The following is a 141,811-nucleotide window of genomic DNA, read 5'->3' as shown; positions in this document are numbered from 1 at the left end:
TCCTTCAACCAATCAGACCAGTGATCCAGGTGACGTAGCAGCGACAGCAGCACCAACGAGTTGCTGCGCTTCGGTGGCCGAATGTAAACAAGAAGCTGCTTGGTCGCTTCTCTATCGTCATCGTGTTAAACCCGCCAATAGCGCGCCAGGTGGATAAGCCAGTTTGTGATTGGTCCCCACAAAATTGTAACGGAAGCAGGATAGATAAACGTACAGGTTTCCAGCCTGAGCTGCAGGGCGAAATCAAATCGCCGGCAGATCGGGCTGGGTTTACCCAGTCTACTACTACCCTTCATCTCCTCGGACCTATCACAAGTCAGGTGAGATGGAAGGTGTGATGGTGGACCTATTAAATTGTTTCCTTCAAGATGAATACAGTATGCCTCAAGGTATAGCTGCCATGATTTTTTTCTGTTATGATAGGAAATGTTGCAGGGAGACCGGAGCACCCGGATTATACCCAAGACAAATGCAGTATGCTTTAAGACTGCTTGGGGCCGCAGGCAGGGAAACCCCTACAGGGCTTGATTAACAAGTTTCCCACTGCTGTAAAAAACTTGACAACTGCAGACTTGACAGCTGCAAACGTCTTTGGCCGTGGACTGAGGAGGATATTCAGATGGATTTTCAGACTCTTCAAAACAGCATCATCAAAAGATTTATCGTTTGATGCCATTGCAGCCTCCAGTAGCCTTTTTGGAGAACCAAACTCCTTTTCAAGCTCTATGAACATCTTCTCGTGTGCATTTTTCAAGATGTTTCTGTTTTTTCTGACAGCAGATTTAGGGATGTTGATTTCCTTCTGCGCCTTCTCTGACAGACGTTTGACGATGGCGTCGATGTCTGCCAGCTGCAGGGACATTCTGGTCCTCCGAGGGACTTTTGTGAGAAGCCTCATGAGCAGAGCAGTGATGAAGAGGTCGGTCAACCTCTCAGTCATCTGACTGGGGTCACAGACCGGTGAAAACTCAGAGGACAATTCATTATTTGCGACTCTTGGAGCCACATTGCCTGGAATTAATTTGTAACTATCAACATGGCGTCTGACATTCAAGTTGTTAATATCATCATCACTGCAGATGTATTCAGATAGTGTCACATCATTAGCGCTTGATGCCTGACTTGAACGAGAAGTTGTTGTAGTCTGATGCTGACTGCTGCTGGCTTTAGGGGACTCCTGCTTGTCGTTTTCTTCTTTGGGTAGTGTCAGCATTTTTGCGATTAAGTTTTGGATGTCAGTTAGAGCACCAGAGACTTTGTCACTGTGACTTGCTTTTTCTGATGGGTCCTTTTCCAACCAGAGTAGCCCCTGCTGCAAGAACTTTCCCACTGCGTCTTCTGTCATGACATATAGAACTTCAGGTGAAAGGTGAGACTTTCTTCTGATTCCACAGATGACAGAGTCAGAGAGACATCTTTCCGTTTGAACCACAGGAATCTGATATGTTGGGCCAGTATTCAGGTGGTCGTACATTTTATCAGTCAGTGCCTTTGAGAACTTCCTGAACATACCATTTGATGCGAAGACATCTGGTGTTTTGCTGCCATTTGCTGCAGGTTTCTGTCGTAGGTTTAATTGATTAAACAAACTGTCAACGTCATTTTTGATGGTCTCATAATCTACTGAAGAAGACTCACACTGATCAATCTCTGCCTGCTGGTCAGACGTCCAGCTTCATGGGTGGGCGTGGTAGACTCTGGTACAGCTCCTGGGAGAATGTCTTCAACAGAGTGCCAATCTTGTATGATTTTATTCTGAGAGAATCCTGAATCCGGTTTCAGACTCACAACAAAGCCTGTGTCTTCAGTCGTAAACACGCTCTTCAGCTCTGTCTGCATTTTTTCAAATTGTTTTTTGAAAAACTTGCAACGAACGTTTTGGCTGTCGTTGGCGGTATCTTCTGAAGGTGTAGCCTTTGAGGCAAAAAAGTCTTTTACCTCATTTAGTATTAACCTTATATCAAAATGAGGTCCAGATGAGCTACTTTTCTCAGTACATTCAGGGACATGTCCGTAGTCTTTGTCATGCAGGTCAGTAATTATAGTATTGACAATTTTAGACGCTGCAAAATGAGCATCCAGAGAGGTGCTGAAAGGCGGGAGAGCGGTTTCAGCCTCTTCTTCGATTTCTGGTGTCTCACCAGACCATTTGGTGAGGATTTCACTCACAGCAATTGTCGCTGAGGGACAGAGATCCTAGATTTTATGCTCTGAGATGATTCACATTTCTCTGGTTCTTCCATTTCCATCTCTTTTGTAGATTCAGAGCTTTTTTGTGGCTCAGTGCTTTTTTTCGGCCAACACAGTCCCAGGCACTGGGAGTTCAGCTTACCTAAATATCTTCTAAGACATTTTTTAGCATGAAACACCATAAGACGAAGAGACGCTGTGTTGGACATGGAGCCATTGACAAAAACGACAGGTTCTGATGGCCAAACAGGGCTGTCCATGGCCACAGATACAGCAAAGTGTACCTTTTGTGCAACTTCAGTCTCGACCAGTGCTGCCAGCTTCTCAGCACTTTCACATTTGTCTTGTGGGATGTGAAAAGCTGCAGCAAAGCTACCATGAATTGAGTCTCCTATGCAATTGATGAAGTTATTCAAAATTGTAGTTATATCAGCCTGAGGTTCACTCTTAAGAAGTTGCTGACACATTGGTATTCCATTTCTCAGGATGTCTGTGGAGAGCGACTGTACCATTTCAGTAAGCATATCAGTCAGATTAGCTTGTGTGTCTGAGTCCCAGGTATCTGCAGCTATCATAGTCCACTGTGCTGCAGAGATTCTTTCAAAACATTTGTTTACTATGGGTAGAAGATCCTCTGGTGTGATATGGATATTGTTGTCCATCTCAGATCCGGATTTGTCCATTTTGGAGACTTTTCGTTCACTAGGCTGCTTTGCTTGGGTTTATTTGGAACTTGCTGTATACAGAATAATTCAGTAGTTTGTCGATCCTCACTGTGGTTTCTGAGTGTAGTCTTCAGGTCACTTGTCAAGAGTGAAAACTAAAGACTGGTTTTAGAATCAAACTGATCCAGGGTCACTGGCATGACATCATAGACATCAAGGCGTCACGTTCCATCAAAGGAGCGCGTTCCATTTCAACCCGCACATGCGCACATGCACACAAACTCGTGAGAACATGGGAAATGCGAATCAGCCACAATCCGACTTTATAATTATCGCTCGGGAGGTGTCAGCTCATCATTTTTATTTATGATCATTGAACGCAGCAATCAGTCATTCGAGAACGAGTATCAAACAGTCACGACAAAAAAAATATATATATATAAATAAATTATCTAATCCAGTTCAGAATATCTGTCCAGTTTTCCGCTTTATTTCACCAGACAATATGTTTTTAAAATAACGTTTATTGTGCTGCCCAAAAAAATCTATAGGCATACATTATTTACAATTGTACTGTGCTCAAAGATAAATCGTATAGCCTGTGCGCAAAAAATATAATCTTTAAGGACTTTATATACCATTAGATATGCCTTGACTCAAATAGCAGATTCAATTAAATTCTCCTTTATTTATTGCAGTTAACTGTTGGTATAGCCTACATGAACATAAACGGTGAAGACAATTTATCGTCAAAGTAGCTGCAGGTCCTGAATAACACTATTATGAGTAGTGTAGGATTTTATTCTAAAATGTGACCGATTTGACCAGTCTGGCCCTAAAAAGGCCAGACTTAATCTGACTCCAATTCTATGGTCACTATTTTGTGTTCGTTTACTGGTAGATCAGAGAAATAAAACTCAGGAATCAAATCAAGACCAAGATTCGTCCAGTTAAAGTTAATAACAAGTTTAGTGAAACATATTGCAGAATACAAGTACATGTACATGGATCCGATACACAAAGGCAGAATCTATAACGGACCGAGAGAGTTTCCCCTAGCATCAGGTGCTGCTAAGTTAAGATACTGTCTATTTATCCATTTCTGTCCCATCCCTGGTGGTGCTCTCATCATTTTGGATCCGGTCCAGATCTTCTGGCTCCAGCCGGCTCCTAACTAATTTGTAACAAACTGTATAAAAACATGACCTTGACTTCCAATTCTCAGCTCAGAAGAAACAAGCCGCTATTGTTGGTTTTTGAATACCTGTGTTTTAATCTCCTGCAAACTTTAAGGAGTTTTCATGAGAGCCAGGTCATTTCCATACAGTGACACAAATCCCGCGCTTGCAAAGTGCTGACCATTTTTGCCTCGTTCCCTCCCCCGATCAGAGAGGATCTTTCTCACACTCCCTTTATAATGTCTAATCACTGTAAAACTAGATGGCCTCTCATAACCCAGGGAAACAGAGGCACTGAGGTCAGCACCATGAACTCTAAAACCTTTTCTTAACACTTTCACAAAATATATTCTAACAGTAGAAAGTTTGTCTTGAAGGAGCAGTCAGACCTAAAATGGTTTAGCAACCCTTTGGTGTTCTTTAGTGTATTTTTTTATTATTATTTTCCAAAGACGGTTATGACCTCAACAATGTTACTTGAGTGTATTTGGGTTAAATGGAGATAAGGACTCTGTGACGCCCTCCTCTGTTCAGATTGAAAAAGTTTCATTTTTGAAGAAATGAAACCTAACCCAGCTGTTGTTTATAAAACTCAGCCCAGTTCGTGACTCTTCAAAACAGAGAACGACATGGACCCTTGTGAGTACTGTTCCTTTGACTGATACGTTTCTTTCAAAAGTACTTATTCTCTAATTAATATAAGCTTTTCTCATTTAAAAAAATAATAATGATAGTAACCAAGGCAAATGTCTCATACGGACTGTAAATGTTGATTTCGGCTTTCTTCTTTTGTTTCAGGGACAGTTGCCACCGTGGTAGGAGGTGCAGGTAGGACTTTACTGTCCAGCCTTATGTTTACTTAAATTGCTAAACTTATTTTACAGTTTTATACGATCACTATGACATTTTTTTCAATTCTTTTAACAGCTTTTCTAAACTCTTAACGCACCAACACACCTACAACACACAATTGGCAAAACAGTTCATTTCATTCTCAAAATCACACATTGTAAACTAAACTCCAACACTGACGTACTATGTCTACCAAAACAATGCAATCATGTCTCAAAATCAAATAATTCTTCCAAAACACTATCACATGTTCTCTTCCAACAGGAACATTTGGTCAATCACTGCACAATGTCATACAAAACACTAACATCACATGGAATTACAGAAACTGCATTATTTGATATGTGTCAGGTCTGCCCTTATACAATAGACAATAGTAGGCTATATTGTATTGACCATAGATTGTGTTTTGCACTGCAGTTTCTCTTGAAGCCTTTAGATGTTTGTTTTGTTGGGTTTAGTAAATGCATGCATTTTGTTTCATTTGCTGCAGAAATTCAATACCGAAAATGAATGACCCATCTCAGAGTAGCTTTATAGAATGTACGGTCTATGAAAAAAGAAGATACAGAATTGTCCTAGTACTCGTCTTCCTCTCCCTCGTGTAGGAATTCCTCCTTTCTTTGTGTTCATCTATATTGTTCAAATAGGACCTCTGTATGTACTACCATATGGTCATGTGATTGAAAGAACCTCAACACCTGAGTGTGTTTCCTAGATGTCAATCATCTTTGATCGATCTATTTGCATAACTTCAATCAGCTGTTTCTCAGTAGCAATGGAACAAAATCCAGGGGATATATTTGTGTTTCAATTTACAATATGAACAGCTGTTCACTTTGACTTTAGCCTTTAAGTTAGGTTTAGAACATGGTGTTATCTGTTCTGACATACAGAGTGAACGCATTTGTAAATTTGGCCATCCAATCCATTTTTTTGGTCTTGGTTGAGCTTGTGTGTAAAAGAAGTTCAGCATTTTAAATTTGTGTTAACTGTATGCGTCAAAGCAACAAGAAATGTGTTAATTGTATAGCCTACACAGACGGATGTTGTGCTAACTGTGTTAAGAGTTTAGGAAAGTTGTTAAACGTATTGAAAGAATTGTCATAGCAATCGTAAAAAACTGTAACGCTTTAATGTATAAAGCAATTTACATTTTTTTACATCTAAATGTATGTATACGTTCTTTTTTAAAGTGACCTGACAAGTTAGCACACTATCATTGACAACAAAGTTTCCTCTGCTGTGTTGTCCATGTGCAGTAGGTGCTGTGGTCGCAGCTCCTGTTGTTCTGGGAGCCATAGGTTTCACCTCAGCTGGAATAGCAGCAGGCTCCTATGCTGCTGGCATGATGTCGGCTGCTGCAGTTGCTAACGGAGGAGCAGTGGCAGCAGGAAGTACAGTGGCTGTTTTGCAGGCAGCAGGTAAATGCCATTACATGATTAAAAAAAGTATGTATGTATGCCTATAAAATGCTTCTTCTCTGTAGCTCCATACCTTGATATAAAACCTGTGTATTTTGCTGTAGGTGCAGCTGGTCTGTCAGGAGCTGCCACTGCAGCTGTGGCTGGAGCTGGAGCAGCAGCTGGAGCAGCAGCTGAATATCTAAGTCAGCTATAAAAATAAAAAAAAAAGGAAGGAAGGAACAAGATGCATTTCTGATGTTTTTACTTTTTGAATTGTGGGTAATGCAAATTTCATCAGTTCACTTAATAACCAGCACTTTTGTCATCTTAGACAACTGAAATGTTGTGTGCAATAAACCTGTCAAAGATACTGGTTCAGCGTCATCTGTAAATATTTCCATTCCTCATTATGTCCACCACAAAGGACTGAGTTAGTAAATTAGTGAAAGTGTTCAGTAGTTTATAAACTTTTTAAAATTAAAGCATCACTTCTTTCTGGTCACATTGTGGACATTAAAACTAAACACTGAGCTGAATGATGCTAAGCTCATACAGCTCTTTCTAGTCTGGAGATTATCAGCAGTTGGTTTATAACTTTGAGTATTGTATGCAAAACAAAGTTGGATTACAGTTTTTTCCAACTGCTTACACACAAAATCTTTTCATGTCACACGATTTTTGAAACCTCTCACTCAAAGTGCAAAACTACACAGCAAATCTCCAAAATCATAAGCTATTTCTCAGCCTTTCACTCAGTTTTCAATTGCATAAAACACTTTTTTTCAAAACATTACACACAATTCTCTACCTAAGACAAAAAAATCTAACAGGAAGTGACTTGCTTTCCTTTTCTAAACGCAACCAATCAAAATGCTACACTTATTTACCAGGGCACACACACACTCCTCACATTTACAAACACATTATGTCATAACTGAACACTAACCAATCACTGCTTTAGTATAGGCCTAAGGTCAAAGGTCAGATTACCTGTTTTGAACAATGGATGACAACAATAGACAGAGAGCAGGGGGAGGAGGAGTGAGAGACAGAGGACAACAACGAGGAGGAGGAGGAGGAGGAGGAGGAGGGAGGAAGAGGAAGAAGGAGAGCCATTTCTGATGAGATCAGGGCCACACTTATTCATCATGTGATCAACCACAGCTTGACCATGAGAGAAGCCCATCTTGAGTAGCTTTACAGTGGTGTCCATACTATGTGCAACTATCTAATGACTATTTCAGCATTACAAATCAATCAGACTTTGTTTTACACAAAGTGCATACAATCCCCTCCCCCCACCCCGACACACAAGCACGCACAAACACGCACGCACGCACACACACACACACACACACACACACACACACACACACACACACACACGCACACACACACACACACACACACACACACACACACACACACACACACATATATTCTTTATTCTAAAAATGATACCTTTGGTTTACATATGTTTGTACTTTTGTTTTCTTGTTTCATGCTACTGTATACAACACTGTGCTACTCTTACAAATGTAATGTTTTGCCCAATCAAAATTTTCTGTTTTACTGTAACATTACATTGTTGTTTACAGTGCACTTTTCAACCACTCTCAGCAGATAACTTTCACTCTAGAACATTGTAAATGTAGATATAAGCCTATACAAGACAAAAGAGCTTTAGATTTAGAACAACAAAACAACAAAAATTGACTATTATGAATAAAGTGTTTGCCGTTTGATGCAAATGCTTCATTTTGAGATGTATTTTGAATGCAGTGTTTCATTTTGAAGGAGATGTGAGGCATTTTGCATTTTTGTGTGTACAGTTTTGGGAATTGTGTGTAGAGTTTTGAAAAAAGGAGACATAGTTTTGAAAACGTGTGTAAGCAGTTGGAAAACACTGTAAGAAATACAAAGTAAAAGACTGAATCCTCAGTGTGTACAGTTTAATACAGCCATCATTCAAGTCAAGTCATCTTTATTTGTCAATTTCTTCACATATACTAGACGTGCCCCCCCCGCCCCCCAAGTGTATAAAACCCTTACCAGTTCAAGACTCATCTGTAGGCTCAAGGTGGGGTCGGTAGGCTACGCTACACAGCACGAGATGGGGCTTTGTGAGTATCATTTTTCTTTTGGCTATACTTATACTTTTTAACTGCTAATACTTATACTTATATAGGCTTTTCTTGTGATAAAATAATAACGTATTTAATTAAGCAAGATGAACTGTAAATGTTGATTTCGATTTTTATCTTATGTTTCAGTAACGTTCGTCGCTCTAGGAGGAGGAGCATGTAAGGCTTTGTACAGCTTTAATGGATCACCTGTGGGTTTTTTTTATGCATAACACTATATTATGCATGATTCATTTTAAAGTGAACTGCTAGATTAGCACACTATCATTGACAACACAGTTTCCTCTGCTGTCTTGTTGTCCATGTGCAGTAGGTGCTGCGGTCGCAACTCCTGTTGTTCTGGGAGTAGTAGGAGCCATAGGTTTCACCTCCGCTGGAATAGCAGCAGGCTCCTATGCTGCTGGCATGATGTCGGCTGCTGCAGTTGCTAACGGAGGAGCAGTGGCAGCAGGAAGTACAGTGGCTGCTTTGCAGGCAGTAGTTAAATGCCATTACATGATTAAAAAAGTGTGTATGCCTATAAAATGCTATTGTTACATTTAGTCTTTTATCTTGAGAACAATACTCTCTCAGTTTCTCTGTAGCTCTATACCTTGATATAAAACCTGTGTAATCTTGCTTTAGGAGCAGCTGGTCTGTCAGGAGCTGCAACTGCAGCTGTGACTGGCGTTGGAGCAGCAGCTGGAGCAGCAGCTGGAGCAGCAGTGGGATGGCTGGCTGCCATAATCATTTAAAAAATCAAGACGGAACAAGATGAAGATTTTTACTTTTGCCAAGTGAAGGAGGCAACTGCAAATTAGGCTATATCAGTTCACTTACTAAACAGCACTTTTGTGTTGTGCAATAAATCGGTGTAACCTGTGAAAGATATACTGCTTCAGTGTATAACTGCAGGTCATGCATGCTGGAATAACACTATTATGATATCTTAAGTAAACATATAGTACTTCACTTGAGAAGCAACCATAACATCCAGGGCCAACACATTAATTTCTTCAGTGACTTAAAGATTGAAGTTTGTCTCTGTTTGAATGCAGGTTTGAAGGAACAGTCCAAACTAAACTGGTTTAGCAACTCTTTAGTGCTCTTTAGTGTATTTTCTTTTTCTTCTTATGTTCCAAACACAGTTCTGACTTACCACCTCAAAAATGTTAATTACTTGAGTGTATTTGGGTTAAATGGAGATAAGGACTCTGTGACGCCCTCCTCTGTTCAGATTGAAAAAGTTTCATTTCTGCAGAAATGAAACCTAACACACCCCCCCCACCCCAGAGTATATATAACCCTTCCCAGTTCGAGACTCATCAGTAGGCTACACTACACAGCAAGAGATGGGATTATGTGAGTGTCATTTTTCTTTTGGCTATACTTATACTTTTTTAAGTGCTAATACTTTTACTTATATAGGCTTTTCTTGTGATAAAATAATAATGTCTTTAATTAATATATGTTTCAGTAACGTTCGCCGCTCTAGGAGGAGGAGCAGGTAAGACTTTGTACAGCTTTAATGGATCACCTGTGTTTATTTTTTAAAACATATAACACTATATTATGCATTATTCATTTTAAAGTGAACTGACAGATTATCATACTATCATTAACAACAAAGTTCCCTCTGCTGTGTTGTCCGTGTGCAGTAGTTGGTGTGGTCGGGGCTCCTTTTGTTCTGGGAGCCATAGGTTTCACCTCAGCTGGAATAGCAGCAGGCTCCTATGCTGCTAGCTTGATGTCGGCTGCTGCAGTTGCTAACGGAGGAGGAGTGGCAGCGGGAAGTCTGGTGGCTATTTGTCAGGCAGCAGGTAAAACCCATAACTTGATTTTTTTTTTTTTTTTAAATGTTAATCTCGTGGTTTTTACGTTCATTTTAACGGTAATTTCGGGGGTGGCAGTAGCTCAGTCCGTGGGGGGGTTGGGTTCAGCCGTTCAGCAGTCGCAGCCAGCCCACTCACTCTGACATCTCTCCATTAGTGCATGTAAAGGACCTGTGTGTGTGTGTGTGTGTGTGTGTGTGTGTGTGTGTGTGTGTGTGTGTGTGTGTGTGTGTGTGTATGTATATTGTGTGTATATTTCAGGCCTCTGTGTAGTGTGTAATAACAACAGAATGTTAATTGTATTTTCCCCATTGGGGATCAATAAAGAGTATAAATTATTAAATTATTATTATTAATTTCACATTGTCATAATGATATGTAGCTTTTGGTTTACAATAGGCCTACAGTGTTTATGTAGAACATGATGCTAGTAATGCTACCATTTTACTTAGGCTACTCTTTTAGCTTGAGGACAATCCTTTTGTCAGCTTCTCTGTACCTCGATCTAAAGCCTGTGTATCTTGCTGTAGCTGCAGGTGGTCTGTCAGGAGCTGCCACTGCAGCTGCGGCTAGCGCTGGAGCAGCTGGTGTTGGAGGAACAGTGCTAGGCCTCGCTGCACTCATCTGAATACCATGAGGGACCAAGATGCTTTCACAATCTTTTTTTTAACTTTTGCCAGATGAAGGAAGCAATTGCAAATTACATCTGTTCTTTTCATTTACTAAACAGCACTTTTTATGATTTCAGACAATGTTTTGTCCAATAAATCTGTGTAACCTGTGAAAGATACTGGTTCAGAGTGTCATCTGTCAATATTTCCATTCCTCATAATATCTACCAGAAAGGACAGAGTGAGTAAATGCATGATGTGTTCACTAGTTTATTAACTTTTTAAAATAAGGGCAAGCATGTTTTTCTGGCCACAGTTAAGCTGTGGACATTAAAACCAAAACACTGAACTAAAGAACGATAAAGTTCAGACAGATGTGAGGAACTTAATAGTTGGGACATTATCAGCTGTTGGTTATAACTATGATTGACACATTTTACTTCACACACAGTCACTTGATCCATTGTTACATAATATTAATTAGCGTTGCTTTAAGGTAACAGGCTTTTCAACTGGAGATAAAAAAAAAAAATAGGTGGAACTATCGTGGTGTCTATCTATGATGCTGATGGCAGTACCAACACTAAGAATGATGTTGGAGAGTTATTTTTCATTCAACTTAGTTTTGACTCCTTACTGTATTGTGGGGCATCACATTAGTGTCAAAAGGATTCCTAATATGTTTAGGGTTATGTTTATTTCATTAATTGGGGGGGGGGGTATTGTATGCAAAACAAAGTCGGATTGATTGATTGATAATGCTGAAATAGTCATTAGATAGTTACATACCTGTTCTCATTTCTGAATGTTTGAATTACAGTATGTGGATGCCACTGTAAAGCAACTCAAGTTGGGCAGGACTCTCAGTCCAGCTTCTCTAATGGTCAACCCATGGTTGATCACGTGATCACTAGTGTGGCCCTGATCTTATCAGTTCATCCTCTTCTTCCTCCTCCTCCTCTTCCAACTCTTCCTCCATGAACTTGTCCTGGTTGTCATCCCCTGCCTCTCCCTCTTCCTCCCCCTGCTCTGTCTATTGTTGTCATCCATTGTTCAAAGTAGGTCATCTGACATTTGACCTATTTATAGGCCTATACTTAAGCAGTGATTGGTTAGTGATCAGTTAAGCATAATGTGTTTGCACATGTGAAGATTTTACTGTATGTGTGACATGGTGAATAAGTGTAGCATTTTGATTGGTTGTGTTTGGAAAAGGAAAGCAAGTCACTTCCTGTTAGATTTTTGTGTCTTAGGTAGATAATTGTGTGTATACGGAGCCCCCCTGGTCCCACTTTGTCAAAAACAATTAATTATAACTATCTCGTGGCCTCAAGATAGTAACTCGTGGCCTCAAGATAGTATCTCGTGGCCTCAAGATAGTAACTCGTGGCCTCAAGATAGTAACTCGTGGCCTCAAGATAGTAACTCGTGGCCTCAAGATAAGTGTATATAAAAGGAGAATGCACAATGGAGCAGCTTTTCTCCCCAAAGCAGAGAGTGCATCAAGACATTTAAAGGAATATAAATAATAATAGAAGTTGGTAAATAAACAAGTATATACATGTAAAAAGTATAAATATAGACTATAAAATATGAAGAAGAATTATAAAGGGCTATGGATATGCAGTCTCACGGCAGTTCGTGTAAATGTCACGTTATTTTCTCGGGGAAAGGACTCCGGGAGACGGCTGGGAAACGGCTGAAAATGATGCTCTGTAAGCTGGGAGGCGGCCGCAAGGCGGCCCGCTGGGGACGCACCACAATAACGGGATGGCGGAGGTTGGGTTTGGAGAAACATAACGGGGAAAGGGCGCCTTACGCGCCGGGAGACGGCCGCGGGGGACCCGCCACAATAACGGGATGGCGGAGGTTGGGTTTTAGGAGAAACTCTCTGCACTCTCTGCTTTGGGGAGAAAAGCTGCTCCATTGTGCATTCTCCTTTTATATACACTTATCTTGAGGCCACGAGATAGTATCTCGAAGCCACGAGTTACTATCTTGAGGCCACGAGTTACTATCTCGAGGCCACGAGATAATATCTCGAGGCCACGAGTTAATATCTCGAGGCCACGAGATACGTATCTCGAGGCCACGAGTTACTATCTCGAGGCCACGAGTTACTATCTCGAGGCCACGAGATACGTATCTCGAGGCCACGAGTTACTATCTCGAGGCCACGAGATACTATCTCAAGGCCACGAGATAGTTATAATTAATTTTTTTTACAAAGTGGGACCAGGAGGGCTCCGTACTGTGACGCCCTCTTCTGTTCAGATTGAAAAGGTTTCCTTTTTGAAGAAATGAAACCTAACCCAGCTGTTGTTTATAAAACTCAGCCCAGTTCGTGACTCGTCAAAACAGAGAACGACATGGACCCTTGTGAGTACTGTTTCTTTGACTGATACGTTTCTTTCAAAAGTACTTATTCTCTAATTAATATGCTTTTCTCATTTAAAAAAATAATAATGATAGTAACCAAGGCAAATGTCTCATACGGACTGTAAATGTTGATTTCGGCTTTCTTCTTTTGTTTCAGGGACAGCTGCTGCTGTGGTAGGAGGTGCAGGTAGGACTTTACTGTCCAGCCTTATGTTTCCTTTTTTTAAACTTATTTTAACGCTTTAATGTATACAGCAATTTACATTCTAAACGTATATAACGCATGATCAATTTTAAAGTGGCCTGACAAGTTCGCACACTATTATTGATAACAAAGTTTCCTCTACTGTGTTGTTGTCCATGTGCAGTAGGTACCAAACTTCAACTTTCTGCTTGACGCTCTGGTCGCTCAGCACGGCCAAAACGCGACGCGAGAGAAGCCGGCTTCCATTGGAAATGAATGACTTCCTGTTACTTTGTAGCTCAAGTCGGCGGTGGTGTGTACGTACAGTAAGGCTGCTGGCTTGGATAAGATCAGCCACAGTGCTTTTAAGACTCAATTATAATCCCTGTACCAAAATCCATCTCAGGTGAACCCATAACCATCACAGGCTCATTACATTTCTTGGCATAAGCCTACATATAAGCAATACACTATCCAATATTAAATCAGACCACATCATCAACTTAAGAAATTCAAAGTAAAAGACTGAATCCTCAGTGTGTACAGTTAAATACAGCCATCATTGAAAGTATCCTCACTACATCTATAACAGTTTGATGCTCATCATTGGATATGTTCACCTGACAACTTGAACAGAAAGTGATTCAGACATTAACCCACTCTAACTTTCTGTAAACTGAGGAAAGTTTGCTGCCACTGATAGCTTTCAAATAGCAGGGAAATACCCCCCTCCACTGACAAAAGTTTAGTATTACATCTAAGTTTATTCACAGAGTCATATATTTTAAAGGTCCCATGACATGGTGCTCTTTTGATACTTAATAATATATATATATATATAACTGCAGGTCATGCATGCTGGAATAACACTATTATGATCTCTTTTTTTAAGATTTTTGTTGGGGCTTTTCCCTTTATTTTATAGCGACAGTGGATAGACATGAAAGGGGGAGAGAGATGGGGGATGACACGTAGCAAAGGGCAGAAGGTCGGCTTCGAACCTGCGCCGCTGCAGGACTGAGCTTACATGGGGCGAACGCTCTTACTGGGTGAAACCTAAAGTGCTTAAACAAAGTAGTACACTAACATTAACAACTAATTTTACTTTCCTGTGTTGTTGTCCATGTGCAGTAGGCGCTGTGGTCGCAGCTCCTGCTGTTCTGGGAGCCATATGTTTCACCTCAGCTGGAATAGCAGCAGGCACCATTGCTGCTAAAATGATGTCAATAGCTGCAGTTGCTAACGGAGGAGGAGTGGCAGCAGGAGGTTTGGTGGCTGGTTTACAGACAGCAGGTAAATGCCATTACATTATTTTAATCAAAAAAATGCTACTGTTTCATTAGTCTTTTAGCTTGAGAACAATACTCTCTCAGTTTCTCTGTAGCTCCATACCTTGATATAAAACCTGTGTATCTTGCTATAGGTGCAGCTGGTCTGTCAGGAGCTGCCACTGCAGCTGTGACTGGAGCTGGAGCAGCAGTGGGATGGCTGACTGCCAAAATCTTCTAAAAAATCAGGACAGAACAAGATGAAGATTTTTACTTTTGCCAAGTGAAGGAGGCAACTGCAAATTAAATCAGTTCACTTACTAAACAGCACTTTTGTCCTATCAGGCAACTGAAATGTTTTATGCAATAAATCTGTGTAACCTGTGAAAGATACTGCTTCAGTGTTTTCAGAATTTTGGACATAGGACTACATTTCCAAGTTAGCCAGTGTGTTATTTATCAGTGGAGACCGTTTTCAACACTTTTCATCCAGTCCTTCCAGTTGCAGAGTTCGCTGGTGCTAGGCTAGCGCAAGTCAACAGTATCTGCTAGCCTGCAACTAAAAACACTCTTACCCACTCCACCCAAGGCAAATAAATTATAACGCCAGACTATCGATGTAAATGTCTGTTGATAGAATAATGTTAGAAATAAAGCTCAGGCTGCTCCTCTCTGCTATAAAAACATGCTTTTTTGTTTTTAACAGCTTTCCCAGATTTTTACATTGACTGAAAAAGATATAAATAAAATATTTCGCTCACCAAAAAGACCCATGATTGTCATCAAAGCTCCTGCTGTTACGCCTGCATTAGTAATTGCAGCCACAATAGCTGCTATTATTGCTGGTAGTGAGGTGTAACCCATGCCGGCCAGAAGAGCAGGAGTCAGGATCACAGTTGCTGCACCTCCTGGGAAAGAACATAGTAGAATAACTGTTTTCTCCACTGATGAGAGTTCAACAGGTTTTTGATTTGTAAAGGTTTATATGTTCAAAACGTGTGTTGCGGTCTTACCTGTGGCCATAACGAAGGCCTTACCTGTTAATGAAACATAAAAAATTAAATAAAATGATTCCCACTGAGCTGCCCTGAGCAAATATATTTGCTAATTAATATAAAGGAACGGTATTGTCAAAGAACAATGTATACTCACAAAGTTCTTCCATGTCAGCTTTGGGAGTTTCTGCCTCCTGTTTCTGACGTGAGACTTAACTGAGCTCAAAAGAAAGTGTTTGAATGTGATGCATAACCTGTTTGGAGAGGCTACAGTAATAATTTCATGTCTATCGCTACAAGAATCATTTCTGAGAAACTGAAACCTACGAGCAACAATAATGTATATAGAAACAACAACTTTCGTTTTTAACTACAGTGTTCCAAATGAAGTTCCAAGTGTAAGGAGTTGTAATCATGTGATTAAAAAAAGATTACTCAGGTTACTATGGGCTATTCATTGTACAGTGCCTAACAAAAGTCTTGTCGCTTATCTAAGTTGTAGGAACAACAAATAATAACTTGACTTGTAGTTGATCAATTGGAATCAGAAATGGTTTATATGAAAGGCAAAGGCTTCTGGATTATGCTTATTATACCAAAATAAAGTTTTGTATCATTCATTGAGTTTTATCATTGAATTAGGACAGAAAGGTCAGATTTGGCTTGGACAAAAGTCTTGTCGTGTCTTTATATGATTCAACCAGTCACAGATTAGAGTTTCACCTGTGACAAATACTGTAATTAACACATTCCTGGGTGTGTATAAAAAGAACTCCAGCACACCAGACCTTCATGTGAAGTGCAACCTGACCTCTCACAACATGCCAAAGATTCAACCACAGACCAAAGTGCTGATCATCAAGAGCCTGAAGACCAAGTCTGCTGCTGAGGTGGCAGACATCTTCAATGTATCCAAACGTCAAGTGGAAAGGATAAGAAAAAGATTTGAAGAAACTGGTGAAGTTCATGACAAGTCCAGGTCAGGCAGACCCCCGTAAGACAACTGTTCGAGAGGACCATTTGTTGCTTCGACAGTCCAGGGCCAGCCCTTTTTCTGGGCTGGCCACCAGAAACCCCTGTATCTATAACAACAGTTTGTCAAATTCTCTCACGCAGTGGTCTCCATGGCCGAATTAGTGCTCACAAACCAGCATTAAACAGAAGACAACTAAAAAAGTGTGTTGCATTTGCAAAGGCCCACAGCTTGGTGAAAGGATGGACAGTGGAAAAGTGGCAGAAGGTTGATTTTTCTGATGAATCATCCATTGAACTGCATCCCAATTGCTGCAAATACTGCAGAAGACCTGTTGGAACCCGCATGGACCTAAGATTCACCCAGAAAACAGTCAAGTTTGGTGGAGGAAAAATCATGGTTTGGGGTTACATGCAGTATGGGGGTGTGCGAGAGATCTGCAGAGTGGATGGCAACATCAACAGCCTGAAGTATCAACAAATTATTGCTGCCCATTACATTCCAAACCACAAGAGAGGGCAAATTCTTCAGCAGGATGGCGCTCCTTATCATACTTCAGCCTCCACGTCAAAGTTCCTGAAAGCGAAGAAGGTCAAGGTGCTCCAGGATTGGCCAGCCCAGTCACCAGACATGAACATTATTGAGCATGTCTGGGGTAAAGATAAAGGAGGAGGCTTGGAAGATGAAACCAACGAATCTTGATGAACTCTGGGAGTCCTGCAAGACTGCTTTCTTTGCTATTCCAGATGACTTCATCAATACGTTATTTGAGTCATTGCCGAGACGTATGGATGTAGTCCTTCAAGCTCATTTTCTTTTTCCCAAGGCACCATGACTTTACGTATGCTCTGATGTTATTGTAGCATGTTTGTGTATTCACAATAAAGTATAATTTCTACCATACATTACGGTATTTTTGTATGCGACAACACTTTTGTCCAAGCCAAATCTGACCTTTCTGTCCTAATTCAATGATAAAACTCAATGAATGATACAAAACTTTATTTTGGTATAATAAGCATAATCCAGAAGCCTTTGCCTTTCATATAAGCCATTTCTGATTCCAATTGATCAACTACAAGTCAAGTTATTATTTGTTGTTCCTACAACTTAGATAAGCGACAAGACTTTTGTCAGGCACTGTATATTCATTAGACATATCAATATACAGTATTACATTTGAATATTGCAAAAATCACTGACTAACTGGTCTTCATGTGATGTGATCAGGAAGAATAATTTGGCCACCATCAACTCTTGTCCTAGCACTTGCTTTTTATTTTAATTCTTAGCCGAGATTAAAGGTGCAGTAGGTAAGACTTATAAAACTAACTTTCTGTCATATTTGCTGAAACTTAGCCTATGTTTGAGAAGAACTACATGCAGCAGGTAATTTTTTTTTTTTTAAGATTTTTTGGGGGCTTTTCTCTTTATTTTATAGTGACAGTGGATAAACAGGAAAGGGGGAGAGAGATGGGGGGTGACACGCAGCAAAGGGCAAAGGGCCTACATGGGGCGAACGCTCTTACTGGGTGAGCTAGAGGCCTCCCCATGAAGCAGGTAATTTAAAAAAAAAAATCTGGCTCCTCTGGCACCAACTACAGCCTGTAGTGCAATTTGCAGAAATCCACAGCTCCCTGTTCAGATGCACCAATCAGGGCCGGGGGGATGGGGGGGTGTCTAACTGTGTGTCAATCACTGCTCATGCACACACATTCATTCTCCCTTGTGGGGGGAGGGGCTTAGGAGACCGTTTTGGGCTTTAGCGGAAAGTGGGGGAGGGACTGAGAAGTTGTTGATGTTCAATTTTTTTGGCTAAGTCATTGATCTTCCTAATCCTACCTACAGCATATTTAAGAGTTTGAAACTCTTGTCTAACATAAGACAAATACGGGAAAGGGTGTTTTTTTTTAATAGATATTTTTACTGAAACAGAAAAACTTGATTACATAACAGTCCACAGTACTCATTTGGCCCAGATTTACTCAGATTCTACATCTGAGGAAGTTTGGTCTTTTTTGTAGTACAAATTTGCTTCCCAACAGAACAGTAGATCAATAGTACCAATAACAATATGACATAATAAGACAGACAGACAGGCAATGACAAGGTAGACACCAAACTTTCAGCATTTTAGGGACAAGTAGCAGAAATTAAAATTGCACACAATGGATTTCAATAAATGCTGAATATGTTAAAACAAGAAGAAAAATTAAATAAACATAAAGTAAAATATTCCAATTTCACTCATTTGCAATCTTAAAATACATCCATATACATTGATCAAACAACCAGATGTTCAGCATACATTTACCAACAACATGCAAGATTGCCGAAGTAAATTCCAACAATAGTAAGAAAAAGGCACCAGAAAAACTCTTATACACACAGACAAGCAGTAAAATCATATATTTTATAAATCCAAAAGGAGATTCTGCATAAAGTGACTAAATGCATGTCTTCAGTGCAGCTGTGTAGCTTCTAATCAAGTTAGCACATCCAGGTCATCTTCTAATATTTGGTTCTGCTTTATTTTAAATATACTTTATTTTGATTGGCTTTTTGTCTTTCTAAAGAGTTATATACTGTTTACGGATGTGAGTAAAAATATAAAAATACAGAAAATAATGCAGGAGGTTGCTGGTACCTAAGTTAAATTTCCTGCTAATAGGAATTTTGACAAACTGTATTGAATGCCATGTTCTAATGAGGCGATATTTATAAGAGGTTTATAAGTTGTAACTAATGGCTTTATTAATGTTTAAAGAATCCTTCACTAATGCGTTATAGAACAGTATAAGCCATTAATAAAAACAAATTTAGGGTTACCAGGTTATAAATAATCCCATTGACTGCTGTTTATCCTGTCTATTTAATAATAATGCAAAAATAAATGTTAGTGAATCTGTGGTTAATGAATGGACCCAAATATTGTTCAAGCAGTAAACCATTAGTTACGACTTATAGGCTTTATTATTATTATTATTATTATTATTATTAATAATAATAATAATAATAGCTTTTAATAATGACTTTTAATATATTAAAACCATTATATGATAATGTAACAATCAATGGAAAAATAACCCCTGGAGCTGACATGTCATTAACTGCTAATGAAAGAAATGATTTGATGTTATTATGAAATCACATTGCTTTATAATGACAACCTCAGCTGCTAACCCTTTAGTCTCAGTGACGTTTAGGATTCTTGGGGTGCTGAAGAAGTCTCTTTGTCATGAATCCCTTTCTTGGTAATTCTCTGAGCTATCCCATAGGGCACATGGCACGCTACTGTCCCCATTTCAGCGGCCCCCTCCACGTGAAACATCTGGTCATCAAAGAAAATGTGCGGCCTAATCTTCTCAAGCATGGGGCCCTTGGGTGCCCCTGCCAAAAAGAGAGCCTCGTCGATCTCCAGACCCCATGAGCGCAAAGTTTTTAGGGCTCTGGTTCCAGAGCTGGCTGCACTGCGAGCTGTCACCAAGTAGGTCCGGATGGGGCAGTCCATGCGCTGTCCTTTGCCATAAAACTTCTTCTGCAGCTTTCCTAAAGCCTCCAGGAAACCTTTCAATGGTCCCTGCAGACAGCAGAAAGAATACAATAAGATCACAGGATCCATTTGGAGTCTGACAGGGGCAAGAAATAAATGGTCAGGCAGGTTTAACACAAAAACCCCAGATTAGCCAAATTTATTTGAAAGAGTAAAATTAAAATCATGAGTATTATTATGTGTGTACTGTACATGGTCCAGAGGCTTGTTCTCGTGTGTCTTCTCATGCTCAAAGAACTTGTCCAGTCCATGGGCCTTGTAAATGCGCTCAGACTCATCAGAGAAGAGGACGGCGTCACCATCAAAGGCAACACGCAGCTGGGTCTCCGACACTTCAGTTATCTTCTCTGGAGTGAACATCGTGGCTGCTGCTATACCTAAATGTGTTGTTTGAAACAGGTGTGTGTCAATACATCTTATATAGCATGTAACAGAGACACTTACTTTTGCCTCTTTAGTGTAGTATTACAGCTTCTCGGTAATATGTACCTTCTTCCAGTGCTTCCCGAACCTTGACTGGATCAGCAGACAGGTAAAGGTTAGTGTGGTAGGCCTTTAAGTAACCTATGGGACTGTTTCCCCCTGTCATACAGAAGCGCTCGATGAACAACTCTGCAGAGAGGAGAAATTAAAAGATCGTCAGTCAACTGATCACAATGTTGTGAATGAATCGGGGGCATAACTACCTATTTTTTACATTCATAGGTGATAACTGTCAACATCTACTGATTGCCGGTGGTGTGCTGCTTTAGGAGGCAGAGTAGGGAAAGGGAAGAGAAAACCCGGAGTGACATGAAAGGAAAGAGCCTGAGATTTTTCTGCTTGGCTTGACTACGTCAATAGGTGCTGGGTTTGGACTGCCAAATCCCTGCAAGGAGCCAGGAACGCAGATCCCCAACACCCACCACTCATCCCCGGGGGTCATGTTGTGGTGTGTGGACCATGAGAAGGATCAAACCATAACCACTGTCGGTCAGTCCCTGTTCATTCACAGAGAAGAAAGATCCCCAAAACTTAGATGGAGTTGACCTAAAATACCTGCAACTATTCAAGTATGCATATTATATATTGATATGCACTACACATACGGTATGTTTACATAAACTTGAGTTTACAGTCCTGTTGATGATCTCAAAAGCAATGAAAAGGGATACCCTGCTGACTTTCAAGAAACACACTCAGCAGGACAGATTTAATGCAGCTATTTGACACAGTATGCCATAAAAATGCCATAGTGTAGTATGTCATAAAAAAGTCATAGTATAGTATGTTATTCAGATCCACATTACAAGCCTTTGGCATTGACCAAATCCCATCTTTTATACAAAAATGTGACAGACAAAGGAAACTTAACCAACGGGAAACCTTTGGGATTGACAAATTACAGGTTACTAAACACCCAGGCCTAAATGAAAACCTAGATTTTCCTAATTTCCTGTTTTGGGGGTTTTATAACAATTTCTATAGTTTGTATCGACCATGCTGCTCTTTATATCAGCTTTGATGAATATTGTGGGCCAAACAACGCCAACTACTGGTGTGCTACTTCACCATGTCCAAGTGGAAGATTTCCCATTGGTTGAATACAAATATAAAAGATCCAGGTGTTTTATGCTATACTATGACTTTTTTATCGTTTTTTTTTCAACATAATATACTATAACTTTTTATCACTTTTTTTCAACATACTATACTATGACTTTTTTCAACTTTGTTCGACATACCATACTATTACTTTTTTAGATACGACATACTATACTATGACTTTTTTCAACTTAGCATGTCGAAAAAAGTTGAAAAAAGTCATAGTATAGCAGCTATAGTATGACTTTTTTTCAACATACTATATTTTGACTTTTTTCAACTTTTTTCGACATACATACTATGACTTTTTTAACACCTTTTTCAACATACTAAACTATGACTTTTTTCAAAACATTTTCGACATAGTATACTATGACTTTTTTTTCAATACGACATTCTATACTATGACTTTTTTTCGACTTTTTTCGACATACTATACTATTACTTTTTTCGACAAAATATACTATGACTTTTTTTCGACTTTTTTTGACATACTATACTATGACTTTTTTCGACTTTTTTTGACATACTAAACTATGACTTTTTTAGCACTTTTTTCATCATACAATAGTATGACTTTTTTAGCACTTTTTTCAACATACTATACTATAACGTTTTCTCAAAAAAATGTCGACATACTATACTATGACTTTTTTAGCACTTTTTTTGACTTATTTACGAAAACTTAATCTTTGTGTCAGGTTGGTTAACTTAGGGTGATGAGAAAATGATTAAAAGACAGAAGGTTTAATGTTCAAATCCTGTAGTGTGCAATTATCAATACCTACTTTCCAGGAGTGAAGGATACAAATAGATGAGGAGAGAAGTTGTTGTCTTGTCAGTGACTCATATCAGTTTTTTCGACATACTATACTATGACTTTTTTAGCACTTTTTTCAACATACTATGCTATGAGTATTTTAACCCTTTTTTCGACATACTATACTATGACTTATTTACGAAAGCTTGGTTATCTTAGGGTGATGAGAACATGATTGGAAGACAGGTTTGGTGTTCAAATCTTGTAGGGTGCAATTATATTCAATACCTACTTTTCAGGAATGAAGGATACAAATACATGAAGAGAAAAGTTGTGATCCTGTCAGTTTTTTCGACATACTATACTATGACTTTTTTCGACAAACTATACTATGACTTTTTTCCACTTTTTTCGACATACTATACTATGACTTTTTTCCACTTCTTTCGACATACTATACTATGACTTTTTCGACATACTATACTTCGACTTCATGTCAGGTCGGTTAGGTTAGAGTAACGAGAATATGATTAGAAGACAGAAGGTTGAATGTTGAAATCCTGCAGGTTATAATTATATTCAATACCTCCTTTTCAGAAATGAAGGATACAAATAGATGAAGAGAAAATTTGTGTTCTTATCACTCTTATCAATTTTTTCGACATACTATACTATGAGTTTTTCGACATACTATACTATGACTTTTTTCCACTTTTTTTCAACATACTGAAATATGTAATATATAATATACATAATATAAATATAATATTCAATATGATTGGAAGACAGAAGGTTTGGTGTTCAAAACCTGTAGGGTGCACTTATATTCAATACCTATTTTTCAGGAATGAAGGATACAAATTCTTTGTTTCTGTTTAGTTCCTGTCAGTTTTTTCGACATACTATTCTTTGACATTTTTACCACTATTTTTTTTTTTTAGCACATACTATGACTTATTTACGAAAACATAATCGTTGTGCGAGGTTGGTTAGCTTAGGCTGGTGAGAGTATGACTCAAAGACAGATGGTTTAATGTTCAAATCCTGTAGGGTGCCGTTACATTCAATACTTTCTTTCAGAAATGAAGGACACAAATAGATGAACAGAAAAGTTGTCTTCCTGTCAGTGACTCTTATCAGTTTTTTCAACATACTATACTATGACTTTTTTTAACCCTTTTTTCAACATAATATACTATGACTTTTTCGACATACTATACTGTGACTTTTTTTTCGACTTTTTCCAACATACTATACTAGGCCTTTTTTTTCGACATACTATACTATGACTTTTTTTATCACTTTTTTCAAATACGATACTATGATTATTTTAACACTTTGTCAATATACGTTACTATGAGTTTTTTATGACTTTTTTCGACATACTATACTTTGACTTTTTCGACATACTATACTATGACTTTTTTAGCACTTTTTTCAACATACTATACTATGACTTTTTCGACTATACTATGACTTTTTTTCCGTTTTTTTCGACATACTATACTATGACTTATTTACGAAAACTTGACTTTCGTGTCTGGATGTTTCGTTTAGGCTGATGAGAATATGATTGGAAGACAGAAGGTTTGGTGTTCAAATTCTCTAGGGAGCAATTATTAACAATACCTACTTTCCAGGAGTGAAGGATACAAATACATGAAGAGAAAAGTTGTGATCCTGTCAGTTTTTTCGACATACTATACTATGACTTTTTAATTACTTTTGTGGCGTGCTATACAATTACTTTTTTCGACATGCTATACTATGACTTGTTTTCCAAAAAATTTCGACGTACAATACTATGACTTTTTTAGCACTTTTTTCAACATACTATACTATGACTTATTTACGAAAACTTGATGTTTGTGTCAGGTTGCTTAGCTTAGGGTGATGAGAATATGATTGAAAGACAGAAGGTTATGTGTTCAAGTCCTGTAGTGTGCAAGTAATTTCAATACCTACTTTCCAGGAATGAAGGATATGAAGAGAAAAGTTGTGTTCCTGTCAGTGCTCTTATCATTTTTTTCGACATGCTATACAATATCTTTTTTCAACATGCTATACTATGACTGTTTTGTCACTTTTTTTTAACATACTATACTATGACTTTAAAAAAAAAAAAATTTGACATACTATACTATGACTTTTTTCAACTTTTTTCGGCATTCTATACTATGACTTTTTTTTCGACTTTTTTCGACATATTATACTATGACTATTTTAACACTTTTTCAACGTACGTTACTATGAGTTTTTTTATGACTTTTTCAACATACTATACTTTGACTTTTTCGACATACTATACTGTGACTTTTTTCAACTTTTTTCGACATACTATACTAGGACTTTTTTCGACATTCTATACTATGAGTTGTTTTCCAAAAAATTTCGACATACAATACTATGACTTTTTTAGCACTTTTTTCAACATACGATACTATGACTTCTTTCAACTTTTTTCGACATACTATACTATGACTTATTTACGAAAACTTGAGGTTTGTGTCAGGTTGCTTAGCTTAGGATGACGAGAATATGATTGGAAGACAGAAGGTTGCGTGTTCAAATCGTGTAGTGTGCAATTAATTTCAATACCTACTTTCCAGGAATGAAGGATACAAATCGATGAAGAGAAAAGTTGCGTTCCTGTCAGTGCTCTTATCATTTTTTTCGACATGTTATACAATGTCTTTTTTCAACATGCGATACTATGACTGTTTTGTCACTTTTTTTAACATACTATACTATGACATTTTTTAAAAAAAAATTTGACATACTACTAGGACTTTTTTTCGACTTTTTTCAACATACTATACTATGACTATTTTAACACTTTGTCAACATACGTTACTATGAGTTTTTTATGACTTTTTTCAACATACTATACTTTGACTTTTTCGACATACTATACTGTGACTTGTTTTCCAAAAAATTTCGACATACAATACTATGACTTTTTTATGACTTTTTTCAACATACAATACTAGGACTATTTTGTCACTTTTTTCAACATACTATACTATGATTTTTTTAGCACTTTTTTCAACATACTATACTATGACTATGTTACCACTTTTTTCAACATACTATACTATGATTTTTTTAGCACTTTTTTCGACGTACTATACTATGACTTATTTACGAAAACTTGATGTTTGTGTCAGGTTGCTTAGCTTAGGGTGATGAGAATATGACTGTGAGACAGAAAGTTGCGTGTTCAAAGCCTGTAGTGTGCAATTCACTTCAATACCTACTTTCCAGGAATGATGGATACAAATAGGAAAGTTGTGTTCCTGTCAGTGATCCTTTTTTCAACATACTATACTATGACTTTTTTTTCCGTTTTTTTTTCGACATACTATACTATGACTTATTTATGAAAACTTGACTTTTCTGTCTGGATGGTTAGCTTAGGCTGATAAGAATATGATTAAAATACAGAAGGTTTGGTGTTCAAGTTCTTTAGGGAGCAATTATTTTCAATACCTACTTTTCAGGAGTGAAGGATACAAATACATGAAGAGAAAAGTTGTGATCCTGTCAGTTTTTTCGACATACTATACTATGACTTTTTAATTACTTTTTCGGCGTGCTATACAATTACTTTTTTCAACATGCTATACTATGACTATTTTAACACTTTTTTCGACATACTATACCTTGACTTTTTCGACATACTATACTTGTTTTCCAAAAAATTTCGACATACAATACTATGACTTTTTTAGCACTTTTTTCGACGTACTATACTATGACTTATTTACGAAAACTTGAGGTTTGTGTCAGGTTGCTTAGTTTAGGGTGATGAGAATATGATTAGAATACAGAAGGTTGCGTGTTCAAGTCCTGTAGTGTGCAATTCATTTCAATACCTACTTTCCATGAATGAAGGATACAAATAGATGAAGAGAAAAGTTGTGTTCCTGTCAGTGCTCTTATCATTTTTTTCGACATGCTATACAATGTATTTTTTCAACATGCTATACTATGACTGTTTTGTCACTTTTTTTAACATACTATACTATGACTTTTTTTTTTTTTAATTTGAAATACTACTAGGACTTTTTCTCGACTTTGTTCTACATACTATACTTTGACTATTTTAACATTTTTTCAACATACATTACTATGACTTTTTTATGACTTTTTTCAACATACTATACTTTGACTTTTTCGACATACTATACTATGACTTTTTTCAACTTTTTTCGACATACTATACTATGACTGTTTTGTCACTTTTTTTAAACATACTATACTATGACTTTTTTTTTTTTTTAAATTTGACATACTACTAGGACTTTTTTTCGACTTTTTTCGACTTTTCAGTGTGACATTTGACATACTATACTATGACTTTTTTAGCACTTTTTTCAACATACGATACTATGACTGTTTTAGCACTTTTTTCAACATACTATACTATGACTTCTTTCAACTTTTTTCAACATACTATACTATGACTTATTTACGAAAAGTTGATGTTTGTGTCAGGTTGCTTAGTTTAGGGTGATGAGAAAATGATTGAAATACAGATGGTTGTGTGTTCAAGTCCTGTAGTGTGAAATTCTTTTCAATACCTACTTTCTAGGAATGATGGATACAAATAGATGAAGAGAAAAGTTGTGTTCCTCTCACTGCTCTTATCATTTTTTTCGACATGCTATACAATGTATTTTTTCAACATGCTATACTATGACTGTTTTGTCACTTTTTTTTAACATACTATACTATGACTTTTTTTTTTTTTTTAAATTTGACATACTACTAGGACTTTTTTTCGACTTTTTTCGACTTTTTAGTGTGACATTTGACGTACTATACTATGACTTTTTTAGCACTTTTTTCAACATACGATACTATGACTGTTTTAGCACTTTTTTCAACATACTATACTATGACTTCTTTCAACTTTTTTCAACATACTATACTATGACTTATTTACGAAAAGGTAATTTTGGTGTCTGGATGGTTAGTTTAGGCTGATGAGAATATGATTGGAAGATGGAAGGTTTGGTGTTCAAATTCTCTAGGGAGCAATTATTAACAATACCTACTTTCCAGGAGTGAAGGATACAAATACATGAAGAGAAAAGTTGTGATCCTGTCAGTTTTTTCGACATACTATACTATGACTTTTTAATTACTTTTTCGGCGTGCTATACAATTACTTTTTTCAACATGCTATTGACTATATGACTATTTTAACACTTTTTTCGACATACTATACTATGATTTATTTATGGAAACCTGGTCCTTGTGTCAGGTTCCTTAGCTTAGGGTGATGAGAATATGACTGGAAGACAGAAGGTTGTGTGTTCAAGTCCTGTAGTGTGCAATTCATTTCCATACCTACTTTCCAGGTATCTACAATGATGGATACAAATAGATGAAGAGAAAAGTTGTGTTCCTGTCAGTGCTCTTATCATTTTTTTCGACATGCTATACAATGTCTTTTTTCAACATGCTATACTATGACTGTTTTGTCACTTTTTTTTAGCATACTATACTATGACTTTTTTACGAAAACTTGAGGTTTGTGTCAGGTTGCTTAGCTTAGGGTGATGAGAATATGACTGGAAGACAGAAGGTTGTGTGTTCAAATTGTGTAGTGTGCAATTCTTTTCAATACCTACTTTCCAGGAATGAAGGATACAAATAGATGAAGAGAAAAGTTGTGTTCCTGTCAGTGCTCTTATAATTTTTTTCGACATGCTATACAATGTATTTTTTTAACATACTATACTATGACTTTTTCTTTTTTTAAATTTGACATACTACTAGGACTTTTTTTCGACTTTTTTCTACATACTATACTTTGACTATTTTAACATTTTTTCAACATACATTACTATGACTTTTTTATGACTTTTTTCAACATACTGTACTTTGACTTTTTCAACATACTATACTAGGACTATTTTGTCACTTTTTTGAACATACTATACTATGATTTTTTTAGCACTTTTTTTCAACATACTATACTATGACTTATTTATGAAAAGGTAATTGTTGTGTCAGGTTGGTTAGCTTAGGTGATGAGAATATGATTAGAAGATTGGATGTTCAAATCCTGTAGTGTGCAATTCATTTCAATACCTACTTTTTTTTTTTTGACATACTATACTGTGACTTTTTTCAACTTTTTTCGACATACTATACTAGGACTTTTTTCGACATTCTATACTATGACTTGTTTTCCAAAAAATTTTGACATAGAATACTATGACTTTTTTAGCACTTTTTTCAACATACGGTACTATGACTGTTTTAGCACTTTTTTCAACATACTATACTATGACTTATTTACGAAAACTTGAGGTTTGTGTCAGGTTGCTTAGTTTAGGGTGATGAGAAAATGATTAAAAGACAGAAGGTTGTGTGTTCAAATCGTGTAGTGTGCAATTAATTTCAATACCTGCTTTCCAGGAATGAAGGATACAAATAGATGAAGAGGAAAGCTGCGTTCCTGTCAGTGCTCTTATCATTTTTTTCGACATGCTATACAATGTCTTTTTTCAACATGCTATACTATGACTGTTTTGTCACTTTTTTTTAACATACTATACTATGACCTTTTTTAAAAAAGAATTTGACATACTACTAGTACTTTTTTTAGACTTTTTTCGACATACTATACTTTCACTATTTTAACACTTTTTCAACATACGTTACTATGATTTTTTTATGACTTTTTTCAACATACTATACTTTGACTTTTTTGACATACTATACTATGACTTTTTATCACTTTTTTCGACATACTATACCATGACTTTTTTTCAAAACAATTTCGACATACTATACTATGACTTTTTAATTCGTTTTTTCGACATGATATACAATGACTTTTTTCGACATGCTATACTATGATGTTTTTATCACTTTTTTTCGACATACTATAATATGACTTTTTATCACTTTTTCCAACAAACTATTATGACTTTGTTCTACTTTTTTTGAAACTATACTACGACTTTTTCTGACTTTTTTCGACATACTATACTATGACTACGTTTTTGCTACATTTTTCGACATACTATACAATTACTTTTTTATCACTTTTATCGACATATATACTATGACTTTTTTCAATAACAAACTTTACTTTAAACCTTTTTGTGATTTTTTAAGACCATGCTATGACCTTTTTTTATTTAAAAAAAAAGTGATAAAATAGTCATACTATGTTGAAAAAGTCGGAAAAAAAGTCCTAGTATGTAGAAAAAAGTCGAAAAAAGTCACAGTATAGTATGTCCAAACAAAGTTATAAAAAAGTCATAGTATAGTATGTCCAAAAAATTATAGTATAGTATGTCGAAAAAAGTCACAAAAATTAATAGTATAGCATGTTGAAAAAGGTGATACAAAATTCTTAGCATAGCATAGTGAAAAAAGTGAAAAAAGTCATAGTATAGAATGTTGAAAAAAGTGATAAAAAAAAAAAAAACGCACCATAGTTAAAAAGCCACACAATACATGCACGTCCACACTACAATAGCAACAGTGACTTCCAGATCTAATGACAGTCATAATAAATAGCAGTTTTCATAGTTTTTTTTCTTACCTAGATTGAGATGGATTAACCTGACAGTCTTTGTTATCCACAATCCTTTTCAGGTCTGGCTTGAACTCGGATGTGGCCACTCGAAACAACTCTTTCACTCATTTGTCACTAAAAGGGCTTTCAAACAATCTGATTCAGCAGTGAAAGGGATAATGAGGCAGGTGATCTGTGGCCGCTTATTTTTCTCAGGATGCAGATTCTGTCCTCAAAACTCTGCTGCATTAATGTCATAAAAAAGTCATGAAAAAGTAATTGTAAAGTATGTCATTAAAAAAACTCATAGTATAGTATGTAATACTCAGCATTGGCACCCCTAAGTCTGCAGTGAATGGGAGAAAAGCCACACTGGACCATAACAGATTGTAGAAAATGTTTAAAAAACAAAGTGTTATGTCCCCAATTAATTTGAAAGATAAGCCACATACAAGTTTTATTTTTATCGTTCATGTGTATTTGTAACTCACTGTGATAATTGATAGTATTGATGAGTCTTAGGCCGACGTATGCATGGTTGTTGGTCATGAGCACAACATCAAAGAGCTCCTCGCTCTCGGGGTAAAGCTCCCGCAGTCGAGTGTTCACCGCCTCCAGAGCCTGGCAACACGACCAAACACAGATTTGGGATATATAAAAATAAGACGATACCATATCACTGCAGTGGGGATGAATATGTGTGTGAGTATGAGTGGGTTGGTATGTTATGCTTATTACTCATTTACCGCCTCCAGAGACACGACCTAACACATAAAACTGGGAATACTGAGATGACTGGGACAATGAGAATACCAAAGAATCACTCTGCATTGGGTTTATAGTGTGCATGTGTTTCTCTGACCTTGACAAAAGAGAAGGCAGGACCGGGGCTGAAAGGCTGCGTTTCATGCTCCACCTGATACTTGATGTACTCTTCCATGCCCTGCTGCTCGTAGATCTGCTGCTCTTTCTCCATGTTGAAGAGGACTCGTGCTGACACGCCAATGGTGATAGCATTCTCTGGCTTGGGCTGGAGGAGTAGAGTGTAAAAAATCCAGAGTTGTTCTTCACAAACCAATGTGAAGAACAACTCGATTTTTATCCAATCGAGTTCAAAGTTGCAACTTTTCTGCCTGTAGGGATACAGTACATTATTCATATTCTGAGCAGCAGCAGCAGAATATTGGATACATGTTTGCTTATTTGGTGACAGTTCCCTGTAGAAAGGGATAATTTAATAAAGCCTTTATTGCCAACTGTGGGCAAACTAAGTGAGCTAATGTGACAGATTAGAAGTGACGATGTGATTACTTTCCTCTGCAAGACTCTGATAGTGCATGCCCACACACCAGGCTGGCAGACACCTGTTAACTTTTTGGAGGCTGTGACAACAAAACCAAATAGTGCTTGAACTGTCATATTTTGACTGATAGCCATATCCACAATTTTTTATTATTTTGTAATAAATTTTAACTAGTTTCAAGTAGTCTGAACTTGAAATAGATATTACTGTAATTTCAGTAAGATCTAAAGACAAGATTAATCTATAAAAACTAAGATATTTCAGCATAAAACCTGGGGGAATAATATGTATGGGATGAACACTTACTTCCACTGCTTAAAGATTAATAAAGGTCCCATGGCATGAAAATGTCACTTTATGAGGTTTTTTAACATTAATATGCGTTCCCCCAGCCTGCCTATGGTCCCCCAGTGGCTAGAAATGGCGATAGGTGTAAACCGAGCCCTGGGTATCCTGCTCTGCCTTTGAGAAAATAAAAGCTCAGATGAGCCGATCTGGAATCTTCCCCTTATGAGGTCATAAGGAGCAAGGTTATCTCCCCTTTCTCTGCTTTGCCCGCCCAGAGAATTTGGCCCACCCATGAGAGAGAGACATCATGGCTTTCAAACGAGCAAAGTGGCAGTTGGTCAAGGCTACACCCCCACTCTCCACCTTGCCCCACCTCTCTCCTCTTCAGTAGCTACAGACACAGAAATGGCACATACTAAGGAAAGCTCATTGTGGGACTGGCTCTAGTGGCTGTAATTCTGCACCAAGGCTGAATTTCGCGAAAGAGACTTCAGAGTATTAGGGGACCACTAAGGCCTATATAAAAGCATCCAAAGAGCACCATGTCATGGGACCTTTAAACAAAGACTGCATGTCCAAACTCTCTGCATCCTGCAAATGCCTGACCTTCTCGTCGCAGTTGTGTCTGTTTTTGTTTTTTTGTGTGCATCCTCTCCGGGTAAGACATCCAAATGAGCTGATAGCCTTTACGGAGAACCATGCACCTGATCTGAAACAAGAGCCCTCTGTGCTTTGCTTAGTTTTCAGATGACACAATAACGCCTAGCTGAGCCTCTGTATCCCGTTTCACCCAACTACATCCCCACTTAACTTTCTTTTCACTAAGGCTTGAAATGCAGCACTTACTAGTAAACCTGGTAGTAACCCTCCTGCTGATACCAGCTAGGCTTTGATCAAGTTAAGAGGTGAGATCAGTCTTGACCACTATGAAATAAGCAGCCTTGAAAGATGAACACAAGTGTGTCTTCGCATGCTTTAACTAGCAAATAAGAGCAACATAACTGTGCTCCAAAGTGATGACAACAAGATTACATTTGACTTCATTATTCACTTGTAATATGTGCAATGAGCATCTTCTTTGTCGTCAACAACTCTGGTACTCTACAAAGGCCTGAGAACTCATAGAAACTGCACCTGTAAATGGATGCTGCATGAGGAAGACTGTAGGGATACTCACTGGTTTAGGTTTCCTGGCGAGGGTGGAGGGCTTCAAAACCACCCTAGCATCTTCCCAGGGGGCTCGGCTACTTCTGCTGGTCAAATCCTGTCCACTGGCGGTCAGAGTGTGACAGTTTCTTAGACTCATCTTACCTCTTCGGCTCAATTCTCTGCTATCTTCCTCAGGCCCACACTGAGTCCAAGTGTGACCCCTGATAGCTCTTTTTTCCAGTCTCGCTTTCTCTCTTTGGCAGGAGTTCCCCACAAAATGCTTACTCACTCTTGTCTTTGCAAAATTTGAATTCCGTCTTGTTGCACTCAGATGATGAGATCACTCTGGCTGCAGCTGTAGAGGCACTTAAGTTAAATGCTTTCTTTTTTTAAATGCAGGATGTTGCAGAATAAGATAGAGATATAGAGAGATTCAGAAAAAGCTGTTTACATTTCCCCTATCTTTAGCATCATGCGCATTGTATTCCTTGTTCAGCTTTTCTGTGCTTGTCTTTTTCTGTGTTCCTCTCTCTCTCTCTCACTCACTCACACACACACACACACACACACACACACACACACACACACACTGCTGGCTTCAAGCCATTTTGCATCCTCCCCCTTTTTAACCCTTTCAGTGTCTAATTCTCTGAAGCAGCAGCAGAGCATGTGATTTAATGTATTTGACAACTGGTTGATGCACCATGTAGGACAAAACAGGCCGGTGTGTCAGAGCACTGCTGTGTTATGATGCTTGTAATGAATTCATGTTTCAGTTCTCTTATTAGAGAAGCGGAGTTGGGTATCTTTGAACATAGAAGCAGAACTGTTTTCTCATTCAATTAATTTATCATTTAAAGTGAAGATGGTTATTATTAGTTTTATTTTAGACGTTGCATTGTATCTCATGTGCTCTTTACTTCCAATCGTACTACTGTTTTATATTCCTGCTCAGCAGTGTGGGAAATGGAGTCCATCCTGGGTCATTTACTTCCCCCTGTGCAAATGATATTTTCTTCTCGCCTCTTCCCATATAAACCCCTGCAGGATCGTTCCATGGATTGAATTACAGAGCAGCAGTCTCAGTTGCCAGGCAACAGCCAGGGAGTCAGACTGGCTGGGACACCCACATCTAGGATCTGATTGGATGCTGTGGCACCAGACTGTATATGTAGCCTTTCAAATATGGCATCAATCAGAAAGAGACAGGGGATGTAGGGAACAAAGATGAAAGTCTAGGTTTTGCTTTGAAGAACATAAACACATTATAAATAATATGCGCTTTTATCATAACAAACAGGCAATTTAGCAACTACAGATGTTTTCTGGAAAGAGGATACTAAGCAGACATCCATTCAGGGACTCAAGGCACAAAAGGATAATAGAGACACAACCTGACGGGCACATACAGCCATCATCCCTATTTACCTGTCAGCATTACAGAGGTGGCAAGTACTGACTGTTGACATCAAGGCTATGTATTTATTAACACATTTGCTAACACTAATAGTTACCAACAGAATAGTGTAAAATCGTTTTAACTACTTTTCAGTATAAATTTATAGTGTTGCTTCCTTTACTTTCCAGGCATTAACATCAAAATTGTATCAAAATAAAAACCGGCAGCGGTCCATTACACCTATCTATCCAATACACATGAAACTGACTGTGCCCATGTTACCATCAGGTTAATGTGTCTGGCTGTGACCACACACTCTCCTCCAGGCTCTCCAGAGACCAGACGCAAAGAGCTTTCATCGATTGATGAAGGACAGCTGAAGGGTTGTGCCTTGAATATTGTCTCAAACCCGAGGAACTGTAGATACATGCAATCTATTTTTCTCTCTTACATACTTAAATTGTATAGAATAGAATAGAATGCCTTTTATTGTCATTATACACATGTACAACGAGATTGAAGCAACTCCTTTTCCAGTGTCAACATGTACGTAAGAGAAATGTAACAACATGGAATAAAATAAGTAGTGCAAAAGAAAAAAGGGGGGGAAAGTGCTGAGATGCTATATACATATATAAAAATAGAAACATAAATATGGTTGTATACAGTGTGATACGCAGTGTGAAATAATGACATTGCACAGTAATGAAATTGCACATAATTATCAGTGTTATCAGAAGTATTAAATATTAAATATTGCACAGTAGGTGGGTATAGGAAAGTCCGGGGGTAGGGGGTAAGACTGTGAAGTGAAGTCAGTGCATGTGTGAGTTCAAAGTGGTTATGGCTTTTGGAAAGTAACTGTTCTTGAATCTGTTAGTCCTTGTTCTGATGCACCTGTAGCGCCTCCCTGAGGGCAACAGGTCAAACAGATCAGAGCCAGGGTGGGAGCTGTCCTTTGTGATGTTTTCTGCTCTACTGATGCAGCGGGAGGTGTAGATGTCCGTCAGGGAGGGGAGAGGGCAGCCAATGATCTTCTGTGTTGCCTTAACTACTCTCTGGAGCCTCTCCCTGTCGGCCACGTTGCAGCTGCCGTATCGTAGTTTGATACAGTACGTCAACAGGCTCTTGATGGACGAGCGGTAGAAGATCAGCAGCAGGTTGGAGTCCAGGTTGTGCTTCCTGAGGCCCCTCAGGAAGTGTAGCCGCTGTTGAGCCTTCTTGATAACCGCTGTGATGTTGTCTGTCCAGGAGCTGTCAGCGGAGATAAGGACGCTGAGAAACCGGAAGGTGTGGTGTATTGAAATTAAGGTGTATTTAGATATGTTAGACATAATTAGGAATTAAACGTGCACACTCATTATTGTGTCCAAACAATTATATATGTGTACAAATCTGACCTGTGGATTTCTTCAACACATTTAAATCTGATTAACAATTCCCAGTTGAGTTGTTTCTGCTTATCAATAGTCTCTCAGTACTGTGGTGGTATTGAAAGTCAGACATTTCTTGTATTTTATGCTCACAGCCACTAGAGCGTAGTAGAGGATAGCCTCTCAGCCTTCTGGTGTGATCCTGAATACTTCACTTCATTGCTCTGGGCGTTGTAGACAAAGAGGACATGAAAGAGAAACTCTGTTAGTGTGAGAGAGGAAGTTACTCTGAAAACCTGAGTTTTTGTGTATCTTGAAACACTTTACATTGGGATAGTAGCTGTGTGGCTATATATGCCTCTCTAGGGGGATTTTCAGTGTATGTGGTAATTAATATGCATAATGTATGGTTTTACTAGAATAAACCTTATATTAAGTTTATTAAAGAATGACTAACAATCTGTTTTTATTGAAGAAAGGTTGGTCAAATGTGACAATATTAAAATTCACTTAAGTAGAAATGTCACATTTCATATAAAGAGCCTCTGAAACAGCAAAACCAATATTAGTAACATGGTTTTAATCTGTTTCATGGTGCGAAGTAAAGACTTCACATTCTGCTGTATGTGTGGAAAATCAATGATACATTTACCCTATTTGTGGCAAAGCTCTGAGCCCATCACTAGCTCTCTGCCTTTGTGTCTCTGCTTACTAGTCTGGAGCTCTGAGGGGGTTAACAGAACATAGAGACAGTTGGGCCGCACCCACTGAGCTGATTTAAATAATAACGCTGACATTTGGCGCGAGGCTCTAAGGAGCCAGCCTTTCTTCATACCGGCTGTGACAACACTCCCCTCCCCGTACACCCTGGAGTGGCGGGAAATGCTAGACAGAAAGACGCACAGAAATACAGAGAAAGGCTGCACTGGCTGATTTTGCACACCTTCTTTGACTGTACCTGCAGTCACTGGGTTGCCTTGGAAATGTGTCGCATACAAAATGTAGGCCTACCTTGGGGGAAAAAGTACAGAGATAAAGAAACGCGGAAGAAAAAGCAACACGCCTCCCTCTCTGTTTGGTGCGAGACGGATAGAGAGATAATGCTCTCTCATTGGTAGACTGTGGGTGGAGACAAAAGCAGGCATGAGTGGAGCGGGCCAGAACAAAGAGGGTAACAGCCTGGACTCCCCCCACGCCTCATACCTCTTATCAGCCCCCCACCCCTAACACACAGCCTGGGGGCTTCAGGCAAGGCAGATGACTATTATAACCTTAATCAGTCCTTCAAAGCAACCACTCAGGCATGTTTTCCACCACCAGATTCTTTGTTCTAGCTGGGGATCTGCTTAGTTTTGCCGTGAACCCGTGCTCATTTTTCCATTTATAAAACCTGCAGCCACACACACACACACACACACACACACACACACACACACACACACATATGCTGTTACCACACACAAGTATAGCGACCCTCTTCCTTTCCTGGCTGAGATAAGAGCTAGCCACCGCCAAGGTAAAGGACTCATATGAAGGTCATTTGCTGAAGTGGCATCACAAGCCATTAACAGCATCCACACCGCACTCAAGTGACATTATTGGATTTGCTGTTGACTTTCAGAGAGGCAACAGTCTGTTATAGAGTACCCCCACCCCCCTAAATCTGTAGTGTAAGTAAGTGGATGGTAGCTGACTAAGCATCAGCATCTTTATTTCTAGCAAAATTCACTCATCAGAGAGCAAAAAGACCAGAGCAGTGGTTCCTCTCATGCTGGGTTATCTATATATGGCATTGGGCAAGGGGCAAGGGGCACCAGCCAATTTGCAGTGCTGGGGGGGCACCAAATGATTGAGAAAACGACTAAACTTTGTGGACCCAGTGTCCGGAGAGCCGGGTCTGGCTCACAGCCGCTCCCACTCCGCCTCCCAGCTCCTCATCTGGCCGGTCATAGTCCAGCAGTGGGTCTGCAAGGGAGAACAGGCCAGCTGGCAGGTTTAGACAGAGACTCAGGAGAACTAGTCCTCTAATGTTTTTATTTCAAAGTTAAAAGTTTGAATTTGTATGACTCTGAACTCATCAGCTGAGTTGCTCACGCGGCTCTGCTGCACAAAGACAGAGAAGGGTCTGTCTGCGGCCTGCACGAGAGAGGCGTAACTTGAAGCAGGGGGCGTAACTTGAAGTTGTCCAGATCACACAGAACCAAACAAGATGTCAAAGTGAAATGTTTTTGGCAAAGCTGGACCAGGCAAGACTGAAACAAGTCTATGTGCAGACCTCCGAACAGAAACATCAGCTTCCCCTACTTTTAGCACTGCTTTCTCCAAACAAGCCGTCTAAAGAAGGTGCTTTACAAACTGTTCAACTTAAATCTGAGTGGAAGCTAGTTAGTATAGCTTCAGAGAGGCCTGTGAGGAGAACTGGACTGTGGTTAGCTGCGGCACGGCTGCCAAAACCACCACGGCCTATGCCATGCTGCCGTTGTTGTGACTGTTCCCCCATACTCAATGTATAGAAAATCTATGGTCTTTATAGCCATAGTAAATTTCCCTGTTTTACGTGTAAAGTGGGAGAAGGGGGGCACTTTGAGTGTGGTCACCCTAGGGCACCACACTGTGTTAATACGGGCCTGCTCTCACTTCCTGCCTCCAATAGACTGAACACAAAAACAGGAAGTCTGTGCTGCCTGTGTGTTTCCTAGGCCTTATAACAGAGCCTCTCTCTCTCTCTCTCTCTCTCGACACACACACACACACACACACACACACACACACACACACACACACACACATACACAGGCATAGTGGGGAAGAGGAAAGCAGGGCACTGATTATTACATAAGCTCCACAGTGGTGGTCACTCAGGCCCTGAGAACAACAGCAGTCACATTCAGATGCAGGCTTAAAAGAAGGAATTGTAACAACGCAGGACGAACAGAGGCATCTATACACTATACATTCACCATCTGATAAGCGGCAATCTGATAACACACGTGTGTGTGTGTGTGTGTGTGTGTGTGTTACAAATACACAAACACACCCTTTTCTCTATTTACACACAAACATCAAACAGAACAGATAAGGAAAAGCACCTAAGTGTGTGTGTGTGTGTGTGTGTGTGTGTGTGTGTGTGTGTGTGGGTGTGTGTGTGTGTGTGTGTGTGTGTGTGTGTGTGTGTAAATCTGCATTTAAATGTATATTGATGCAAATACACTCTCCATATCCACTCTCACACGGTAGTAATTGGTCAATAAATTGGGGGAGGGTGGGAGGGGGTGCTGATTACTGAAGGCCTCACCGAGGGGGAGACAAAGAGCACAGCACTAAAGTGGAGATCTAGAGGGGAGGTTATAGTCGTGGTGGTATTGGGACAACTGGTCTGCAGGGGGTTAAAGGGGACTGGGGGGAGGGGTAAAGCCCCTCTCTGAGTAGCTTGGGGGGCAGAAGGGGGTGGGAGTTAGTGGTGACGGCACTCAATGGGACCAAATTCAAAAGATGCAGTCCAACTTCAACTGAAGCAACCTTACACCACAGAGCCAAACAATGGAACATCTGCTGGCTGACAAAGCTGTGAGAGCAGCAGTAGCTCTGATTTAAACTGCTACTCTGTGGATAAAACCCCCAACAGTAGCAACAGGTTTCAACATATTTCTGAAATCATAGATAGGCTACTTGGCCTAAACTCATTTCGTTAGACAATCTGGCGAGATTAATTCACTTTATTTTGAAAACATAAAGTAGTTTTTAAATGTGCTTTAACATTTTAGGGGAAGTTGACTCTATTTGAAAGCAGTTTGGGCTCATGTCAAATTCTATGTCAAATATTGCATTTACTAGTATCCCAGTTTTAATTTAGTCTTTGGAGTATCCAGGTTATGTGGTGGTGCATATAAACACCATATCCAGGTTTCAGAAATCTGAATAGGACTTTATCCCAGTCTCGAGAAACTTAGATATGCTGGCTGACGTACCAAGATACTGTGGCATATAAACATCAAATCACTGTCTGCCATGTGTCGGACATGGACATCTTCAACCTGAGTTGCACAGTAGTTAGACAGTAACACAAAACAAAATATGACTATAAACAATGCAATGATGATCTACATGCTGAAATGAAAGTGACACCGGTAATGTTAAACTTGCATTAATAAAAAATGTTGGCCATTTGTGGGGCAGTGGAACAAGCTGTAAACACAACATTGACATATTATCATGTTATAAAGTTAATATGGCAAACATGTTAGCAAACCTTTTTTACTTATTTATACAATGAACATACCATGGAGAAACATTCTTATTTATTTGGGTTTTTTTTGTGTCCAACTGAAGAATGTAAGTCCAATATTCACTCGCCTTTTAGCGTGTTTTCGCTAACTTTATCTGTCTGCGGTTTGGCAGGTAGTGTACTACTAGTGTCACTGAAAGCGACACCTTTTACAATTTTCATAGTCATTTGATCAATTTGGTATGTATAAAAACTATTGTTTAGAGCAGCTTTAAGCATGTTTTATCTTCACTTGTCACTCTTGTTTTCAAATACTGGTGATAGGAAGAAGGTCCAAACTAGTCCAAACCAAACTCACAAAGATACAAAATAAATACAATAAAGTTAATACATTTCAAGTTATTAGCTGACCTTCTAGTCAAAAGATTCACCAGGAGAATTCACTAGGAAGAAGCCAAACAGAGAGATGGAGCAAGTCCAGGAGGCCAGAAACCCAAGGGTGTTTATCCTCACCTGCTAAGGTTACTCAGTCAGTATAGAAATGACAAACAATGGCTGGATGTTCAGGAGACAAAGACATGAGTCAAGACATGAGTCTGCACAGAGTCAGACAATCAGAATATGTGTATAATGAATCATGTATTATATGTATAAATAACCAGGTTTCACATCATATCCCCAATATGAACATAAATAAGTCTCAACACCAAGATATTAGAAGTCATTGGGAGCATACTGCCAGCTTTAGAGACTTAAGCCCCTGACACACTAACCCGATAATCGGCCGTCGGACAGTCTGGCGAGGTCGGTGACTCAAGTCTGTTTGGTGTGTTCCGTGCCGTCGTCCATCGCAGGGGCTGTTGGCCTTCTTTTTGGCCGACCTGACATGCTCGGTGGGAAGGCGGGCACTGCCGGCAGTCGGACTCAAATGACCAATCTGATTGGTGGAGTGCTAACCCGGAAATGATGAGCGGGATTAGCGTGGCTAAGCCTCTCAAAATCTGACGAAAATCTTTTAAACTGACCTTTGTCGATCTGAAATGAAGACAGATTGCATGGCCTATTTCTCGCTTAAAATGTTTTCAGAAACAGGTTTCGGTGAACTATTTTAGTAAAATATGAGATCGTATTCTGAACAAGCCGCCATGACAGTCTGGCTTTGAATTTCCGGAGAAACCAGACCCATGTGACGCGTTCGTCCAATCAGCTGCCGTCGGCATCGCTTCGGTGTGTTCCGAGGCACTTTTTTTGGCCAACTCGGGGAGGCCCTTTTCTGCCGAAGGTCGGCCGTCGGGTTGGTGTGTCACCGGCTTAACTCACAAGCCATTTCAACCTCTCTCACCCATTCAGTGTGTGTATGTGTGTGTGTGTGTGTGTGTGTGTGTGTGTGTGTGTTGAAAGGGGTGGTGGTTAGGGGGTTGCCAGGGTGAGGGTAGCACAGCAGTTGTCACTGTTGAGGCCCTTCCCCCCTTTCCTTTTCCTTTTGCTTATCCATTAACCAGCACCATGGTTACATCACAGCAGCTAATACTCCCTCTTACGCCTCCAGTGGGCAAAGACCCTTTAGAAACAGATTACTCATGTGTGTGTCTGTAGACTCTTAACACACAATTTATGTTTTATCTAGTCTCCTATCCTAATTGCCTGATTTACTAAAATAAACTGATGTACAGTGTTGGCTATGCATTTGTTTGTTTACCCATCAGCTGTTGGACTACCCATCCTCAGCATGATTGTGTCATAGGTCCAGGTCAGAGAGTTTAATGCAAGCCACTGACAGCTCATGCAGTGTGATGGTTTGAAGACCTTTTGATAGGTTCATTATAATCAGAGCTGTGGTGTGTCTGGGCCCAGATGGCAGCGGCATTTACACTAACAGGATTAGGATTAGCTCCAGATTAGACAGCCGAGTTGAAAGACCTGCTCTGCTGACATGGCATGGCCGCCTAGACCCACGCTAACCCTCCTGAATTTATTTTAGATGCTACTACACAGCAGACAAGATAGCTGTCAGTTGAGGAGAGTGATGAAGGTGCTTGTGGAAATGGCCATCTACTAAAAAAAAACACACACACAACAAATGGCTTTGTGCTGCACAACAGGTGTTGCACAGGAACTCCCGACACCTTGTGTGTTTATTTGGTTTTAAGGCAGTCCAATTTGTTTGGCTGAGGTTTAAAGCAAAACACTGGTTTGACACCAGTCAGCTGGGGCCAGATGTATCCAGAGAGAGAGGAACATATACAGCATGTTCCAACTGAATCATCACTGTTATGTAACACTGGCCTTAGGATGGGGAGGGTGAGCAATAGAAAGAGAGAGAGAGACACTGAGCTCAGAAGACTGACCTAGATCAGCAAATGGTGGAGATAAGTACCTGGGGTGTCCATCAGACTGTCTGGGGGAAGGGGTCTGTCAGGGAAGAAGGGGCGTAGAGAGAAAGATAGAAAACAAGAAGATAGTAGGAAAGACAGAGATAAAGAGGAAAACAGAGACTCAAAGAATGTGATGTTTTGCTTGCCAGCATTTACATGTGGTTGTTAGTGGTAGGCTCACAGCCTCATTAGGATCAGATGGACAGTAGCCACCACAGCCTCGGCTGACTTCCAGTGACACAACCAGGCTGGAATGTGGGTCAGTAGGCAGAGAGATGAAGGACTGCGACCAGGGAAGGTTTCCTGCAAGCATTTGTGTGCGCCCTCACAAGCAAGATGTGTGTATCTGCGTCTTTTCCTGCATGTGTTTTCCCCTTCTTCCTTGACCGTCAGCCATTCGAAAAATCAAATAAAAGGAAGGGTGTGTGTTGAGTGTTGAGTAAGAAAAGGAATGACAGTAAGTCCACTTCTCCTCTCTCTAGCTGACTATGATTTTCAACCGGCCAAAATTGTTCAGCAATTCCACCACAGCTCATTCTCACACAGGAGGTCATAAGGTTATCCTAAGATAAGCCTATTTCTCTTCCGCCCATATTATATGTCCTATATTCACCCACATGTAGGTCAGAGATACGCAGCCAGTTCAACCATGCTCTTAGAATCACAAATCAGTGCAGCATGCTCTTGGTCCATTTCCTCCTCTGCCCCACTATGTAAACATGCAATGTATACATGCTATACAAACCAGGCCAGTCAGAACACAACCAGTTAACACGGTGGAAATATTGCTCAATGTGCCTGTGTGTTTTTTTTAAAGTGCAGAGGTAAGAGATGTATCACAGTGACAGCTAGTGGATCTTAATAGTTGTGAAAGTTTATCCACCCACTTTCCAGGCACCTAGATGCACTTCATATGTTGCTCAATAAAAGGCTTATTTGACCTGGATGGTTGCTTATTAGCCAATGTTGAAGCAATGAATATAACAGGTATTTCTTGTCAGGAAGACTTGCCAAAGATAAGACATGCTCATCTGCTTTGCAATGTTTACAAGGCTGAACAATTGTTCTGAGGTGATGCAATTATGTGCCAAAGGTTAACACATGTGAAGAATATACTGAATATACTCAATCGTTTGGACATAGAGATATTAACGGAGTGAAATTTGTTGCTTACCGCACAAAGGGAAGATTAATGAGATTGCTTTATTAATACAAGTGTGTGTGTGAGGAGGATGTATAAATCAGAAAGAGGCTGCTCTCCACCCAGCCAAATCATCAATTCTCCACAGTCCCACCCTGATCGGACACATCACACACACACACTTCTGTCCTACCACCAGTAAAGCTGTCACATTCTGTCTATTTCCCTGGGAATATGTAGACCTCTATGACACTGCCATGATATAAACGGATCTCCTCTTACGTACGCCAGATATTTAGTAAAGAGGACAGCAACAGGTTGCAGCTGCTTGGGACTAAAAGGCTTATTTTATTGCGAAAAAGAAATGTAGCCTGCAGATGTGAGAGAATAAAACACATATGCTCTAAAAGGAAAGGGTATGAGCATGTGTGTGAAAGTGATCACACGTGCACTTCAGAAGTCACGGCTCAGTGTGGGCGTTGCATGAACATGAGAGCAGAAAACTGGTCTTGCAAGATAACCGTCAGAGCAGAGCATCCCACAGGAATAAGAGATCCTCTTACTTCATTATTTCCTTCAGGGAAAACCCTGTTTTAAGAGCGCCATAATCACTGAGTGCTTATTGTCAATATATGTACACTGCAGCTGATGTTGAAAACTTAATACAAATATTGGTCTTTTTTTAATATTTAAACTGCAACTGAAGAATTACAGTTTGTATGTTAGGCATTTTGAAAACAAGCCTGTTTATTTTAGTTGCTGAAAAAGTGACAACATGGAGATCTTGCCCCAATAATCAGCAATATTCTCATTTGCATCTCACTAAATACCTTGCATGTTGGTGTTGGATAAATGCATTGTCCAGATATGAACCAGCAACTACTCTAACAGTACAGTAATTGCTGTTTGCTGTGACAACTTCATCAAGTTCACTCAGGTTGGCATTACCTGATATATTGTTGGACTTGTTTTTAGTCTACAAAGGAAATGTAAGAAGTACAAAGAACTAAGTTCTGAAGAAATATTAAATAAATTTCTTATCAAATGTAGCAAAGTCAATATTGTTGCAAAGAGCTCAGTCATCTATAATGTGTACCTGAGGGTCAGTTAACTCCATCAACCTCCTGAGACCAAATTCTGGTTTTGTAAAGGAAACACTCAGCTGTGCCAGAAAAAAGTGCCCTCAGGGCCGACAACAGGGCCCAGACAGTGAACACAAACAGGTGAAACAACAAGTTATCCCGGCCATAACAAAGGCAAGTGAGGTGTGAGACGGTTGGAGTTCAGGGTGTGCCTGGCTCATCTGTCAGGCTTTACTTGAACAAAATGGTTGCTTTGAGTTTACTAAACAAATGACAGGCTGTCAAACTTAGTCATTCAGGCTTGCAGAGACTCATCGTTGTGGTCATCGATGGGGCAGCAGCAACTCAGTTTATGCAAGAAATGACTACGTGTTCGTTATATTTATACAAAATGAATTCCACAAACGCTGCAGATAGGAGTTTGTTGTCCTGCTCAAATTCCTAACACATTTCTCCCAATAAAGGCCTGCTACAATCAAAACTTTGCCTTTTTTCAGTCCAATACAGTTTTGGTAATCAGGTGTGAGGATACTCATTTTTTTTCTTGATTAAAGCTATAGTGTGTAGTTTCTGCTGCCCCCATGGGGAATTCTAAGAATTAGAGCCCTCCATGACTGTGCACTGCCCGGTCCCCCCCCACGCAGTTGCTATTAGCCAAGGAGGACACGGAGGATTTAAAAAACATGATGGACTCTTCAGAAGAGGTAATTATGTTCACTCGAGTTTCTGCGCAGGAAAGTCACCGGATGCCACAATCTTTTGAACACAGCCATACTGAGAAACATAGAGACAGTTTTGTGGAGCTGAAAGTCTTAATTAGCTTTGTAGCAACTCATTTTGCAATGGCTTGAATGTAACAGACGTTTATTAATATCGTAAAAGTTATGCACTAAAGCTTTAAGATTAAGCCATACTTTATAACTCTGTTTTACTGCATCTCACCTACATAGTATGGCAGTCTGAGTGCCAATATAAGCAAATTGGCAGTAGCTAAGTAGTGTATTAAATGTAAGCTATTGAAATTGACCGCGGGTGATTTAAATCAATGTCACGTTCAGGGCCATACAAAGTGTTTCTGAGGGCCACCATTGGCTGGCAGGCCGCACTTTGAGGATCTATAGAGTCTCAGGTTACTGTTTAACACTGTACTGGGCATCTGCTGCTAAACACAACTGTCAATTTATCAAAAATGGAGAAAGAAAACTCAATGAAATCTATCTTTACAAGACCCCTTTGTTCTACTCTACTTACACAAGTAGCTCTCTGGGAGACAGCAGCTGCATGTAGGAGTCTAACAGGCACCCAACACTCACCAATTACATGGACCACTAAGCAATTGACAAACAAAAGGGTAGTAAAAGGCATGCCACATAATGATGGTAGGAGGATACAAGAGGGTAATGTCATCCAATAATGTAGAAATTATTGAGACTTTCACTTTTATCCATTTACAGGCCATTCTACAGACACTTATGAAGCAGTGCAGCTCTCCAACTGCAAACCTGCGTGAATAGCTGCACTGGATCCAAGTAGCAGTCCACACAACCTCTGTCTCCAAACCACTGGGGACTGTTCTAAAGATACCGATTGTACGTGTGTGAGTGTAACCTAGTTCAGAGCACATCAGGTGCCGAGCATGCAGCAGCCACTGCAAGGAGAGGATCCACAACAGTATCACACGCACTCAAGGGCAAATCTCAAGGATAGACCCAGTGTAACCTTCTGTAGACCAGCAGCTGGTGCACAAGGCAAGCTCCTTTGATTGCACAAAGTGACATAGGGGAGGAAATCAAGCAGTTTTTTTATCTGCCCCTATTTACAGCTGATTTGTGTTTGGTATTAGGTTTGTTTCTGAAAAGGAAATACCACAGCAGCATGTGGTGGATCTTACCCACACAGTGCGAAGCACACGATTAATCTGTGTCATTTGTTGCTGCTGCATCAAACCTTTAAAGTGCCCATATTATGAAAAAATCACTTTTTCTGGGATTTGGGGTGTTATGTTGTGTCTCTGGTGCTTCCACACATATACAAACTTTGAAAAAAATCCATCCATGCTGTTTAGAGTGAGATACAGTTTCTGAATGTGTGCTGCCTTCAGTCTCTGGGTGAGCTGTTCAAAATCGGCACGGCTTGTGACGTCACAAGCCGAAACGAGCAGGCTAACCGCAACCATTAGCTCGTAGCGTTAGCATGCTAATGCTAACGCTAGCATGCTACCTTGTTCTCAATAGCAAAGCACTGCTACAACACACATAAATTCACCATAATCTACAAAAGAACTACTTCCATGTGCGCCCTCATTTAGAAGTCTCCCAGCTAATCCTGCCTTGTAACTGACCGAAGTTGTAGAAACAGCCTTTCTTTTACTGTCTATGGAGCTAGCTAGCTGACATGATCTACATCTGAGCTACTGCACATGTGCAGTGCAAAGATAGTACAGAAGAAGAAGAAGAAAAGAGGTCTCACTCTGTAGCTAAAACAGAGACCAGCTGAAAAGAGGAGCTGCAGCAGTGAGAGAGAGTGGTGCAGTACAACAGAAATGTGGTGTTTTTTCAAAATTAAACCATGTAAACCTATTCTGGAACAACCTTAAAATACAATTATGAACCTGAAAATGAGCATAATATGGCTGCTTTAAATCAAGGGATCACTTTGGTGCAGGGTTTCTTAAGGTTGCCACAGAAACTAATAGAAGCTGTGATAAAAATTTTGAGAGGGGCACAGAACTAATTTGATGGCAAGGTCAAAATGTTACTGGATATTCATTTTACAGAGGAATACGGACGAAGAGTTATAATGGAAAGTAGCCTGCACAGCACCAAATCATAGACAGTGTATCAGCTGCACGGCAGTGACAAAGAAAGAAAACAAAAACACTGACGCTAACACATAAGTAATTTTCTCATTAATGAGAAGATTAAATTACTTATCTGTAAGTGCCGGGGGTTTGGCTTTCACAGAGGAATACAGTAACTTGTGTCTTAGCAGTGTATAGCATTGCGTAACATTTGAATAAAAAAACAAAGACTTCAGGTTTGTATGCAAATATGGTATAACAATTTAATGTTGTTAAATGCTGTTGATGTTAGCATGCTTTAAAAATTAACCAAAATCAGGAGAAGCACTGAAATCACAAAGTGACGTGTGAATATAAAGTACAGCAGTGCTACTTATTCATTTTTTGCCCATTTTTTCCTCTATTTTCTTAATAAAAAATAGTAGAGGATCCTCGATGCCTGGTTGCACATCATAAAGAGGAGCAAAGCTTGTTGACAACGCTTGATTTTGTCTCCTTCATCAGGAGTGATAAGCTATTATTTACAGAACAATTTGTACATCAAACACTCGGTTTAGTCATCTAAACCAAACAAACCAGGGACTGGCTCATTCACTCATATGTACACAGAAAGGCATTCACACTCACACGTGTTTCAGTGTGATCACACTGATCAACTATTAACAAAGTTATTATTTCCCATCACAGCATACCAGGAAATATCTTAGTCATATCTATAAAATCAATTCTATTGCCCCCTGTTCAGTACTAAAAATAAAAACACAGCACACTTACTGCTCCTCCTCCCCATATCAGGTTCATTGGCCAGCACAGTCAATGCATAGGAACCCCACAGCAATATGAATGTATTCCAAAACAAAATGCACAGCTATTTACATGAAGCATGTTATATAAAAACTGTAGCTTTCCAAAAGTGACAGGTAACTTTAGAGCAAAGTTCCTGCCAGTGAATAACGAGGCAGTTTATTTCAAAAGCACACTTTGTTTGTGTCTCAAGAGCGCTTCAATTCAGATAATCTGCGGAGAAGCTGCTGTTGTCGGGTTTTGAGGCGTTTCTTCTCCTGGAGCTGCCGTTTCTCCCTGGTGTGCAGGTCTGCCAGGTACTCCGCCGCATGGGTCAGGATAGCCACCTTCGGAGTCTTGGCCGAGTCGAGACCAGGGACCTGATCCCGCAGGGCCAGGAAACGGGACCGGAGATCGTTCCGCCTCTTCCTCTCAAGGAAGTTGTGGTTCCGCCTGCGGTCAGTGTCCTCTGCGTCCGAGTTTTGAGGACTCTCTGATGGGGAACCAGGCTGGGAGGCACCAGACGAAGAGCCCGGCTGCTGAATGGATGCTGTGCATGTACGCTTGCTTTGAGGCTCTTCCTCGTCCTCCTCCTCCTCGTCCTCATCATCTTCATCTTCTTCCTCAGGTTCTGGCTCACTGTCTGGGGAGCGGGCGGCATAGTTGTGCTGTTGTCGGTGGACAGACATATGGAAGCGTTTGGGGCATGGGTCGGCCCGGACCGTGATGGTCACTGGTTTTCTGACATTTACCAGCCGCACCCGGTTCTGCTTGCTCTCAACGGTGACCACATCGATTTCCTCTTCATCATCTGTGATCACATATGAACAACTCATCAATACACATAGCAAAACAATGTTTTAAAAGCATGATATTTCAATGCTGTCATTTTACAAAGTACTCTGCATACCTGCAAAAGCAGAGGCAAGCTGAATCAAATTTTAACTAAACTGACTATAAGGAAGTGCATTCCATTGCCAAGGATGCAAATCACTACTACTTCCATCTGAGGGGGGCAGAGAAGGAGCTGTTAACAGCAGTGCTCATCCGTGCTAAAGCTCGCAGGAATTCAGGCGTTTTCTCGTTTAGCACTGAGCATTCATCGACTATTTAAATGAGGAGATCTGCTGCCAGTGGGGCACTCCCCAATTTGGGAAATGTGAAAGATTAACTCTCACGGTCTGTCACTATGTGTAGTAGTAATAAATCATCAGTACTCGGCCACCCCGCCCCTCTACCGCACTCTGGTTGTAATGCAGAGCCAGTGGAAGATATTGAAAGAGGGAAATTCAAGTCAAAGTGAAGGGGGCGCGGTTTTAAAAAGATTGCACGGGTATATTCTGAGCAATGTGGCGCTTTGTAAAAGTGAAGGTAAAAATCCAGCTTTAGGGTGACTGACTATGTTGTACTTGATAACCCCTCTGCATCACAGACCACAGTTATGCAACAGCAGCCCAGCTTTCCAAATTACGCATTTAGAGGGCAATATAATCCTGAGACTGGGGCAGGGTGGGGCAAAATAGAGCATGACTGCTTCCTTACCAGAGGAATCAGAGCGAGACTCGGAGCCAGAGGACGCCGGCTTCCTGCAGCTGCTTGCCGGGTAGGCGAGAACAGCCGCGGGGTCGACGCAGTCAGTCGACGAAGCGGCGATCGGTCCACCGGGAAAGACGCACTGCGCCTTGCTCGGTCTCACGTAGATCTGGGCCACCGGAGAGACACTTGTCTGTGCCGCAGCTTGCACTCTCCCGTTGACCTTCTCCAGCTGCTTGCTGGCAGAGAAACTACTCCACATGCAGTCCTGGATGATGATGGAGCTGAGGTTGCCGAGTAGCTCCTCCGTATTTGGGATTATCTGACCCTCGCACTCCTCCTCCTGACCCAGGACTTTGGACAGCCAGCTGAGTTTGTCTCCCGGCGAGAGGTGCAGAGCACCACCGCTCAGAGTCCGGGTGGGAGACATGGGAGGGGTGGGCAGCAGCTCGAACTTTTTCCATATGTCCTCGCTCGGTGCGGTCGACTTGTAAAAATCCTCCTCTCTGTCGAAATCGTCGAAAAAATAGTGCTGGTAACAGTCGAACTCCATGTTCCCAGTTAATAAAATCCGCTAGAGTTTATTCCCAGAAATGATCAAATGACACCAGTGGCCTCTGAACAACGTCCTGCACAACCTGGGGGGGGGGGGATATCACAGTGATTAGCAATGGTCTTCTAAAAGTAGTTCCCATCAGATTTATGATCACATTTCAAGTGTCCATCTAATGGGCCATTAGGATATCACATCCCTCTAACAGCCTACTTTCTACAAATGGGACCACATACATAATTGATTGCATCTTGCAGATGCTCTCTTTGCAGGGATGGACAAACTGTCCAGGCACACAAGGTTATTACAGAATCTAGATATGTATGGGCCTATACAGTATACATTTATATAGGCGTCAGTTATGATTCGACACGAGAGAACTACAAACTTAACGGTCTATTCTGCGTAAAAGTAACATGCGTGGCTGCATTTCCTTAAATGTAGGCAACGCTTTGTTCCACAGAGGAGTCATGTAACCAGGCGAAGAAAAAAAAGTGGACTGCTTCACAGTCCCAGCGTGAGTTAACACTTACAGACAGCCCTCTATTTCCTCATTGGAAACACACTAGAATAAGACTACTCACCGGTTCTCCGAAGAAGAAAGAAATCCCACAGCGAAATTCAGGGCATTGAAAATCCCTCGGCAACCACAGAGCAAAGAGTCCAAGGTTCACGGGAATCAAACGAATAAAAGCTGACCGAGTTTTTGCTGGATACAAAGATGCGCTTTTTCAACGCAATCTATAGGCCTACTTTGTTTTAGTTTAACTAGAAAAAAAACGGGGCTCAAACAACAGGCACAAGTTCCGCCCCACAATGTGCGTTTTTTCGCGCCAGTGAGATATCCTGTTATAAAAAAAAGTGCAGGGAGGAGCCTGAAATATCTGCAGCGGTAGATCCGGGTAAGCCCCTTCATTTCCATCAGAGGCGGGGGAGGCGCTCAGCCCCGCCCCGTCTACAACACCAATTATGGTCACAATAACTGACATATTTTATCATCGGCTCTAGATAGATAGATAGATAGATAGATAGATAGACAGACAGACAGACAGATTTTTATTGATCCCATATCAGCACACATACAGAATGTATATGAAATAATAGGATACAGTATACATTAAATAATAAATAGGATAGAATACAAGAACAAATATTTAAAATATATACAAGTTAGGAATAAAAAGTACTAATAGTAGTATTAATCAAGTAGAAGGAGAAAGGAGTTGTTTTTGTTACAGTCATGTTTTTTCAGCTGAGAGATTTCTATTTCCATCCAAGTGCCTCCTTTACTTGACTATTATATGCTGGTTTATACTTTTACTACATTTAAGAGCAGAATATTGTACTTTTTACTCTTTACATTTAGTTTGACAGCTTTAATTGCTAGTCACTTTGCATTCTGAGAATTTACAGTCAAGGATCAACTTAATATCAACTTACTAAATATGAAGCATTGTCATAGAATAAATTACTCAGCAGTATATAAAGTAACATTCAGTTCCACTTTGACCTGCTTCAGCAGTCAAAGAGCTCTGTCACATTAATGCATCACTGATAATGATGCAATAACGATAAAGATATAGAGCCGCAACAATTCGTAGATTAACTGAATACAAAATCAATCAGCAACTATAAGTCACTTTTCAGTCAAAAACCTCAAATATGTCCTTTCTTTAGCTTCTCAAATGTGAGGCTTTTCTGTTTGTCTTTGTCAATTATTGATATGTGAAAAAATAATGACCAGAGTAAAATAATAAAATACTCTCTGGGGCCATTTTTCTGCCCAATGAGTATTTTTTACTTTTAATGGAGTATTTCTACATTGTTGTATTGCTTATTTTACCCAAGTTAAGGATCCATCTCCCACCACTGCATCCCAGCATGAATAACACATGATACTGAATTAATATATTACTGTAACAGCATAATGCCCAAGTCTACAATAGATAGTCTACAAAGTTGTATGTGGTTGACGTTGGATGGTGATGGCATGTGGCTATGAGTCGCTCATCAGAATTTGGGAAATCAACTTTCCAGACAAAGCAGCTGTAAAGAGAGTTTCTTGACGTTGCCTTGGTGTAAAAAGTTGTTGATTTATAGTATGCATCTAATTTGTATTACAATAGATAGGAATTCAATGCAGATAGTTCTCCTCATTTCCATATTCAGTATCTTGGTGTATTCGATTCTAAGCTACAAAAGATTTCCTATGTGAAAGGGTGGAGTGCATCTTTGAATGACCTGCATTTTAACACTAAAGAGCACAACGAGTACGCAAACAGTGGCGACTCAGCTGTCTGCAGGTGGTGGTGAAGTGAGTTATCTTCTTTACAGTTTGAGAAAGCAACTAAGCTAATGTCTTAAACAAACACTACTCTACTGGCTCTTAAATTCTTGTTTACAGGCCACAATAACAGCTCTGCCAGAGAAAGAAAAGACCACCCTTGTAAAATCCATGTGCACTCAATGACCTAAAACATGAAATAAGTTTAACCATGATAGGACCATATTGAACAAGGCAATGATTAAGTAGACACATGATTTGTCTATTTATTGTCTGGCGTGAACAAGCCCTTTATCCTCACTGGCGAGCAAAAGGTCAAAGTTCTTCAACGTCTCATGAGCAGACACCACCAGGTCAAAATCATACACCACCCATGGCCCTCGACCTCCTCCCGTCTAACATATTGATCCGTTGGGTCTATAGCATGCACGCCTTCTCCTTGATTAAGCATCTCAGTGGACAAAGAACAAAAAAAACAGTATCTCTGGTCATTTTCAAGCCAAGGTAATGACACTGATTAGTGATTGGCATCTGTTGTCAGTGACAGGCCTGAGGTCATTCCCCTGATTATGGGGCCTCTTCATGTGTGGTGCGTGTTTAAAGTGAACTAAAGGCAGTATCAATCAATATCATAGTAGACACAGACGAGAGGGTCGAGTCACAAATTTTGTGGTTGACTTAGAATTACTTAATATTCTGCCCAAGGCCGAAAAAACTAAAACAAAACTGTTTTTTTTTTTAAGTGCGCAGGGGAATCATACCTCTATTTTCATGAAAACAAATATACTTTGAGTCAATTCCACAGCAGCCAATCACGTTGCACGACCAGGAGGGAAAGGTGCATTTACACTAGCAGACACACAAAATGACTTGTTTAGGATTCGACCAACCAAATTTGACAAAACTGTCTCCCCGTTCAGTAGCTGTTTGATCATATCACACTATCTTCCTGAGCAGTTTACCTACTTGCCATGATATTGCAGGTGTTTAAATTTCCATTTTTCTGAACACTTTCAGGCCTTCTTGTCCATGTTTTGATGATTTAAAGTTTTTTATGAGTATGAAAACAGCAGTTGACAAAACAGTCTAACCACAAAGTCCATACAGTAGCTTTTGATCTTATTGCAAGATCTCTTTTAGCAGATAAAGTCTGACAAGTTGCCATGAATTTACAAAGTATTTACATTTTTATTTTCTTAATCTTTCAATCTCAATTGAAACACAAAGTTAAGGACTTGGACTTGATTGAGGACTTACCAGTCTTGACTTAGGACTTGACTCAGAATTTCAAAGTTAAGACTCGAGACTTACTTGTGACTTGCATAACAGTGATTTTGACCTACCAATGGCCAGGTAAACCCATATTTTACTTAGAAAATTCATTTTCTGCTCCATTAACAATTATAGAGTGGATGCAAAGGTTTGTTTCTAAGTTCTTTTTTCTTTTTTTTTTTTTACATTAGTATAGATTTTTGGAAACCTTATGCATCTTAACTGGACATTGTCTACGCTCTTTTGTAGCCTGTGAGAGTTGTCTAAGCCTGTTTATGCCTTTTGTATTTACTGTTGTAATCTTTTTTTTAAATGTTGCCTTCTTGACTAGGTCTCTCTTGAAAAAGAGATTTTAATCACAGTGAGATTTTTACCTGGTTAAATAAAGGAAACGTGAAAAAATGCTAATGTATGCATATCATTGATATCAAGATAAATTGGATAGATTTCTGAATCTAAAATAGAGAGAGATATTCCAGCTAACTTTAAGCTTCACCAATGTGATTTTGGAGATGTTTCACCCACAGAGCAATGATCATAGCCTGTAGATCCTGTAACTTCACATCCCATAATTACACTGCGGACCAACCCTCAAGCTGCTATGTTGGGAGTATTTCATCCCTGCCAAAGAGAAGAAAGAAAAAACGGGTGCCATAATATTCAGATGAGGCCCTCCTCCTCCTCCCTCTCCTCTCTTCTGTTCCATCATTAACACTTGGATATCTTTTCCTCAGCAGGGACACTGTTGGGGTAACAATGCTTAACACCAGCAATAGCCTGCTCCCCAAGTCATCTTCCAGCTTAACTTCAAGTACCCGCTTTTGTCCTTTATTGTTATAGTAGCATATGTGTGAGGATGGTAAAAAGTAGGGGCCGGGGGTTGGGATCCACCTCGGCATCGTCCTCATGTCTACAACACCCACTCAGCCGCCTGAAGAGTACAAGACACAATGCAGTGTAGGAATTTGAATGGTTTATCGGGGACTGTGTGTGGAATTGTCCCCATGTGCTATACAAGGGGGCGTCCTCCTTTTCCCCACGACCTCTGTGACACAGGGACCCCCTAACCCTGACCTTCTCCACCCATCTAAAAAAAAAAAATCTGTAAAAGTAGAACTAGTCACCCGGAGCTCAGTGAAAAGCCATGCAGATGAGAAAGACAACGTGAATAATTCACGCAAGTGTTATTGCTCCCCAGGGATGTAACACACCGTATTCTTACACCCCCCTTCCTAAAATACCACGAGAGTGTGATCAGCAGGGTGCCAGCTTTACCTGCTAACAGCATTTCACAAACCAAAGATCTATATCTAGCAATGCACGCATTACATCAAGCTTCCACCGATGATGTTATCACTTGTCGTTTCATTTCCTCCAAAGTTTCTTACACTACTACAATGTTTGCTGATGAAAGTGTGAGGTTTACATCATATGGCTGCATGGATAACATGGTAGGGTCATACTTTACACATGTTAAAATGTAGTGAGTACATCATGTGAAATACTAACATGATTGTAGCAGTTAGGGAGCCACATCCTTGAATGCAACCACAGCCTCACTGCAGCACACGTGGACTAAGTTAGGCTGCCACCTGGTGTTTGCGATGTGTAAATAACTTATTTAGGAACAGATATTTTTACTCACATACTGTTAAATAGCCCAGTGGTAGAGGAAGTGTCTGGATTCTTTACTTTAGTAAAAGTGGAATTAAAGCAAGTTAAAAGGCATTCGGAATGGTACAGAAGTATTGTCAGCAAAAGTCAAATTGCAGAAAAATGGCCCCTGTGAGTGTAGTGGAAATAGCATTTACATGTTGTATCAGGTCAGGGTGGGGATCATTTTACATACGGCAGGATATACGTACGGTAGGCTGTTGAATAGTAATCTAAAACAATGCATCATATTTTATGTTTATTGATGACCATGAGTTTCTTTATCTATATAAATCTTAATCAGTAAATTAAGTAACTATGCCACTTGTAGTTGAGTTAAAAGTACAATATTCCCTTTAAATGAAGGAAAATAGAAGTAGGCCTATAAAGTAGAATAAAATGGAAATATTTAAGTAAATACTCAAGGTACAAGTATCTTAGAATTATACTTTGCAGTAGTAAATGTACATTCAGCCACTGGACCGGCCTGACCCACAATGCCAATGTAACAAGACAGGGAGAAAGATAACATTCAAGGAGTGATCATGATATACCACACTCTAAAAAAATGCACAATGACTGACAGACTTCTGCAGACTGCCAATGCTGACAATATAATGGACAGAATTACAGATTTTTATATCCATTATATCTGAGAGATCTGTTGCAATAGGCTCCACCATCAGTTCCCAATGGTCACACAAAATCAGATTTTTAAGAGGTATAGCATCCACATGTTCTGGAAATCCCTGTAACTAAAAACGCTGTGATCAAGGTCAGCCTTCAGCATTGTGCACTGTTACTACTGTTCGATATGTTTAAATGTTTGTTTTTAATAAACGTGAATGTGCATCACACAGATGATTGAGATTTGTGTCTAATCAGCTATTCCAATTACAGTCTCACAAAATGTTACATTGATGTCCAGTAGATGGCGCCCTGGTGTAAATTTTCACCTGTAAAATTACCAAAAGCCTCCAGAAAGAAAAGGAAAGTACATTTACTCAAGGGGCTACTGTACTTAAGAATTTTGTGGTACTGACTTAGTATGAGTATTTCCATTGTATGATATATTAGAGCTCTACATTACTTTCACTCCACTTCATTTATCTGTCAGCTAAATTAGCTTACTACTTACTTTCCAGATTAAGAGTTTACATACAAATCTGAAATGATATTATAAAGATATTATGAGCAGCACCTCAGTGAGGCTGAAACCCATCGATATCAATGACCTCCTAGCAGGATGTTTGGATGAAAAGGCTTTGGACTCCTGTTCAGTCCTTTAAGGCCAGACTAAAACTGTAAAACTGCCTCCAGGTCTGTCAAATACACACACTGTGTCCGGTATTTGATCTGATGAACATATAATAGGCGCTGCCCAACCCTGCCTAATGGATATTTACACAAGGCGCTGTAAGAATAAGGCTGAGAAAACCATTAAAGATCCAAACACCTAACACTAACCCTAACCCTAACAGCCTGTTCTTTACTTTTAATTAAGTAAAATTTTTAATACAGGACTTTTGCTTGTGAAGCATTTGTACATTGTATAATATATATATATATATATATATATATATATATATATATATATATATATATATATATATACCTTTTGAATCCACAAATCAATACAGTACTGCATGAGTGATAAGTGATGGATGTTTTCCCAAACACTTTGTTTTGTTACTGTTATATTTAAAGCCTAACTTTTGCTGAATACAGGCCACTGTGGTCAAAAGACAATAACAGGATAATAATAAATGCACAAGTAGAGAAGAAGTAGACTCAATAATGTCAATAACATAGCAATCTCTACCTAAAATTTACATTTAACATTAGCTAACATTAGCCACCATAAACTGTAAGGCTGTAGCAGCAAAACCTCTGAGTGTATCAAGCTGGGCAAGGGTGTTTTATGAAGTCATCTTTTCATGTGTAAGAGAACAATTGAGTTAATTCTTATTTTAAAAGAAACATATTGTCACTTTGTTGTCATAGAACGTAATGAGAGTTTAGTCATTTAAAAAAATATATATCCAACTCCATTTTAGTAAAAATGGAGTTGTTAAATCACCCTATTATGAATATCGAATTTAAATGTGCTGAAAGTTAAAAATATGGAGAAGTTTTTTGTGTGTGATATGATTTAGCTGTAAAAATTATGAAAGGCATCAGAGATCAAACTAGATTTTAACTGTACAATTAAATGAAGTAAAGCCAGATGTCTGTGACTTATTTGGAGCCTATCTGTACTGTAACTTTACAAAATTACTCTTTAATCAAAACAAAAGCTTTGGTTAAAAAGTAAGTAAAAGTAGTAACCCTAAGTGCTCAGTTAGTCATTTACAGTAAGTGTAAAGGTTTGATATACTTCCACCCTTGCTGGGAACAGCAAGGGTGGAAGTATATCAAACCTCAGATCTGCAGGATTAAGATGTTTACAGTTATTGTATGTCACAAGACCAAGTAAAGTCCCCCTTAGCTCTTTGTTTCACTGTAACTGGGTCAATACACAACAAGGGGAAAACCAGAGAATAATAAAAAAAAGACCTGCAGTGTCTTCACAAAAGCTACAAACTAGTGTAGAAAGAGACTTTTTAGAGAATTTCTAGTGTCTTTAGAAAATTATGCCTGTCTGGCATCAATTCAGTCTGATAGTGACGGAGATGGTTAACAGTTCTTATCTTTATTTTTTATGTAAAGTCATGAACTTGACTCACACTTCTTCTCGATTCCCCCACAACTTTGTTTTTTTCCTCTCTGCTTCATTTTGATACACTAACACACACACACACACACACACACACACACACACACACACACACACACAAATACAAACACACACACACACACACACACACACACACACACAAACACACACACACACACACACACACACAAATACAAACACACACACACAAACACACACACACACACACACACACACACACACACTCAGCTGTGTTTCCTTATCTGTTCTGTTTCATGTTTGTGTGTAAATAGAGAAAAGGGTGTGTTTGTGTATTTGTAGATTGGGGAAACCAGAAGAACAATGAATCATAGGAAAATAGGCAAATAAAATGCTACAGTAAATAGCCAGGGGATTGTGTAAAATAAATTCCCAATTAACCTACTTACTAGAGAAAAAAATACTGCTTTACCGAAAACTGATATTGTATCAGATGCTGTAATGCCACCTGCAAACTTGTTTTAGCATCACAGGGGTAAAAGTGAAAGCAAACTGGTGGTATTTGGTTTCAGAGAAGACCCCAGTTTACACGTACAACTGCCGAGAATAGATTCAAACTATCTCTCTCTGTCTCTACTGTATCAAAATACTGAAATCATATTAGCAAGAGAGGACTTTGTCACCATATGGTCCGGTCTTTATACTTTTACTGATGACTTCTGACATTTCTGGTATTTTATGGCCCTTTTAACAATTGTTATTCCCTCAGGTCATGCATAATGGATGATTACAGTTTTTTATAATCACTTTGCTACTATTTTCAGAACCTTGATGTCATTTTTCAAAACCCTAGATACAAAACTCAAAACGGTCATCACTTGTAACACAGGCTATCCAATGTTCAAAACATTGCATTGTGCATTTGTATCATTAAAGAAATATTGCACTTGCACAATCATTGGTTCAAAAAACAAATTTATTGTGAAATACCATTGAACCGTTACTTTAGATCACCCACACACAAGCTACCGATAGTTTCACTGTTATTGTTCGTACAATCATTAAATATTGTAGTACAAAATAGGTGATACATGTTTCATTATGGTACTACATATAAAGATATCCCTGTAAAAGTACTGCAGTAGTAGAGAGAATACTACAGACCAATGTGGTACGAGTATATAATATATATATATATATATATATATATATATATATATGATTTAGGACACACCTTTGAATTCAGGTTTACTCTCATGGCAGACAAAGGTAGTGCCAATTCTATTCAAGTTTACAGAGATATGCATTTTCTTTGTTCTAATCAGTCTGGCCCAGCAGGGAGTGGCTCCCCAAAATGCCAAGACAACAGTTACCTTTCCTGTGAGGACAATGAGTCTTTCTCCAGTATGCAAATCGACAGTCGTGACTTAATCAATTTTTAGAAGGTTGGGGTGAGGCATGTCAAATGTTGATTAGTGTAGTTATTTGATTAGATCTGGCTGCAGAGTACATTATGTACATTTAAACCAATGGGACATTGTTTTCATAACATTAAGCATGGTTTGAACTTTTTTATAATCAACAGGAGCGCCGCTGGCTTCCCTTCGTGACGGAGATCCAGCTAGCTAGCTCACAGCGAGTCTATGAAGTGGACACGCCGGCAGGCAGCAAGGCGAGGCAGCACCAGCCGCTATCACGTAGCCTGCTGAGCTCCTGCTGAACTGCGACACACAGTCGGACAAATTTTGCAATTAGCCATCAATTTTCGTAAAACGGCCCATATTTCACCTCTACATTGTTGATTTCTCGCATAAAAAAGTCTCAGAAGTGAATTTAGTAATTAAATAGCGGACCTCTGGAGATCTGCATGACCTAGCTAGATTCAGAAGACTATGCTGACCTCAGGTCAGTGGTGTAGCCTATGCAAATGTTGGGGCGTGACAAAAACTTGATTGATTGATGGTTTTGGGATCCTGACGTCAGGATCCAGCTTTGTTGAGATTCGCCCGTTTTCAGCGGCAGTTTCAAAATGTGAGATTTGCAGAGGATAGGCGTATCAATGGGATTTTGAGCTTCTATGTATGTCTTATTTACCCACCGAACTGTCGTTATTCAACTATGACAAGGTAAAATCGGTTTTGCATTCTATCACCCCTTTAAGAGTAATGCAACAGTTACTTATCATTTTGAGTAGTCGTATCGATTGATAGTTAGATCATTGTAATGGAATAAATAGACAATCATCTGAAATGTAATGTGTGAATTGCCTTTTGAAATAGTAGTACTTTGATGTTAAGTTGTGTCATATTGAACAGGTGATCTTTGTTAAATGAACAAATGATCTTTGGTTTATGTGTATTTTATCCAAGCAATTGAAAAAAGTGTTTGAAAAATGTGCATTTTGATCATTGGTTGTGAGTTTTGTGTCTAGAGTTTTGAAAAATGACGTCAAGGTTCTGAAATTAGTGCCAAAGTGATTGTAAAAAACTGTAACAATTGTTATTCCCTCAGGTTATGCATAATGGATGATTAAATATTAGGTTATTATGCATTGTGATACTGTGCATGTGTTGTGTGAAAAGGTCAGTGACCTAGTAACAAAGTGACTAGCACCCCCTCTGGCTCTAATAGTGCCACTGATTAACATTAGCAGAGAGGGCAAGGACAGCAATAACACCCTCTAGAAGTCATATAGATGATAAATCATGCTCGCTGTGTGATGCCAAACAAAGCTTATTGCCACTCATAATATCCTTAAACATATTTTTGCTCAGTAGTGGCCATTATCTGGATAAAGATAAATGGTATGCATATCACATACTGTAGCAAAAAGTGGATGGAGACACCCCCAATAAAAGCATTTAGGTGGAAACCAAGCTGAAGTGGCTGTTGCTTTGGATAAGAGGCATCAAACATATTTCACTTAGCTGCACGTGCATGTGTGTGTGTGTGTGTGTGTGTGTGTGTGTGTGTGTGTGTGAGGGAGATTATATTTTGAGTCACTGGATGTCATCTGTCAGTTTGTCTGTCTGTTTGACATTTCGACATTTATTTCCTACTTGTGGAACAAGTTAACTTGTATTGTTTACACTGCATACTTTTTGCACTCTTGCAATATATTTTAATTTCTTGCTTAAAAAAACATAGCAAAGAAGAAATATCACATACAAAACATAATTGTGCTGAGGTATTTTACAAAAAGAAATCTATTTTCTATTTTCTATATATATATATATATATATATATATATATATATATATGTAATTTCCCCAGTTTTACGTAAAACAAACAAAAACAACCATTGTGGATACAATTTAATTTTGTTGAATCAGCCCAGTTAAAGATGGAGCAAATGTATCATTGGGTGATTGGTGATGATTTATCTCATAAAACGTTTGGCAAGAGTGACTTTTAATGTAAGTTTAAAGTGCATTTTCTTATCACCAATCTGTTGGTCTCGTGATTTCCTTCAGCACTTAAATGCAGCATTGGCCACGGAACAGGCGATGGAAACGTCATAGCTAAGTGACGTAGACGGCGTAGTAGAATGAGTAGAATGAATGAGCGGAAAGGACAGAGCAGCACGACCACGAGAGACTTGACTCAGAGCACTGAGCGAGATAGTATGAAGCTGTGAAGCGGCTTTTTCTTTTGACACGGACAAGTATTACGATATCTAAAATATATATATTAATTCATATATCGTCTTGATAACACAATGGCACGAGGAGAGGGCCCCGAGCAGTACGCAGCGAGTTTATTGTCAGTCAAACCTATAAATACAGAGATCAAGACAGCAAAGGTAAGAGCAAAGAGTTATATATTTGATTTCGGGGCTTATTAAAATGTGTTGCCCCCATTTATTCAGGAGCGCAAAGGCGCCTAAATTGAATGCAACGTCTGATAAATTGCGGTCGTTACTTCCTTTCGGCACCTCAAACGCTCCCCTTGTCCTGGATATTTGAATTTCACCCGGTTTGTCCATCTGTCCACGGGCAGCTGCTCATGAGGCTGACATACCGGTTTTATAGAAACCACATAACATTTGATTTAAACCGTAGGCTACTGTCCAAGTAAAAAATAGCAGCCTCAGTGATGACAGATGTGCTGGGGAAACGTGACGTGGTACTTCTCCTGAGCTGCGTGATTCATGATTCATTTATTTTAAAAGTCTATGGTTGAATCTAAAATTAAGTGTGTTCAACAATGACATTTGTACCAACCTCTTTGAGTGCTTCTACAGACAATTGTATGTGTATTTAATCAGTAAAATTGGCATGTGTCTAATGGTGCCCAGAATGACCAAGTGTTGGTATTTCATATGGAAAAGTGTAACAGCATCTACAGCCTAAAATATCTTCCACATCATGTCCGTGCTGTGATCCCTTTTAATAGCAATATCAGATTGCAGGACATTTCACCTTGACAAGAACATGTACAATCTAAGCTTGGCAAAACTAGTTCTAAATGTCATGTCTGCTTCTTAGGAATTGAATTAAAATATACCTTTGACATGTTTTAATATAGGCCTATATATTGTATAGTCCCACATGATTTTTTTGTAGACAAAATGTTTAATCATGTAATCATGAAAATAGTCAGATTAAGCTAGTTAAAATACTTGTCAATTGTAGCCTTAAATACCTAATATTTCATGTCATCTTCTTGATGTTGTGCACATTTCTTTCCTTGAATCCAGAATCTATGTATGTTAAGGGAGTTTCCTCATCATCAGTGCTCAAAGGTTGCCTACAGGCAGGATGTAGCTTTAGTTTGGTTTTCACACGATAATTATGCTTATGTGGCCCCTCTTCGCTGAAGGATTTGGTAGGAAAGGGTATTATTCATTCCTGATCTGTGAGGAGGCAGCAGTTTTCTCCCAACAGGAAGTCATGCTGCTTTTGTGTCCGCGGCGGATCTGAATCTGGGTGTAGAGACCCCTTGCTGACATCATTGGACTGTTAACAGGTGATTGGCTGTGGCTGAGGGATGTGATAAGACCCTAGGCTGTCTGCTGACTACTCAGCATGAAATGGAACACTACCTCCAACATCCTATTTCTAGAGCCAATGGCAGCGCTGGAGTCGATGTAGTGCGAGTGTGTGTGTGTGTGTGTGTGTGTGTGTGTGTGTGTGTGTGTGTGTGTGTGTGTGTGTGAACTACAGTAACCTCATAGTTTCATACCCTTGTTTGACTGCATCAGGGATTTATCTCTAATCTGGCATTCTGGGCGGTGGGGTGAGGGAAGTTAGGCAATCTCATCATTCTCTCGTGGTAACAGGTTGTTTAACACGGGCATCAATTATGCCAAGAGTTTTAGACAGAGGGATGTAGTTGAAGCAGAAAACAGGGATTTAATTAAATTCCAGAGTACAGAAGAAAGCTGAAGATAATGATCACGAAGCGCAACGCTGCCCACATCACTTTACCTGAATTTATAGCTCCTGCGGGGAATATGAGCATTTCCGTGTTTACAGTCAGATGCACAAACTGTTGTAAAGGCAAACTAATTGCATTCCATATCTCCTCTGTCCTCCCCTCTGTTTGTCTTCCAGCCAAATGACCAAAGAAACCGTCTGTCTGTGTGGAATAAATTGTGCTATGCTATTGGTGGGGCTCCCTACCAGATCACAGGCAGCGCTCTGGGCTTCTTCCTCCAGATCTTCCTGCTGGATGTGGCTCAGGTGATTGACAAGAGAAATCACACTCATCACACACACTCATTGTTTTATTTATTTTATTTTATTTGAAAGAAAAAGGGGACAATACATATTAATGAACATTTTCACAAATGTAAATATGCCAGATTATAGCCTTAGGCTAATTTCCATCTGCAGACCCCCTGGCAGGTTGGTGTTACACACAAATTAATGAATACATACAAAGGCACTATATGCAGAGACAAAAACAGTGATCACATCATGTTAGAACAAACAATAACAACAAGAGTGGACAACAAGGGACATATAGAAAAAAGAAAAGCATCGACTATAGTGGACACACCACAAATTGTCTTGGTATTATATTGGTCCATATTACACCATTCTATGTTGCACTGAGCCACATTCCACTGACCCCTATAGCACAACCCATGTTATACTGACACTTATTGCACAACCCATATTGCACTAATAATTGTGTCCCTTTTTATAATACGCTAACTCTGTTTTAAGTCTGATATAAAATAATTAGCTAAATATGATCACATGTTTGTATGTCCCTCAACCATACTTTTAAATGACTCCTAAAGATAGAAAGACTTGTGCTTTCCCTCACTGACAGTGGAATGCTATTCCAGAAACTCACTCCCTGATATGACAGGACGTTCTGTGAAAAGGCGGTCCGCCTAAATGCCAATTCACAATCACCTCTCATAGTGGCTCTAGTCACTCGAGACCCAGCAACACTGCTAGACTTTTGTTTTATAAAATCGCTCAATGGTGGAGGCGCCAGACCATGTATAACCTTGTAGATTAGGCAAGCTGATTTTAAATAATTTGAAGTTAACAAAATTTAAAAACTTATATTTATCTAAAATTTGACAATAGTGATATGACAAAGGTTTCTTGTCTAATATTTTCAATGCCCTTTTGTAGCATACTTCAATTGGTCCAATAGCTGCATGACTCGTATAGGACCAACTTGTGATTTAGTACTCAATATGAGCTAGTATCATGGAATGCAGGAATGTAATCGCTGCTATATCCGTTATATCCGTATATATACGGATATCCTATATCCGTATCCATATGTCTAAAATTCCGTATATTAACATTTACCGTTCTCACTACTTTTTTAACATGTTTTTTAAAGGATAGTTTTGAGTCTATTAACACTCCCAAATATTTAAATTCCTCAACATTAACTAATTCATGTCCACCCAAGCGAACTTTTACTTCGGCCACGGATGTTTTAGGTTTACTAAAAAACATTGATACGGTCTTTTTAACATTGTCAGAGCTAGAAAACACAATTTCCCTTCCATATATATCTTTGACTTAAAAAAGACATTTTGTATAACTGAAAAAAGTTGTAGGAATATTTTAAGTGGCAAATTAAATGTCCTCTATATTCCCTATTCTTTAAAACACAGTTAATCCATTTGCTAATTCTGCAGCGTACAAGTTGGAGACTCATTTCCTTATCATTGCATTTTCCCATAGTTCCACATACTGATAACTACAAGCCCAAAGCTTGTGTTTGCTCTTGTCAGCATTGTATCAGTTTAACAGTCTTCAGCCTGCAGTAGCCGGTCAAGCACATTATCCTGGACTCCTACTGCTTTGCTTTGATGCTCAATTAGCAAATTAGACGTTTCCACTGTACACAGTAGGAACTTAAATAAAGGCCATTCAACTCAAGAGATGAGAGCATTACAGTGGCTCTGAATGTGACTTTGTTCTTAAACAAATGACACAGTTGTGCAGCATTTCACTGCTGCAGTTCCAAAGCCTCAAAATGTCTCCATAACCTCATTGGTGTCGTGGCTCTTTTGAATCATTCACTAGCCGTGCTAATATAAGGTAGTATTTGGTATCCTCTTTGTTTTTGTTTCATGGCTCATTCTTTTTCCAATTTCTCCCTATTAGCTGGATCCCTTCCATGCCTCCATCATCCTGTTTGTGGGCCGGGCCTGGGACGCTGTCACAGACCCCACAGTAGGTTTCCTGGTGAGCCGGAGTAGATGGACCCGCATCGGCCGCATGATGCCCTGGTAGGTATCTGAATCTCACAGCTGCACATTAGGACAGGTTCACAAAGCAAAGAGGATATTGGGCAATATTAAGGAAATACTGAAAATTAGTAGACGGATATTGAGTGGGGTAAGAACTGTGAGGCAAATGTACTGACAAAATCCAACTCATGAACCATTGGCAGTAACCATGGCAACATGATTGAGGTTTCTACTGAGGAATAATGTGTGGTAAGAGTACGAGAGTATAGTCTGTATAAAACACAATGCATGTAATGAGTGCATCAGGAATCCATATGACTCATACTAAAACTACAAAAGTAACCTTTTCAACGCACAATCAGCAGCTGAAGCGTCAGCATTTATTTGAGTTTGTCTGTTTTTTCTTGATGCTGATGTGTGGTGGAATCTACCAGCTTGAAGCTCAACATGTACATCTATGTTTACTTGCTAGAAGCGTTCTTCTTCACTGCCTTTCTTGGTGCGTTAACTCCACCAGGAGATCAGTGAAATAGTGTGAAACCATTGGCACAAATGTGTATTGTATTACCGACATGCTTGTGGATGTCATGTCATAGTGCGTCTGTTCTTTTGGTTAATCTGGTGAATTAAATACCGGAAAAATAGTTGTAAAAAGTTTTTATTTAGTCACATTAAAGCCAAAATTCAGTCACCACCATGACGCAGTTCTGCTCTTTGATTTGTCTACAAAGATCTAATAAGATTTTTAAGATATATAACTTGGTATAAACAGTACAGCAACATCTCGTCTCACGGTATACAGCATATCATCAATGTTGTATGTATGTGTGACTGTGTTTGACTATTGTTCGTGTTAGCCTTGTGATACACTGAAGGCCAGCTGGCGTCTTGTCAAAGGTATCCCTACCTCTTGCCAAAAGAATGCTGGGATTGGCTTTAGCACCCTGCAATCCTGAACAGGCTAGATATATTATGTTATCAAACACTTAACCGTAAGTACAGAAAGGGTCAGCACAAAGCAAGGAAACATGCATTTTTAAGAGTGAAATGTGGTGTACCTTATAACTTATTTTGTTTGTGTGTGTGTGTTATGAAAATGTGTGGTTTGGAAGCCATCGCTTCAGGCCATGATATGATTTGAATAGCAACTGATCTAAATACTTCTCACATGATGTAATTTGAGTAAGAAATGTTGGCTGTGCACAAGCTGCATGTTGTGAGTTGATGGGGGGGAGGGGAATATACCGGCTTTTGCTGCGATTGGCCCAACCCACAACACACCATCAGCTCAAAACGATAGGGGTGTGTCCATCTTTGTGTGCGTGTTGAATTTCCTACTACATGTTTGGGAGGGGTTTTATAGAGGCAGAGAGAGGTTACCTTGGGTCAAGAGGCATGCTTGGTTGGAATAATGGAGGTCATTGTTAGAAAAGGCAACATGTACATGATCCTCTGTGGCTTGTGTAGCTTTTCAAATTGAAGTAAAACAACCAGCCGTTCGATAAGAACAAACATGTCTTTTTATGTCCTCACTTGCTTTTCCTATCTGTGTTGAAAATGTTTTACATACAGATATTGTGACATGGCACTAGAATAGGATATTTAGCATTGTCTGTATATTAAACACATTAAATTGATTTAGTGTATCAACCCCAAGGTCAGTTCCTTTCTTTTGCTTTACTGACCTCCAAATGTGACACACAAAGAATCTGTGGTGTGTGTGTTCAGTCAGCCACGCCAGTGTGCGAAACAGTCGCAACCTGGCCTCCATTTCTAGATAAATTAGCTCTTATTAACCTAATTCACTCAGACATTAGAGGGAATCAGGAGGTGCTTTCTTTCTTATTTCCCACGTGTGTCACACAAGAAGGGGGGTGAGGGTGGGGGGTTCATATGACCATGTGCGAATGCAGAAGTGTCACGGTCAATAAATAAACCTCTCTGTGTTCAGTGATATGGCCCTGAGGGAGAGTCAGCACGTATTGCTCTTGCATGACCGCTCAAAAACAAAAATAAGAGCCTTCGATATTGATTTAGTTATTAGTTAGATTTGCTGTCATTCTACAGCACTGCAGGAGGGTTTTCTTTATTGATTATTCTTTCAGCTATCTTTTCATTTAATTGTTTGGTCTATAAAATGTCAGAAAATAGTGAAAAAATCTACAGTAAAACTTTCACAATCACAAATTCCAGGAGCCCAAGGAGCTTTCTTGAAATTGCTTTTTTTTTTTCAACCAACAGTTTATAAGCCAAAGCAATTAAGTTTACTATCACATAAGCAGCAAAACTACACAATTAACTTAAACAATAAATCAAAATAGTTGCAGATTATTGTTAATCGACTAATTCAATTATTTATTGTTTCAGCTCTACTTAACCTGTTGGGGTGTGTTGATGCCAATAAGGGGCACAACAATGTTCATGGGGAGTTTTAGCTGGACTGTTGTCTGTTTTGAAAACAAGTTTCTGGAGTGGCACCAGCTTCTCTGACTGAGGTCAGCTGGAAGATTTACAAAGCTGAGGAAAGGCTGTTGCGACTGAGTGGGGTGAGACCGTTCATCCAGCCCAGCCTCGTCCCCTTCTGCAGCCCAGACTGAGCCCTTTTCACTCACACACACACACACACACACACACACACACACAGGCAGGATTAGTAGGATTATTCACAAAGTGGCAGGGAGTGAATAGAAAAGTGACTGCAAGGGAGGAAAAATGAAACAGGTGGGGGGGTCGAAGCTACAGTAACAGTTGGCGGAACACACTCTTTAGCAATGGGAAACAGCAGGCCTGGCACACTTTTTGTTTTAAGCCAAACTGTACAGAATGCATGGTGAACCCCACTGTAGTAGCTCAAATTAATACAAATATTCTTGCTTGATCTAGAAACACACTTTTTCTTATTGAAAAGTGCAAATTGTTAACTTTTTAACTTTTTCTTTATCATACTGTATACAGGATCCTTTTCTCGACTCCTTTTGCGATGCTGACTTACTTCCTCATCTGGTACGTGCCTCCTTTTGAGCAGGGGAAGGTTGTCTGGTACCTGATATTTTACTGCCTCTTCCAGTCAATGCAGACGGTTAGTATGTCACGTGGACACTCCCCAGCACCTTGTTCCCCTTGGTCCCAGTGTTGTGTACACTAGCCTAACTGTGTGTTTGTGTACGTCTGCAGTGCTTCCACGTGCCATATTCAGCCCTCACCATGTTCATCAGCAACGACCAGAAGGAGAGGGACTCTGCCACTGCTTATCGTACGTCAGCTCGCCTGAATGATCAAATGCTTTTTACATGAGTGTTGTTGCTGATGCTCCATTTCTGTGATGCTCTCAGGTATGATGGTGGAGGTGCTGGGCACAGTTCTGGGCACAGCAATCCAGGGACAGATAGTAGGTGGCGACACAAATTGTCCCACCGAGCCTGATGAACACGACAGCAGAAACTCAACCAGCACGTCCATTGTTTCACTGAATGAGACGGTGAGTCTCTTGAGTCTTTGACATCATGTCCAGAGGCGTCGGACCGAGGGGTAAAAGGGGACTGAGTATACAGGGCCCTAATGTGAGGAGAGCCCACTAATGGCACTTACCCACTGCTACTACCAGCTCTATTCGACTCGGCCGCGGTGCCCTGTCCTCCTTTTTCCATTGCAGATTTAGTACTGCCTCACGCGCGAGGCGAACGTGGCTGGTCGTCACAGCGACGCCGCAGGAAACTCCCGTGACCTAACATGACACACACACAGAATGTCGAAGGTGTGTTGTTTTTGATTCTTGGCATGTGGCTGTTGCCCCAGCCAGAAGCTGGAACTAAACTATTTATAAACGGCGGTGATTAGTGAAGATTTTCTCCGACCATTCAGTAGTCTGCAGGTTGTCACGTCACCTTTTGGTATCGTCTCAGCTCGCTTGGAACCTCGACAGAGGTGATACTAAAAAAAAGTACCTGTTGGCAGATACCAGGGACTTTTTTTCATAATGGAAAACCAAAAAAGTGAGTCGAGGTGAGTCGAGCAGGTACCATGTAATGGAAAAACGCCAAAAGATACTACAAGGAATAGCTGTGGATGCGGGGAAGGGCCCATAGAGAATGCCTATGTACAGGGTCCAGAACTTTGTGCTACGCCCCTGATCATGTCAAATACATGATATTTACAAACAGAATTCACATGAGTGTTAGTACAAGCTAATGCTGTCTTTTCTGTCCTTAGAAACAAGCTTACTTGATTTCTTCAGGGGTCATCTGCATCATCTACATCTTCTGTGCCACAGTCTTGTTTTTGGGTGTGAAGGAGAAGAAAGGTATGAATCCATGAAATACCAAGAGAAGTTCTCACTTGTTGAATGATAAGGTGGAATATTTTAAATATTTATAGCTGTGCTGTGGACTCAACAAACATAACCTGGACTGGAGTCTTGAATCTGAGGAATCAACTTGACAAAATAAAGAGTCTAGAACACCACCGACTCGAGACTGCATTGGACTTACTAGCCTTTTGACTTTTTTAGGACAATGACACTTGTCTGTAGCAGGGAGGGAGAAAGGGGGAGAGCATTGAAGCAACTTTTAAAATTTAATACTTGCTTCACGACTTCATAGCCAAGATTTGAGTCTTAGCAGTGTCTTTCAAAACCATGACTTCGTCCCACTTCTGATTTAAAAGTTCTTATCAGTTGTCCTTAAGAAACATTTGGCCTTACTTATCACTGACCAAAAAAAAGTGGTGGCCGCATTCTGGCAGGCACTAAATGTGTCCAAGATACGAACAAGACACAGGCCAGAACATTGTTTCACATAATAATGGCTCTGCATTGTGCAATAAATTCCCTACAGCAAAGATTTTCAGCTGCCTTATCTTTGTTTTCTTCTCCACGTTGAATTATAGAGAGCGGGCGAAAGGTATCCCAGCTCACCTTCTGTCAGGGCCTGTGGCTGGTGATGGGTTACGGACCATACATCAAACTGGTCATCGGCTTCCTCTTCACCTCTCTGGCCTTCATGGTAATACTGTGTCTCATTATCTGTCTCATGCTGGATACAAACATTATTGATGAAGTCATAGTTAAAAGCAAAATTCAACATTTTGGGAAATAACTTCTTTTTTTTTTGTTGAGCATTAGAGGAGAAGATTGATTCCACTCTCATATCTGTCAATTAAATGAAGCTATAACCGAAAGACATTTAGCGTAGCTTAGCATAAAGACTGGAAACAAGGGGAAACAGCTAGCTGTCCAAAGGTAAAACCACAACTTTGGCTTTTGTATGGATTAAACAAACAAAATACAAAGTGTATTTCCCAAAATGTCTAACTATTACTTCAATCTGTAACTGTAGTTGGCATAAAAATGACCCTTCATTTGTTTTTCTTACAGCTACTGGAGGGAAACTTTGCTCTTTTCATCACCTACGCTCTCGGCCATAGAAAGGACTATCAGAATATTCTCCTGGTCATCATGGTGAGTGTTTCCATTTTCCACTAATATACTGTTTACATCAGTGTAAAAGCCCTAATATGAGATTTGGAGGACATCTGCGGCAGAAAACTTTGTTTGACTCTCCTTGTGGCATAGAGTAAGCTCCCGTTGTTTGTGGGGTTTTCAGTCCGTACTCTGAGGTCCGTCCTCACGCGAAGAGGCGCGTGATTGAAAGAGCAGATTTTCAGAGGGAGAAGAGGTGTTGTTTGGGCTCCTGGGAACCTGTCTCCCAGTCACACACTCGCTCAGCGTTAGCAGGAGTTCGAGGGAGAGACGGGCACACAGTGGAGCTTTTGTTGCCCTGGCGATCCCTCACTGCCACCATGGGAACTGCCACCATTGGTTGCGCCCTCCTTTCCATCCTCATCGCTCTGGTGCCTTTCCTTCTGATATGGAGTGGAAACATTTGTGGGCCATGCATCATATTTGGAGAGGTGGGAGATGAAGGGGGGAAAGGAAAGATTTTCCGTTGTTGATTATATTGTTTCTCAGGCTGCTAAGTTGTCAGTAGCAAGCTTGTTCTTGTGTGGTCATTTAACACTGGTTGACCAAGTTAGACCTCGAGGTCAAAGGTTGTCTGCCCCCTGCAGAGTTAAGACCAAACAAAGCATGTCGTGCCCTCATCCCGTAACCTCTTTCTGAAGTGGTCACTTTATTCTTTCCGGTTCCCACATTTTTTTCGAATTTTAATGAAGCCCAGTTAGAATTTTGATTGCAAAATTAATGTTAAGTTATCATTTAGGTAACTTCCATCGTGCCCCAAGCTGCAGCCAGAATTTTTAGATATATTAATGTCTTAAAGCACTGCAAGTGAATGAAACTTTTTTTTTTTTTCAATAAGAATTGTTTTTTTGACGAACCAGCCTATATACTATTTCATGATTTCCAGAGATATTTCTTAAAAAATAAAATATAGGTCTTATATTTTCATGTAAATGTAAAAAATCCGGCCCCTTAAAACAAAGTTGATAGTAAGGAGTGTTTAACTATTTTTTATTCAAATGCAGCACCTATGGCAATAAAAATATATAAGACCATATACACCACAGGATATAACCTACTCAAGCCAAGACCTACATTTCAAACTACAAGTAAGATAAGATCATTATCTGAGCAGACTTTATTCCCACACTTGATTTCCACCAGAATTATAAGTTAGATATAGTCACATAGTAAAACCTCAACATTGCCCAAAATAAAGTATGTTAAAAAATACAAAATAAAATACAGACGACATACCTCAGTGTCCTCAATGGTAACTAAGGCTCTGATCATACCTCACCAATAACACTTGCAAGTGATACAAGAGGTAATCCTTTCCTTGACTCCACAAGTTTCAAGATAGAGTACAGATAAATATTTCTTTCTGTTAAATTTAGATCAAAAAACTAAATCCATATGGTTACAAAAGGTGAATGCCTTTGTCTGTCTTTTTTGATAAAGCTAATCTGGCTAGGCTAAACTGCTTCATCTGGCTGAATGATTCCAGATAGTCTCGCTTTGACAGACCTTCCTCCACAGCACTGCGGAGGAGGGTCTGGCTAGTCCACACAGCATTCCGGGATGGGAGAAAACCCTGCTCTGGTTTATTGGCATTTCTTTGAACCAATCTTAATCATCTTGGCCGGTGCTAAATGCCCGACAGAGCCAAAATAGTCTCGGGAAGGAACTTTTGTTTTGTTTCGGTGGAACGTGTATGTTCAAAAGTTGTTTTGGTCGTGCAACAGAAAACTCAGATTGGACAGATAGTCTAGCTAGCTGTCTTGATTAACCGTGCAGAGATCTGAGGAGCAGTTAACCATAGTCCTCATAAATCGACCGTAGTTTAAAATTCTAACACAAAGAAAGCGGGAGGTAACAGACATCCAGGCGAAAAGAGCGTGATCCGGCAGGATTTCCGTCAGCACTGGGGCAATCCCGGAAGTGGAACGTCATGGATATAGACTAGATTCCAGATAAATCTGATGTTGTTGTTAACTTTGGTTGACGTGAATGATGAATATTCAATTATCAACTGTGTACATACCTTGTCCTTTTGCAAACATGCATGATATTTAATAAAACAACAATACTGATAACTCTGTCACATTTTTTTTCCAGCTATCTGGGACTGTGACCATCCCGTTTTGGCAGTGGTTTCTGAGCCGGTTTGGGAAGAAGAAGGCAGTTTACTTCGGCATCACGGTGAGTAAAAAAAAAACAACAAAGGAATTTATTCAAAAGGAATGTGTTATGGAATTGCTCACTTCCTGCTGTCTCTTTCCATAGTGGGCAGTACCCTTCATGATCCTAATCGTCTGCATCAAGAGCAACCTGATCATTTCTTACTTGGTCTCAGTGGCGGCAGGTGTGAGCGTGGCAGCAGCTTTCCTCCTGCCTTGGTGAGCATGAGTTTATCCACAGAATCCATCCCTGGATCCATATGCAGATGTGGATTTTTGTTGATTGTGTCTCCAGTTTCCTTCTAAATGTCGTGTTTGTGCTTTCAGGTCAATGCTTCCCGATGTAGTGGATGACTTCAAGGTGAAAAACCCAGACATCCATGGTCACGAAGCCCTCTTCTACTCCTACTATGTGTTCTTTATCAAGTTTGCCTCTGGAGTATCCCTGGGTGTCTCTACACTCAGTTTGAAGTGAGTTTGCTGATCCATATCTATAGCCATTATTCTCATGTACAGTTTAATTCTCACTGTCATGCTTAAAATGTAGTCAGCACTCAGTTTGTTTCTAAGGCTGCATTCACGCTGTCTGACGGTGCGGCAAAAACACAGGTCTTTCCATTAATTTTGAATTGGGGTAGTGCGTTTAGGCTGCAGCAGGGGTTGCCGCAGGGGGGACACTCAAAAAAATGCAGCGGGCCTGTGGCAAAAAGTTGAGACCGACCTCAACTTTTGGAGAAAAAAAACCGCAACCCCACATCACGCTGAGGTGGCCAATCATGCAAACGAGGATCAGACTTGTCAGTGTGTTTTGAGCCGTGGTTTGAGAATCCCGTACAGTAAACGGGAAACGTCACTGCCATATCGATGCCACAAGAAAGTTTTTAAACATTATGAGGGTAAAAAATTAAACACAAGCACTGAACTGCCCAGGAGTTTATGTAGTAGCTGAATGTTTCCTGCAACAACAAATTATTTGCTGTCTGGCTCGTCTCTTTTCTTTTTCTCTATCCCCTTGAAATGAAATGAAGCTGCCTTCAAGTGCGGTCGTAAAGGTCAAAATCTATAAACGATTTGACGGATAACCGTTATTGTGAAATATAAAGTCTACTTGTGCTTTGTTGGGGGGTTTAAGAACACGACAGGATGTAACATAAATGGGCCCTTTCATTGACACATCCCTCTATCTGCATTTTTTCTTTGCAGATTTGCCGGCTATGTGACTGGGAGCTGCTCACAACCCGAGGCGGTCAGTTTAACCCTGAAGGTGCTGGTCTCCCCTGTGCCTGTGGCTCTTATAGCTGTGGGACTGTTGATATTGTGGACCTACCCTATTGATGAAGAAAGGAGGCAGGGCAACCGAAAACTACTGCAGGAAATGCTGTAAGTGAAAAGCACACACAAGCACTTAACACGCGACTACGCAGACGTTTCTGCTTGATTCGGGATAACCAAACCAGGCTAGACACCTGTTGTTTTGCAGCAGGACTCGTGCATGACCACAGTAAACTAAATTCAGTTCCGCTCTGTATACCTATGCTAAATTCTAATGAAACCTGTTTTGCTTCGGAGTAAGCATGCATTATTCACCCTGTCTGAACAAGAAAAAGTCCTTTGTGTGTGAGTCCTGGCTGTTCTCCCATCCTTTAGGGACTCTGACTCTGAAACTTCAGTGCTTGGGAGCAGCGTGTAGCGGCAGAGAACGAGCCAGCCACCGCAGCTGCTTTAACGTGTTTGCACAGGCTGTCAAGGGACATGACCACCAACTCTCTGGACCAACAGAGGAGCGACTACAGACCACTGCTTCACAAACACAATCCTCATTAAGCGGTTCCCTACAGTGGATCACACAAGTTTACGTCGCCCTCTATTGGCCAGCGAATAGCATCGCGTTTGTGAAGTATTTTCTGTTACCCTTTATCTCCAGCTGTGTCCCAATTAAACTCCATCTGCTAAAACTAGAAAGCATACACAATTTACTAATCTACACAGTGGGTTATTTTGGCAGAACCAAAGTCCCGGGTTCACTTACTGATATACTTTTTCCTTTAGAGGTTTTCTTTCATTGCCTAACTGGAACACAGCATTGGGATGTGTCCATATTTTAACCTAAACAGGTATCTATTACTAAACTGGACAGTAAAATCTGACCACCTTATCATTTAAAAAGGAAGATAAAACATGTTTTTCTTAACAATCAACAACTACAGCTCCTATACGTGTGTGGCTCATGGGAGCTCAGTCATGGAGTTTTACTCAACAAGGAAATCCAAGTGATTTTTCCAAAGGTGTGTGATTCAGTTGTGTGTAGCTGTCTACAGTGTTATTGCATTGTGGGACAATAGTTTTCATCAACTCCATTTGTACACTACATCCTGAAATACTAGGTTGGAATTGGGACACAGCTTGTGATTTGTGGTATTGTTTATGACGTATTCATTTGCTGGTTGACAAGATCTGACTTTTACTCGTTCAGACTGGAGTGTAATGTTACCTTTGATGTTTACTATGTCTTAGGTCACTTGTGTTTTACGTTTCCATTCAGACAGTGCTCTGAAGGAAATAAAGAGTATGAACCCTTATTTTCAAAGGGTATACCAGCACTATTTCACTAATTGGAGTTGTATGGAGCTGTGCTTACATTTTCTGTGTTTCTTGTGGATTATTTCAGAAAGGCAAAAACTTAAAGTGTGCTTGAATCTTCTGAAGGGGACCTTGTGGTATTATGTACTGTATGTGTGAAACACACATCTTTAATAACTAGTTGCAATGAGATTTACTGTTGAACTTGTTACTCCGATTATTTAAGGTTTTTTACTGAAAAGGGTTTCCCATCCCACCTTTTTTGTGCTTTAACATTTCAGCCAATCTCCATCAGGTTTAATAGACATTTCTAAATGTCTTAAGTAATTTAATTTAGCATGTTTTCACTTCCCAAAGGGAAGAGAAACATGCTTTAACTATTTATTTAAACAACTATTTAAGGGGTTATAGGTTTTTCTTATGAAAGCACGCGTATAATAATTTATCAACAGTGAATGGTTGAGTCATCTGTGATTTTCAAGTCCTGTGAGAAAACATTTGAAAACATCAATTATGGATTTTATTTTTCCATTTTCTAAGAAAAGAAGTTTGCTATACTGTGACAAACATGTTGCTTTTACAGTTTTGTGACTCTTAAAAACAGCTGCCAAAAACCTAGTTTTTCTGTTTTAAGGAGTCCTCACTTTAGAAGGTTTGATTTAACAACATGATCTTATTGGTTAATTTAAGATAATTTATTTCATGCATAGTTTTTGTAATTGCGCTGAATGAACTGCATGTAGCACATTATCTCTTATTGGTCTTCTTGGTGTTTATACACAGCTGTATGTATGTATGTATGTATATATGTAAATACTTCTTTTTTTTTTTTAAGTTTGACATTGATGAGCAATAAATAAATCAGCAAAGACACAAATTAATGTGCTGTTAATTTGTAATTTTAAGTTTGTAAATAAAGTTTGTCAAAAAGGAGGAAAAACCTGTTGATGTCTTTGCAATATCCCAAACTCTACCCCACATTTTTGCTTAGAATATCTAACCACTTGTTTCAGCAGACAACACACCATTTTAGTAGAAATGCATTCATACAAGTTGGCATAAGCACTGCAGTGGTAGGCAAATAGTGGCCCTGTCCAATCCTAAAAACTATTTTTTATAAATTAAACCTACAGGCCTGTGTTTCCATTACACTTGTAAAACCGTCCAATGAACAATGGTGAAACAAACTGGCCCATGGTTTACCTATTGACCCCTGAAGCACAACTTCCTGCCGAAGAGAAAGATGCTTTTTGTGAATACTAAACTTTGCAAACGTTAAAAAGTTTCACTTTATGTTCCATATGTACTCAATTATTGTAAATATCAGGACTGAATTGACTTATTTTTTTAAGTTGCAAAATCTCACTTGCTACAGTAACTATATATCAAGGGTCGGTGTAAAGAGCAGTCTTGGGCCAGAAGGAGGAAGTCTGAGCGGAGTTTTGGACAGGATACATAGATTGCGTGAGCGAGGTAGCGGGTAAATACAAACAACTGTATCGTGAATGTAATAATCATGACTTTTGGGAGTGAGGAGGACGAAGATTGGGATTATGATGGTATGGAGTGGCAGAAAGTGGTGCTCAAAAGAAAGAAATTGAGGGATCAAAGTTCAGGGGCAGAGTCTGATGAAACTGTCAGAGGGCCAGGGTGCATCAATGACATCAGGGCTGAAAATCAGAACTATGAATGAAAAGTAATAATTGAGTTTGTTGAGCATTTCCACCTCATAAAGGTAGCTAAAGCTATGGAAAAGTATTTAAATAACGCATAGCGCATACTTGTACATGCAGTGAGTAGAGAACATAAAACAATTCTATAATGAAAATGACTACACTGGATGGTAAAAAAGTAAAATCTCATGTTCCGGGCTTAGTTGTTAGAAATGGGGGCATTTCTGGAGTTCCATTGTCTGTTTCAATGGAGGATATTAAAACAGAACTAAAAGGAGGGAAAGGGATTGATGCTAAACGTATCATTAGTAAAGAAATGGAGAACGAGTAGAAACATTAACAGTAATCATTAACTTTGAACATGACCTCACAAGAAAAGTTATGCTAGGTTTTTTCAGTTATCCAGTCAGTCACCATTACAGTGCTTTAAATGTCAGAGAATGAGTCATACTGCCAGTCAATGTAAAGGCAAAGAAAGCTGTGTGAGATGTGGAGGCAATCATGCTTTTGGGAAATGTGGGAAAAATGTGCCTGTCAAATGTTGCAATTGTGGAGGAGATCACAGTGTTGCTTTTGGGGGATTTCAGTACAAAAGAGAAGTCCAAAAATGTAAAGTCATAAACAAAGTGTCATATGCAGAGGCTGTTAAGAGGGTCAATGATGAGAAGGTAGAAAAAGGTAGCCAGCCCTGAAATAAGTATGGCAGAAACCAGTAATACTCCTTCTTTCTGTGAAAAAAGACACATTAGACGGATCTACATGCGGCCTTCCACAAGTGCAGGATAAAGAAGGGAACCATGTTCAACATGGCACCATGTTAGTGGATGAAGTACATTTCATTACATTCATATGTAAAGTGGCTTACATTGGGCTAGAACAAAATGACAGAAATGAGAGAACCGAAACAATTGTGGAAGCAGCAACAGAGTTCCTTGGGATCTCAAATAAAGAATGTAAAACAATACAAGAAATGATTGAGACTAAATGTAAAAAGGTATCATTACACATATACAGGGCTTTGATGAGGGCCACGTTGGATTATGAATGCATGGTTTATGAAGCTGCGGCAAAAGGTCACCTAGAAAAACTTGACAGGACACAATACAGAGCTTTAAGACTTTGTTTGGGAGCAGTCACATCCACACATGTTAATGCATTGCTTGTGGATTTGAGGAGAGGTAAGTTCTCACTATCATACTGGATAAGAACTCAAGGGGAAGGAAATGGAAAGTTAGCTTCAACTGTTCTGCAAAATTGTTGGGAATACACAACTTTTTCTGGTAAAGGATTTGGATGGGACATTAACAAAAAAGTAAAACAACACAAATTAGATCATATTCATCAGCAGTTATTAACAGCAGCATTTCTCCATGGTTATATCCTTAACCCAAGGTTACTCTTTAAATGCTTGAAAAGAAAAGAGAGTGGACAGAGAGGAATCTTAACATTGGGTTATTATGATTATATCACTATTTATACGGATGGATCAAAACATTTAAATAACGAATATGTAGGAGTGGGCATATACATTCCAGAATTTGATAAAGGAATAGTTAAGAGAATTTCAAACCGGCTATCAGTGTATACAGCAGAACTAACAGCAGTAATCATCGGTCTTCAGTGGATAGAGGAGGTCAAACCGTAGTGGTATGTTCAAAATTCTGCAGGAGTTATGCAAAGTATAAAATCAGGTCAATCAGTTCGAGAGGATCTTTTAATTGATGTATACAGTATATGTTGTTATTGAATATACAGCAATTGGGAATAGATGTACATTTCTGTTGGATACCAGCACATGTTGAAATTGAGGGAAAGGAGATTGCAGATTAACTTGCTAAAAGTGCATTAAACAAAAATGATAATGATATTTTAGAAATTAGTTTTGGGATGACAGAAGCAAAATCAATTATTCATCATGAAATAATGACATCTTGGCAAGAACTCTGGAATAATGATAATAAGTAGGGGCGTGCAAAAAAATTGATTCACATTTGAATCGCGATTCAAGCTCTACCGATTCAAAATGGATTCATAGAATTCCAAAAATCGATTAATATTTTTTAATTAAAATAAAATAAAACAATTTGTTTTTTAAATTGTATGTTTACTGCAATCACATGGGAAAAGTAACTACAATTACACACTGTGAATCGTTTTTTTTTTTTTTTTTTTTTTTAAATTGAGAATCGTTTTTGAATCGAAAATTGATTTTGAATCGAATCTTGAGCCTAAAATCGAATCGAATTGTGACATTTTCTGAATCGTGCACCCCTAATAATAAGGGTAGAGATTATTTCAAAATTCAAAAGTCTGTCAAAGTAAGAAATAATAGGTAAATGTAGGAAAGAAGATACAGTTTTTGCTAGATTAAGATTAGGAGGACATACAGGATTTAATGCTAAGGAAGACCAGGGACAGTTGTAACGGGACGGTTGTACACCTTGAATTCCTCCAATCAGAAACAACCTAGAGTGATGACACTCACTGTGCTAATGCTCAGTTAGTTTCCCTCCATTCTCCCAAAGAGGGAGCCACATTTGAAACTTCCTGACTGCGTTATCAACAAAAGGTTGTTTTTGAGGTAAAAAAAATACTTTTCTTTGTGATGTACTTTTTTGGATGGTGTTATAAGATCAAATGTCTATGAATTCATAGAAGTATTATTATAATCACTGTTTTGTAAGCTAAAAATAGAAGTGTCAAACTAGCATTTAAGCTAGCTCACATGAGATGAAAACATGGCTGGTGATACTGGGACGGTTGTAACGCCCTGTTACAACCGTCCCAGTATCACCAACCAAGTTTCATTTATATCTTAAAAACTAATCAAGCTAAAAAAAAAACTGCATAGTTTCCCTTTAATGTGCAAATTAAAAGTAAAATGTGCACTGTTCATTGCAAATTAAATGTAAAATGTCATCAAATCACATTTTAAGGTAATTATCTTTTTTATATAAAGATAGTCAGTGGAAACATGTGATTGCTTACAGCATGCCAAATATCAGAAAGAATGAAATGAAAAAAAAATGAAATCAGACAGGGAAAGTCGGTCAGGGGAGTGGCCAAATCATATGGCATTTGCCATGTGACCCTGCACCGGTTCCACAAGAAGAGAAGCCAGGGATCAAAGACACTTCCTAGAGTTGGATACTGGACTCCGAAAAGGGTTTTCTCACTAGAGCAGGAGCTCCTCTTAAGAGACTACCTGATGCAGGCAGCCCCCACCCCCTCTCTCTGATTTTTGAGAATGTTTGAGTTCATGTTTAAACTTTTTTTTTGGTGTTCTACCCATTAAATCATTTTCTTGCATTATAATTTGACGGCTTCACCTTTTTTTGTCATGTACTATGAAAAAAAGCTAATCATTACTTAAACACATGAAATGAATAGTCATAATAACATGACTGATAAAAAATATTTTCCATTTTGAGTAAATGATTGATTCATTATGTATATTTTAGACATGTTACTACCGTCCCTGACGTGTTACAACCGTCCCTGTACACTGGGACGGTTGTAACAGTGGAGAGACTGTATTAAAATCCATTTTGCAACCTGTACATATTTCATAAAACCAATTAAATACATTGTTTCAGCAATTGACAGATTGAAGTTTATAATATAACAAATTGGTTATTCCAGTGTAAATGGTTTTTGAGGTATTGCTAAAAATCGTGTTACAACTGTCCCTGGTCTCCCCTACTTTATATTTAATGCAAAAGACACTGACAGATAAATGTGTGATTTGTAATTGTAAGAACACTGTCGAACATGTACTAAAAGTTTTTAGGACGTTTATTGTAGAAAGGAAGAGATTGATTGCCTGACAAGTCAGACCCACACAATTGCACGCTGGCTGCAAATTACATGCTGCCGCTAGGGCGCGTCTAGATTTCTAGGCTAAGAGATTGAAGGACAGGGTGGTATATTTGGGAAGGGAGTAAAGAACTGTTAGAGACAGGGGATAAACAAATACAGGTTAAAAGGGCTTTATTTAATTATTTAAATGAAACGGGTTTAATATTCAGAATATACCTTTTTTATTGACGGTTTAAACTCATGATATTACACACTCTGGTAGAGTAGCGGCATGCACCTTTAAACGTTGGTTTGTAGCCTGCCAATAAACAAAAGAAGAAGAACATTATATCAAGACAATTATTTAACCAAGTGTAACCAAAGAAAACTGCTACTGCTTCCATTGAAAGACTACAATCGAAATCAAAACGAAGCTTAACTTCGCTTGTTTGCGAACCGGCTGCCAATTCGTCCGAGCCGCCACTAATTAGCTCCAGCCGTGCCTAAATGCTGGTTTCACGCGCAGACTGAAGGGGAGAGGTAGAAGGACAGCAGTCTGTTGCGATGAAAACAACGTGGCTTCTCTATGTTTTGTGCAGTGTTTTATCACTTTGCCTCCTCAGCTGTGCAATAGGCACTCATGAATCTCCATTTACCAGAAGAAAAAAAGTTTTGAAACTGGGTACTCCAAAATCCCAGTCAATTCAACAGTCAAGAACAGACGACAGAAAATCCTCTCAGAGGTTACCTACCAGCATTTCTCCAACGTCTCCGCTCAGTTCCCAAAGGCCTTACCCTCCTCTGACCCCTCGATCCATGCGTTCAGGGGAGCCCGAGGCAAAGATCCAGTCGGACTATGCTTACCTCCCAGACGTTTCTGTAACCTGCTCCACCTCTGACGTTGTCGTGCGGGTCAAACCAGCTTTCTACGGTCTGGGCGCAGATAAAGAGGAGCTGAAATTAGGCAGCGCCTGCAAAAGCAACGGGGTTCTCAGACCATACGGTGACCTGCTTTTCACGTATCCTCTGACAGCGTGTGATGCCGTGCGTGAGGTAAGATTTGTCGTTCGTTTCCAGACTCCTAATCATAATGTTAAAATCATAATGTCTGATCCTCTCTTTGACAGTCGCCACATGGGTTTCTGCTCTACAAATACGAGCTCCATTATGAGCCATCGCGAGAGCGTTTTCCAAGGATCAATGTCGACATTGAATGCCGTTATCAAAGGTTAGGCGTGTGCGTGTGCCTGTGTGCGTGTGTGTGCGTGTGTGTTTTAACAATCTCCAAAATCTGTCCAGGAGTCACCACGTGCATCGTCTGACTGTGCGGCCCACCTGGAACACTGCTGTTGTGCATAAAATGCTGAAAGGAAGTCTAAATGACTTCCAGATAGAGTTGATGGATGGTATGTTTAAACAACTGTGGATTCTAGTGATTAAGAGCTGCTTCTCTTTTCAGTGCAATAATGTTTTCGTCTGTAATAAATGGCTCTATTTGATATGTTTAACGCTTAGATTCATGGAGCACACCAGCCAAGTCTCAGGTGTACCAGCTTGGAAAGACTGTTAATTTCCAGGTCTCTGCTCCTGATCTCTCAAATGGTGGAAAACTGTACATCAATACCTGCCATGCTACACCATCAGGTGGCTCTAAATCATATATACTCAAATACACCATCATTGACAATTTTGGGTGAGTATTATGCACAGTAATACATTTAATCTCACCCTTGGTGTCCTGATTTGCAATTTAACTGAGATTAGCGTCATATTGTCATCTGCAGCTGTATGCTGGACAGCAAGAGCAACCCAGGGGCCTCCGAGTTCATCTCTCGGACAGACGAGACCCTAAGATTCTCCCTAAAGGCTTTCCAGTTTACTTCTGACCCTTACCCGGAGGTGAGCATGGGGCCATTTCTCAGGATTCACACAGATGTAACTGTAGCTTAACCCAGTTTCCATTTTTAGATCAGTATTCACTGCAGTTTGTTTGTCACACCTGAGGACGCGGGTCCTGCACACAAATCATGCACTTACAGAGGGAACGGGTGAGTGTTGACACCATGAATTCAATTACCATTCCAGGGCTATAGGTGGCCTTTTCTTTCAGCTGTTTCCATGTGGCTTAAGCATATTTTGTGCATTTGCCGTGATAGGTGGAAGGCCCTCACTGGTGATAACTCCATATGTGAATGCTGTGATTCACAGTGCGTGACCTCTAAACCCCGGAGGGCCATGATGGAAGGTATTTTGTTTTTCTTTTCTATTTTAATCCTTGATTAGATTTCAAGGAGATATTTATGCACCCATTCCTTCTCGGATAGATTGGATTGTTGTGGTTGTTTAACTTGCACTGCACGTGTCATATCTCTAGCTGACTATCAATGAAAGCAATCATTCATTTTCTCGTGACCATTAAAAATGGCTACATCTCTTTTTTTCAAGGCTCTGTCAGCAGTGGGTCATTGTTGGTCTCTGCTCAGCCATACGCAGAAGATGGTTTTCTACCTGTCAGCATGAGCAGAGAAGGCGAGACCCTGTGGAAAAGTGCCCAAGTAGTAAAGGATGATGATGATGATGATGATGAAGTGCAAGACTACACAGATGATGAGGAGCAGCTTGAAGAAGATAAAGAGGAAAGTGGGGTTGTCTTTGGAGTGATGACGGAACCTGATTTAGAGGAGTTAGGTTTTAGGAGGGTCTTAGTGGAGGAGGAAGAGTGTGAATTGAATGATTCAAGTCAGTTTAAAGAGGATGGGTCAGGGTATGTAGTACAAGAGGGGGAGGGATTTGAAGGAGGAGAAGATGAGAGCCATTTGAATCAGAAGGAAGGCAAAGTGTTGCGTCACTTGGAGCAAATGTTCACATCAGAAGTCGGCCTACAGACGGAGGTAGAGCCGCTGGTCTCTGAAGGCAGGGAAGAAAACTGGAAGCATACAGATGGATGTGAAGATGATGATGGGACGACCGCCTCTGAGGTGGAGTGGAAGACTGACGGTCTGGCAGATTTCAAAGATGATGATGATGATGATGAGATGACCTGGTATTTCACATGGAGGTAGCATTATCGTTCAGTACTCCGCTTAAAGGCTGTTGTAACTCTCCATAACAGAACTTATGACTTAATAAAAACATGAAAATGCAGTTGACTCTTTTGTCATGACTTAAAACCAGTCAATTTAGTTTCTAAACCTTTTAATTGTAATTAGATTTGAAGATTTATACTGATCTTCAACATTATGAATGCCAGTAGTAGCTGACATATCAATTAAGCCATGTATTACAAATGTCAAACATAAGAAATCAGTCTATAACATACACAGCATTGTTGAGTTTCAAGAATAGGGTTCGGCATTGTTTTGATTTTTAACAGTTCTGAGGAGGGGGGGGGAGTTGACATGCTTATTTCACAGATAAGAAATTGTATTTTGTGCACCATGGCTGCTGTCGGTACACTATCCGTTCTGCACATGCGCAAGATAATACTGTTTTACGTATCCATACGACCTGCACGATCTGTTCCACGCTAGCCTATGGCTAGCCTCCACCGGGAAGCTAACGTTAGTTTAGCTAACAGCTAATTCGGCTAACCGCTAGCTGACAGCTAGATTCAGTCTAAAATAACGTTAACTCAAACGTAATGGGAAAAGCAGGCTACAGCTAAATTAAGACTTCACAGTAATAACAAAGACAAGTATTGAGTGATTGTATTTTAAATGAGCACAAGTAAAGTAGAACTGACGTAACAGCTTTTATGTTAGGTGTTTGTTATATATGTCAACGTTTAAGTTTTATTTTGAGGGTCTTTTAAAGTTATTACATGCTGTCTCAGCTAGCAGTTAGCCGAATTAGCTGTTAGCTAAACTAACGTTAGCTTGCCTGTGGAGGCTAACGGCAGTTGAGTTAGTTATTTTAGACTGAATCTAGCTGTCAGCTAGCGGTTAGCCGAATTAGCTGTTAGCGAAACTAACGTTAGCTTGGCTGTCGACCGGAAGCGTGGAACAGATCGTGCAGTGTCGTAAATCCTCGTACAACCGCCCATGCGCGAGCATTTTGCGCATGTGCAGAACGGATCGTGTACCGACAGCTGCAACACAAGCACCTGGAGGGACGGTGGCAGCTACGGAAACCAAAACCTGCACATGTTCAATTTGGAAGCTATGATCGGATTCAAAACTAAATTACTAACTATTCCAATGAAAAAACAGAATCGCAATTTTTGAAATGATTCCAAGTTGGAACTGGTTCTCGATGCCCAATCCTACTTAAGAGAAGGCTGAATGTAACAGCGAACATCAGAGTAACAGGACAATTAGAAGAAAAAGGATGCTCCTCAATGTGACAATTTGATCTGTCCATACCTCTTTATTCTTTTCCATTATAAATGATTTATTACAGTGTATACCAGTTTGAAATATTATAGTTCAACACAGAAAGATCCCACTGTTTGAGCAATAACTGAGGAAAGGCAATGCCTCCATTATCAGTAACTAAAAGCAGCAGAAAATGACTAGTATTGTTTTACATGCCTGCTCATTGTTTCTTTGACATTAATGGTCATGCACATAAGAGAGCTTTGAATTATAAAAGACAGATTTTTGAGAACATAAATTTGGAAACGAGCTATACAGACAAACTTGATTTAAATGAAATTATGGTGCAACAACATTGCAAAGAAGACATTCTGTATGTAGAGACCCTTTGAACATGAAAACAGGAAAAATAACTTAATTCATATTTTTTAACAATTTGTGTGGAAACTCGTTTAGAGAAAATACAGAGCACAGATCCATCATTACTGGATATGTTAAATGTACAAAATCTTGCTATATTTACAGATGAGTGCCCCAAAGTCCCATTGTTATGAGTACTGACTAAAAAAGCTCTAATTCAGCAGGACATAAGTGGTACAATCAATGTTTGACACTAGAGGGTGGTATATTCCCATCTCTTGCAAAGGTAAAGCTCAGAAGCCCCTCGCAAAAGAAAATATGCTGTATTCACTCTTAGTAAAATGCAAAATGAGTATGTGAGAAAATTAAGACCCACACCATTAACATCAAAGTCAAAGGATTTTCTTTAAAATCTTTGAAATAAGCATCTCATCTATCCAAATCCAGTTTCTTTTCTTTCAAATACAAAGACCAACTTGCAGCAAATTCAGTGTTATTGGTAAGTCCTTCCCAGGTCTCCTTCAGTCTTTACAATCATGTCATGCCTCCTTCAACAGTACCTGCTGTCCCATTTGTTATCTCCGCAGCATCTGAGGTTGGAGAATATAGGCAGCATTAGTTTAAAGGAGTGCAGAAGAGTTGTACAATAAAATAAAAACAGATTTTTAGCCATGCTAGCCGCATGGCTCTAGGGATGGCAATTTAGATTAGTTGGTCCAACAACTTGGTCCAGACTGAAATATCTCAACTATTGGATGGATTGTCATGGCATTTTGCGTTCATGTTTCCTTCAGAATGAATTGTAATCACTCTAATCTCCCTTTAATTTGTCCAGTACTTTGGTTTATATGGTACTTTTTGTTTAGTGCAGATTTATTTTCCATAACAGTGGCATGCTAACAAGCTAAGATGCTGAACATGGTAAACATTAAACATGCTAAAGCTGCATTCATGCAATATCAGGAGAATGGAAAAAAAACTCCTGTTAATCCCACTACATTATCCCACGATAGATAACGCCACTGCTAACCTTGTTGTCACTTCATTGAAATAGCCTCAATTAGATTTTTTTTGTAGTGTTGAAACCCGGTACAAACTGTGTACGTTTTTCCATAAGTATGAATATCGTCATTTATTTAGATTATCTCTGATTTAGATTACAATTTGGGAGCTGACGTGAACTGTTTTTCTCACTTGGTTGCTCATAATTATGGTCCAGTTAAATGTTATGACGTGAATGCCAGCATGTTGGCACTGTCATTTTGAGCATTATAGCATGCTGACATTGGTATTAAGCTCAAAGGATTTGCTGTACCGAAGTACAGCCTCACAGAGCTGCTAGCGTGGCTGTATAGACTCTGTCTTGTTCATCGTTTCCTTATGCGTTTTATTTATAATGATCAATCTCTCTTACCCTCGATACTCTCTTGCAGTGCTTCCTGTCCTGCAGTTTGCTCTGTCTCTTCACTGGTCTCATTCTCTTTGCCCTTCGCTTTGGGTTTCCTTGCAACAGGTGGTGGCACCTTGACTCCCTGCTTCACTGACTCCGCTTCACTCACCACCTTCTTCTGTACAGTTGCCATGGTCTCCGGTGGTGACTTAGTCTCAATCGCCACCTTCTTGTTGCTCTTGGAGAAGATAAAGCTTGCTGTGCTGGAAGGGGACTTACGGAGGTCTATTGGTGATGTCGGTGAGTTCAAGCTAAGGCGAGATCCAGGGCCGGCGTTTGATCTGGCTGCCGTTCTCAGGCGGATGGCCTCCTGTAGGTTCATGGAAGGAGAGGAGGTCATGGCAGGAGGAGCCTTTGTTGTAGGGGAGGCGACTGTGGATGAAGATGCAGGTAGAACCAATACAGACTGGGACTTGGGCAAAGCTGGTTGTGCAGTAACTATGGCAGGTGGAGAGGTGGGTGGTGGAGAGTTGGGTGGTGGATTGATGGGTGTGTTAGAGACAATGATCAGAGACCTTCTGATGGGCTTCTGAGGAGCTTCACCACTGGCAGATGAGGTTTGGCCAAGATTGCTGGGCTCCTGCTCCCTCATGGTGGCCTCTGGCGGCTCCGGAGCTTTAGGAGTCTCAGGGATGCTGTTGACTGGCCGCAGCTTGACCTTCTGCAGAAGGGAGGGGGTGACAATAGGAGTGGGTCCCTCCTGTACAACAGGGGCAGAGGTCAGCTCTGTGGTTTTGTTTTCTGCGCTTGCAGGACTAGGCTGGTCCTTAATATTGACAAGACGCTGCTCAGGGAAAGGTGGAGGTAAAGGAATATATACAGGTGGAGAAGGAGCCGGTTCTTGAGCCTTTACTGGTGAAGTGGTTTCAAAAGCTAGTGGGATAGAGATTTCAGATGGTGGTGAAGGGGAAGGCTCCTGGGTTGCTGGGCCATCAGTGTTTGGGAGTACAACCTGAGGTTGGTTGAGAAGCTCTATGGGAGGCGGAGGGGGAATACTCTGAGGGGGCGTGAGAATACTGTTGGATGAAACTAGGTTAGATTCCGATTTGGATGGGATACTCTCTTGTGAAAGATCAATCTCCTGCTCTGATGACTTGGGTTGTGACGGTAGGGGTGGTGGCGGTGGAATACTTTGTGGTGGAGTGAGCTTGATAACGGGTGTCGCCTCTTCAGAAGATTGACAGGCACTCTCTTGAGGAGATGGAGGAGAAATCTCCTCAGTGGACAGAGTGCAGACCTCTTTAGGAGGCAGAGGGGAGACTTCGATAACCAGTGAAGGGGAGACCTCCTTAACTGGTGGAGGAGGTACCACCGTAACCTGTGTGACAGAGACATAATTACCATTTGGAGGGGGGCTCTCTTGAACCAGAGGAGGAGAGGACTCTTTGGGCCTCACAGGAGAAACCTCTTTAGGTGGCGGTGGAGGAGAGACCTTTTCAGTCATAGGAGGGGAGACTGCTTTAACTGGTGGAGGGGGAGCCATATACGATGGGGGAGGTGGGATACTCAGGGGTGGAAGTACGATCCCCTGGGATGTACTGGGCTTCTCTGGTTCAGCCTCTGTGGCCACCCTAACACATTCTGTTTTCACCACTGATGTAACAGATGTAGTTGTACAAGAGGAGACACCACCAGGAATAGATCTCTCTGGTGGCACCTGAACAGGTAGAACTACCCCCACCTCACCAAACATTGGGGGAGGTGGGAGAGGGAAATCAAGCTGATCCGGATCCGCCTGTGCCATTAGTGGAGGTGGTGGGGGCCAAGACGACTCTGGGGACACAATAACTGATGTGACAGAAGCAATCTTTGTGGCGTGTTTGGTGGGAGGTTGGGGAGGATGGTGCACCGGAGGAGGAGAGGGAGATGGAGGAATGCGCACTAATGAAATGGCAGGTAACATATCCATGTCAGTCTTTACCTCTGTAGTTTGTGTGGATGTCTTTTTGGCTTCTTCTTCTTCTTCTTCTCTCACTGCTACCAGCCTTCCTTCGCGTTTCTCTACAGCCTTCACTAACATCCCATTTATTAAGTCACTTACTCTTACTTTCTCAACTTTTTCTGTCACTTTGCTATTTCCTTTCAAATCAACTTTCGGCTCAGCCAGTCTGTCATTGTTCTCTTTGTGAATCTCTGCACTCAAAATCTCACTTTCTTGAACTTTCTTTGTCTGCAGCGCTTGTAGGGATCCATTAATGGACTCCACTGTTACAGCCGGATTCTTGTGTTTCCTTTCTACCACCAAGCTTTTCACAGAGCCCTCTGTAGATGCAGAAGGAGACTGCTTCTGTTGTCTCCTGTCCTTTGGATTTTTCTTTATGATGGCGTAAAGGTTATCAGGTGCCGGGGGTCCTAGCAGCAGCTCAACGGAACGCTTGCTATGAGCCCATACCTCTGGAGGAGGGGGTGGAGGTGCATGGACTTTAGGTGGCGGAGGGATGTTGAAGAGTTCTCTTAAGGCCCTTACAGAAGGGCTGACACTGACCGCATCGACTGTGGTGTCAGGTTTGAGATAATCTGGCTGCGGGAGAGGGGATGAAGTTGAAGCAGCAGGAGTGGACCCAGGAAATAACCTTTGAAGTTTTGCTAAGATGATCTTATGCCTTGGAGAGGTGTACTGGGGCTGTTTAGAAAGCTGTGGGGATCTGCCATCTTGGCTGGAGTAACCACTGGACGGGGATATTATTTTGCTTGGCTCATTCTCCTGAAGTGGTTTCTGCATCTCTTGTAAAGCATCTTTGGAAACCGTTTTCTCAACCTTTGCAGCATCAGCCTCTGCCTTTAGTGCCTGCAGCTGCAATCTGATGGGACTGAATGACACAGAACCTGTGGAGTCGTCCAGAGAACTGGTGTCAGCATTGTATCCAGGGTTGTCTATGGTTATGGACGGCACAGGAAAAGATCTGTTTTTCTCATTTTCATCACCAGAGGCATAGGCGTTATGGAGAGGAGATTCCCTTGAGTTGATCCTAACCTCTGCCAGATCACGTGACCGTCGCTTCATCTTATTGTGAAGGGAATAGGAGCGGCTTGGAGGAGGAGGAGCCCTCTTGGGCTTCATGACAGAGAGGCTACGCGCAAATGACCCCTCTTTCTTAACCTCGTCTCGCTTAAAAATGAGCTGGCCATTGGAGGTGCATTTTGAAGCCTTGCTGATTGAGGAGTAAACACTGACTTTGTCCTCTTTTGCAGAGGCATCTCCGTCCTGTGACCTCATCCGTCTGGAGGTGCTGTTGATTGAGATGGTAGAGGAGTCAGATACCAAGGTCTCTGACGACTCAGAGTTGCTCCAACAAGAGCTGTCAGACATATTGGAAGGGTTGTAGCGGGAGGCGGAGGTGATGTTGGAGGCTCTGGAGGAAGTGGTTCTGGAGGAAGAGGCTCTAGAGGAAGCACGGGAGGGGGCTGGGCTGGATAGCAGCAGGCTGCTCTTGCTGACGGTGCGGACACTGTTGCGACTTCGTCCACGGCTGATTTCCACCACATCGATTGAGGGTGGCAACACAGCATTGGGAATGATTTTGGACATGTAGGGGGCCTGGGGTGACATGGACATGACAGGGCCTGGTGGCTCCTGCTGGAGGCTGTTGGCAGTGGTCATCCAGGGAACGGCCAGGGACCGAGGCCTCTGCCCACCTGACAAGTCAGGGCCCAGGCGGTGCAGCAGGGCCAGGTCATCCCTATGACCAGCATGGGTGGCACCGAGCTGCTCAAGTCGGCCTTCGTTGAGGGGATGGATGACGTTCATGTGCTGAAGGCTGGCACTGGCTCCCTTTTGTGACTGTGCTGCCCACTGTGGCCCATCAGTGGTTGTGCTGTCGTCAGTTTCACCATTATAAAGCTGTTCCTCATCTAACCTCTGAGTCAGGGACCAACCAACTCTGTCCAGGCCTGGAGAAGACAAGTTCACATTAATAGTTAAGGAAATGGACATGCAAAGAAATCATCCATATATTTATTTTCTGTGTAGAAGACAGTAACAAACATATTTAATACTATAATATTTCTGAATGTAGAGCATGCAATTGAAATAGTAGTTCATAGACGGATGGATTTTGTAAGTAGCCTAATACGTTTAAATGATGAGCTGCATACCCAGTTCTCTCTGAACATGCTGTGGGATGCCCACAACAGTCTTCCTGTGTCTTCTCCTTGTCTTGGTCTTTTTCCCAGAGTTCAAGGGCCTGAATGTTGATTCTGTGCAGACAGAGGCATGAGAAAAAAGAGATAAAAATATTATCCATTGATCCTTAAAAACATTCTATTTAAAGTGAATGCAATCTGTCCCAATAAATGTTTAATCTGTCATTTTTATATGTGTGTATCACCAAATGTGATGTAATGACCAAGATGGGATGTACATAGTATTTTATGCTTGTGGTGAAGTTACCTTGCCTGGTGAGTCCAGAGCGGGAAGATCTTGTGGACACAGATGATTGTACAGAGACGACAGAAGTTGTGTCAGCAATGGTACTGTCTGTCATAAACCCTCCACCTTCCCCGTCTGTGTGGACAGTTATTGTGGACTGGCAAAAAAAGGAGAGACAATCCTTTTGAGAGAGAAAAATCACTTGTACAAGAACGGTGTATTTGGTAACTGTAAGAAAAAAACAGCAAGTCAGGGTGTGAGTTGTCACTTACAACTGTGCTTTCATTGTCCTGGAATTCCATTCCATGATTGTTTTCTGCAAGGAGAGTAACATTTAACTCTGCAGATTAATAATGGCATTTAAAAATATCAGCCGTGTTTATATCCTCTGGTTCACACCCTCTTGGGCAATATGCAGACAGTTGTCAATGTTGCCACACCTCTAATTTAGTGCACAATATTGTATCACTGGAGTGCTTTGTACCTTCCTGCTGCATCATTTTCAATCCCTCCAGGGCCTCAGTGTGAAGGTTCTCCAGGTACTGATGCCTGCTGCCCTCGATGAACACGTTCTCCTGGATCAACGGGGGTGCTGGGGTCTTGTCATCGTCATCCCGCTTTGGGATAGCTTGAAGTAGCGAGAGGGGAGAGGGGATCAGTCTGGATCAACTCAAAGCTCTGTGTTACTGTAACAGTAAATGAGGGGGCCATATGGATGGGATGAGAGCATTCAGGTGTCTGCCAGGGACATTTAAGCACAGGAACAGTAAATATGTTTGAGAGTTAATTACATTAGAGTGTGTGAATTAAAAAGGCTGAACTCGTTCCTTCCACTCATGCAGGATTAAACTCCAGGGACTCTGACAGTGACCTTTATGAGGGATTATCACATCAAAAATCTACCATCAGAAACGCATGCTCGGTATTACGCATTTTCTTCAAATTCAAATTGTTAAATTAGACCGTGAGAAGGACACTAATTCAATTGCTGTCACATCTTGTTGCATGCATTGTACATCAGTTCAATCTTACCATGTCATGAACCATGGGCGCCATACAAAAAATTACAAGTTGTACTCCAAAAACCTGAATAATGTCTAATAGTGAGTTGCTGTCATACAAAATAAAGTTTAGTTTCTGGTTTTAATGTTCTGGTTTTACTTTGAAAGAGCAAAACTCTGTGTGGATTATTGTCACTTTTGCATTTTAAGAAGACTTAAGTAAGAAACTTACTGATAAAAGACAAACACTAATATTATACTAGCTTTACATTTGCTGACCAACTGGCATATGATTGAACTCTGTGAGCCATGTGGTGCCCTCACGCTTCCAGGACAGTCTGGGCTCATTGGGCTAACAACCTGCTAAGGCACTTTTATGTAATGGTGACAGCTGCTCCGCATTTAGCCACCTACTGTACACACTGCTGTAAGACCATGCTGGATTTAGTCTCGGCGGCCATGTGCTCTGTGATCGCTACTATTTTTTTTTTTTTTTTTTTTTACAACTTTTGTAACAGCATTAGGGGGTGCTCCCAATAAGCAATCATGTATAAATATGATGAATTCTAATACCTTATACCTTCCCTGTAATGTAGAACAAGTCTTAGTTTAAAAAAGTGAGACTAGAAATCACAGCATATATCAGGGGAGTAAACATAACAAACTGACTGACCGACAGTCAATGACCACACTTTAATTACTTTACTGCCTGTCATAGGCAAGCCAGCTGATCCAGCCTGTCCTGGTCATACATGAATAGCAGTTTTAACAATCAGGACAGGAGCAATTGGTTTGAGTAATGAACCAATCAGGTCTGTTGTCATGTCATTTTAAACAATTGTGTTGCTTTCACTCACCTTTCCTCTTGAAGACAGTTGGAAAGCAGTATAAATTAGTAGCGTTATTAGTCAGAAGCACTACCATGGTTTCTTGTGAAGTAATCCAAAGGTACACAGAAACTATACCCAAGTTGTATTAAAGAGAGGAGGGAAATTTAGATCTAAAGGTGCAGTCTGTCAGTTCAAAAAACATCCTGGAAGGATCATGGCAGGATGATAGTCTTGCTTGTTTTTGATGAAGTTGTTGACAGTTCAGGTCCATGCGGAGGGTTTCTACAGCCAATAGACAATCAGAGCTCAGACGCTAATCCTCAGCAGCCTAATTCCTACCATCTCTCTCTACTGTCTCTCCCCTATTCGCTGCTCAACAAGATACCCAGCATCCCACTGTTGCCCCCCATCTGCAGGCAAGCTCGCCCCAGATTGGTCCGTCACAGATCAAACTGAGATCATACATGTAAACATTAAAAGGGAAGAGAAAGCTGTTGTCAGGGATTTGAGATACGAGGGACGTCCTGGGTGGCTCCCCACTCACTTGAGCCACAGCTTTAGCACTGTTAATAAATAACACTACACTGCTTTGTTAGATTAAAAAAACATGTTCACTGTACAACTCTAGTAACACAGCAAACATACGTATTTACTTCTTCAGACTTCATTATGATACATATAACTTTGTTGTTTTGCCACAAGGGGGAGTAAGTGAATTAAAAGAATCTATTCATAAAACAAAATTAAAAACATGTTTAAAAAGAAGCCTGCAGCTCCACAGCACATGAAAAATGTTCCCTATTGTTTCCAGCAGCATTACATTAGATTTGCTACTGTGCAGCAAGAATGCAGAGGATGACAGAAGATCTTAAATGACGTAGTAAATCAATAGCCGCTATTTAATAATCTGGAGAAGCATTAAACACTTAACTTGTTTTTGACCAATTTCTGTTGTTGAGACAATGTCTTTATCTTTTTGTCTTTTTGTTTTCTATTAAGGACACCTCAAACTCATCTGTGGCTAAGTTGTTTGCTTACTTCCTGGTGTGCTGAGCAGACATGACATGGTATGTATGTCATCTGAACAAATGGAAAACATTCTCATGTTCGTGATCCTACTGTGTGACTCAAGACAAAAAGGGTTTACAAAAAAGGGAAAGAAATGAATTTGCTTGTGTTACCAGTACATAGTAACAAGTAGAAAGAGATCATTAATGGAACAGAATCCACTGCTTAAGTGGAGATGTAAACAGAACGTTGATATGCATGTGTAGGGTAAAGGCAGTTTAGGACAACACTTATCTGGTTACAGCACACACTCGACTGGACAGTGATGGGTGGGGCACGACTGCATGTTAATAAGGGGGTAATATTATCACTGGTTCTGTGATCACATTGTAATTGTGTCCAAATTAATCACTGACATATTAAAGACACCATCTGTCACTGAAGCTGGCGGTATTAACGGGCTGGTAGTGATTATGTATGAACCCAAAACTGATGTTTACATCTCGGATTTGGATAAACAGACTAAATCTAATGGGTGTGATACTGTGCGACCAGTTGCAGTCTCTAGTGAGGAAAAACAATGTGTAAAAAATAAAAAACAGCTCCGAGAGGAATTATGATTACATTTTATGACATGTAACTAATGGTGGATTTAAAGTAGAACATTTTGAATGAGCAAACATCTGTTGGCAAGCTTGTTTTGGTAAAATATGGATTCTCTGGCATGAAAAGATATGTTGAGTCATCAACTACTGTAACCAAATTACAACCAGTGACACAGACAGCATGTCAAGAGTGTTTATGATTTGCAACCAGGGCATTGCAATACATTTGAACTGACTACCCATTTTAGATTAGGAGTGATCCGTGAATCGAGTTAGGTTTAGAAAGAAAGACCAAAAAATTACTGGAGATGTTTCAGCTTTTTAAACAATTTTTTTCTCGTTTTTCAATTTTTTATTTTTATTTTTTTATTTCCATGAGGTCTAAATGCTGTTTTTAAACCCGCTTTACACTGCCAGGACTAACATTCTAACATTGAAATACTGAATACTCAATATATTAATTATATTTTTTTTCTAAAAGGAGGCCACATTTAACTTTATTTGTTGTAGTAATATTCATAAAATGTAAACCTCCCTCCAGGTTGATAAAATTCACCAAATTCCCAGCAAAAAATAGAGAGAATGTGACCTCACTGTCCTCAGTGGCTACGGATCTGCCTGACAGATACTATAGCGCAGATACTATAGTTTCAAAAGCGATGGACAAGTTAACATCATATATTAATTAAGAAGTTCATCTAATCTATATCATCTCTAGCAGCGTCATCTTCTTAACAGGCAGCATGCTAGGAACAAGGGAGAGTAGAGAGAAAGATGAGTTGCTCAGCTTCAGACTGTATATAGTTAAAATTGACTGTAAAGAGCAAAGGTTTAAGCTTTAGCTAGAGCCCCACACACACATGTACAAAGACAAACTACCCCACTGACGTGATGTGACTCTTTCTAGAACCGCGTCATGGGAATCAAACAGATGCAAATACCCCACACACACCTAACGTCCCTGCCCTAACTTGCCCCTCGCTCTTGTTTTGCACCGCCAGGCAGACAGCCATGCAGAGGCATTCTCTCCAGCTCTGAGGGTGCTGTCTGCCAGGTGCTTAAGCCTCTCTAATCAGCACAAACCCAACTGAATGCACTGTGATGACAGTGGGAAAGGGCTGGAGGCTCACCGTTTCTCTAAAAGAAAGAATGTACAGTCTCGACACACTGACGGGACACCCTGGTCAAAACTTGTTTGGTCCATTGACTATTTTCACGCTCTTGGTTTTCAGTGAATTAAATATAAACATCCCTCCATCACGGCTGAAAGAAAGGAAGGATGAAGCATGGTGTGACAAGGACAACAATCCCGGTAACAGATACACCTTCATCATCTGGCACGCAGGGTTACACTCTAATTCACTATAAGACTATCTGTATGCCAGCAAACCAGTTTGCATCAGATACCACCAGAAATATACTCAAGGCACACACAAATTTTGCCAGTGGCCACTTTTTGCACCACAGTTGACCACATTACATCTGTTTACATCCTGAACCTCCCAACAGTCTTCATCTGTCACTTCACAGACTAAAGGTCAGGATTCAAACTCCCGTTTTTAAACTGCCAACTTCATAGCAATGAGGTCTCTCTCGATTGGCTTAGCTAATAAGCAGCATATCAAATTCCATTAAAAAACTGTGCAGGAGAAGGTAAAATATTCAGGCCTGACAATGTATGTTTAATATAAGCACAACTTTGCTACAGGCTCCTACTACATGTGATTACAGACAACCAAACAGCTACACACTCTTATTAGTAGAGAATAGTGTATTTAAGGTACAACTGTTAGCAAGTTGGTAAGTGTTATTTAAATCAGAATTTACAAAAAATAAACATTTTTTTATTTGTTTCTAGCTACTTTAGAGCAGTAATTCCCAACCAGGGGTACTTGTAGATTAAGAAAAATATATCAGCTGTAACACCTAAACACTAGATGTTGCAGCAGAGACGTTTTCGAACCAAAACGCCACAACTCAGAGTAGTTTCCTGTATCTGTGTCACGTGGGCTCTGCCACGGCCACGCCTCTTTAGGAGACTAGCGGCAGGTCCTGAGTGTATTGATTCCAACGGCAGAAGTGAACGTGAACACAGATTAGCGATTCTTTATAGCCACCAAAGTATATATTGGACCCATTTTTCACAAGCCACATATCTCCAGAACATTGTGACACTAAAATGGCATTTTTCAGACGGACACATCAGGGGAAAATTAACTTAGTTTGAGACCAGTTTCTGTCTCAGGACCAAACTCTTGCGAGATCTGACAACACAGAGAAGCTAACGTTCGTGGACGCCATAACAAAACCTCTGTGATGCTAAATATGTCTTTTAGCTGTGTAAATATCTAACGTTAGCAAAAGAACATATTAATAAATTATTTAAATATAACTTTTCATCCATCCACGCTACGTTCACAACACGTTCAAACGAGGCCACGCCCCTTTAGGAGACAGGAAGTGTGTACTGTTTCATACCATTGGCACTGCTTGAAATGCGCTCTCTTTAGGATCTTTGGTTGCAGTTATGTAAGAGTGCTTGAAAACTAGTTAGCAAGCGAGTAGAGAAGTTTGAACAGGTAGTAAGGTAAAAGTAATGAATACATGGTAGCAATAAATAGCTTAAAGTAATGGCTTAACAGCAGCTGCATAAGCAGCTGGTATGGTTAACTAAAAGTAAGCCTCCTGGCTACAGTTCAAATAATTAGCTAAAAGTAATGGCTATATGGTTGAACAATATCCACTTTTATATAATGAACACATTTGGAACATACATTTGGAAGGTATGAAGGGGTACGTAAGTTTATCGGACGGGGCTGTGGGGGTACCGCAGACCAAAAAGATTGGAAACCAATGCCGTATAAAATAGAAACAAACTGCTACAACTAGGCCTGGCAAATTCGATTCCTTTTTAGGATTCGGGTTATTCTGGGTCACTCACTAAACTGATCCGGGTTGTGCGAGTCACTTGAGTCAGTATTGCTAGCTTGCAATGTTTCGGACTGTCTGCTTGACCTAATTGCATTTAAACATACCACATTTATACACCAAAACCTACAGTAGGCCGAGCTAGGCTACGTGCAGAACATTGTATGTTATTTCAGAAGTGAAAGAATGGCTTTTGTTGTGGATTTGCTTTACCCTGAGCTCGAGGAGAGACTTCCAGTCCTTCCAGAACAATGCAGAGTTTTTTTGTGATTGTTGCGGCACGTTTTCTTTAAAAATGCGATGGAATATGTGGGATATTTATGCAATTTTCTGCAATGAAATTGCAGAAACTTGCAAAAACTGCGGTTTCATCATGGCTTCATCGCGGGGTTTGCAGCTTTTCGATGATGTTCACGTCGCGTAATTACACTTCATAACGTTCCCATGGCAACAGGGGAAAATGGCTGCTCTTGTGTGAAGTAAACACAACATTTTTCAACTTTCTGCTAAGATATATGTGACTTTTTTGCAACGAAAATGCGGGGATTATGAAATCATGCAAGCCCCGCATATTTTGCACAGAAATCGGCAATTTATGCGGCGAAAGTGTGGCGTATTTGAAAAAATGCGGCCCCCGCATAAATATGCGGACTTTGGCTGATTATGCATTGAATTATGCGATCGCATAATTGCGTTTTTCTGGAGGGACTGGACTTCACTCGCTCATCTGCTACAGATCCACTCATAGCCGGCTGATTCACGCGAGAACTCATGAGTCATCAACAATTCACGAGTCATTGAGGACTCATGAGTTCTCGAGTTAGTCCCATGGTCTGCGAGCTTGCAATGTTTCTGGCTCTGAGTCTGCGGGTCGGGAAGTTCCTATAACCTGTCTCTCTGCTCACTTGAGTTGACTTGTGAAGTTGTCGTTGCCTACGAAATTGTAAGTTATAAAGCTTTTGGCAACTAAGATGGCTAGGACTAGTAGTAGCTAATGTTGCAAGAGGTTTGTATGTGGCGCCGTTATCATTTTAGATTGAATTGTAGTAGGACTCAACTGATCCGATAATGATACTAGAGACTCGCGATTCATGACTCAATTTAAAGACTTGGGTGAAAGATCCGAGTGATTCACAACTCAAACAGGTTTAGCTACAACATTGTTAGCCATGCTAGCGGTGTGGCGGTTGGTCCACCACAAACTTAAATATCTCAAAACTATTGGATGAATTCCCATGAAATTTCAGAACTGACATTAATGGTCCTCACAGGATGAAACAACACTGATTTTCCTCTAGCACCATCAGCAGGTCAAACTTTGACAAAATGTCCAAATACCTGGAAAACTGATGACATGTCCAACAGCCTCAGCTATTTTTAAATGTTAGCATGTTAACATACTACACTAAAATGGTAGCGATGTTGACCATGTTAAACAACACCTGCTAAACCTTAGCATGCAACTATTGCTATTTGAGCATGTCAGCCTGCTAACATTGGCATTTAGCTCAACACACCGCTGCGCCTACATACTGTACAGCTCCACAGAGCTGCTAGCATGGCTATAGACTCATTAATTCTACTTCATAATAAATTAAATGGTGGAGCACCTCCCCAACACCCACTAAAAAATTGGGCAGGTCCCTTTATTATGTACAAGCAGGCTTATCACAGTTCCAGTCCTTGAATACATCCCAAAAGAACAGTGTGTTCTTCTTGGAGAGGAAAACATGAATAACCAACACTGTGTGCACCCTTACTAAACTTTGCTACACTAGTGAGGTACAACTAAGTTATCTTCACCAATTGTACAGTGAATTTCTACTCTTTACAGAAAGCCACATTGTTTGAAAACTGCCTCAAATGACTACAAAAGTCATGACTGGTGACTCACAAAACTTTCCAGGTACATATTTGTCAGTCTCTCTGTTGACTTTCCTCCGTGTGTTGGCAAACATTTTCCTTTCGTGACAATAGCCTGTGCAGTTGGTGCAAAACCACAGTAACATATCTGCATATGCTGACAATGAAACAATGTATGATTTCATAAATAATAACTGTTGCTTTTGGCCGTGCTGCTTCGTTTGGTAACACTGACACCAAACAAGAGGATTGCAAAGAATAAAAAGAACTTGATTAAATGAAACTGGAGTACATTATTCAGTTGGGACTAGAGGGCAAACTGGCGCTTAGCGCACTTCTCTTACCATTCGAGTGACCTAAATATGATCTCCATACGGGCGTGGTGACTCTTTACCTATTGAAATAAAATCCTTGTAAATGCCCAAAAAGACCCTGTGATTATAAACAAGTATTTGTGCATCAGTTTACTATACAGATAGCCAAGTCCTCATGTATAGAAATTCCCACGATGTCAGCATCAGCCTGATTCTTTTCACATAACATCTGAGCAGATGGGTGCTTGTGTTGTGTCAGCTTAATTGTCAGATATTTTATATACAAAGTGACAAAAAGTACCTGAAAGAAATTAACCCCACTCCACTGCAGTGTTATAATTTACAAAAGCTCATGACAGAATAAACAAGTGCTTTTCACATAAAGACTAAATAATATCTTTCTGAGGAATAAACATCTTCCTGACTGGTTGATTACTTCCCACCATGAGAAAAAGAAAGTAAAACTCTATTAGATGTCAGTTTTCTCAAACCTGTTCTCCTGCCCTTCACTGTTATTATGTCATCATCACGACATAGCTATAACTACAAGCACACACAACTACCTCCTTGTTTTCTCTCACTCTCCTAAATGAACGTGTTGCAAGTTATCCATCAGTTTTTTACTTCTAAAAGTTTTCTAGCTGAAAACTTGAACTCTACTTTCCATGAAAACATGACCCGATTTATGTTATAATGCAATCTATGCTATAATGCAATCTGCCTTATATGCAATCTAGCAGATATCATGCAAAAACTAACCTGGTGATGAACCGTAAAAGCTGAAAATCTTTTATACAACTGTATCAAAACTGATGTGGCAATGGTTTATCGGTGTGCTAATGCTCCACATGACACCTTTAACTAAAAGAGCTTTACACTGCATGATAAACTGACAGATAATACAGTAAAGCAACAGATAAATACACTTAAGGCCCAGATATACTTGCTTTTTACTACGCGTTCACGTACGTAAGATGGCTGCCATCCTGCGTTCCTTTGGAGCGTAGGTTGTGCACGTCTTCAGAAATTAGCGCTGCGCGTCTGCAAGATGCAATTCAGCACATAAACGTGAGGGCAGTATATCATCTGACAGGCAGGTCAGCAGCTGTTCTAGCCCAGGAGGTGGCTTCCGGTGTCGGCCAGTGATGATATGGCCCTGATCTGCCCCCTAGTGGATATACATTTAATCCTCCTGGTACACGCAAAGTACGCAGGCAAGTATGTAAATAATGCCGTTTGCGCCACCGCCACTTGTCTACGCGTACGCATTGTTAAAAAGCTAGTATATCTGGGCCTTTAGGCTTCACAATCTTTCTTAAAGGAACACAACGACTTATTGGGACTTTGTCTTATTCACCGTATCCCCCAGAGTTAGATAAGTCCATACATACCCTTCTCATCTCCATGCGTGTTGTAACTCTGTCTGACGCCCCCACCGCTAGCCTCGCTTAGCCCAGATCCAGGAGGGAACCGGCTCCAACTAGCCTACTGCTCCCAATAAGTGACAAAATAACGCCAACATTTTCCTATTTACATGTTGTGATTTGTATAGTCACAGCGTGTACAAATAACAACGTCACATGAGACACAGCTATCTTCTAACCGTATATATACTGGGAACTATATTCTCAGAAAGGCAAAGCACTGCTACTTCTGCTACTTGGGCGGAGTGATTTGCTTGCAGCACCTGAGAAGCCCCATGGTGAGGAGCAGAGAGTAGCAGTGCTTCGCCTTTCTGAGAATATAGTTCCCAGTATGTATATGGTTGAGAAGGGTATGTATGGACTTATCTATCTCTGGGGGGATACGGTGAATAAGACAAAGTCCCAATAAGTCGGCGTGTTCCTTTAAATTAAGTAGCGTCCATAACAAAATCTTCAACAAAAGTCAAATAACATGCCTCATATGATGTCACCTGGCATGTATGCCAAAAACATACTCACACACACACAAAGGGCTCCTTATTTCGAGCCTCCTTAAAGAAAAATCTTTATAATGCTCAGGAATGTGAGCAATCACTGAGGGAGTGTTCAGAGCGAACAGGTGACCTTCTGAGTTTACCTTGGTATGACCTCATCAGTTTTCCCTTCACCTTATTTCCATTTTCCCAAACCAATGGCATTCCTCAAATCTATTATGAAGCTAAGACGGAATCTGAGCAGCCAGAGTTGCATAAGAGAGGCCCTTCATCTAGTTTTACACAGGATCGAGAAAAAACTGACAGCACGGCAGGGACATAAATCACTGTTAGACAGGTACGCAAAAACGCACATTAATAGTGTTAGGAATTAGACAAATCAGAGCGAATTAACATGTGAGGACAGATAATCTCTGCCTGTTGGCTCAGGATGAAACATTGTCCAGGTAATTAGAGAAGACAATGCAGAGTTAATAGGTTTACCACACTGATAGGTCCAGGAGGCCAGAGTTTATCGCTCCAAAACCGGCTACTATGCAGTTCCCTCTCTGGTCAAACTCCATGGGCCTTGTTTACAATGCATTCCCGCAAGAGCAAAGGGTAAGGTAACAGCATACAGGGTTTGGATGCTCACCCTAACAGGGAATCTACATCAATCTGCATTGGTATGTCATCCTTAAATAAAACTGAAAAGCAAACACATTAGGAGATTAAATTGTCTGATGTGTAGCAGGCTACTTTGTAATCATGATTACGTATCTGACCAGACATTTTAGTACGTTTTTATACTCAGTGCTAGGAAACATTTACATTGGTCAAAAAAATAGGACAAAAAAAATCCCATTTTTAGAGTGTGATCCCAGTGCATCAGTTTTTTTTTTTATTTTAGTTAAAGGAGGGATGTGTTAAGGTAAACTGTATATTAACTTTAACATTAGTTTAAGTTAAACATAAGTATTGAGAATATGAAAGGATTTTAGTACACTGTGTTCTGAAAAAATGTTGCCGGTTATTTTTCTGTCAATCAACTAATTAATGAATCATTACAGCTCTAATATTGTCTGTTTTGTTTCTATGATGATTTATATTTTTCTTGTTAATTACACTACCAACTAATAGTACATTTTTGTTAAAAACAAAACACTTTATAAAGATGAGGTTAATGTTTTGTCTATGGTGATCTATAAGAATACCTCACAAAAAAGGTATTGAGGTTTGATACCAAGGAGTTCATACTAGTCCTCTATGGCACCAGTGTCTCAGTGCAAGGAGGAACAGTGGGAGTGGAGGGGTCAGGAAAAACAGAACCCCTTGTTCCTCGCTCACTGTAACAGTCCTGGCGTGGCTTTTAATTAACTGGCACTGTGCCTGCCATACCAGGCATTTAGTGGGCAGGAGGCCCTTCTGGCATCAATACTGATCATCATCAGGGGCTCAGCTGGAGGTATTCAGTTTTCTGGGCAAGTGTGTTACTTTGCACCATGGCCTGCTCCTACAATAAACCTCCTCTGGATGCATTTAGGGAATTGCTGAGCTCCTTCTCTAATCAGAGGGAGCATCTGGCGAGGAGATCGCAGCGGATGTTGCCAGCACCGACAAACTTCATGCCACGCACAACATGTTGATTGCTGAGGGCTCAATAGCAGCATATGTTACCTGGCACATAAATCACACTTAATAGTCACCTCTGGCTTTGTGGTGATATATTTCTGTAACATTCAGGCCTATAACCTTAAAGGACCAGTGTGTAGGATTTAGGGACATCTAGCAATGAGGTTGCAGATTGCAACCAAATGAATACCCCTTCCCTCACCCCTCCCTTTCCAAGTGTGTAGTAGAACCTACGGTGGCCTTCAGGTAGGGCTAGGTAGAGAAAATCAATTATAACGATATTCTTGACCAAATACCTTGATGTCGATATTGCAACGATATTGTAGGGTTGACAACTGGTGCTTTCACAAAATATTTTACCAATGAGATTTTAGATAAATAATCATCAATGATGTTCATATATAACGACTAAGTGGGTAAAGGCAAATAATAGAATAGCTAGAACAGTCTGGTAAGTTCAGAAAATTACATCACTTTACTGTAATGCAGCCTGTAAAACCAGGAAAAGACAACACTTATGCCATATTACGATTAGAGCCCAACCGATATATCGGCGGGCTGATATTAGGCATTTTCCAAACTATTGGTATCGACATCTATAATGGCCGATAAATGAATATTAAAAATAATAACAAATAATAAATAAAAATAAATAAAATAATAAAAACGGACGGAACACCCTTCAACCACGTTATGAGTGTTGGCGTTGTATAATTTGTCCACCAGAGGGCGCTCTACAACGTCCATGTTGGCAACACTCGTGTTTAACCCTTTAAGTTTCATATCTTAAGTTTGTATTTTTATACATTTTATTTATCAGAACTTTAATATATTTTGATGTTCTCTGTTCTGTTGTGACAATAAAACAAACAAGTTTATTTTTAAACTGCATTATCATATAATTTTAGTGAGGACTCATAAATAACTACAAATAACTAATGTTAGGGAAATCTGTTTTTATTTTGTTACGTGTTTCTGGATTTTTTTTTAAATATATATCGGCCGATATATCGGAACATCGGATTTTTAAATCACTGAATATTTGTATCGATATCGGCCTTAAAAATCCTTTATCGGTCGGGCTCTAATTACGATATCCAAAATCTAAGACGATATCTAGTCCCATATCACGATATCGATATATGAGGCTAGATATCGTCTTAAATTTTGGATATCATAATATCGTCGTCATATTACACAAGTGTTGTCTTTTCCTGGTTTTAAAGGCTGCATTATATTAAAGTGATGTAATTTCCTGAACCTACCAGACTCACTAGCTGTTTTATTATTTGCCTTTACCTGCTTAGTCATTATATCCACATTATTGGTGATTATTTTTTATGTGTTAATATTTTGTGAAAGCACCAATAGTCTACAATATTGCCGCAATATCGGAACCAATGTATTTAGTCAAAAATATTGTTATATTTGATTTTCTCCATATCGCCCAGCTCTATTTCAGGTAACATAAAAATTCGAAAAGGCCCTCTCTAGTGTTTGGTTTGTTGGTTCTGGGCTAGGCTACTGTAGAAACATGGAGGTGCAACATGGCTCCATGGAAGAGGACCCGCTCCCTATGTAGATATGAAGAGATCATTCTAAGCTAATGAAAACACGACGACTCTTAGTTTCAGGTGATTATACACTACTCTTGGTTTCCAAAAAAATCTAGAAATCTACTATTTTCAGTAATTCTTCGCAAGTGTTTGTATGGAAAAGTCAAAGTGAAGAATTCATGGCCTCTGCCCAATGTGAGGTAGCCTCGAAGCCAACCTTGGCAGAGGAGAAATACCTTATCTGTCTTCATAGTTTACTTTCTCTTACAAAAATCTTAGCGTCACACTGCTGTTGTAACTAACCATAAGTAGCACAAAATAGTGCAAAGATTGTGTAACGCAGTCTACGTACACATGCTGCAGTCAATGCTGACGCTTTTGCCTATGCATTCATCGTCTACCAAAACCACAGATGTGACAGAAAACATGTTTAGCGTATACATATTCACCTTCCATTGTGGGTATAGTTTTGCCTGTCTGGATGAGTTTAAATCCTGTGAAAAATCCCCCCGCAACACCCTTCCAGCTGAACTACAAGCTCTGGGCTTCCACATGGAGAAGACGCAGCAAAAGAAACAGGCGGAGCCTTCTCTGTCTGTAAACCAATAAGCCAAGACTGCACAAGCACTGGCAGACATTTGCTGGTTGAGGTTTTTGTGTTTCAGGTTAGACTGCATCAAGGTGTGATTAATGATGCTGTAAAACTAAAGTTAGTACTTACAGTTCACACTGGAAAGTAAACTGAGTTCAGAAAGAGAAAACAGGACTGGGTTAGTTCAGCATGCTGACATATGAGTGCAAATGTGCAAGCTCCAACAAGATCCCACAGCTCTGGGAATAGTGTGTTGCTGCAATGTTTCTTGGGAGCGTGTGAAAAACTTTTTTTTTTTGCGTTCACTATGTGTGTGAGTTGTTCACTGTGTGTGGGCGTATGTGTGTGGCTGCACAAAGGTTAAAATAAAACCCACCATCCACTTCAGATGTGCGCGGATGGTGGCCACCATCCATGTCACCTGAAGATCAGGTGAGTTAAATGATGGTATCACAAAACAGGACAGAGATTTTTTTTTTCATGGCAAACAAAGCAAACTGAAGGTCAGAAGGGGAGTAGGAAGTCAGTCTGTTCAAACATCCCTCCAGTAAACAAACACACATGCCTGGGAGCCAAGGAGCAGCATATTTAACTGGTTCCCAGGAACTTATTCCTACTCATTTAAGGTAAACTGCTCTCTATAGAAATGTCTTTAAATGTCTTATAAAGAGCTCCCTGTTAAGGTTCAATACATTACTGGACCACCAGATTTTTTAAGAGTAATTTGGTTTCTTTCATGTCAGTACACAATGTTAATCAACTGGCATGACCTTGATTGGCATAGGGAATTCATCACAGTTTAATAATTTGTCGCTTTTATGTTTTGATTTTTGTATGTGTGTGTCAAATGTACCTTATCTTCTATGGCAAAGACTCCGTGGTGATGCATTCAAGGGATGCTCTAACTTCTAAAAACTGATTGCCAGCTGTGGAAATTGTTTAAAAGTAGTGAAACTGCTGCAAATTCCAGGAGGCTAAGGTGATGTTCTCGAATTCCTTGTTTAATCCAACCAACAGGCCAGAAACATATTTAATTTACAATGACAAATGTACTCATTTGAGAAGCTGATTTAATTTTCTCTCAGTCCTACATTATTAAGTCATATTATAGGAGCAAACACAAACGCCAAGAGCAGCATAAGTTTGGCAAAAAAAATCATTCACTGTAATGAATTAGCTACTTTAAGCAGCTTTCAAGTCTCTGCAAGATGATTCTCATTTGAATGTTAAATGACACCCAAGATGGCCTTCTGGAACGTATGAAATATCGGGGTTTCCCCAAGAAAATTGTTTAGCCAAGGTGGTAAGCCAGCCATATCTTGACACATGTCATAGTAGGGAAGAGCCTAATAAATAGCTATAAATACTGTATATTATATTTGCTGTGTCAAATAGTTCTTCTGCTCTTTAGTTAATCAGGTTAATGTTTTATTTCATAAATGTGTATTCACTTCTATAATGGTCTTTGTCCCCCCCCCCAAATTATGCTGTGCTACAGGAAATGTTAGTTTTTTCTTAATTTAAAATATTGTCAAATAGTAGTTACAAAACACACTTATAGAATAACGAAGGAGATAAAGTGGCCATTGAGTATCCTGTAGGCTTAAACCATGACCGGTACCTTGAGGATGAGCCTGCCTTCCTGACTTCTGTCCTCCCTTGTGTCCACCCTGATGTCCAGCAGGGTGCCCATCCAAAGCTAAGTCGAGTGCAGGACCTAGTCCCAGGCTCTGCCCCTTAGCATTGAGATCCTTCCTCTTCTTGCCCTTCAGCCAGCCCAGAGCCCGGCCCAGGGAGTTACGGCGCTTCTTCCGGCCCCTTTTGCTGTGCTTGTCCTGGGCAAAAATATCGACCACATCCTGGGGAATCAGTTCCCCAAACCCCATTGAGTCACGGTTTGACATAGCACCTCACACTGGAGCAACGCCCTGAAAAAAGAGGAGGCCAAAATTACCTTTAAGTCATCATCATCATCATCATTAAATATTACATGTGCTGGCATTTAGTGAGAGGTACTAATCAAAGGACCATAACAGATTTTTTGATTGATTTGTTAACGGTCCTGGCTCCCACTGGTTTCAATGAATCCCAGTACGGTAATAAAATCAACATACAGAGACTTGATACTTACTTTCCATCACGGTGAATTTTGACCAAAAATTTTGCTTTTAGTCTTATTACTTTTCAAAGTTACCATAACATTGTGTGCAGTTGCAAGCAGGGGCTGTTATGAAAACCAACCTCGCTGTTCTGTTCAAGAAAATCACAACATCTGATATTGAAGAGTTAGCTGCTGCAAAGAAACCTTTTTTAACCCAAGAAGCTGCCAAATTCAGTGTTCTTACAACAATATCTTACTGTATCTGACTACTGTCTGCCTTCCAGGTTTTATTTCCTCATCAACCAAAGGTCATTATTTGAATGCTTTTCCACAGTTGATGTTGTAGATATTGGTGCTTTATTGAATGCAGCACAAAGGCACCAAGGTTCAAGATGATAGATTACACCTATGTCAAACAGGTTTCAAGCCTTGGTAAGAGGATTTTCATCTTGAAGAAAAGTGGTTCTTCTAATGTATTTAAATTACGTTAAAACCTAAAGTATACTTCAGGAAATGCTTGGCAGTGATGTAAAGTGTACAAAACCTGACAAATCCAGTTGTTCTGCTAATAAATACAGCATCAGACAACTATTGCATTGCATTGTAGACAACCCCTTCTGGTATGTGTGTGTGTATATGTCTTTTTGTGTTTGTGCATCTCCGTGGGCACTGCTCATTCAACTCACTCAGCCTACCCAGACCACCTCCTGACTCTAAACCAAACTTCACAGTTCTGCAAAGAAAGAACTGGCACCGCTCCCTTCATTCCATAACATGGAGTCATAATTTACAAAACCGCACCCGTAAAGCTCTTGCACTTTTACACAGAGGCACAACTGCAAACTAGGAAGAGCTAGAGAATAGAAAAATAAACAATCACCAATGTGCATCGAGGCGTTTTTAACTAACAGTGTCCATACATATATTAGTGTAGTTTCTGTTTCATGTTCCTTGTTATGTTTCAGTTTCTTCCTTCATCTTTTTTATTATTTTTCTCCACCCCTTCACCTTGCTGAACTCCTTTACTTTGAGGCAGGTTTCCCAGCCTTGCTCCTGGGGATCTGTAGCTTACACTGGGCTTCTTCCAGCTGTGTACTATATTAGATACTTATCTCCAAATCACAGTTCTAAAAGTAGGATCAAGCTCTTAAGATGACAGGAGTCGCAGATTGTAAATAAGCCCACAAAGACTGGAAGAAGGTGGGAGCAGAGTCAGAGTGAGAGAATTATGAATCCCTTGACGATTTGCTCTCGACAAAGTTTATGAAAAGTTTTTGGCCGCTATGTTGCTTCACGGTCACGCATAAAAAACACTGTAGGCAGATTTTAGCACAAGCAATGTGTGAGCAATACAACCACACATCTTTCACAGTCGCTTGGATTACTTCCCTGCCCTCGACAAGCTATGAAGCTAAACCACAGAAACCTATGTCATGTTCTCTAAGGATTGCAAATGTGACTTTTCCAAACTGCTTCTCATCATCAAAACTACGTGTAATGCAGAGGGGGTGCTGCGATGAGAAGTTAGAGGACGGGTTTAGATGTATCATATGTATCGTAAAGTTTTTAAGCAGTTGTGCCCTTTTTTTTGGGGGGGCTTTTCCTCCTTTAATTGATAGGACAGCTAGGTGAGAAAGGGGAGAGAGGGGAAAGATGCAGGAAATCGACACAGGTTGGATTTGAAAACTTGACCTCTGCGTCAAGGTATAAACCTCTCAGTATATGTGCACCTGCTCTACCCACTGAGCCAAGCCGGCCACAGATGTGCCCTTTTTAAAGCCAGATGCCTACATTGGTCATAAATTAACTTTTTTATCAGTCAAATCTTGACTCTCAAAAACTGAACCCTTGTGAAGGTAGGATTTGGGGCAGGACTGTTGTATTGGACTGCATTAGTTTGAGCAAGGTGTACCATAATAAAGGCATTGGTCTTCATTACAACTTAAAGCAGAAACAAGCCTATAGCCATGCTAGCTTCTCTGTGAGTCACAAAACATGCTGATGTTTATCAGGTATAATGTTGACCCTATTCCCGTCTTAATTTAACTTGTTAACATGCTAACATTTGCTAATTAGTACTACACAAAAGGTTGATGGGAATGTTATTAGTTATGCAGGTATTTGGTAATAAACCCCTATACTATGTCCCTGCAATAGAGGAAGCTGCAGTTTCAGGACCGCAGTCCTAAGACCGCATTTCTATGACCCTATTTACCAGACGAAACTGGCATACTGTGCAAGCGTCAACACTTAAGTTAGAAGCTAGCTATGAAGGGTATGTTAGGGTTAGGTTAAAAGACAGGGTTTGGGTTAGGGTTACGGTAACTACACACAGGTCTACATCTACCCGAAAATCTAGGGTCCTACAAATGCGGTCCTGTAACTGCAGCTTCTTCTATTGCAGGAACATGCTTCTCCATAAAACCATAGTATTGGACAAACTAAAAGTTTGACCGGATGATGGCATGATGATGACACAGAAGATAAAAAAAACATGATGGACTCTTCAGAAGAGGTAATTATCTAACTCAAGTTTCTGCGCGGGAAAGTCGCCGGACGACACAATCTTCTGAACACAACCATTCTGAGAAATACAGAGAGAGTTGTGTGGAGCTGATAGTCTTAATTAGCTTTGTAGCAACTCATTTGGCAATGGCTTGAATGTAATGGACGTTCATTAATATACAAAAGTTACGCACTAAAGCTTTAAGATTGATCCTCTGGGCACCATGGATGTTGGTACAAAGGTTCATGGTAATCCATCCAATATGCGTTTTTTCAGTCTCAACAATACTGCTTGTTTGGCTAAAAAGTAAAGTTAAATCTGGTTCTGCCCTGTCCACAGAGAGGTATGCAGCCCCATATGAGAGGCTTAAAATCAGTGCTTAAAGTACTTGAATGCTTTTCTAAACTTTATACACATGGCGTTTTTGAAGTAATTTGTTATCTTAATGTAGCCCTGCTGAACTTCATCACATCTGATGTGGCACAGTGTGTATGGAGTAGACGCAAGGAGTGCGTTGTAGTGAAAAGCCAATAACAAGAAAGAGCATTCATCTCTGGAGAAAAGTACCGGGCCTCTCCCTGCACTAAGCCCTGTGTTTCTCCTGCTCCAAATTACAGTCATTTGGGCATGACTAAGATCTGTGCATCTGTATTGGCTACAGTCGCCAATAATCAGACGCCTCTCTCTCGGGAGGACAGGGGGCTGGTTCATTCATTTATAGCCCACGGGGCTGCTCTGAGTGCAACAACTCCTCAGGTTATTATTTCCATCACAGAGGGACCAGAGTAATGCTAAGAACTCTGGGACACGGCGGAGGACCACCCAGCAGACCACTGTCTGTGCAGTCCAGTCATAAGGAGCTGACTCATGCCAGCTTTGCTGTGGTTACACATAACCTGCAATTTTCAGTTTTGCAAACAGATGTAATAAGGTTATGCACACGTTGGAGTGTCCTTTAAAATTCTCCCCGTTTGTTTGATGACATCTATTTTTATTTATTTTTTACAATTTGTCTTAAGATTTACTAAAGAAAATGTCACATCCCAGGTTTAGAAGTAAAAGGTAATTGTCACAATCCTCTCTCTTATCTCTCTTTAACACCATGGCCGACATCTTAAATACAGTGTTGCTTCATTGTCCCAGCAGTTACTTATCCCCTAACCACACCTCTCAATTCATAAAAGTTGATACACAAACTATAGGCACAAAAGGATTTAAAGTTGGATTTGTAGCACAAACTAAGCTAAAAACCTCCACCAGTATTGCCTACACTACACCACATCAGGGTGTATCACAATCTGAAAGACCATGATCAAGGCATATGCCCTAAGCTGATTTACAAACAAAAATGTTGTACTCGATTGTGGTAATGTTGTTGTTCTCTCTATGTCTCTCTCTCTCTCTCTCTCTCTCTCTCACACAGACACACTAAACCTGCTGTGGTTTCCCAGCCCAGACCAGCCCTGGCTGAGCAGGCATGTGTTCCAACATGCTGTTTACTTATCCTTTACAAAAGACGCCAGGCTTACACATTGGACAGGAGATACCACTCAAACACAGCAAACCTCAACGCAGTGTGTCAATACCTGCAGCACTGGCTGATTATCTGACATTGACAGCGGTATGTACACATCAGCATGAAGTAAACGGTGTATACTGTATAGTTTATACACTGTCATGAAATAGACTCAGTGCGTTTACATGTAGTTTAAAAAAAAAACATGTAAACACCTTAACGTTACCCCGGTTAAAATCTCATAACCCCAGGTTAACAGAGGTAGAGAACTCCTTCAATAACCGGGTTATTCCTCCATGTATACACTTTACCGGGCTACGATCGGTTTAAGCATCTGTGCATGCTTCAACTGCCCTCCCCACTCTACTGGAGTGGTTTTTGAACCGGACATAATCCATCAGCGTGCTGAGAGTCGAACAAGTTGTCTGTCATCTGGCGGGAACACTGTGCTGTCCTACACTGAAATAATGTGTAAATTAAACATGAAGTTGTTAAATTTGACTGATTTAGCTAGTGATCGGTCTGTGTAATGTTGACATAGGTCAACCGGAAGAAAAAGCGTTGGCAGAGCGCCACCTAATGTACCGGAGGAAGAGTTACTCCTGTCTTTCTCCCCATTCTTCCTCGCTCATGTATACGGGGAGAACTGGCATAACCCGGTTATTCACTTAACCCCGGTTACTGCTGTGCAGGTAAACACACTGACTGTGATACTCTATCAGCATATCTGGAAAATGACACTGATTGTGATTGATGTATACTTTTGAAAGCTATATGTCCTGGAGTGGAGCTTGAGGACATAAATTCCAGAGCAAATGTGGGTCTTCTTTCTATTTTTACGTAGGGGGGTAAATAGCCTTAAAGCACTGATACCTGCCCTGCATAAAGCAAAGCACAGTATCTTGGCTTATGGTGCAAATCCAAACCCACAAATAAACCAAAAGATCCTCATCTTACACTGGGCTCTACTGTACCATTATTTGACAAACTTGTGTGAAAAAAGAATGAGGGAAAGCCAGTTCTTGTGATATCGGAAAACTACTTTAGGCGCCTTAAGCATGTACACACACTCAAGAGCTCCACGTTAAAGAGGAATTGCAAATAATTTTCAGTATTTGTGTTCAGGATTTACTCCACAAGACAATCCACAGAACTATACAGAAAATAATTTCCCATTTTTTGTTTTATATGACAAACTGCAAGAATTTGGTTTAAACATTTCATTAAAAAGTAGGTTAAAATACTATTTGATCTAAATTCAGAGTTAGACTGCCTTAAAAACACTCAGACTGGAGGGCACAGCAGCCCAAAACATATGGTAAACTCACAATACTGATTTTATGCTCAAGTGCAATCACACCCTTATTGACTCTGTCAAATGAACAATGTAAATTTTGCGCGGGGCGGGGGCGGGGGGGTCTCCAGGAACTGTAACTTTGACTGCGGTGAGTCACACAGGGAAGCTGACTGGGCAGACTCAAGTGCCTCATGAGGATAAGGCAAAGCCAAGAGGGAGCAGCTGTAATACAGGCAGACACCTTTGTTTGAATTAGGACTGGTTTAGTTAAACCAGGAGGCCATTCACATCTACGCCTGAGCTGCTGGGTTTCACGTGGAATGATTTAGCTGTCAGTGAGCGAGGTTAAGGTCAGGCTGAATGTAGCTAGTCTCTGCAAGACGGAAACAGATTAGCAAGGTTAATATTCTTTGTTTTGGAGAAGAAGAAAAAAAGGATCTTTCGGATCTGTTCCAGTCTCCCTGCTGAGATCACTGAAATAGGATTTACAGGAACAGCCAGTTTGGGCAATAACAGTTTAAAAAAAAAACACACTCAAATTGACTCTGTAACTAAATGGTGTTCAGCAGTGTAAAAACTGGTGTTATTGTGTGGCACCTGTAGGCATCAATCAGGGCGTTGGCCGTCTTCTCTCGGCATTATTAAACAAAGAAGAGCAACTTAAGCAACCTTGTCTGGGCTAACAGCTCTGCACCCTCATGCTCAAACACTCAATGTGCAAGAAATGTGTGATGGATGATGAGGCCAGTGAGACACAAACTAGAAAATACTCAACTCCATGGCTTGAGGAGTTTTGAAATGACTGAGGAGAGTTTTTCACAAGAGCTTTGTGGGAGTCATTAAGCATCAATGAAAGATTTCCCATTTTAAGGGAAGTATTTTTGCATTGACAAAGAGGATTACAGGAAATGTAACTATTGAGACCAAATAGTTCATTAAGTTTTAATTTCAAGAGTCAGGTTTCCGGGTGGCCACAAGTTTCCTACAATTTGGTTCCCTACCAACGTACTGTATCAGCATATACACACAGTGCAGAGGACTTGGACAGAAAGACAAGTCTTTGCTGACATTATGTGGTTCCTTTGTTTGCTGCAGAAAGGATACAGTTTCAGAAAAAGACCATGTAGGTAATGCCAGTGATTAAAAATAAGCACAACAATGCCTTAAGACAATAATGACACAAATAAACTAAAATGCTATGGAACTAAACTCACTGAGGTTGTAGACGCTGTGTGTGTGTGTGTGTGTGTGTGTGTGTGTGTGTGTGTGTGTGTGTGCGCACATGTGCGTGCTTGCGGTACCATGCAGAGATCTGTAAACTGGGTAATGCAAGTTGGCGTGCTGCGAGGCCGCTGTAGCCATGCAGCAGCTTGTCTGGTAAAAGCAGCGGCTGCATTCCTAAAGGATTGATAATTACCGACTGAGGAACTCTTCGCTCCAAATGTGCTTTCACCCCCCCCCCCCCACACACACACACCTCCGCCCCTCTTGTTCTTCCTTTCTCCCACTCTCTCCCTCCCTCCCTGCCACACACCCCTCATACAGACAGAGCTATGAAAGAAAAAGGATAATGGCTGGCGCATGAGAGTCATTTTGAGATAAGATTATAACATGGGGTTGGGTGCACTGGCCAAGATAATTGTTTACTGCGTATTCTTTTTAGAGGGCAGCCACAAATATTTTACCTCTATGGAAACAGGACAGATTTTTCTTTTACAGAACATCTGAAAAATATGCATCAGAGTACGAAAATCAGAGACATGCAATTTCCTGAGTGAACTTTATCTGAGTTTTTTGGTTCATTGGTGCATACTAATCTTGATACATATCTGAAAATATAATCTGAAGCCAAGTGCATTAAATGTGTTACAAGCTTCAGTACCTAAAATGTTCCTATTTAGGGCTGCAACTAATGATCATTTTCATTAACGATCAATCTTCTGCTAATATTTTTGCTAATGTCAGAAAATAGTGGAAAATAAATAAATCCCTGTGTTTTATGTGACAATCAGTCTTTCTTTGGCATTCTTGCTTAAAAATGACTTGAATGAATAATTGATTATGAAAACAATTGCTGGTTGATTTTCTGTGGAATAATCAATTGATTGACTAATCGCTTCAGTGCTAATATTTAGAGTGGCTGATATACTGTGGATGTCAACAATGCCTAGGAAGTGCACCTCACTGTTACATGATATATACGTAAATGTAAAACATATTATGGTCCAATTGTCGATTTTAGTGAATATCTGTAATTCAATTGTGTAATAATAACGTACAGTAAAATGTGGTCAGTTCCTACAATGTCACTGTTTGAGTACTTATAATCTCAGTTTCCATTGTATACTACTTTTTTCTTTCCAAAAACAGGACAGCAAAATAATACACATTTTACTTTTCTCTGGCACTATAAGAGACAGCTCTGTAAAGTGTGGTGTTTGCTTTGCTTCCAGGGGTTGCCAGGGGTCAAGGTCTGGACTGCAGCCTCTGTGGAGCTTAAGACCCCTGAACTGACAGGTCAGTCAGGGGCGACAAAAGAAAGTGTTGTGCAGCAGCAGTGACCAGCTCACAGTGAAGGCAAACACAGCTGGACACTGGGGTTTAAAAATACATCCTGGCATCTCAGTGTCTGTGCCCTGTAGCCTGATTTGAAATCCTTTCAATCTGTAGTCCACTCAGTCTGACAGTCGCCTGAGTGGACGCCAAGTCAAAAAAGAATGTAGTGTGGGAATAAAACAAAGTCCTCCGTTTAGGGCAGGACTCTGGAGTCTAGCAGTAGAAAAGAAATCAGAAATGGGCAGGCCATCATGCCCTAATACCCCTAACAGCTATTGATTAAATTTATCCGAAGTGTTGATGAGGACTGATTGATGAGTTACTCATCGGCTAATCCTTCTGATTAACAGCACACTGTGTCCTACTCATCAGGAAAAAGTTTCCTCTCACTGCAGGCCTGCATGACACACACATCACTCACTCAATGTTCACACACATTATCATGTGTCTTTGTCCATTACAACACCAATTGTTCCTCCTCTTGACCAACATCTTTCCCCTTTCCTCCACTGAGCTGTTACTTCATCACTTACGGATGAACACAGTAAACAACAGAAAAGTTGAACCTACCTGACTGAATGCAACTTTTCAGTCTGTCTTTCCAGTGACTTCATTATCCTGTCCCATCCCTTATCGCTCACTGCCTCTGTGTTATCACCCCGTCTCTACCTTGATCTTCCTCTGAATCTCAGGTATCTACCAGGCACTGCTGTACCTAATGCATACATAACACACCTGCAGTCTCCATGGGTACAAGCCCTGGCATGGCAGGCAGGTGAAGAAGGAGCACCGGTACGCGACACACCCTTTCTAAACAAATGGCTATGTCTCAACCTCACTTACCAGAGGGTACATGAAGTAAACTTGAAGCCATGGAGCTGGAAAAAAAAACGGCAGTCAACCCTTGATCACTGGAAGTGCTGCAGAGTTTCCAGAAAAGTTTCGATTTGAAGCTTGCTGCCAGTCCAAAGTCCAAACAGAGAGGGGGGAGACCCCTAAGAGAGATGGTCCTGTGTTATCTCTGTCAGGTTAATCAACAAGCAGTGGATCTTTATTAGACCAGAGACTGTCATTGATCGGTATAAACTGAACCAAGTGTCAGAGCACCATGCTGCAGTCAAGCAGTCATTTGCTGTTGGGTCACAATAGTCGTCATTGTCATTTTCTGTTGGGTCACAACAGGTCTTAAATTACCTCTTGCTTAGAATACCTCAAGGCCAAGCTAAGCAAATCTCCCACACCTAGTTTCCATGCATGCCTATACTCAACTTGGATATCTTGCCATCCATTTGCACCTCACTTTATCTGATTACACTGTAGAACAATGGTTTTACTATAGGGACTAATTTCATTATTTTAAAGCCTGATCTTACTTTTTTTATATATTGCAGAAACTGTAGTAAACTAATCAGACAACATGATGCAACAGCTTCACTTGTAAATGTACTTAGCCGTGCTTACAATTTGATTCAGTCGATCCTGGTATAATTTTACTGCCATTTTAACTTTTTTGAAAGAACCCTAAACTATAGTTGTCACTATATACCAAAGCATAGTTTAGGCGACTTTATAAGGAGGAATTATAAGACATAAAGGCTAGCCTACTAATGACTGCACTTTTCTGTTAACGACCAAGAAAACAAAGAAAACAAACTGTTACTCCTACCTTGATGAACTTTTATGATACAGTTGGGTTTATTCACCCTCTTTCCATTTGAAGCGTCTCCCTGCTGCGTCCTTCCTCTCCAACTCCAAACTTTCACCGTCCGAAGGAAAACTTCAGGTGAACCATTTCCGTGAAAAGCACTTCAGGAAGCGACTGGAGTCGGGATTTGGTCGTACCCGCGTGCACTGATCCGTTTTGTTCGGATGTAGGCTACTGACTTCTCCCACACTGTCAGTGCAGTTTGTCTGTCAACTCTCAAGCGGACCGCAGAGTCAGAGGGGGGGGAAGTGAAGAGAAGTTGTCGTCGACCTGCAGCTCCCACCTGGAGGAGGCTCCGCGCGCGCAGGTGAGAGCGCGAGGCTGCGGTCAGTGTAGCGAGGACATCTAGCGGTGAGACGGCGGAACAACACAGAGCAAGGGAGCAAGATAGGGAATAGGAATTCACTTTTCCCACACATGGTTTGCATTTCCAACTTTTTTAGTTTGCATTTCCAGCTCATTTATGCAAAGACAATGTCTCCTAAAGAAGTGTTCTGAATGAGTAAGCACATCTGGATATTAACTGTTTACATATGAGTGATAATGAATGACAATTTTTCTTTTATCTGACAAATAATAGAAAGAATTAAAAAATGCAAAAGCATTTTAAATGTTGAAAATCTCTTAAATATGATCTGTATTTGGCCTACAGTTAAAATGTAACACATTTTCCTTAATTCTTTTTTTTTTTTTTATACATAAACTTATTCCTTTTGTTTTTATTTATGCAGATCATCTGTCAATCAGTGCAAACCCATATTAGATACATAGGACACATCACTGGCCTATGAAAACCATGTATTTCCAAAACATAAACTTTATATGAATTAATAAAAACAGGCCTGCTTTTAGCTTTGTGACAATGCATTATTCACAAAATCCAATAAGTATTAGAATCTTGTCAACCCATTAAAGAACACTTAAAAATTAAAAATCACCACATTCGGAGACACGTCTGTTTGTTTTTTTACGGACATTAGAGAATACACTATGACAGGGGTCTTCAACGTTTTTTAAGCCAAGGACCCCTTAACTGAAAGAGAGACGGATCAGGGACCCCCTACTACATATATTGTATAAAATGAAGTTGCATATTAATCTGGTCCTACAATAACTTATAGGGCACCCTAAAGCATTTATAGATATTTTTTTGCATAGAATATTAAGCTATTCAAATAGCCTAATAATTGTTGCCATGCTTTTATAAATAATGTTTTAATGTTAACCTTTAAATGTGAAACAAATGTTAAACAGTCAGTCCTTTGGGATGAACTGTATCTGTGGATGGCTACCTTAGTGACTACATTACCTATTGGCCAGTAAGCCTACTATCAGTGGGGATTTATATTTGCTAATAATATGTTGGAATCAAGACTTTTTAATTTTCGAAAAAACTTAAAAAAATTAACAATAATTTGGAGGCCCCCCTGGAGTGACTCTGAGGACCCCCTGGGGGTCCCGGACCCCCAGTTGAAGATCCCTGCACTATGATATTTAGGTAAATGGTTGACAATGACATGAAGTTTCTATGGGCACACATGATGCAGTCATGCTACAATAAAGGCACTCTGGATAAACATACAGTGCCCATTTCTAACTTTCTTGGATGCTATTTTTCATGTGGAGTATGATTTATTATATAATACAAAATATTCCTTAAAGATGATCTCTTAAAATGGCCTTCTTCATGTAATTCCTCCCTGCATATCATTGTGTGTGGTGTTGTATGTTTGTGTCCTTTTGTGTGTGAGGAATTTGACAGGCAGCATGCAAAATGCTCCAAACAAATACTGTATATGAACCATGCAAATCTTATATGCAGCTGAGCTCAATAGTGAAGGAAGCTATTAAAATAATAGGCCTGCTAATGTTACCACCTCTGCCTGTGCAGCAGTCTGAAGCAAAAAGGTAGAAAGTTGAGGAAAAGCTATTGCTCAAACACTTTTCAGTGATGCTCATAAAACAGCTATATAAATATAGCTCTCTCTGACACACAGGCTGGTCCAGACATGTGGTAGCTGATGCATCTAGAGCATGTAGGCCAGTCTGCCCTCAGCACTGACACAGTTTGCGATCCCCTCTGGGGGTATAAGAGTGTCTTAGATAGAGTTTCCCCCGTGCCTCCAGTGTTATAAATAAACACAACGTGTCTGTCTGTTTTGCTAGAGACAGACAACTTGCAGAGCTGTCTTTAAAGTTTAAAGCAAACCGTGTTCACAGCTGTCTGAACTGTCATCTCCAAACAAAGTAAGTAGAACTACACTGATCAGTATAAGATATAGATTTTGTCAATGAAGGTTTTTAAGGTCCTCTTGTGTGTGATCTTTGGATGATCAGAAGTTTCATTATGATTAAATTGACATTAAATTGCTTTGTTATGCAAAACAGACTAATAGGAATGACCAGATGAGAGGGCTTTTAAAACCACAATCTCATCAATTATAGCTGTAAGTCATTTGATTAATGGCCATTCTCTCCTTCTCCATTCTTCTAGCTTGTCTCTTAGAAGACTATGGACAATCAAACCTCAACAGAGAATGGGAAAAACATGGCATCTAGGATGGAGGACTCACACATGGGACTTGTCGAGGATGTCGGCAGCCATACAGACTCTGAAACAGAGACAATCATGCCTCTAGATGAGCATACACCACATCCCATACTACAAATGGACCAGACGGTAATGGACAACGTGGGGCAGCTTTTCGACCACTGCATCCAGCAGGTGTCCCATCTGGAGACACAGAGGAACGAGCTGATACAAGAGCTCCTCCGTCTGCAGGAACCCATTCTGCGAGTTGTGGGGCACCTGAGAGGGAAGCTGCTAGAGACACAGAGACTGCTCACGCTGGCTCAGATGGATTATGTCGCTGTTTATGAGGAAGTGAAGGAGGTGAAGAGGAACCTTTTTGCCACAGCCAGAGACTGCATCCAGAGCCAGGTGACGCTGGCTGAACAGGAGTACGAGGTGGCTCAGTCTGCTGTGACACAGGTAGAATCCACTGGATGGATTTACTTTGCCAGGTTATAGCAGATAGTTGTGGTTTGTTCTGCAGTTTATGAGGTTTTCCATTTCCATATCTATCATCCACCGTAAATTAGTCATTTCATTTCAATTTGTCCCAAGTGGACAATTTTGTTAAAATGTGCAACAAACAGCAGTGAGCAATGTAAAGGGTCAATGCTGAATGTGAGGCATACAACAAGAAATAATTGATCATAATCATTTTAAAATCTACAAAGCAAACTTATTATGAATAATGTTTACAGCAAAATAGATTTTGGGATTGATAGCAAATAATACATTGTATTGCAGACTACATATAACATATTTTAAAGCAACATTGTCTCTATTGCAATACTGTATAACATGTAACAAGCATAATTATACACCTTATATTATTTACTTATAATATAACCATATATTACATACTGTGTAGAAGTATGGGAAAATATATACAATATGTACTCATACTTAGAAACCAAAAAACTACTGTAAATGACTACATGTAGGGATCCAATTTTTTTTTTTAATAAAAGTGAGTATGACTTAAAGGACCAGGGAATATGTAAAATAATTATTGTATTTCATTAGTCATGAATTATTGTATTTTGTCTGTCATGAATTTATGAAACAGCTGTTGTAAGGAACTGAAAAACATGTAGCCCACTTTGTAAGTTTAATAAACATTTTTAAATAATAGTATGACCAGAATGGCATGTTGGCATTGTTTGTGATACGCTTCTTAAAATAGGTTATATGTTGTTAATATGTAATATGTTCATTTATGTTGTTTTCCCAGTTTTGCCTCATTGTTTAATTACCTACAGACTCCAATACATTTCAAATGAAATCTACATTTTTTTAAATTCTCAATTTTCTTCAAAAACTGGGTTTATAATAGCTTTACTCAATTATGCTAGTGGTATGTACAGTATGCTTGTATCAATTTTACATCCATCCATAGGAGGAGCTCAAGGCCCACATCCAAACTCTGACCCAGGAGTTGTCCGAGCTCCAGGAGGCCCAGCAGAACCAGCTAAACACTCTGAGGGACCAGGCCTCTAAACCCTGCAGGCCCAGGGCCACGAGTGACGTCAGCCAGTGCCGGCAGGCATCGGTCAGGCTGCAGCGGCGGCTCAGCGGCAGCGTGAGGGCGCTGGAGGGCTGGTACGAGCCTCGGCTCATGGCTCTGCTGAAGAGAAGGCAGGTTGGGGAGGACGCCTTGAGAAAGAGCAGGGAGCAGGCTATGGATCTGAAAGCCAGGCTGGGGCCCCTGAGAGAGGATATACAGAGACTAGAGGTGCAGAGAGCCTGCCTGGTGCAGAGGGTGACTCTGATGGAGAGAGAGAGGGAGGAGGGCATCACACAACACAAGGTATAGTGACTGAAGTCAAGTAGGACATAAAAAAGGATGTTTGGTAAAACAAACTAAGATGTTTCTCTACTTTGCAGGAGACTGTGGAGAAACTAAAAGAGACTTTGAAAGAACTGGAAATGGAGTTTGCGGTTCAAAGAACATCTAAGAAAGATTTGAAGGATCGTAATGATGGCCTTCGAAAAGAGCTGACATTTCTCAGGTAGGTTTACTTTTTACAGTTTCATTTACTTGAAATGGCAAGCATCAGGATTTAAAAACAAAAAGACTAACCAGTGGCTTGTTTTATAGAGGCTGTGATGAACCCAGTGAAACCATGGCAGAGGATCCCTAATTTTCAGTATCTATTTTCAGTAGATATTAAGCCTATTATCTACACCAGACCAAACCATGGCATAGAATTTACATTTAATATAGAAAAGCATGCAGCAGAATTTTTTTTGCTTCAATAGAATTAACTCTTACCTACAACTTAACGTCTGGTGCTGTGCCAGGAAGCAAAGCAAACAGATTTACTGTAAATATTTTATTATGAATATCCTTAAGTACACAAGAGATCAGATGCAGCACAGAAGAACGCAGAGAGAGAAAAAAAAAAAACACATACAAGTGACAAACGCAATCTGGAAAATTCATACTATGAATATCAAGCAAATACAAGAAAAAACCTACAGTATTTACAATATTTATTTAAAATGGATCTTCGTAGAAATATTTTCAGCACAATTAATCAGGATGAAAGAAATAAAACCATCAAAAAGCAAACCTGAACGTTGGACACATCTGTGATGGTTTCATCACAAGCCAGAGTTGAGTACTGGGAGTTTGAAAAACTAAAAAGATCTAAAATTCTGACCGATACAGACTTACTTTAAATACATCACCACATGATGACAACGCAGCATTTTATTCTGTCAATGTTCTTCAAAAAACACTGCTGCCCAAAATGTATTTTAAAAAAGGGATTACTGCTTATGCGCCCAGCACTGGAAAACGAATCCATTTTTAACAAGCAGGTCAAACGAAGAGATGTGGAGACTGGACTCATGCCTGGACCTCTGAATCTGCAGCACCTTCTGGGTCTTCATCGTTGTAGATATTTTCAGCCTTTAGAAGAAACGATTCAAAAGTACATTGACTGTAACTGGTATTCAATGTTAATAAATGCACTTTAAAATGATATCCATGCTGTGTGCGATATGTATTGGTATTTGTAATTGCATCCAATTTCATGAATCTGACATTCCCACCACGTGACAAACAAAGCTCTTACCATCTGCCAGACTTGCATGATGTTGTCCTCTGATACAGAGCAGATGACCCATGGCTCGTTGGGGTTCCAAGAGAAGTCGGAGATCTTTGCTGTGTGTCCGCCGTGGATGAACTAGAGAAAAGCAGAGCAGGAGGGATCACTACAGCACTCTAAAATCCAATTAACACACACTCTAACACACACACACACACACACACACACACACACACACACTTTGTCACAACTGACCAGCAGCTCAGGAGGGCCATCCTCAGCGTCCTCCGGTGACTGTTCCTCTCCGATCTTACTGAGGTCCCAGACATTGAGCCTCCTGTCGGTGCCGCTGGAGGCCAGGATTGTTTCATTATGAGGAGACCACTGAACCTGTTGGGTAGAGATGGGCCAGATGTTTCATTTCTACAAGAAAGTGCTCCACAATCATAACTACAAGTGTAAGAAAAAAAAAAAATCGATACACTTTTTTTTTTAAAGTTTACGTTCAAAAATATTCATGTAAGACAGTGGTTCACATTTATGTTGTGTTTAAACCCCCTACCCCTAGATGGCTATGCTGAGACACACCACTAGTGTCCTCACCTAACAGTGTCTAGCAGTGCCTAACTTTTTACTAGAAGCTAACAATGTAGCTATGGCTGAACTTTGGCTTTATAAAAATTTGCTCAATAAGAACCTGTGAACCACAAGCCCAAACTGGCAGTTTGATTTTCTGTGTACTGAATTGTTTACCTAAACAATTAAACTTCTTTGACTTGTATGCACATCATGTCTTTTTTTTTTTATATTAGTTTTTCTAAAATTATACTATAAAAAAATACCAATATATATCGCCTTACGCACAGTATCGAAATATATTGCAATAAATTGAATCGTGACCCATGTATCATATGTATCGTATCGCCAGATTCTTGCCAATACACAGCCCTAATCATAACACTAAAAGCAAATAGCCGCAATCATAAAGACTAAAACAGTTGGTTAACAGAGTATTCCTTTGTTTACAATGGCTCCTCTGTATCAAATTGTATGGATAAAATGCTTGATGTCGTACAGCCAAAAGCTAGGTGTATGCAGAAGTGGCGTGTGTGCTTGAAAGGCAGATATGCCTTCTGTTTTTTTTCTTCTTATGATTCCTTTGGCAGATCTGTAGTTTGCAGCGACACATTAAAAGCCGAACATAACTTCAAATCTGCAACAAACTATTTTAGATGAATTTGGCTAACCAGAGGGTCACTTCTTACCTGGAAAATCTCGTCCTTGTGAGACTCAAACGAGTGCAGCTTTAGCTTCAAGTTCCTTAGGTCCCAAAGAGCCACAGTCTAAAAAATACAAGTAGTCAGTTTTAACAGATTCACCTCGTACAGAATGAGAACAGATCCTGCACCACTGGACAGCAACATGATCTGTAACAGCTCGACAGAGAAAGAGAGGACCCCACCTTATCTGCAGAGCCAGTGGCCAAGATGAACTCGCTGTAGGGATTGAAGGACAAGCAGTTGACCTCAGCTGTGTGGGCGTCCACTGCATGGCTGGGCTTGGAGGTGTTGTTGGACCGCGTGTCCCAGCTGTGCCAAAGCAGATGAAAGCACCATTGTTAAAAAATTAAATGAAAATGAACAACTTTGTTTCTCTCGTGAGTCATCACAGTGGTCAGTGAATCTTGGTACCAACTCAAGAGCTGCTCACATCATAAGTTTCTGGTCATCGGCCACAGACCCAAAGAGCGACTCGTGAAGCAGGTGCCAGGAAACATCCTCCACCACAGCCGTGTGGCCTGTGAAGATGGTCTTGGCATCCACTATCTTTCCCTCTTTGGGCACTGTGCTGATGTCCCATAGGCAGATTGTCTGTAAAAAGGAGAGCAGAGAAAATGTATTAAAATGTATTAACATTTAAAAAAAAAAAAATTCCAAACAAAGTTCCGAAATGCTTTGCAATAACAACAAATAGGTCAACTAGTTAAAGTGACTATATCGTTTAAATGTTTCTGAAACTGTGTAATTTTTCATCTGATGATCATAAATGACCTGTAACAGCAAACGAGACTAACAGTGAAAAGAACGCTATTTTATATAGTTTTTATTAATGCCTCGTCCTGGGTCTGATTTTTCACCGCAAAGTCACAAAATGATTTACGGCAGGTAGACGGTGCTACAGAGCACACATGCTGACGGGTCACAGATTTCGGCATAACACCGGAAAAGCCTGCGTTATTGTATCCAGCCAGGTAAAGGGTAGCAGCAGGAGATTTCTTTATATAGGCCTAATTGTATTTAAATTTTATTTTAGACGTTATCTGCTGTAGTTATGGCTGATCCTGGGGCAGGGCCATCACAGAAAAGAAGGAAATGAAACGAAGAACAACTAAAAAGCTAAAAGGGAAAGTGAAAGACAACGGGCAAAATCCGAGTCACACTCGGTCGGGCTTTCAACAGACAGACAATTACGGGATTGTAAATGATTCAAAACTGACCCAGAATTGGCCCTTAGGTATGTTATATATATGTCTAGTTCATTAATAAAATAACTTTACAATGCGCGATGTGGTTGTATGTCAGTAGCCGACATTGAATTACGTCCCCCTTCCATTTAGCGCGGACGTTTTATTTCTTTTAGTCCGTGTTGGCCTAGTATTTTCTTTTCCCTTGTCCCCTTGTACTTGTGTAAAGCGTCCTTGGGTTTCATTAAATGCGCTATATTAATTTAAGTTAATATTACGTTGGTTGATACAACAAACTTGTATTGCTTTAGCGCATGACACAGTGACAGTGATAATGTTACCCGGTTTAGTTCACGATACAAGTTACCGTATGCAACACTTGAAATGCAACGAAGCATCTGTAACGTGTTCTCTTATTGTAAATGAATGATTTTCTGTCTGAGCAAAACATTCATCGCGACTATATGACCTCCCGGTAACTCCTAGACCTTTACGACAACAGTGTGGTAAAAAACACTACCGCTTTTGTCCAAAGGGGCCATTGAAATCAACACAAACTGAAAGTTACATATAGCCACTTTAAGTAAAACCGTAACAAACAGGTTCATTTGTAACAATTCATTATTATGTCAATATCCAACAGTGGTGATTCAAAACTGGGAAAACACAAGATTATATAGTTAAACAGGGTAAAACAGGAAGAGAGACAACATTAGACAGAAGAATTCAGGTATGTTGTAACAGGTTGCTTACGTGGTCATCAGAAGCACTGAGGAGGCAGCCGCTGAGGTTTGGGTTCCAGGAGAGGCCATAGCCCTCCTTCTGGTGGCCTCTCAACCGCAGATCTGGGGTGCATTCTCCAGAAGGGTCTTCAATATAAACAAAATCAGTGACAAAAAATGTGACAAAAATTGTGCAGAAAACAACAATTGTAGCAGACTTCTGAAAAATGCTTCAAGCTACATTGTGTAAGAATTTCTCCCATCTAGCGGTGAAATTGTATATGACAACAAACTGAATATTGCTTTCTAGCCCTTCCCCTTCCGAGCGCCTTTTAACTGCTACGGTGGCCGAACCCGAAATTAGCTCTTAGTAGCTCCGTCGTTTACACGCAGCTGTTCTAGCCCCTCCAATAGTAACTTTGGTCTTGTTGCTTTGCCTGTCTCGTTGTTGTTTTAATTATCTTTTTCCCTCCCGGGTGGTATTCATCATGGTGCCACTGAGTTTAAAAGCACAAAAGGCGGGAGGTATGTCCCTCTTTGGCTAAGGTATTTTAAAGATGGAGGCGCTACATGGTGGCCGTCATTCGAGGGAGTCGCTCGTATGTAATCTGAATGATTCTAAATGGCAGATTCTACGCTTACGAGAATACTTTGATTAGTTGGTAAAAGTAATTACACATGAATGAGCACATATTTGTGAAAGAACAAAGGTTTTTTTTTTTTTTTTGCGCTAAGAATCAACTCAAAAAATTACACAATGTAGGTTTAAGAAAATGTGTTTTGGCTGTTATCCTACCAGGTTTGGAGGGGTGCTTTGTGTAATCAAAGACCAGCACATCACTGGTGGGGGTCTTTGTGGCAATGATGCAAGGATTCTGAGGCATGTAGCGGGCTCTGTTCACTTCCCCCTCATGATTGATCTTGATCTCAATCTCAATCTTCCCACTTACAGAGCCAAAGCCTCCAAACTCTGAAATAAACATCAGTTACATAAGATGGTTGTTGCAAATGAGCATATGTCGGAAATAATTCTATTCTACTGAGCATGTTTAATGGTGTATTCTATATTCTGAGTATGGTTTGTTACATTTTATCAACTATAATGGAATCTAAAACAAAAATACGTACCTATATTTTCTGAAGCATTAAAGATTTCAGCAAGATTTAAATGTATGCATTCAATGAGAAGAACTTTGAGCCACAATATTCAAATACAATTACTTGTTTGAGACAATTTGATGACATTAAATGACAATAATGTTAATACTGAACAGGCGTAGCAATGTGAATAATATGTTAAATCTATGTGACTTGTAAATGAATAGTGGACATGATTCATGATCATTGACCATACCATGATCAATCCATTTATATGATCCATCCATTTATTTTGTGCAATAAGCAGCTAGGCACAATAGTATACTATAACAGTTTTTAACAAAACACAGCACACATGCACACATTATCCCTCACCTCCTTTTTCGCTGTCATAGTGTGATGCATCAAACTGGGCATCATCATTAGGGAGCTGAACACTAGCAATTACAAGGTGATTCTGCTCATCAGAAGTGTGTGTTCCCAAAACCAGTCTGTGCACGCTATAGTCTTTGCCCTCTGGCCTGCGAAGAGGGAATGTCATATATCCATTCATTAAAAACAATCTGATTCCTCTATTGTGTCATATTTTGGTGGATGTCAGGTGCAGCAGATCTCCTCTTACCTGGTGACATCAGGCAGCCACTGGGCAGTGAGGCTGGGCCACTCCAGAGCGTGAGTCATGACCAGGTCGTAGAGGAAAGGAGTGTTCTTCTTCCAGATCTTGTACTCCTCATTGATCACCCTTTCCTCCACAGCATCATCAAATGCAGCTGCAAAAGTAATATTTACCAGCAACACAGAGTTATGTTATAATGATGTCAGTCATGCAGCATCAAATTTGCCTGGACTGAATATCGAAGTGACATAAAAAATTATACCCAACTCAGCAAAGTATTTTCCTTAAATTAACAGCACTCAATTTGCTGATAAGATAACGTCAGCACACGTTTCTATAGTTAGCGTTAGCTATATAAATATAAAAATCCTAATCCACCCGTGAGGGAGAGCCCAAAGCCATTTGTCACTTCATGTGTATCAAAGTTACTTGCTTTCGTAAATGAAAACACCTGCATAGCCAGCCAGCTAACAGCTAACGTTAGCCAACAGCTAGTTGCCTGGTTTCTAACAATGAAAGGTGATGCTGGCTGTCGCGCCAACAACCACCGATGCATCCTGACTGGTAGTTTCTATCATTCTGGACAACATACACACACACATTTAATCAGCTTATTCACAAAAGGTGAACATCCTTACCGTCTTTATCCGCCATTGTGTCGTGGTTAAACCACTAATACTGGCAAAGAGTAGAAAATGTGTGAAAACGCTCTATAGACAGCACGGAGGCTCGCAATGGCGCCAACTCCATAGAACAGGACTGGCCAATCAGCATTCACCAAAAACCGAAAGGAAGTCGCATGACTAACTACATCCGGAACGCCCTCTTCCGAATTGTAAATGGTCGTAACGACACACCATAGACAGTATATAAACACACCGACATGGTAAAGAGTAGATTTGATCACATTTTAAACCGTTGAACAAACTTACAGCTATAATGGACGACCGTGCGCTAGACCTGACAGAGGCACAGAAAGCTACCAAGTCTAAATACCCGCCCATCAACAAGAAATATGAATGTAAGTCTGACGTTATGGTAAATAATGTAGCTATCTTAGCTTGTTTACTAGCTATTCCTTTACTCGTAAAAACCGTAAAATAAACTCTTTTCACAATATCCTACGTCAGCTAGCTAGCTGTAGTTAACGTTATGTCTACGATCTAATTAACTGAAACTGTTTATCTAATTTTAGTGACGTGTGCCATAGTGTTTGAAAGAGTATAATTATATCTGCCCAGCTGTTCCAAGCTGGTCTAACAGCTTGCCCTGTCTCATCATGTCACCATGTGATTTACTATTACAGATCTGGATCATACAGCAGATGTACAGTGAGTGTGTTTTATTATCTTGGTAAAGTGTTTGATCTCACGTTTCTCTGTTGTTCAATAGGCATCACTAGTATATTTGCTGCTCTCTCTTCCTAGAATTCACTCCTGGGGAAACTCTCTAGAGGAAGCCTTCGAGCAGTGTGCCATGGGCATGTTCGGCTACATGACAGACACAGAGACGGTGGAACCGATTGATACTGTTGACGTGGAATCGGAGGGTGAGAGCACGGACAGTTTGTCGCTGTCTGTTCAACACAAACCTCAGTTAACCTTTTCTATACCTACTGTAGATCAGTCATGCTCTTTCCAGATCCATGAAACTAAACTCTTACATACTTTTTTCCCTTCTCAAAAGGTGATGATATGGAGTCTCTTCTTTTCCACTTCCTAGATGATTGGTTATACAAGTTTTGTGCAGATCTCTTCTTTGTTCCCAGGGTGAGTATGTTGGTCAGTTATGGGGTGTTGGACATTTTTTGCATGTAGTTTAAAAAGAAATCCAGGGGATGTTTTGCTGGTTATGGCAGCAAGAATATTTGGGCCCTGGTTTGCCTTTACCCACTTGTCCCATGGGTGTAGATTAGAAACTCAACATAGGTACGAGAACGAGTGACTGCCTATCTATACTTTTCTTACAATGCCCTATATGCTGAGATAGCCTCTGGACACCTGTGGCTCTAAAAGGGATCTACATCATAACATGTGCCACAGTTGCTTGTTAAAACACTGCTGTGAATAATTTACACAGCATGTATTTTTTGTTTTTGTTTGATGGACAGAAAGATCTTGTTATTCTCCTGACACAATTATACGTTACATCTATCCACTAGGAGATCAAGGTTTTGCACATAGACAGAATGAACTTCAAGATCCGCTCCATTGGGTAAGTTTGGTTACCTCTTCACAATAATGTGAAAATGTCTCAGTTTTTAGAATTAGAATCTGAAAAGCGTTTATTGTCACAGTGAGTTACACTTGGCTTGGTATTTGGTGCATATAAAAACCACATATTGAACATTATATAAAAATAAACAATACATACCGAAACAGAAACAAATGTATACGAAATAGCTGTTTAGCATAAAAAAAGGAGGCCAGCATTACTTCACAGACTTCCATCAAGACTTCATGATGGCAGAATATGTTTCTACATTAACCACAGATGGTGCAGTGATGTGACTGTTACAGCTATAAAGTGCTCCTCTGACCTGGGAAGTCTTGATATTAACTGCAAACCATTCTAGTCCCCTCATGAACGTACTGCTATAATACTGGTTGGAGTGTATTTGGAGTGGTTTTGTTTCTGACTTAGATGCTTTGAGCTTTTGCCTGCATGAAGTGAATGAGGGAGTGATCCGAGTTCCTCAGTGGAGCATGTGTGGAAACCTCATATGCTTAATGATAAAGCCTGGTTCCCTTTGAGCTTATGAGGCCTCGATACAAGAAAGAGGAGGCCTACTCGAGTGGTGAATGGATGGCTTACAAAGGTGCTTAGCATGCACATAGTAAGGCAGTGAAGTCAGCCAAACAACGGTTTCAGGACAAACTGGAACAGTATTTTTCTGCTGGTGACGGTTTCGTTGGTTTAGAAGGGACTTGCACAGATTATAAACCTCAGAGTACTGCAGCTGACCCCTCTCTCCCAAACACAATGAACATCTTTTACTCCAGATTTGAAAACCTACCGCATGCCCCTCCCCAACGCCTGACCACATTCTTTCTGTAACACATTGGTTGCCCCTCCCTTCCCCTTTATATTATGTTTTATCTTCTTCCTCTCATATGGTCCTTTTTCTTTTATTTATTAAAGTTGGGGTGAAGAATTCTCTCTGGCAAAGCATCCACAGGTAAGACAGTGAAGCTTTGACGATATCACTGTAGAATATCACTTTTCCCCCCATTATTCTAAGTGTTATGTCCTGTCTTGTAAATCCAGGGAACTGAGGTGAAAGCCATCACATACTCCGCAATGCAGATCCATGATAAAGAAAAACCAGAGATATTTGCCATCATTGATATCTGACAATACCTTCAGTGGCAGACCACCCTCCTGGTTCAATGCAACTGGAAATATCTACTTGGCCAATTTAAGTGGCCTTTTATCTAAGGCACTGATTAATGACTTGTACAATCTGGGTTTCTACTTGTGAGGTGAACTGAATACTAACGGGAGAATTTCTCAACATTTCTGGTGATTACATGTCCACACTGTACAGTGGAAAATAGATTGCATCATATGATAAGTGATATGACATTGATAGCTTATAAATTGCATTATTTCAGAAATCACAAAACCATGAAAATAATCGAACTCTTTACTTAAATGCACTTATTGAAATTATTATAATAATAATAATAATAATATTATAATAATAAATTATTATAATTTTTCACAAATTTGAATTTAATTGTTTTGATGCCTTATTTTTTTAGCATTGTAAATAAATCAACAGATTTGTAATTTTCTGCTGTGGGATTGATTAACTGGCTACTGTAACTTTGAAATAATATAATCTTGCTTTTGAATAAATCTTGCTTTTAAATATTTTGTTAGTGTTTGGTTATTCTAGAAGACAAAGCAGTAAAATGGAGCTCCAAATGTAAAATTACTTGGCAAACAAACACAAAAAATAACCATAACTCCTACACACACACTAGCCTTTAAATAAATGTAGAATACATAATGCATTATTTATAACACTATGGTTGATATAAGTTGTTCGACACACATATATCCAGTCAGGATATCATGTCAGTATTTATGTCTCTTTAGGACTAAAGCTAAAGATACAGGACTGCATGATGTGTATCTGCCTGTTCCAAGGATTGAAATGTGACTATGTAATTTTAAAAGGAAGAATGCTTCCAATAAGTCAACATCAAACAATAGCAGGGAATTTTCTTTTGTAATACATTGGCTCACTGCCAAAGTGCAACAACTAATTTCTTAATTAAAATGAATGAATATACTGTAGTGTACTGGTTCTATTTTAATTCTATGGATCCTATACTCAACCTTCTGTATTCCAGTTGGACCTGGGTTTTGTTGGTGCTTTTATGATATACTGTACAATACATACATGTTACTTATATCCATATATTAGACCACATCCACAAGCTAGCTGGAGTTTTTACCTCAAAAGGCACACAGAAGCCAAGCGTGATTACAGTCCTATGCAATGAGTGTATACATTTTCTCTGTGGTATATATTGTAATTTTATATTTATATTTCAAGCACAGTAACAAAACATTTTACTGCATAATGTAGAGATATGTTGAGTATGTGACAAATATATAAACTTGAAACCTTGACTGAGGGTGGAAAATGCAAAAACCTAACATATGGATGGTAACAAGTGCAATTACATTTCAAAAAATGTTTTAACTGAAATAAAAATGTCTGTCTGGGCCAAAAAAGGAATAGGACACAATAACGTCCATTCATTTTAATAAAATACTGGCAGTGGTTGAATAGGTTCATAAATGGATAAGTTGAATGACAGAAATTAAAAGATAACTATTATTTAATTCAAATCAAAGTGAGATTTGCTTGCGTTTTTTTGTTTCATGTTATTGTAAAAAATAAATAATTGGGTTCATTGGCTGTTCAGCTGAGCAAGTAGGACATTTCAAGGAATCCCTTTGAGCTGTGTTAAGATATGAAGGGTATTTTTCAGTATTTAGATCTAAATAACACACAATGGAATAATAATTTGATGATAAAAAATATTTTTTGTTGTAGCCCATTTTGGAAAGAACCATCCCATTGTTTTAACTGACCCTATACAAGGGACACTGCTAACTAATTGGAATAGTTTGTATGAAATCACAGCCTAACCCAGAGTTATCAAAATATCCTTCACTTATGAAAACCATGATCAGCTAGGGACCTAGGGGTGTAAATTTCCTTTGTGGAGAGGATGTTGGATGCATTACAATAGGTAGCCCTTCTTGCCTTTCCCTGTTGATGCACGGGCCAGAGAAAAGCAACAATACTTTCCTTACTATTGGACATTATGAAATCACCTCCTTGTACCCCAAACACGACCAATGTAGGGTTAGGTTGTAGATCTAAATCAAAGGCTTTATTTAAGACTTTAAATATTGATGCCCAGAACTCTCTCAACATGGAACATGACCAAAACATGTGAAGTAAATCTGCTCTGTCCATTCTACATCTGTCACAGATGACATCCATGTCAGAGTATATTTTGGCCAGCTTAACCTTACTATAGTGCATACAGTGAAGAACCTTAAACTGAATCAAATTCAAATTCACAAGAAGAGGTCCCATTCACCCAGCTTAGAGCCCTGTCCCATGCAGCATCTGATATATTTGTCCCTAACTCTTCTTCCCATTTCGCTTTGGTAGGATCCATGGATATGTTGTAGAGTGACATAATTGAATTGTATATGTTAGAGATTTGGCCTCTTGAGGTCAGAGGGGTCTGCAGTATATCATCTAGGTCGGAGTGCTCAGGTAATTGAGGAGATGATGAGACGTGTGTTCGAATGAAATGACGAACCTGAAGATATCTGAAAAAACTGGACTTGGTGATGTTGAATTTACTGACCAAGTCAGTGAAACTGAGAGACGTTATTTATGAAAAACTCTTTACATGTAGAAAGGCCCATACTGTCCCACTGTTTGAAAGTATCGTCCATTTTAGCAGCCGGAAAAAGATGATTATTACAGACAGGACTGAGTATGGAAAGATCAGAGAGATGGAACGTTTGCCTAAATTGTATCCAAATCCTAAGTGTTGAACTTACTACTGGGCTGGAGGAGAAGCGTGATGGGGAGAGGGGGAGTTTTGACGTAATCAGTGCAGCAAGTGACGCCAGTTTACAAAACTTGGCCTCTGCACTACACCAGTCTGCTTCAGGAGATTGAAACCAGTAAACATTTTTTTGTAAATTTGCAGCCCAATAATAAATCATTAAATTTGGGAGGGCGAGCCCACCCCTCTGCCTTGGTCTTTCAAGGAATTTTTTAAGTAGCCTTGAAGTTTTACCTCCCCATAAAAAATTTGAAAGTAACTTATCTGTCGCTCGGAAGAAAGACTTTGGAAGGAAAACTGGAAGACTTTGAAATAAGTATAAAAAACGAGGCAGCACATTCATTTTAACGCAGTTAAGTCTTCCAACTAAAGATAAATACATGGTGCTCCATCGCTGGAGGTCAGATTTTAGTTTCTCAAGTATTGGAGCGAAGTTCGCATCAAACAAACCAGAAAAAGAGGGGGTGACATGAATTCCCAAATACTTAAACCCTGACTTTGATACACGAAAGGGCAAGTCTGTATCTCGTATTTGCTGCGCCTTCTCATTGACAGGGAAACACATGCTTTTTGAATAATTAATTTTATACCCTGAAAAGCTACTAAAGTCTCCTAGAATCTTTAAAATTACAGGTGTAGACGACAATGGGTCCGTTATATAAATTAAGAGATCATCGGCATACAAAGAAATATTATATTCCATTCCCATCCTGCTAATACCGTGTATAAACTGTGTGGTTCTAAGTTTTATTGATAGGGGTTCTATCGCTAGAACGAACAGCAACGGACTGAGAGGGCAGCCCTGACGCGTTCCTCTGGATAAAGAAAAGTATTGTGAACATAATTTATTAGTGACTACTGCAGCCTTAGGAGAAGAATACAATAGTCAAACCCAGGAAACAAATTTTGGACCAAACCCAAATCTATCCAGCACGGAGAAGAGATAGCCCCATTCGACCCTGTTGAAAGCTTTCTCCGCGTCAAGGGACATCACCACTTCTGGTGCGACCCCAGACGCTGGAGAATGCACTACATTTAAGAGTCTGCGGCTGTTGATGAATGAATGACGCCCTCTCATAAAACCTGTCTGGTGAACTGAAATTATATCTGATATGACAGAGTTTAGTCTAGTGGCCAAAACTTTTGAGATAATCTTAATATCTGCATTTAACAAAGATATTGGCCTATAAGAGCTGCAGTCCATCGCATCTTTGCCTGGCTTCAGTAAAACTGTGATAAGAGCCTCTGTGAGGCTCTGTGGGAGGGATGACTGTTCAAGAGAGTGGTTAAACATATTAAGAAGCAGAGGTGTCAGCTGTAAAGAAAACTTTTTGAAAATTTTAAATTAACTTTATTAAGAATGTAAATGGTACAAAGTCAGACATCATATATTTCACAAAGCGTCTGTAAGACAAATGACATACTAAAATAAATAAGGGGATGAAGAAAAAGTAAAATAAATAAATAAATAGCATTTTAAAATGATATACTAAATAGTACGTAATTGGTTCTAATTATGAATGAATGATGAACGTAGATACGCTTTTGTTATTATTAACATGTCCCAGAGTCTGCATTAAAATAAAAATAAAAACCTATCAAAAAACACTGTGGGCTCTTCCGGATGTCTTTACCTCGGTGTGCTCTGACGATGACGTCATAGCCTCATCCTTTGTTTCTTCCTCCCATCACACTGAAATGCAGCTGCGCCATTCCTCCTTTGTCCATTGAAGAGAGCAAAGCGACCTGCAACGGAAAGACGCCGGGGCCTTTGCAACTTGACCGTTTCTTGCGCCGCAGTCGTAAACAACGTTAGCTACTTAATTGCAGTTTAGTTTAAGAAAAAGCTAACGAACATAGCAAGGCTTAGTTCGTTATTCTGGCCGTGCTAGTACGGTTATGAGCAATTCTGAGTCCGCCATAGAGTCAAGCCCACAGAAGAAAATCAAAATGGAAGACACTAAATACCTGCCGGAGCTCCTGGCTGAAAAAGACAGCTTGGACTCGTCTTTCACGCACGCCATGAAACTTATTTCTGCAGGTAACGTTAATGTGATTGCTATCTTATCGAGGCTAACACATACTAGCTAGCTAACTGTATGGCGCGAGGCCTAGTTATTTTTTTTACAGCGGCCGGTACAGGCCTGAACAATGGTGTAGCTAATAAACACGTGGTTGTTAGCGATGTGGGCCAAACCCTGTTGGTTGAAAATGTATCGGATTCACAAGACGGCCAACTAATTCGACAGGATGTATAACGTTACATATGTTTGTGTTAAATAATCCGTCTTGATTAATCGCACGTTTAGGTTATTTTAAAACGTCATAGTTAACTGAATAGCTTCAGTTTACATCATTGACTCATTTTTGCAAGGCTCTTTGTTTATTATGGTTCATACAGTGCACAAATGCAACTAAAATGATCATGCCTACAGCACAAAATATTATGGTGGGTAATGAGAAAATGAGCTTACATTTTACTGGTTTGCAGGCTGCTACAAGATCGTAACCAATTTTTGGCAAATGCATTTCTAGGTGTGTATCGCTAGTCGGTCATTGCATCTGTAAATGTTGCATTCTTAAAAAACTTTTTTTCTCGCCTGCAGAAATCGATAGGATTCAAAAAGGTGACACCAAGAAAGAGCCAGAGAAAGAAACGTATCTGGACCTGTTTGCTACCAAGAACCTTAAACTGAAAGAGCGGGTACTTATTCCTACCAAGCAGTACCCTAGGGTAAGTGTTTATTCCTTTTTTCTGATTTAGCGTCTGCAGGGGTGTTGGTCACCCATTGTGACATTTATCTCCCTGAATGCTGGGCCTTTAAACGTTTACAAAATTTGCACAATCCTGTGATCAGGTCAGACTAATCCTATCTGATTGAAGCACCCTCTCTTCCTCAATATTTGCTGTCCCAGAATTAGTCAAGTCATGCGGCCAGTGCCCTACTAAGCTTGTTTCTGCATGAACAACTTTGCAGTGGTCTAAAAATGCAGCTTTTGAAAAGGGGGTTATGGCAACTACTGTGGAGACAAACAGTATTATTGTGCCAGATTTGACTGCCATAACCTGATTTTACATGGAGCAGAATGTATGACCTGCCATCATATTAACCTGCAATCTGCTTCTCTTAATAACAAAACGTAATACAATGCTGCAATTACACCCTACAGGTCAACTTTGTTGGTAAGCTTTTGGGACCTCAAGGCAGCACAATCAAGAGGCTCCAGGAAGAGACGGGTGCAAAGATTTCAGTCCTGGGTAAAGGTTCCATGAGGGACAAGAATAAGGTATGTATAGGAAAGTTTTCCTCGCTGCACTCTTTAAGGGATATTACTTGGTGTTTCTGATGGTTGGTATGTTAATTATTATTTCCTGATCATATGTTCGTCAGGAGGAAGAGCTGAGGAAAGGTGGTGAGGCCAAATATGCACACCTTGCCATGGAGCTGCATGTGTTCATTGAGGTTATGGCACCCATACCAGAAGCCTATATGCGCATGGCGCATGCCATGGAGGAGGTCAAGAAGTTCCTTATCCCAGTATGTACCCAAGACAACCTCTTGCATCCCAATTATAGAAACATTTTGTGTACTTCAAACATTTGCATTCCAGATATGCAAGCAATTTCGTCTCTGACTACTCCCAGGGAATGTCGTGTATAATTGACTGTTTTTGACTCGTCCGTAGGAACCTGGTGAGCATGACCCGTACATGGATCCTCATTTCCTGAATGGATCCCAGGATGGTTCAGGCAGGGGGCGAGGTGGGCACCTAGGAAGGGGCCGAGGTGGACCACCAGGTGCTGGAGGACCAAGGTAGGTTCCTGATTCATAATTACAATAACAGTAACGTCTACCACAGCACATTGTAGCATCATCTAGCAACACATTGCATTGGCCTGTAAATATGTGCAAGCCACCATCTCACTGGAACCATGTAGCAAAATGCTCACAACACAGACACCCTTTTAAATATGCAGTGCTATTACTCTGTAGTTGCTTGTTGGCTGGTTTCTATTATCAGTTCTATGGTTGATCACATTTTGACAACCTGGCTAACTTTTCACAGAGGGCGAGGGATGCCACGTGGGGCCCCCCGAGGAGCAATGCGTGGTGGCGGTCCACGGGGAGGATTAGGCCGGGGCAATGGTCCCAGAGGTGCACCATCTGGTAGGGGTGGGCCACCTTCTGCTCCTAATAGAGGAGGCTCGGCTTCCCGCTCTAGACCTCCTGCAGCAGGGGGCCAAAGGATGCTTCCCTCTGCAGCCATGTCTCACCAGCAACACCAGGGTCCTCCCTCAGCATCACAGCCCAAATCTGATGGCTATGAGGACTATGTAAGTTGCTTATGTCCTGGTTTCTTCTTTTGACGTGAATTGCTTCTTAGTAAATGGTAGTGATCTCTTGCTATGTGAGTTCCTTTTGTCACAATGGTTGTAAATCACTTGACATTGTCTAACTTAATTTTAATTTGTTTCTAGTCTCAATATGAAGAATCCTATGCAGAGCCTGCCTATGAGGGATATGAAAATTACTATAATCAGCAATCAGCACCTGCGTAAGTCAAATGTATCTGCCCATTGAATCTGACTGTGAATTGGAGGAGTACTGTATTAATACTCTTATACTGCCCACAGGGATACTGAATATTATGATTACGGACACGGAGAGGCCCAGGAAACGGCATATGAGCCTTATGGTAAGATTATGAAATTGGCTTCCATTTTTTTTTTCACTGTCCATGTAGCGCACGCACACACTCTGAAGACACTCGTTGAAGGCTGATTGAACCTTCTATCTATCTCTGATGTTTCGTTCCTCTGTTTCTCCTTTTTGTCTTTTGTAGCTCAAGATGATTGGGACAACTCATGGTCCAACTCAGGGGCCGGAGGCAAGGCCCCCGCAGCCAGGCAGTCAAAGGGATCGTATAGAGAGCATCCATATGGACGATACTGAACGGCTACTGGTAGAGAGTTGCTATGGCAACTGTCTCCGATTGTAACTCACTTTTTTCAAAAGTAATTTCCCTCTCGTTTGTTCCCTTTTTTATGGTTTATTTTATTTGTTTTTTAAACTCGGTAGAGAAGTTTTGTTTGTATCATAGTGCCAGAGGAGAAACATTAAGACAAGGTTTTTCGTTGTTTACCGGTTTCCATTTAATCTTTGTTTCAGTTGCGTAGTTGGCAGGTCCTAGCGACTTAAACCTAACAAAGGAACAAGAGTAACATTTTAGTGATATATGATGGTTATTATTTCAGTTAATTGTTCCTGGACTAAATGTGATGTGGCAATAAATTCTTACGTAGGCTGCATTTTAAAAGTCCTTCATGACTGGACAAAAATTATTCATAAGACCTCAATGTAACTTCACTATAACTAGAATAGATTTAGTAGCAAACTCAAACACAGCCATGAGCCGTTTTGATAAAAAAAACAGTTATCAAATATTTGTTTATACTACAAAACAAATCTAGTCTTGTGTGAAGTTATAGAATCTCCTAAAATACACTGAACTCAATTTGACAAGGAAAGTGCTTCTATTTTTGCCACACTTACAATTGGTATATTATGATCTGTCCGACTATTACTTGCAAAATCAACGCTGATGATCGACTAATTCTTGTAAAGCTTGAAGGATTAACAATCCTTACAGTGTGTGAGGAAGGTTGCAGCCAACTCAATATTTTGTACATAACCTTAGGACAACTGTGTATGCTTTAAGCCGTGCCGTCTCAAAAATGCATAATGCTTGTGTACCTTTGGCTAAATAGGATACTAAATATATCCCAAAATGTTTTTCTGCAGTGCGTGTTTCAATAAAGTTTCTAGTTTCTTTTTAATCAATCTAAACATGGTATTTTGCCTTTGTTGTACCAAAGGAACGCCTTCAGTTTGTGAAAGTGGTCCTCAGTGGTTTCTCAACAACGCTGAATAAGCTGTATGTATACACGTCAGCCTGACAAAAAACAAATACTGTTTTGACAATGAACTTATCCTCTTCGTCTGTTTTCAAAACTTATCTAAATGACACTTGTAATGTCACCTTCAAAAAAAAAATAAAGCTCATCATTCCTTGAGGTAATGTACTGCCAAATACATGTTTGATTTGAGAATGATATAGTGCTTGAACATGTATTGTCATTAACCTTAGTTAGTGTTATCTATTCAAGCTCCCGAGAGCAATGTATCTTCGGCCACTTGAAATAACTGAATTTCAACAGTATTTCAAATCAAGCTTGCAGGGATCTTACTTGACTTTGATGCAAAGTCATGCTGGCTGGTTTTTATAAAAGAAAAAAATCGCAGAAGAGAGGATTCTAAAAGCCTAAAGATCGCCACAAGAAGGTAAAACTAACCCCAACACTCATTTGTTAGATTTTTGTTTTTTTCTGTGTAAAACATCAAGTAATGCAAGTCATCCAAAACATATCAAAAACATTGAAGTACAAAATTATGCTATCTGTAGTTATTTCCGAGCAAAATAAGCCGTACGAAACAATCAGAAATGGTTGTGATGCAACTCTTGCTCAAATAAAGCCAATAATGGTCCATTCATTTCACTCAATACTTACCAATTTCCATCTTAATTTCTTTATCCTAATTTCTGTAGAATTTTAATGAAAATTAGTTTTTGCACTCAAAGCGTTAAAACAGCCCATTGGTGGACAAAAACCTTTCAGCTTGAGTTGCATGATACTATACTTTTAGCATAAAGTTAGTTTTGCATGTGTGTGTTATCCACTGTGTGCATGTAGGCACTGGTGTGTCCAAGATCTCATTTCTCTTTCTCTTCTTAGGTTGTCAGAAAACTGTAGGTGCAGTTGACACATTGAACTCCAGTTTACCAGGCTTTTAAGGTCAGTTCAAAAGATACTGCAAATAAGTGTTAGCCTTGAATTTTGCTGTCAAGATTATTAAAATGTATCTTTCTTCAACAGGTCCATTGAAAGTCCCTGGAAAGAGTAGAGGTCTCGTGTCTGACTGCTTCTGTCAATCACTAATCCCTCTAGGGATTTGTCTGGATTAAAGAAGAGGGAGCTTTCTCCATCACTACTGAGAGAATGCTCTGCTCTACTGAAATATTGCTTTAGCAATGAGAACTTTTTTTTACTTTTTAAGAGGATGTGCTGTTATCATTGGTCATATGGAATTTTCTTTTTTTTATTCTGTCCAGATTAACAATATTTTTTACACAAGACATTTTAACTGCCTTTTTATGGGGTGGGGAAGAGAACAAGAGAACTGAAAATAAAGGGTTTTTTAATGTAAATTGTGTTTCTGTTTTTACATGTGATTGGGATGGTTGTCTATGTAGGGCTATGCTACGGTTCCAACGAGTAAAGGATCAATTAAAATATATGCATCTTCTCATGCAATCATGCTTCTTGCTCTACAGTCATTTGCATATAT

The 141,811-nt window shown here is 40.0% G+C and overlaps 11 protein-coding genes and 1 long non-coding RNA gene across 19 annotated transcripts; 7 read left to right on the top strand and 5 right to left on the bottom strand.

The window, feature by feature from the left end:
• The first annotated feature begins 4,568 nt into the window (after positions 1-4,568).
• On the top strand, positions 4,569-15,081 carry LOC116035730 (interferon alpha-inducible protein 27-like protein 2A). The gene is made up of 5 exons (XM_035994814.1): positions 4,569-4,672; positions 4,832-4,861; positions 6,148-6,309; positions 9,060-9,138; positions 14,890-15,081. The coding sequence occupies exons 1-5, from the start codon at positions 4,663-4,665 to the stop codon at positions 14,927-14,929; spliced, it is 321 nt and encodes a 106-aa protein (XP_035850707.1). The 5' UTR covers positions 4,569-4,662; the 3' UTR covers positions 14,930-15,081.
• LOC116035731 (interferon alpha-inducible protein 27-like protein 2A) lies at positions 13,138-42,292 on the top strand. Its single transcript, XM_031279031.2, has 7 exons — positions 13,138-13,236; positions 13,394-13,423; positions 14,552-14,713; positions 14,844-14,914; positions 20,116-20,119; positions 37,683-37,693; positions 42,281-42,292. Exons 1-6 carry the CDS (start codon positions 13,227-13,229, stop codon positions 37,691-37,693), a joined length of 288 nt encoding a protein of 95 aa, XP_031134891.2. The 5' UTR covers positions 13,138-13,226; the 3' UTR covers positions 42,281-42,292.
• LOC116035732 lies at positions 15,296-15,941 on the bottom strand. The gene is made up of 3 exons (XR_004895747.1): positions 15,841-15,941; positions 15,702-15,725; positions 15,296-15,596 (listed from the first exon to the last, which is right to left on the bottom strand). It is a non-coding gene; the product is annotated as an uncharacterized LOC116035732 (long non-coding RNA).
• On the bottom strand, positions 19,715-34,695 carry LOC116035727 (cytosolic 5'-nucleotidase 1A). The gene is made up of 6 exons (XM_031279025.2): positions 32,865-34,695; positions 30,959-31,126; positions 30,588-30,717; positions 20,699-20,821; positions 20,402-20,586; positions 19,715-20,236 (listed from the first exon to the last, which is right to left on the bottom strand). The coding sequence occupies exons 1-6, from the start codon at positions 32,991-32,993 to the stop codon at positions 19,859-19,861; spliced, it is 1,113 nt and encodes a 370-aa protein (XP_031134885.1). The 5' UTR covers positions 32,994-34,695; the 3' UTR covers positions 19,715-19,858.
• A 5,176-nt stretch (positions 42,293-47,468) lies between the features above and the next one.
• On the bottom strand, positions 47,469-50,964 carry LOC116035726 (protein L-Myc-1b-like). Its single transcript, XM_031279024.2, has 3 exons — positions 50,685-50,964; positions 49,557-50,185; positions 47,469-48,825 (listed from the first exon to the last, which is right to left on the bottom strand). The coding sequence occupies exons 2-3, from the start codon at positions 50,098-50,100 to the stop codon at positions 48,224-48,226; spliced, it is 1,146 nt and encodes a 381-aa protein (XP_031134884.1). The 5' UTR covers positions 50,101-50,185; positions 50,685-50,964; the 3' UTR covers positions 47,469-48,223.
• Positions 50,965-61,513: 10,549 nt separating this feature from the next.
• On the top strand, positions 61,514-76,823 carry LOC116035756 (sodium-dependent lysophosphatidylcholine symporter 1-B-like). Of its 2 annotated transcripts, none has more exons than XM_031279070.2 (14): positions 61,514-61,806; positions 63,560-63,688; positions 65,594-65,718; positions 68,635-68,758; positions 68,854-68,932; positions 69,012-69,157; positions 69,889-69,979; positions 70,564-70,679; positions 71,051-71,134; positions 73,253-73,336; positions 73,421-73,533; positions 73,642-73,785; positions 74,518-74,694; positions 74,962-76,823. In XM_031279070.2, exons 1-14 carry the CDS (start codon positions 61,723-61,725, stop codon positions 75,002-75,004), a joined length of 1,539 nt encoding a protein of 512 aa, XP_031134930.1. In that variant the 5' UTR covers positions 61,514-61,722; the 3' UTR covers positions 75,005-76,823. The 2 variants fall into 2 exon arrangements, with proteins under 2 accessions (XP_031134930.1, XP_035850322.1); XM_035994429.1 differs by lacking the exon at positions 61,514-61,806 and adding an exon at positions 62,891-62,972.
• Positions 76,824-81,767: 4,944 nt separating this feature from the next.
• si:ch211-67f13.7 (uncharacterized protein LOC565426 homolog) lies at positions 81,768-84,297 on the top strand. Its single transcript, XM_031279222.2, has 9 exons — positions 81,768-82,418; positions 82,493-82,593; positions 82,665-82,771; positions 82,881-83,058; positions 83,150-83,264; positions 83,334-83,413; positions 83,522-83,610; positions 83,811-84,220; positions 84,253-84,297. The coding sequence occupies exons 1-9, from the start codon at positions 81,930-81,932 to the stop codon at positions 84,274-84,276; spliced, it is 1,593 nt and encodes a 530-aa protein (XP_031135082.1). The 5' UTR covers positions 81,768-81,929; the 3' UTR covers positions 84,277-84,297.
• A 1,401-nt stretch (positions 84,298-85,698) lies between these two features.
• Positions 85,699-118,069, bottom strand: LOC116035445 (uncharacterized protein KIAA1522-like). 5 transcript variants are annotated; one of them, XM_031278495.2, is made up of 9 exons: positions 117,726-118,069; positions 107,705-108,011; positions 92,342-92,485; positions 92,130-92,173; positions 91,879-92,014; positions 91,584-91,685; positions 89,678-91,379; positions 87,453-89,644; positions 85,699-86,628 (listed from the first exon to the last, which is right to left on the bottom strand). In XM_031278495.2, the coding sequence occupies exons 2-9, from the start codon at positions 107,985-107,987 to the stop codon at positions 86,573-86,575; spliced, it is 4,659 nt and encodes a 1,552-aa protein (XP_031134355.1). In that variant the 5' UTR covers positions 107,988-108,011; positions 117,726-118,069; the 3' UTR covers positions 85,699-86,572. The 5 variants fall into 5 exon arrangements, with proteins under 5 accessions (XP_031134355.1, XP_031134352.1, XP_031134353.1 ...); XM_031278492.2 differs by having other exon boundaries at positions 87,453-91,379; XM_031278493.2 differs by lacking the exon at positions 117,726-118,069 and adding an exon at positions 116,903-116,925 and having other exon boundaries at positions 87,453-91,379.
• Positions 118,070-119,386: 1,317 nt separating this feature from the next.
• Positions 119,387-122,817, top strand: LOC116035448 (syncoilin). The gene is made up of 5 exons (XM_031278499.2): positions 119,387-120,011; positions 120,259-120,756; positions 121,733-122,143; positions 122,221-122,345; positions 122,435-122,817. Exons 2-5 carry the CDS (start codon positions 120,277-120,279, stop codon positions 122,475-122,477), a joined length of 1,059 nt encoding a protein of 352 aa, XP_031134359.1. The 5' UTR covers positions 119,387-120,011; positions 120,259-120,276; the 3' UTR covers positions 122,478-122,817.
• Positions 122,813-129,136, bottom strand: LOC116035447 (histone-binding protein RBBP4). Of its 2 annotated transcripts, XM_035994765.1 has the most exons (12): positions 128,928-129,136; positions 128,296-128,443; positions 128,049-128,194; positions 127,704-127,712; positions 127,372-127,545; positions 126,607-126,722; positions 125,100-125,260; positions 124,852-124,978; positions 124,655-124,732; positions 123,645-123,779; positions 123,417-123,527; positions 122,813-123,250 (listed from the first exon to the last, which is right to left on the bottom strand). In XM_035994765.1, the coding sequence occupies exons 1-12, from the start codon at positions 128,941-128,943 to the stop codon at positions 123,188-123,190; spliced, it is 1,284 nt and encodes a 427-aa protein (XP_035850658.1). In that variant the 5' UTR covers positions 128,944-129,136; the 3' UTR covers positions 122,813-123,187. The 2 variants fall into 2 exon arrangements, with proteins under 2 accessions (XP_035850658.1, XP_031134358.1); XM_031278498.2 differs by lacking the exon at positions 127,704-127,712.
• zbtb8os (zinc finger and BTB domain containing 8 opposite strand) lies at positions 129,084-132,168 on the top strand. The gene is made up of 7 exons (XM_031278501.2): positions 129,084-129,310; positions 129,596-129,620; positions 129,717-129,838; positions 129,976-130,058; positions 130,451-130,503; positions 131,431-131,467; positions 131,557-132,168. The coding sequence occupies exons 1-7, from the start codon at positions 129,229-129,231 to the stop codon at positions 131,641-131,643; spliced, it is 489 nt and encodes a 162-aa protein (XP_031134361.1). The 5' UTR covers positions 129,084-129,228; the 3' UTR covers positions 131,644-132,168.
• A 3,907-nt stretch (positions 132,169-136,075) lies between these two features.
• Positions 136,076-141,484, top strand: khdrbs1a (KH domain containing, RNA binding, signal transduction associated 1a). Of its 2 annotated transcripts, XR_004101463.2 has the most exons (11): positions 136,076-136,443; positions 137,009-137,136; positions 137,574-137,690; positions 137,795-137,941; positions 138,090-138,217; positions 138,471-138,738; positions 138,883-138,959; positions 139,039-139,100; positions 139,248-139,419; positions 141,199-141,258; positions 141,340-141,484. XR_004101463.2 is itself a non-coding variant. In XM_031279181.2 (9 exons), the coding sequence occupies exons 1-9, from the start codon at positions 136,302-136,304 to the stop codon at positions 139,355-139,357; spliced, it is 1,179 nt and encodes a 392-aa protein (XP_031135041.1). In that variant the 5' UTR covers positions 136,077-136,301; the 3' UTR covers positions 139,358-140,478. The 2 variants fall into 2 exon arrangements, 1 of the variants encoding a protein (XP_031135041.1); XM_031279181.2 differs by lacking the exons at positions 141,199-141,258; positions 141,340-141,484 and having other exon boundaries at positions 136,077-136,443; positions 139,248-140,478.
• The last annotated feature ends 327 nt before the right edge of the window (positions 141,485-141,811 follow it).

This window comes from Sander lucioperca, chromosome 18 (genome assembly GCF_008315115.2).
Source record: "Sander lucioperca isolate FBNREF2018 chromosome 18, SLUC_FBN_1.2, whole genome shotgun sequence".
Lineage (NCBI taxonomy): Eukaryota > Metazoa > Chordata > Actinopteri > Perciformes > Percidae > Sander > Sander lucioperca.
The sequence above is the reverse complement of the archived record's forward strand: the minus strand, read 5'-3'. Positions and strand labels throughout refer to the sequence as shown.

Excerpts from the sequence above, each read along its gene's own strand:
- LOC116035445 (XM_031278492.2), bottom strand. The coding sequence starts at position 107,987 with ATGTCAAACCGTGACTCAATGGGGTTTGGGGAACTGATTCCCCAGGAT. Across the intron at positions 91,686-91,878 it reads CTCTGGACTCACCAGGCAAG|AATCAACATTCAGGCCCTTG; the intron begins GTAACTTCACCA and ends CTGTCTGCACAG. Across the intron at positions 86,629-87,452 it reads ACTGCAAGAGAGTATCGAGG|ATGCTGCGGAGATAACAAAT; the intron begins GTAAGAGAGATT and ends CTCCAACCTCAG.
- LOC116035726 (XM_031279024.2), bottom strand. The coding sequence starts at position 50,100 with ATGGAGTTCGACTGTTACCAGCACTATTTTTTCGACGATTTCGACAGA. Across the intron at positions 48,826-49,556 it reads GTCTCGCTCTGATTCCTCTG|ATGATGAAGAGGAAATCGAT; the intron begins GTAAGGAAGCAG and ends ATGTGATCACAG.
- LOC116035731 (XM_031279031.2), top strand. Across the intron at positions 13,424-14,551 it reads TGCTGTGGTAGGAGGTGCAG|TAGGCGCTGTGGTCGCAGCT; the intron begins GTAGGACTTTAC and ends GTCCATGTGCAG. Across the intron at positions 14,714-14,843 it reads GGCTGGTTTACAGACAGCAG|GTGCAGCTGGTCTGTCAGGA; the intron begins GTAAATGCCATT and ends ATCTTGCTATAG.
- LOC116035448 (XM_031278499.2), top strand. The coding sequence starts at position 120,277 with ATGGACAATCAAACCTCAACAGAGAATGGGAAAAACATGGCATCTAGG. Across the intron at positions 120,757-121,732 it reads CTCAGTCTGCTGTGACACAG|GAGGAGCTCAAGGCCCACAT; the intron begins GTAGAATCCACT and ends ATCCATCCATAG. Across the intron at positions 122,144-122,220 it reads AGGGCATCACACAACACAAG|GAGACTGTGGAGAAACTAAA; the intron begins GTATAGTGACTG and ends TCTACTTTGCAG.
- zbtb8os (XM_031278501.2), top strand. The coding sequence starts at position 129,229 with ATGGACGACCGTGCGCTAGACCTGACAGAGGCACAGAAAGCTACCAAG. Across the intron at positions 129,839-129,975 it reads TGTTGACGTGGAATCGGAGG|GTGATGATATGGAGTCTCTT; the intron begins GTGAGAGCACGG and ends CCTTCTCAAAAG. Across the intron at positions 130,059-130,450 it reads ATCTCTTCTTTGTTCCCAGG|GAGATCAAGGTTTTGCACAT; the intron begins GTGAGTATGTTG and ends TCTATCCACTAG.
- khdrbs1a (XM_031279181.2), top strand. The coding sequence starts at position 136,302 with ATGAGCAATTCTGAGTCCGCCATAGAGTCAAGCCCACAGAAGAAAATC. Across the intron at positions 137,691-137,794 it reads CCATGAGGGACAAGAATAAG|GAGGAAGAGCTGAGGAAAGG; the intron begins GTATGTATAGGA and ends TATGTTCGTCAG. Across the intron at positions 138,739-138,882 it reads CTGATGGCTATGAGGACTAT|TCTCAATATGAAGAATCCTA; the intron begins GTAAGTTGCTTA and ends ATTTGTTTCTAG.
- LOC116035756 (XM_031279070.2), top strand. The coding sequence starts at position 61,723 with ATGGCACGAGGAGAGGGCCCCGAGCAGTACGCAGCGAGTTTATTGTCA. Across the intron at positions 61,807-63,559 it reads CAGAGATCAAGACAGCAAAG|CCAAATGACCAAAGAAACCG; the intron begins GTAAGAGCAAAG and ends TTTGTCTTCCAG. Across the intron at positions 63,689-65,593 it reads TCCTGCTGGATGTGGCTCAG|CTGGATCCCTTCCATGCCTC; the intron begins GTGATTGACAAG and ends TCTCCCTATTAG.
- si:ch211-67f13.7 (XM_031279222.2), top strand. The coding sequence starts at position 81,930 with ATGAAAACAACGTGGCTTCTCTATGTTTTGTGCAGTGTTTTATCACTT. Across the intron at positions 83,265-83,333 it reads CTTCTGACCCTTACCCGGAG|ATCAGTATTCACTGCAGTTT; the intron begins GTGAGCATGGGG and ends TTCCATTTTTAG. Across the intron at positions 83,414-83,521 it reads TGCACTTACAGAGGGAACGG|GTGGAAGGCCCTCACTGGTG; the intron begins GTGAGTGTTGAC and ends TTGCCGTGATAG.
- LOC116035447 (XM_035994765.1), bottom strand. Across the intron at positions 123,528-123,644 it reads ATGGCCCTCCTGAGCTGCTG|TTCATCCACGGCGGACACAC; the intron begins GTCAGTTGTGAC and ends GCTTTTCTCTAG. Across the intron at positions 123,251-123,416 it reads TCATGCAAGTCTGGCAGATG|GCTGAAAATATCTACAACGA; the intron begins GTAAGAGCTTTG and ends TTTCTTCTAAAG.
- LOC116035727 (XM_031279025.2), bottom strand. The coding sequence starts at position 32,993 with ATGAGTCTAAGAAACTGTCACACTCTGACCGCCAGTGGACAGGATTTG. Across the intron at positions 20,822-30,587 it reads CAATACTATCAATTATCACA|AGTTGTTCATCGAGCGCTTC; the intron begins GTGAGTTACAAA and ends TCCTCTCTGCAG. Across the intron at positions 20,237-20,401 it reads AGAACAAGCCTCTGGACCAT|GGACCATTGAAAGGTTTCCT; the intron begins GTACAGTACACA and ends TGCTGTCTGCAG.
- LOC116035730 (XM_035994814.1), top strand. Across the intron at positions 4,862-6,147 it reads CACCGTGGTAGGAGGTGCAG|TAGGTGCTGTGGTCGCAGCT; the intron begins GTAGGACTTTAC and ends GTCCATGTGCAG. Across the intron at positions 6,310-9,059 it reads GGCTGTTTTGCAGGCAGCAG|GAGCAGCTGGTCTGTCAGGA; the intron begins GTAAATGCCATT and ends ATCTTGCTTTAG.